Here is a 144179-nt window from a genome sequence, read left to right as displayed (position 1 = left end):
ATATGAAACTGTGGTTTAAAAGTAAACAGCAGGATTGTACACTTGGTAAAGTATATTTATTTCACATGAAATGTTTAGTGAATATTCAGCGATTTGCTATTGTCTTTGCTGTCGATCAGCAAAAGTTTATTTGGAGCCGCGCGTTGTTCCTTTGCGGTAGATAGGCTGTTGGCTTATGATAAAAGCAGTAAATGGTCTCTCTGATAATCGGAAGGTTGCTCCAACAACGAGCCATTAGACCACCGTATTGGTTGGTATGTTGTTTGTAGCCGCTAGTACTGCGTAAGGGCATATTGGTCCTTGGCGATTGTCCCATAAAATGGTGAGGGTCATGAAGTTGCATATTTGGACCTGCACCTGTCAGTTGAAGACCCCATCCGCTGGAGTCTGTAAATTGTGACATAGACAAAACGGGGCCACGTACCTGTTTTAAAAAACATAAATTAGTCTCACCAGCCGATCTTCATTAAAAATCATAATTTTATTTATTAGGGCGTGAAACTATTTGCTATCGAAGATAGTGCAACAGAGTATGTTAATAATAAAAAAATAATATTTTCCCATTCATGTAGCACTAAGAAATGTGAGGTATCTAAGCGGTGCTTATTATTAACCACGGTGTGTGGTGCTCATTTATCGACCACGGAAGGATGAAAGGCTGAGTTTGGGTTTGCCTGGATTCGAACTTGCGTTAGCAAGCTGTGCACGGATGTCAAAGCGAGCGCTGTACTCGCTGTGCCACTTGACAGGCTACAGTAAAGTGGCACAGCGAGTAGAGCGTTTGACCGCCTATAGACCGGTTAAATTATTTCTATTAATCCACTCTGTGTCGTCTGCCTTTTTCAGAGCCCTCTAAACGACAGAGGATCAATTCGGCGGTGATAGTACGCAGTAGAAAACATTATGCCACTTTCAACGAACAAGTTCAACTTCAGTGGTCTTTAATGCTACGCTATTGTAATTATATTTGGTATAAAGTAATGTAAAGGGTTACTTACAGTACAATTGCAATTTCCATTGTCTATGAGTGGTGCAGTCCGAAAATCCGACTCCGCGTGTGCCAACGATCTTTCGCATAGTGATATAATATGTAAAAGTGGTTTTGTTTCAGAAATGTCATCTTTATCTTCTCTTACGTTTTAGCAACACTCCTTCAAGAGAGGTCTTTCATCACAATCTCTGTCTGTCAAGGTCAAAACACAATACAACCTTATAGTCTGCTTCGTGAGCATCTCCGGGGCCCGAGAAAAAAATGAAGCAGCTGACCTTCACTGTGAACGAGCATAAATTCTTACTTTGCAACATTCTGTGTAAAGCCATCTGTAGAAGTTGGTTTTTGCACGCCATGTTTGTATATTGTTTGCGTGATATTAAAAAAAGTTTGTTTAAAGGACGTTATGGTTCTAAGTACAGCCGAAAGACCCCTGAAAATAGCAAGTTATGGTAAACTATGAAAAATAACTCGTGCCAACACCATGCACTGCTTAGACTAACACCCAGGACATCAAAGATGACATCGCAAATGTCATTGATGAAATCACTGATGACATCACATTTGTATGTACTTTTCATGGAATTTGTGTACTAGGGATTTTCATTATAATGTTCCGAAAAAAGTGTCAAGGATATTGCAATAAATATCATACCTTTATTAGTGCTTTGCACAATGCATTTATATCAATAAATAGCATTGTATTATGGGATTCTATGTAGTATACTGAGCTGCTAATGGAGAAAGATAGCATTGTGTGCAGAGTACAAGATAAAAGTATAATATTTGTAATGTTAATATGTAGAATAATGAAATGATAATTGTCCTGAAATGTTGGAAAATTCACAAAATGGGGGTGTTCTGAGGACGTTATTCGTATTGTGTGATTGCTTAGCTGTATGCAATGACGGAATGGTACAGAGAGTAAAGTGGACGCCGTCCGCGGACACCGCGGCTGTTCGTGGACAGGGCGTGGTAAATCCGGGTTTTTCCAGGAAATCCAACATGGAAAGAAGACTGTACGGATCAGCCAATCAGATGTCGAGGTTGTGGATTTGTGTTGAAAGAGACTGTGTGTGGTGAAGATGGCAGAAGTGGAGAAAGTCAGGGTGTTGGTGCTCGGAGATATGTTTGTGTATGGTTTACAGCAGTACGCTGAATGCAGGCATGTTGCAAAGAACTTTGATGTCAAAGGAGTGGAGGTGGTGTGGAGCACTGTGCCTGATTGCAATGTACAGGGAATTGTACAAGTTTGTGCGGATATGGCCACGATGAACAGTCCGCATGTGGTAGTTTTGCACTATGGTGCTTTCCATTTGGGCAACGTCAGTGCCCCTACTTTGTTGGCTGATTTGGAATGCTTGGTTCAAGCCGTAGTGAAGATCCTTGCAAATGCGAAAGTAATTTTTTCTGGATTACTACCTAGGGCAATATGGGACAATAGTTCAGTTTTTTGTCCTCAACAAAACATTGCTAGGTGTGTCATCAACCGAGGCATGTGTGCCTTCATGCTTAGAGCTGGTATGTTCTTCTGTAACAATGAGAATATTGATGCCAGTAATGCTGTTAATTTTAAAGAAGATGGCATTTCTTTATCTTTTATCGGAAATGCCTTTTTATTTTGGAATGTAAGGGTTGCTTTGGAGAAGGTTATGTGAAGATTTTAGGAGTAAAGTAAGAAAAAAAAAACAAGAAAAAAATATAAAATAACAGGTGTCTGTCAAGCATCTGTAAAAAAAAAAAAAAAACGGCTCTTTTCAGAGCCAACTTCAAAGGGGAAATGGGGCACACTATTTAAATTTACATTCACCACGCTCAGATTTTCGATGTGTCCGCGGACATGGCGGTAGTTCGCGGACATGAAAATCACTACGAGGGGGTTAGTATGTTCTATGTTACATGTCAGGGATATTATGGTTAAGTTGTGTTACTAAAAACCTATGAAATTCAGTGAAAAAACTTTGTTAAAGGGACGTTATGGTTCCAAGTAAAACCGAAAAACCCTTGAAATTCGCCAGTTATGGTAACATAAGCAACCATAACTCGCGCCACCGTGCACTGCTAACACTAACACCCAGGACATCGAAGATGACATCACAAATGTCATTGATGACATAACTGATGACATCACATGGCTGGCTTTCCCTTTTTATCCTTTACTGACATATCGAAGCCACATAGTTTTCTGCAGTAACAGTCAGGAAGTAAAAGTTGAAAAGGTACTATATTTGTAGACTTGGGTTCCTGTCACATCATATATGAAACATGTACGTAGCGGAAGATACAGGCTTGAAAGAGAGGAATCCTTTCTGTGCATGAAGATAATCATTATGGTATCAGCACTTTGTCATAGTTTTAGTTTTTATTACTCTACCTTCCCTCTATATGCTCATATTTGTATACATTATAGTCACTCTCCATAGAATGAATGGGAAAAAAATTTTGCTCGCATCTACAGCCCAAACCGCTGGACGGATTTCCACCAAATTTGGACCAGGATCAGCGGCTTGGTCCCGAAAGCGTGCTTTTGCAAATTTGGTGAAAATTCGTCCAGTACTTTTTTTTTAAAATGAGTAAAAAGTAGGCTAAAAAAAATTAGTGATATCTGTGTTCGGTTTGCGGATACACTTCCCTGTTCGCTCCGCGGAAAGTGTCCTGATTGGCCAATCGTCTTGCGTGATGTTCGCGGACATGCAAAGTGTTCGCTGATTGGACGGCGTGGAGCGTGAAGCGCGTCAGATTTTTCGGTAGCGCCCGCCATATTGGATTCGCGGACGTCCCGGACAGCGCAGTGAAACTTTGTTCAAAATGTGTATTTTGTAGAGTGTGTTGGTGTGTAGGAGTGTTTGGGGAGGGTGGGAGTGTGTGAGATAGGATGAAAGTTGTGTTTTTTATGTGTTAGAGTTTTTTTTGTGTTCGATTTGTTTGCGGACATCACGGGTGTTCTGAAATTTTCTAAATAAACTGACTAGGGGGTGTTCTAAGGAGTCAAAATGTGTCCGTTTTGTTCGCAAGCAAAGTGAAACTGTTCTAAGAACACTCGCGGTGTCCGGGGAGTGTTCATAGGTGGTGTACTGAGGACGCTGTCCGTATTGTTCTCTGTCAAGTTGAATGTGCTCTAAGAACACGTGCAGTGTCCTGAAATGTTTGCAAATAAACAAAATGGGGGTGTTATGAAGACGCTTCTAAGAACACTCGCGGTGTCCGGGGAGTGTTCGTAGGGGGTGTCCTGAGGAGGCTGTCCGTATTATCCTTTCGGAAAACCCTGAAAACGACCCTGTTCATCTAACAATTACATGGCCTAGCCCTCTTAATTGTATTGTATGATGTATTATGTGGTATATCTGATCACAGGTCACTGCCTACTGTAACCCAAGGCACAACCTGCTCACATTGTAACTAAGTCTTCCTTGCAAGTAACAGTGCCACAATGCCCCTGGGCTGCCTGCGCGCTATATAAATTTAATAAATAAATAAATAAATAAATAAATTGTTCTCTGTCAAGTTGAGTCTGTCCTAAGAACACTCGCGGTGTCCTGAAATGTTCGCAAATAAACAAAATGGGGGTGTTCTGATGACGCTTCTAAGAACACTTGCGGTGTCCGGGGAGTGTTCGTAGGGGGTGTCCTGAGGACGCTGTCCGTATTGTTCTTTGTCAAGTTGAATGTGTCCTGAGAACACTCGCAGTGTCCTGAAATGTTCGCGAATAAACAAGATGGTGGTGTTCTGAAGACGCTTCTAAGAACACTCCCGGTGTCTGGGGAGTGTTCGTAGGGGGTGTCCTGAGGACGCTGTCCATATTGTTCTCTGTCAAGTTGAATGTGTCCTAAGAACACTCGCGGTGTCCTGAATTGTTCGCAAATAAACAAGATGGGGGTGTTCTGAAGACGTTTTTGAGAACACTCTCGGTGTCCTGGAATGTTCGTAGGGGGTGTCCTGAAAACGGTGTCCGTATTGTTCGCTGGCAAGTTCAAAGTGTTCTAAGAACACTCACATTGTTCGCGGACATTAAAAGTTTCCCATAGATCATAGTTGAATTGTTTGACTCTATGGATGTGATATGCTGCGGTGGTTGTTGCCAGGGCATAGAGTCTTGGGTGCATGGCCATTTGGCCATTTGGCCATGCACCCAAGACTCTATGTCCTGGCAACAACCACCGCAGCATATCACATTCATATTTGTTTATAAGTTTGGGTGAAAAACAAATGTATAAGGAACAAAGGTATTAGATACTATGGATGTGATGTGCTGCTATGGTTGTCCTTATTATTGTATACTTACTGTTTGGTCTAGTAATGGGAGTCCATGTTTTTTTTCTTCATTTCTGTGATAAAAGAAAATAGCAAGTTAGTATTAGTATTTTGTAATGACTTATTACATTGTATAAGCAATATACTTTTATTTTTTTTCGACCCTCATATTTAGTAGAGTACAAATCAGAGTACTGTGCAATTTGCTCAGTTTCTGTATTTGTTGCTAAAATCATTGGTTCTGTGGGAGAAAAAAAAATCCATGTTGGATTTAAAAAAAAACCTTTTTCTGTTATGCTACAGTTTATTTGTTTGTTTGTTTTCAGTGTTCACTTGTTGTTTCTCGCTAATGCTTTATACTTTGCTTTGTTGTATTTCTTTTGGAACAGTAACAGATTCTTCATTTGTTTTGATATTATAAAATTTTGGAGCAGTTAGATACCAATTGGCGTATTCTAACTGTCTATTTTTTTAATATATAGTAGTGGTTTTCATTTACCTATTTGGATATTGTTAAATTTTGGGACAGTTAGATACCAATTGGCGTATTCTACCTGTGTATTTTTTGGCCTAATTTAGTGGTATTCATTTATCTGATTAGTTGTTGTAGAATCTTTGAGTGTTAGATAGCTTTTGGAGTATTCTAACAGTTTATATTACTTTAACACACATTTATAATTTTGGAACAGTTAGATACCAATTGGCGTATTCTAACTGTGTATTTTTTGGTCTAATTTAGTGGTATTCATTTATCTGATTAGTTGTTGTAGAATCTTTGAGCAGTTAGATAGGTTTTGGAGTATTCTAACAGTTTATATTTTTGTAACACAAATATACTGAAAGGTTTAAATACAGTTTATTTATCAAATTTTGGTTTTAAGAACATCAAATAAGCGTTTGTAAGATTTGCTGGTAATCTCTGCTTTAGAGTAATGGTACTATCATTACATTCAAACCATCCACATTTCTTTTTTATGTATGCAGTGTAGTGCCCTGAATTGGTTGTGGCTCCTGCGTGGTAGATTATACCTATTGTTGTGAAGGTTTTCTTACCAAGTGATATTTGACCATGTGTGAATCCAGTCAGCTTGCAGTTGTTTTTGGTACCATCTGCATTGTAACGTAGAAGCATTAGTATTACGTATTTACTATGTGTTTGTATTACTAACGTGGAGCGATTATCTGAATTGCAGGTAGAGCATAATCTACCATGGTTTGCATTTTGAACAAGTTGCTGAAATGGAATGGATTCACAATTTGGTATTGATATATATATGAAGCGTTCATTGGGGATTTCTTCTTGCATCACATTGTTGCAGAGAGTGCATGTATGTTTCCACATGTATGGAATCTGAAAGATTTCATTTATAGGTATGTTTTTGTTTTCCAGTACTTGTAGTAAGTGCATTAGAAATTCTTGTGGATCTTCCTGTGAGTTTATAGTGAATTTCACCATTCCAGCACAGTAGTCCAATTGTCGTCTTATTCCAAAAACACTATATGTGTTGTCAGGATTGTTTGCTGCATTTCTGTGAAGTACTAACATTTGCAAACACAATGGGTTTGTACTCTGTGAGTAAATGTTGTCAACAATTGGTGGTAATTGAAATAGAATATTCATTGCTACATTTGCATAGCAACTTACACCAACTATATTTGAGAATTTAAATGGTCCAGGTAGTTCTGTATCTAACTGCTTTTTTTGGAGTTTGTCTTCCTTCTTTAAAGAAGTACCTGGTTTACTTTCTCTAATTGATTCTTTTTTGTTTGTGGTACTTGATGGAGTATTAGTTTCTTTTACGCTCTTTGGAGTATTTCCAGTGACGTCCTGTTGCATTTCAGTTTGATTTAGTTTTCTTTTACAACGTTTTAGTTTTTGTGGAACAGAATATGTGTTTAGATGGGGAGTGTATAGTGAGCGAAGTCTATTATATTCTAAAATGCAAGGAATATCAGCATTTACTTTACTTGCATCAAAGTTGATTAGAAATAGACCGTCAAGTGTACGTAAGCGTGATAGTGCTATGTAGCTCATGCCTTCTTTAAAGACTGTGTTACCAATATCTATCATTGCTTTGTCTAGGGTAAGACCTTGTGATTTATGAATCGTGACTGCGTATGCAAGAGTTAGAGAAAATTGTTCTCTGCGTACATACATATCTTTGAAGAGAAGGAATCTAGCTGTTGAGCGTCCTATCCGTTTTACTTCTGAAAGTTTGTCAAAGAGTATATTGACAAACTGAATTTTGTTGTCACGTGGGTATGTTTGAAAGCCAACAACTGTACCCAGTGCTCCATTAACTAGTCCTTGGTCCACGTCAAGGTTACGTTTAAGCATTACTCTGCAATTTAAGGATAATTTTAACATCTTTTCTAAGCCTATTGTGTTTGAGATTGATTTTTCTAAATTATTTAGTCTTGTTGTGGCTTGGTCACACATGGGTAGTGTCATACCATGTACATCTAGTGTGTCTGTGGCGCTAATTTCCATTATTGGTTGCATTTCTTTACTTAGCATGATTTCATTGAATTTGAAACAGCTTGCAAGAGTTGGCATTAAGGCCATACAATTGACATTTTTGTGGGCTAATTGTTCCATAACATCTGTAGCACATGCATTATCGCCATAAAGTGCATTAATGTGCCGGGTTTTCAATGTTGCTTCTGCTTCTTTATAAAGTATACCAACTCTCAAACTTTTTAAAATGTTGGCATAAGTGAGATCTGCAGATTGGCGCATGTTTTCTGTTAATTCTCTGTATTGGAAATGTTGCCAAAGGTTGACATTTCCAATGCTGCCAACAGTTTTACGGCAGAGTTTGTGGCCTAATGTTTTAAAAATAGGTTCACCTTTTACTGGTGTTAATTGAAGCAGATCTCCAAAAACAATAATGTGTTTTCCTGCATAGAGCTCTTCATAGTCTGTTTTGAGTACTTCTTGTAATCTGAGGTGAATCAAAGCTAACATCAGGTTGGAGACCATGCTCACTTCATCTATTAGTAGCATTTTCATTCGTTTCAATACTCTGCGTAATTCCATTGCATCTTCTGCAGAAAGTTTGTAATAGTCTAATTTTTTCTGGTGTTCTACTGATAATAGTAGTAATCGGTGTAATGTAACACCACCTATGTTGTAGGCAGCTAAACCTGTGACAACAGCTGACAGTTTGTTGTTTGTCAATTGTTGAAGGAACTTACTAATGATTTTGATTAGGAATGTTTTGCCAGAACCAGCTTCACCACTGACGTACAGTAGTATAGGTTTATAATTATGGCAGGAACATTCTTTATTTTCATGTTTTACACCATGTGCAATTTGTTTTGTTACTTCTTGAAAAATGCTACTTTGCTCATTGTTTAGTTTTGATTGTAGTATAGTTAAGTCTTCCTTATCTTCATACTGACACATGGTGTTTTCTACTTCTATCATAGCTAATTCTGCCTCATTTGTTATTAGTGGTTCTCCCAGTGGTTCTTGGCTTCCTGTTACAGAAGGTTGACTACTGTCAGGAGTATCCTTATCTAGTTGGGCTTGGAGTTCTTCTTCGTGTTGCTGTTCATTGTGCAACATTGTTTTGTACTGTGTAAAGTTTACATCAGTTATAGTGCTTTCATTTGCTTTGAAAGCATCCTTATATGAGTCATAGTTATCTAGTAATTGTTCTTCTTTTCTCCATGGTTTGAAGAGTTGTAGCAGGGACATGTAATATACTTCTTTATGTTGAGGAGTCTTCAATGACAATTTGATATGATTAATTAAATGTGGTTTAGTGAGTTTAACTAAGCTGCCTTCACAGTTTGTCACTCTATATTTACCTTTTTTTTCATCGGGTTTCATATTATTTTTGTATGTGTAGTTTTGGGCTATTTGGTATAGACACATGTTTTCCAAAGTATTACTTCTGTTTGGGTAGTCTGTGTCCAATAAATTGTTTTTTTAAAATGTCTTGGCTGTTGGGATCATGTTTGGCTATTGTTTCTATATCTTCATATGATTTTAGAACTCTTTTTCTATATTTAGCTGGACCAAGACTTAGCCATACTATATTTTCAGATTTACCATACAATGAAGTACCAGTTAAACGATCAGCTGCTTCATAAGATCCACATTCTCTAATTTCTGAGATACTGTTTTATCTGATGACAGGTCATTCCAGAGGTCTTGGAGCTCTGTTTTTTCTGCTTTAGTTAAGTATGCTGTGACATATCGTGCAACTGCAGTAGAATTGTCTGCAATGTACTGCACATCTATGTTTGCATTCCATAAGTGGGCAATGATTGCATTATAATCATTGATATATTTTTCTTCTTCTTTTCTTTTTATGTAATATGTATTTTTAGGTGACTTTCCTTTAACAGTATGGGCCTCATTAAGACCCAGACGGTAAGTTACCGCCTGGGTCGTACCTTTACCATCATGGCGTAAACTATGTTTACGCCATGGTGGTTGGCGGACTTACCGCCCCATTCCGAGGTTGGCGGGGCGGTAAGTCCCCAATCCCCATTTACCCTTCCCCATTCCCATTTTTTCCCCATAGGGCATAATGGGAGTGGGGAAGGCGTTAATTACGCCACCGTAAATTACGGTGGCGTAATTAACATCAAGGTCCCTTAGCACCATGGATCTTAACACCTGCTAAAAGCAGGTGTTAAAAGCTCCATGGCGCTAAGGGACCTCGGAATCAGGCGGTAAGGGTCGGCGCTGTTTACGCAGCCGTAAACCCCTTACCGCCTGAGTCGTAATGAGGCCCCATGTCTAACTGAAGACATGAGGTTGTTTACTTGACCTGTATTTGTAACTGGTCTAGGGAAACCAAATCGGCATTTGGTGTAGTATTTGCCTTTGTTTTTGTATTTGCGACGACAATATTTTCCACATTTGTGTCTTTGAAATTGTAAAATTTGTGCACAAAGATCAATATTTGTGGCTTCTGATGGAATTTCACAAATGACATATTTTTCAATAAACTGTAAAACAGTGGCATCACTGTCTTGACCAAATTTCGGAGCATCTTTAATTTAATCCATAAAAGCATGTGGATATGTGGTGCTCCTCTGGCTTGGTATTCTTTTCTCCAAAAGAAGTGTTGCACTTCTCCAAGGGGAGGAACAGTTTTATTACAAATAAAATGTAGCATAGCAATGAAGCGATGGTGAAAATATCTTGAAACATTAACAGGATCCAAAGAACAAAGTTCTCCAGGTGTTAGAATATCTATGTTTGTTTTGTTTTTATTTGATATGCGTAGGAAATCATGTAAATCTTCCCACGCATATTCTGCACAACTTAATGTAACAAACCAAGTGGGTGGGCCAAGGTTTCTGATCATACAACGTACATCTCCATGACGTCGAAACCAGTACTCTTTAGTACCACGCATATTTGCTAATAGATTAGTAATATTTGATTGTAAAACCTCATCCTTTTGTTGCACTTTCTCTAATAATTGTGTAGATGTCATATTTTGAAAGTGTGATCCTGATTTTAATATGTGTGCAACTCCATAACATAAAGTTGCTAGTTCACTTTCAAAGAGTAGGTGGAATATGTATTTCACATTTTGTCTAAATCTGGGATCTTCAGAATACATCCGTAATGAGCGGTATTCTGAAGCTGATATTTGAATAGGTCTATCATCATACCTTCCTCCTTTGCCAGTAGGAAAGAGTAGAGGAAAAGCACGTGCTTCTATACTTTTTTCCCATATACTGATTGCCGATCCTTTTGTTTGACGCATTTGGTAAGTTTCCAGTACATCTTGTACGGTGTCATTACAGTGCAAAGGATGAATTGTATACTGATCTAAAGTATTTGATATTGTAGCAGGATCTAGTAGCTCAAATTGACCAGCTTCTTGTGTTTCTTGAATTATTTCAGTTGTATCTTTCAAGTTTTCTTCAATATTATTTTTTTTTGTAATATTCATTATTCTCTTTGAGATATTGGAAGGCTTGTCTAACTTTATATAAATCTACCAGCTGTTGCCATATTTTTTTGTCTTTTGTAGGTACTCCATTTACTAATATAATTAAAGATTGGTGCATTGGACGTTGCACTCCTAGAGTATGCACATTTTCTTTTAGATTTAATGGTAAATAAACCACTTTTCCACGAATGCCTTTTACCAATTCAGAGGGAGGTAATTTTGCTGTTTTTGGTTGAAGGCGTATTATTGCTTGAAATGGGTGTACTGTTTGAATTATGATGTTCTCATATAAATTAAGTTGTTGTAGAGGTTTTGGTACTGGGTATAATTCCAAATTATTTGTGATAGAACGTGAAGGAGTTTGGTTGTTGTCAAGTTTGTGGTGCAATAACTGCAAAGTATTAAGGGCTCAGTTATTTCATATTTGTTTTCTGCTAGAAGGTAGAGAGCTAATTCAAACCATTTAGAATCTTTATTGTCTTCTATTTTGTATGATAGGTCCACAGTTTTTGTGTTACTTTTATAAAAAATTCTACGGCAACATACACATACATGGTTTGGTACTTCAGCTGATGTACTTTTAAATTTTAGTATTTCTTTTTTGTATGTGTTTAGCAAAAGGTTGCCATGTGTAGAATTGTTGCTTAATTGGTTTAAAGCTATTTCATTCTGTAAATGGCTTTCACTTCCAAAATATTTTTTCTGAATATAGTGAATTTTAGGACTTTTAGCATAGTACAGTTTATAGACTAGATTTCTAATAGTTGAATGATGTGTTGATATCCTTTTGATATCATGGAAAGTGGTTTTACAAGTAGGTCCTGTAATGCAGGCCAATGAATGTCCTTGTAGTCCTGTGTACTTGCACACTGGACAGGTATCTATATTTTGCAGTAATTTAATTTTGATTTTGTCTTTGCTTTTTACTTATTTATTGAGGAATTGGTGTAAAGATTTGAAACATTGTTTGGGAATGTTACACATTGACGTGCATGGCCATTCATATTTTTGTAAGGAGTACTTCTTGTTCCATTATGGTATTATTCACTTTTTCATAACCTCGACCACTGCTATTTATGGCAATTGTATTAGTTTGCTTTTGTTTGTATGCTTCTTCATTAAAATATGGTTCTGTGCTCGTAGTGTGATTCCATTCACCTCCGCAGATACTTAAGAAGTTCTTTCTGTTGACATTTCGCTTATTGAGAAGTCTTTTTTGTAATTTAGTTATTAGTTTTGTTAGTGGTTTCATTTTGTTTAAGAGTAAAATAAATACATTTCTTTTAAGAAGAATTGCACTGTCCATCAATGCTTCTAAGATTAATTTTCTACGATAGGTTTTAAGCTTTGAACCTGATTTCTCTCCTGTTTTTATAAGATTTTGAAGGACTTTGTGACGGTATATTTTGGCTAAAATACTTTTCTTGGTATGCTTACTTTGCACTATATTAAAATTTGAAGAAGTAGTTTTATCTGTACTGATAGCTGATTTTCTGTTAATTGTTTTTTGGTTTGTTTTACATTTTGATAGAGGAAGCGAAGTTGTTGTACTTGAAACTTCTTGTGTTCCATTAAATGATTGCATTAGCTGTTTTGTTTCAACTTTTTTTACAAATTCTGCTAGAGATGGATGCTTATGTTGGACTCCTTTATTTTCATTTGCTGTAATTTTGCGTTGCTTTCTACGGAGTTGTCTTTTGGTAGGCATTCTTTAGGGTCTGTTGAAAAAAATAAAGAAGATATGGGTTGGGGTGTTCTGGAATGTATGTGTGCTGTGTGCATGAGTGTTTGAGTAAGATGATAAAGATGTATGTAATGGTGTGTGATTGTGTTTTGGGAACTTAAGCTAGTAGGGATAGGTATTCTTGAATTTATGTGTCACTAAACTGGGGTTCAGATGACAAAAAAAAAGTAAGCTAGTGGTGTGGAAAAGTACAAATAGTAAATCTAATGTATACAATTAAAACAGTTGTTTGTTCTATAATATGAAAATTGTAGTGGTTCAGTTGGCTAATTTGTGTGTCCAAAAATAGAAATTTGTGTCTGGTTGTAAATCGCTGTTTACGACATGGAAATTTTTGGACAAAATGGTACTAAATCTCTATTTTAAGAAACCAAAATAGCTGGTATTAATGTTATAGTATATTCGATTAATAATATAAATATTATGGTGATATTTTACTTACTTTTTTTTTTTAATTAACAGGTAACTTCTTAGTTTTTCTTTCTTCTTCGAATTCGGCTGCTTCTTTTCAGGAAACTGGTCTTCACTGCAACTGTAAAAGCTTCAAATTAGTAACTTTGTTTGTATATAGCACTGTTTTTAATTTAGATATTGATTTTTTTAATTGAAATCCTCAGTGCCTTCTGTAAAACCATTAAACTAATTTATTCACATAAGATACATTGCATTAATTCAGTGTATATGATATGTACTTAATGAACAAATTGTATTGAATGACTAACTGTAGCAAAAATAAAATATCTTTACTATGGGCCTCATTACGACCCTGGCGGAGTGGGTTTACGCCAGCGTTATTCGCGGCGGACCCGTCCGCCCTACTACGAGTTCCCGTAGCGCCATGGAGCGTTTTCCGCCTGGTTTTTCCGGGCGGAGAAATCCATGGCGCTACGGGACCTTGTTGTTAATTACGCCACCGTATTTTACGGTGGCGTAATTAACGCCTTCCCCACTCCCATTATACCCTATGGGGCAAAAATGGGAATGGGGAAGGGTAAAATGGGGGATGGGGATTTACCGCCCCGCCAAGGTCGGAATGGGGCGGAAAATCCGCCAACCCCCATGGCGCTATCGGCAGCTTTCCGCCGTGCTCCATGGTGCATTTTGCACCGCGATTTCCGCCAGGGTCGTAATGAGGCCCTATGTCTTGTGAAATTTATAATATATTAGTGAATACCACTATTTCTGTAAGTAAACTGTTCTAGGTAATAGCGCCTCAATGTCATGTCTAATTTAAAGTAATTAAGTCAATAAATAAATAAAAACAAAAAATATGAAATTGTATAAGTATTTTTATAAAGGGTTAAACATAGATTGTGTTTGCATGCAATTTTGTTTGAATATATGTAGTCTATATATTTCTTTTAAAAAATGTTAGTTTAACATGATTTGAGTGTGTGTGTTTAAAGAAAGTAAAAAGTATTAAGGTGTATAAGTGGTAGTTGATTTTAGGAAATTGAAAAAAGTACAGTAAATTCATTTAACAGATTTTACAAGGTAAAAGTCTGTTTGAAAATGTGTTCATCTACCATAGCTCTCAAGTGACACGGTTTTGGCGGGTGTCACACGCCTTGTAAAGGGCAGACTCACCCGCCAAGCCTCCTGGACGCCCATTCATTCCAAAGGGCGTCTCACCCGCTAAAAACAAAATCGGGTGATTTCACCCGCCTGTAAAACAAAAATGGTTGAGAGCTATGTCATGTACTATACAGAAAATATGCATACCTGAACTTTGTGTTCATGCATATGGATATGCGTGGAGTTGCAAGTAGAAATCTTGAAGACTTGTACAGTATTTCTGTTAGATGCTGCTTGCCAATGATATGACACTTGTACTCAGAGAGATTCAGAGTACATTTGCAGTGCTGATCTATGATGATGCAGTTAGATGTAGAAGTCTTGAATGTGATTGGTGCATGGTCATGTGATTTTTGAGGTACATCCAATGAGGGAATTGCAGAGAGAGTGTAGTGGAAATGGTAGAAGGGCTGTTCATGTTACGATATGTCCGCGGACATGGCGGTAGTTCCAGGACATCGGGAGTTACATCCGGGGATTTTTGGGTTCAGAAGTCATGAAAATGAGAATAAGCACTGAAAGGGATTGGTCAGGAAAGTTTGGTGGGTGTGTTGTGCCAGGAGAGATTTTTTGAGATACTCTTTTTGCTGAGAGAACAAAAGATAGCTATGGCTGTGTATTTCAGAAAACAGATTGTTTGGATTTTAGGAGATTTGTGGATACATTGGTTGAAGGTGCATGCAGAAAGCTGTGGAGTAGCTGTAGATCTTGGATTCCCACATGTGGAAGTACACTGGCATGGAGTATGTGGAATGAAGTGGTTGGACTTGCTACCTCTCTGTGCTACTTTGGAGACAGAGCAAAATCCAGACATAATTGTAATTCATTGTGGAGGGAACAGTTTAGGGCATGTGACTGGAATTTTTTTGCAATTTGCTATGAAAGAAGGACTGAGGAAGGTTATGGACATGTTTCCTAATTCGCAAGTGATATTTTCACGCATTGCGCAGAGACTAATGTGGCTTTGTTCTTCTTCATTTGGTCCACAAATGGAAAAAGCAAGGCGCAATGTTTATAAGGCTGTTTGTGGCTTTCTAAGAGATTTTGGCATGTCTTCTTTTCACAATGAAAATATTATGTTTTGTAGTACATACATTTTTCGCAGAGATGGAGTCCATCTTACTTGTGCTTACTATGCTGGCAATCAGATTTTTCTGAGAAATGTACAAAATGCATTGCAACCTTTTTTGGAATTAGAACAACGATTTTGAAGTAGATGTTAAGCATTTACAATTTTTGACTTACAAACATCACCCAAAGGCTCTTTACAGAGCCACCACTTCTTTCCAGAGAAAATTACAATGTTTGTGATGGAGTAGTAACCCAATTTTTTTAATGTTCGCGAACTGTCCGCGGACTTCTAAAAAATACAAAGAGCCCTGCTTCATTTATTTTCACTTCTATTTTTTAACTGGGAAAGGCGGCTCTGAAAAGAGCCTTATTTTTTTTTGATTTTTGTAATTTTGTATTTTTTTTGGTTTTTCAGACACGACACACTAGGAGAGGAGGGTAAAGGAGGGTAAAGGGGGGGACACCAACCACAGGGATAAGAAAGGGCGAGCTGAGAGAGGAAGATGTAGAGTGGGTTTTATTTGGGTAGTGAGCAGGTCTTCTCGTGCTCTGAGACGATAGTCTCAAAAGCACTCCGAAGTCGCTCCCCCCTGCAGAGTACTGTGTCACAGTACATACATACAACTGTGACCCTCGAAAGGTAAGGGTCATCAGCATTCTGTATGGCCTGTGAGGCAGCTTGAGAAAGACGCTGTCCCACAGAGGTGGTCCTTGTGGTGACAGGATCAGAAACAGAGGATGAAGTAGAGGAAATCCACCTGCTACGTTCTTCGCAAGGTACAACCCTGCGAATAGCCCCAGAGTGAAATGACCTCAGGTGTCGCTTCATAGTAGTGGTCCCAAAGCTGTAGTTACCGTGCTTCCCGCGACTGAGTATCATTTTGCACTCATTGCAGGTGACATGGTTCGCACGAGCCTTAGGACCATTCCCATGAATGGTAAATAACCGCCACACCCAAGACTCATGCCTAGTGCGGGTAGTAGGGATTTCCTCTACCTCATTCTTATCATCCTCTTCTTCCTCGTCCGCATCCTCACTCCTGTTCCCCTCTTCAGGCCCTTGGGGAGGTGGTGGTGGTGGAGGGGGTGGTGGTGGTGCTGAAGCAGGTGCAGCACCAAGTGGCAGTTCAGCAGCCAAGGATGCCATGTCGATGATGGTGTAGTCTGCAGGTGGCAGCAAAAATCACTGTGTTCTGAAGAATAGCCAGAAACACAATGGGAATAAGTTCTTGGGCGGGGTCTTTTATAGGGGTGCTTGTGCGCGGTCCGCGGACATGCGCACTGTGCACGGACAGATCGAACACAAAAAAAGGATCGGAAAGTTTCAAAAGGTATATAGAAACTCAAGATTGCTATGTGGGACTTGTGGCATAGTGAGATTTTATTGAAAAATATTATGGATTAACTGAAATGTACTTTTAAATTGTTCGGGGACACGAACAGTGTCCGCATTTCAGGACACACGATGAGCGTGGGCGCGGTCATATGATCTGTTTGCGAACTAGTCTGTGAAGGAAGCGCCTGTCCGCAGGACACCAAGTGCACGGAGATTGGTTAGCGCATGCGCATTGATGTCCTACGGACACTGTTCGGGTTCTGAAGTAATTAAAAGTGCGTCACATGTGAAACAAACATTTCAGGACACCGCGTGTGTTCTTAGAACAGTTTAAACTTGGTAGCGAACAGTAAGGACAGATATAGTGTTCTTCAGGACATGTGTACTTTAGTTTATGTATGAACATTTCAGGACACCAATTGTGTTCTTAGAACACTTTCAATAGAGTAGCGAACACTACGAACAGTTGTACTGTTGTTCAGGACACATCATTTTCGTTTATTTACGAACATTTCAGGACAGCAATTGTGTTCTTCGGACAGTTTTAAGTTGATAGCAAACATTACGGACAGATATAGTGTTCTTTAGAACACTTTAATTTTTGTTTCTTTACGAACATTTCAGGACACTACGAGTGTTCTTAGAACATTTTGAACTTGCATGAGAACATTACGGACAGATGTAGTGTCCTCAGGACAGTTACATTTTTGTTTCTTTACGAACATTTCCGAACAACAGCGGTGTCCGTGGACACCTAAATTGGTTTTATTACAAGGAACTGAAAGTAATTACAACACAATATAAGAAAAGTAACTTTATTTAACATATATAAACAATTTATGACTGAGAAGGTGGGGCAGAAACGGAAACAAAAACAGGAGAATTAGGGTTTTCAATATTAGTGGGATCAGGTGAAGAAGGGATGCAAATCTCATCAAAACGTTGTGGTCCATGGAGAGAGTTTGGGGATAAATGAATGGGATATGGTGAGGGGGGACAAGTACAGGTGGGACAATGGTATGTTGTTGGTGGTTTTAGGTGATCTTCCACAAAGTTCTTTAAATCCATACAATTTGCCATAAGTTGGTCCATTTTGTGGGTAATGTGTTCAAGAGTGTTATCCACCACTTCTTTTTCTTTGGAAGTTGCAATTTTTGTAGGGTCTGTAAAAAAAGAATGTATATGTTGAATGTATACAAAATAATATTTATCAATTGGTTTATACAGTAAAGTGTGTACCATTAGGTGGACTATCTTCTAACATTTCGTCTCGTGGGAAATGCTCCTCTAGCCAGTCCAGAGTACTACACATTTCTGTGAGAAAACAAAGAAGTAATATGTTTTTTTTTTTTTTCTAATATAGAAAGTTTATAAATATATGAGTAAAAAGACGTGCACTTACTATGTCTGGTGAGATATGTAATCAGTAGTGTATATGTCTGGTCTTGCTGTTGGTTGTGGAGCGTCTGTGAGGTAATTATGGTGGAAGCCACTTTATCCTCTTTTGGTATATTCCATTTTAAAACATATTGAATTTACATGAATGGTTATTGTGTTACATATATGGGTAAAATTTTTTAAGTATTACTACATATACTTTGTATGTGTGCTGCTTTGTGAATTTGTTAAATGTTCCTATGTTATGATATAACTATTACAAATACCTCCCCAGAGTTTTTAGGTGGTGGTACTGTTCTCCGAACATGTCCGCGAACATTAAATAAGTTCGCGGACATCAAGTTCATAAGAAGAGATCTAGTCAGTTCCATATGACATGTATATAAAGTCAAAGTCATTATTGTTAAGTTGTGCTACTAAAAAACTATGAAATTCAGTGAAAAAACTTTGTTAAAAGGACGTTGTGGGTTAAATTGCGCTACTAAAAACCTATGAAATTCAGTGAAAAAAACTTTGTTAAAGGGACGTTATGGTTAAGTTGCGCTACTAAAAACCTATGAAATTCAGTGAAAAAACTTTGTTAAAGGGACGTTATGGTTCCAAGTAAAACCGAAAAACCCTTGAAATTCGGCAGTTATGGTAAGCTAAGCAACCATAACTCGCGCCACCACCATGCACTGCTAAGACTAACACCCAGGACATCAAAGATGACATCACAAATGTCATTGCTGACATCACTGATGACATGTATATATATTCAGCAAAAAAACTTTGTTAAAGGGACGTTATGGTTAAGTTGCGCTACTAAAAACGTATGAAATTCAGTGAAACAACTTTGTTAAAGGGACGTTATGGTTCAAAGTAAAACCGAAAAACCCCTGAAATTCGGCAGTTATGGTAACCTAAGCAACCATAACTTGCGCCACCGTGCACTGCTAACACTAACACCCAGGACATCAAAGATGCCTGCATTGTGCGTACTGTTGTAAACCATACACAAACATATCTCCAAGCACCAACACCCTGACTTTCTCTACTTCTGCCATCTTCACCACACACCGTCTCTTTCAACACAAATCCACAACCTCGACATCTGATTGGCTGATCCGTACAGTCTTCTTCCCATGTTGGATTTCCTGGAAAAACCCGGATGTAGCACGCCCTGTCCACGAACAGCCGCGGTGTCCGGGGACGGCGTCCACTTTACTCTCTGTGCCATTCCCTCATTGCGTACAGCTAAGCAATCACACAATACGAATAACGTCCTCAGAACACCCCCATTTTGTGAATTTTCGAACATTTCAGGACAATTATCATTTCATTATTCAACATATTAACATTACAAATATTATACTTTCATCTTGTACTCTGCACACAATGCTATGTTTCTCCATTAGTAGCTCAGTATACTAGATAGAATCCCATAATACAATGCTATTTATATCAATGCATCGTTCAAAGCACGAATAACGGTATGATATTTATTGCAATATCCTTGACACTTTTTTCGCAACATTATAATAAAAATCCCTAGTACACAAATTCCATGAAAAGTACATACACATGTGATGTCATCAGTGATTTCATCAATGACATTTGCGATGTCATCTTTGATGTCCTGGGTGTTAGTCTTAGCAGTGCACGGTGGTGGCGCGAGTTATTTTTCATAGCTTAGCATAACTTGCGATTTTCAGGGGTCTTTCGGCTGTACTTAGAACCATAACGTCCCTTAAACAAACTTTTTTTTAATATCACGCAAACAATATACAAACATGGCGTGCAAAAACCAACTTCTCACAGATGGCTTTACACAGAATGTTGCAAAGTACGAATTTATGCTCGTTCACAGTGATGGTCAGCTGCTTCCATTTTTTTCTCGGGCCCCGGAGAGGCTCACGAAGCGGGCTATAAGGTTGTATTGTGTTTTGACCTTGACAGACAGAGATTGTGATGAAAGACGTCTCTTGAAGGAGTGTTGCTAAAACGTAAGAGAAAATAAGGATGACATTTCTGAAACGAAAACCCCTTTTATATATTATATCAGTATGCGAAAGATCGTTCGCACACGCGGAGTAATATTTTGGGACTGCACTACTCGTAGACAATGGAAATTGCAATTGTACTGTAAGTAACCCTTTAGATTATTTTATACCAAATATAATTACAATAGCGTAGCATTAAAGACCGCTCAAGTTGAACTTGTTCGTTGAAAGTGGCATAATGTTTTCTACCACGCACTATCACCGCCGAATTGATCCCCTGTCGTTTAGAGGGCTCTGAAAAAGGCACACGACACAGGGTGGGTTAATAGAAATAATTTAACCGGTCTATAGTCGGTCAAGCGCTCTACTCGCCGTGCCACTTCACTGTAGCCTGTCGAGTGGCACAGCGAGTACAAAGCTCGCTTTGACATCCGTGGACAACTTTTCTAACGCAAATTCGAATCCCAGCAAGGCCAAACTCAGCCTTTCATCCTTCCGTGGTCGATAAATGAGCACCACACACCGGGGTTAATAATAAGCACCGCTTAGATACCTCACGGTTCTTAGCGCTATATGAATGGGAAAATATTATTATTTTATTATTAACATACTCCATTGCTTCGATAGCAAATAGTTTCACGCCCTAATAAATAAAATGATGATTTTTAATGAAGATCGGCTGGTGAGACTAATTTATGTTTTTTAAAACAGGTATGTGGCCCCATTTTGCCTATGTCACGATTTACAGACTCCAGCGGATGGGGTCTTCAACTGCCAGGTGCAGGTCCAAATATGCAACTTCATGACCCTCACCATTTTATGGGACAATCGCCAAGGACCAATATGCCCTTACGCAGTACTAGCGGCTACAAACAACATACCAACCAATAGGGTGGTCTAATGGCTCGTTGTTGGACAACCTTCCGATTATCAGAGCGACCATTTACTGCTTTTATCATAAACCAACAGCCTATCTACCACAAAGGAACAACGCGTGGCTCAAAATAAACTTTTGCTGATCGACAGCAGAGACAATAGCAAATCGCTGAATATTCACTAAACATTTCATGTGAAATAAATGTACTTTACCAAATGTACAATCCTGCTGTTTACTTTTAAACCACAGTTTCATATTCCGAATTGTGGCGCACTGAGTTGTAAGCTGATCTAACACCCTCTGTACCGCAAAGGAACATCTCGTGCCTCAACATGAACTTTTGCGGATCGACAACAAAGACAAATGCAAATTGCTGAATATTCTCTAAACATTTGATGTCAAATAAATTTACTTTACAAAATTTACAATCTTGCTGTTTGCTTTTAAATCACTGCTTCATATTCCGAATTGTGGCGCGCTGTGTTGTGACATAATATGTGTAAAGTCACTTAGGACTGCAGAGGACTGGGCGCGTTTGATGATGCACCCTGTAACGTCACAGAGAGAGGCGGGGAATATGAATGCTTTGATAATATCAGGCTTATGGGCGGGAGATATGATTTAGTGTCGCAAAAGCAAGTCAGCCAGGTCAATAGCGCCAGTCATAGGATTATCACATAATGTCAGCGGACACCAGCCGGATTTATCGTTTCTTTAGTGGACAAAAAGTTGGTTGACGCCCATAGGAAATTGTACTATTAGCAGACAAAAGGAGTGGTCTTAAAACACTTTCACCCTGACAACGAACAATACAAACAACGTTCTCAGAACACCCCCATTTTGTGTAATTGCAACCATTTCGGGACACCGCGAGTGTTCTTAGAACACATTCAACTAGACAGATTACAATACGGACAGCGTCCTGAGGACACCCCCAGTTTGTGTATTTACGAACAATTAAGTACACCGCAAGCGTTCATAGCTCATTTTTACCTTCCTTGCGAACAAAAATGACACATACTCCGTCCTCTAAACACCCCACCATTTAGTTTATTTACAAAATGTCAGAACAGCCATGTTCTCCGCAGACAAATCGAACGCAACAAAAACGTGTAGCACATAAAAAAATCTCATACTCCCCCACCCTACCCAAACAGTCTTACACACCAACACACGGCACTAAATGCAATTTTTTATCCACGTTGCACCGCGCTGTACGAGGTTGACGGCGAATACAAGATGGCGTGCGCCACAGAAAATCTGACGCGCTCTACGCCCCTCGCCGTCCAATCAACGAACACGTCACATGTCCGCGGAAATGACGCAAGGCCATGGGCCAATCGGGGTGCTGTCCGCAGAGCGAACAGGGAAGTCTATGTGAAAAAACAAAAGTTTTGGGACCCCCCTTATGACTTTTCCCCCCCTAGTCGAATCCTCACCAAACTTTGCAAAATAATTGGGCCATATACCTTTTTTGCAAAGTTTGGTGAGGATTCATGCAGAGGGAGCGAAGTTATAAGCCACCCAAAAAATGCTCTTCCTATGGAAACACCAACTTAACCTTAACTACATGGACGCTATATATATATATGTTTACCAACACATTAGGGCTCCACGATACCATTTATCTATATTTAAGCCAAACTGTAAGTCTAATAGGTTGAAAGAACTAGTATTTACCAGGCAGACCTTATTAAAATATCTTCCTGTCTAATGGTAACAGTTTTACAATGTGTCGCCACAGCCAATACAGTGAAATGTGTATGCTCTTCACGTCTGAATTTAAACAGTAATTCCAAAACGCATCACTTTTTATCGAATCATAGCTATGGACATATCCACCTAACATGGTCATATAAGTGGCGCCAGTACTTTACATTCAGTGAAAAGATGTTTAGGAGTCTCAATCGTACCCAGTAATCTACATATTCAACATTCTCTTTTAGCCAATGGAATCTCTATATAAGCACCCTCATAAACAAAAAGTGGGAGTTGATGTGTGTGCAGCCTAAGTGTGAGGCTGCAGACCACTGGATTTGAACTCTGGCAGAGGTAGGGTTGTATTTTTAAGCAACTGTGGGTAACATTAGAGACATATCTGTGATATCTCAGTGTCGATAACCATATATAGTTATCATTGTTCAAGCTTCCTCCTAAACAGGGCTTTCCTAGTCTCATACTTTGTCCCCAGTTTAAAGTTAGGATGCCAGTCTATATTCTTATATAGCCGTTTAATCATACAGGTACATTCACCTGCACCACATTCCCATTTAATCCCACTGTCAGCCCCCACCACCACCAAGAGCTGACATTTCAGATTGGAATTAGCCTTTAAATGGAGCTCTCCTTGCCTAGCAAGCAGTGGTCCCTCAAAAATACCAGCCCCACTCAAGCCTAAGATATTCCACCAACGTATTAGTTGGTAAATTCAAAACCCGTTTCCAGAAATATCCCTCGAGTCTATCCAACCATCTCAGGTCCGTCATTAATAAAGCCTCTAGGCCATAAAGGACCTTTGGGCAAAGCTATGCCCAAAGAGGGTAAGTATCCCCTGTTGGGCAAATTTGACTATCATGTTAGTCAACCATCAAGCTTTAATTGATTTAGTTGATTTGGCCTCCATCATATGGGTGTAAGACAGACTAGGGCTCATTTTGAGGCACAAAGAGCTGGCCAATAATAAAAAAATATCTAAAATATATTTTTCTTTAAGTCCCTATGGAAAGTTTCGAGCAAATGAAGCTTAAAACTTTAAAATTGCAAGGACTAGGGGACATCCATTTTGTGAAATGGATGCCGCCTGTGCTTGCGTAATGCGGCACTAATGAAGCAAAAGCCAGCCAGCTGTAGTAAACATAAGCTACCGCTGTGTGGTTTTTGCTTCATTGGTGCCGGACTGGAGGACGGGGACCAGAGACTACAGGCAGGAAAGCTGCAGCTGCTTCTCGGTAACTGCTGTTTTAAAAAAAAAAAATAAGCACTAGCTGTGTTTTTTTTTCTAAGTTTTCCGGGCTCTAGGAGCCTGGAAAACTTAGAAATAAAACTGCAGCTTTTAAAACGTTGTATGTTGTGTTTCAAAAAAAGCTGTGGTTTTTCTTTCTAAGTTTCTCAGGCTCCTCCGAGCCCGAGAAACTTAGAAAGAAAAACTGCAACGTTTTTGAAACACAACCGCGTTGTGTTTCTGCCTGCCGTGGCCATCACTTTGGGTCTCCGGTGCTCCTCCAGGGGAGTTGTTGTATTTGTGATTGCCGTGGTTTTCTAACAACGGCAATCACAAATACAACGTTATATTTTTAATTGGTGCGCCTTGGCTTTTTGCCTTCATTTTACGTTTTCTGTGCTTCCCTGGGCTTGGGGAGCGCAGAAAATGTAAAATGAAAGTGAAGGCAGCCTCCTCAGCTCTGCTCAGGCTGCAGTAAGCAAAAAAGTTCCCAGTAGGGGGCATTTGCTGCTTGTTTAGTGCCACAAAAGCAGAGCTGAGGACGCTGCCTGCAATCACAAAATGGAGGCCCCCTAGTTCTTGTCATTTTAAAGTTTGAGCTTCATTTGCTCGAAACTTTCCATACGGACTAAAAATATATATATTTTAGATATTTGTGTTATTATTGCCCATCTTTTTGGCCAATAATAATTCTGACTGAACCATTCCTTTAACAACATAAGATAGATTTTCCAAGCTTGTAGTGAGGGTGGGCAATTCACCTTCTGAGCTGAGACCAGCATCACTTTTGTTTTAGCCAAATTGACAATCAGATCATTTTCAGCTATGTATGAAATGAGGACTTCAAAAATATCCTTTACTCCACTGTAAGTATGGTTAAAGATAACTAGGACATCTGTGTACAGTAGGCAAGGAATAGGCACTCTAAATCTAGGACAACATCCGACAACATTGTCAAAACAGAGGGGTAAATCCACCAGAAATAAATGATACAAGAGGGGGGCCTAAAGACACCTTTGTTTGACTCCCCTGTTAAGCGGGACACGGGTGGTCGTCGTGCCAAAATCATCTAACCTCACCCAGCCACCCTTGTTATTGTGAAGGCCCTTCAAAATACATAGTAAACAGCTTGGACAACCCCACCCCTCCATTTTGGCCAATAGCTTAGTACGACAGACAGTCAAAAGCTGCCCGAAATTCAATAAAGATGACATACAGTGCTCGCCCTCCCTTAGTCACTGCCCTACGAAACAGTATATCAAGTTCCCTTATATTGCGGGTAGTTCCACTACCCGGGCAAAAGCCGGTTTGTGTAAAGTAAAGCAGAAGATTTTTGTCAACCCATGCCTGCAAATACCTCAGGGCTATAGTCAAAAAGATCTTTCCTGTTATGTCCAAGAGGGTCAGCTATCTATAGTTAGACGTCAACATTCTATCACTCTTCTTGTAGGTAGGAAGAAGAATCAATTACTGGCAAGAAACTGGAATTTCCGGGGCTAGACAAACCCTATTAAAAAGGATCTTTAAGAGCCTGGCCCACCCACATGGGTCCTGTTCTAATACAATACTGGTGAGACCGTTTGGACCCGGGGCCCGAGAGCTCTTACGTTTCAAGATAATTGCTTCAGTACTCTCTATTGTCATCATCAAAGGCCATTCACCTGGGCAATATTCGACCCCAACTTCATTTATATTTCCACTCGATCTATCACTTAGGTAAAGTACCAATTCCTTCTCAGGATGGAGTTTAATCATTGCTTTGTTCTATCACCCTTGGCCCAAGCCAAAATCATCAAGATATTACTACTATTTCTACTTTGCAAGGCACAGATCATACTTTGCCAATGTCTATCTTTGGCCGAACATCGCCAGCGTTTTAGCCATTGCCTGTATTCTGTCTTAATTATGCTTGTCTGATGACACTTCTCATCAGGTGGTCCGCCAGTGCCTCAAAACCTTCTCAACTTTCCTCTCATTGCTCTTTTAGCATCATATATAGCAATGTTGAATCCATTTGTATGTTTATACACAACTACCAGGTTATCCCATCAGTCCACACCAGTTGTTATCGCTAACTGTTTTAGCCAATATTCAATTCAGTTGTCATTCAAGTAGGCTAATCGCTTAATGTCACTATCTAAGACTTGTATAAATAACAGATTGGCTTTACGGACATGCCTATCAGTCCAACAGATGTGGTTGCCCACATGGTTTGGAAGGGCCCCGCTACAACTTTGAGGGTTCAGAGGAGTCTTTCGAGAGTCTAAAGTTAGAGCCACAATGGAATGGTCACTGAAGCAGTTTGGCACAACTTTTAGTTCTATTTTCAGCAGGTATGCGTTGTTTCTGAAGAAGTAGTCAAGAGACGCTCTGCTCTTGCCCATGCCCCAGGTATATTGGCCAGGTATTGATTTTGATTTGATTTTGTCCATTTGTAAAAGCCCACTGGACGAATTAAATAGTGATTGGGTGCAGGTGTATCATTTGCAATTAGAATGTGCCTTAATCAAGTTAATTATGTGAGATAGATATAAATCAACAGAAGGTCCAGGACTCTAGCAGAAGAAGTGGGTCTTCAAAGCCCTTCGGAATGTCGTGAGAGTTGTGATCTCCTGGATTTCTCTGGGTAGTTTATTCCATACTCTGAGACCGTAGACTCCAAATCTACGGTCCCCTTTACTGGCATACCAGGTACGTGGTATCTGAAGCAGATTATAATCTGCTAAGCATAGCTGTCGGGTAGGAACATACTTTCTAATTTTGACTGATAGATATCCTGGCCCTATCTTTTTGACATACTTATAGACCAAGCAAAGAACCTTGAACTCAATTCTCTGCTTTATTGCCAACCAGTGTAAGGCTCTCCTTAAATTAGAGTTTGGGGCTGATTTTTTTACCCTGTGGACTAACCTGACTGCTGCATTTTGGGCCACTTGCAGTCTGCATAGCTGATAGGCTGGAATACCCGACAATAGTACATTTCCTTAGTCTAGTCTAGAATTGACCAGAGTACCAATGACCACCGCTCTATCATCATCCGCAATGAATGGTAAGATATGTTTCAACAGGCGTAGTGAGTAAAATGCTACCTGCACCTTCGCACTAACCTGAGATCCACTTCCCATGTCATCCTCCCAGACACAAGTTCTTAATTTTCTTAGAAAAGGTATACAAAAGGAACAAAAGGTATGTTACCCTAGTTCTGCCATTCATCAACGTTATCTCCCTGTGTCTCAGGAACGGTACCCATTGAGTGCCCTTGTCATTGCCCTTTTTTTTGCACCATTTGGCAATTTCTTTGCAACATTGCGATAAGAAGCACCCTCTTTATCATCAATACAATGGGTAATACAATCCCCACCTAGGAGGATTATCCAGTTGTCAGATGATCCATCCCATACGGTTGCACCCAGTGTAACATTTAATTCCCAAATGTGATGTTATAATGGGAGTTGCAGTCTATAGAGGACCCTCTGTGGTACATACCGGGGGACCTAGCAAGGGACTTAATATACACATCAAGGCCTGTTACACGGGGGCCACACTGATCCTAGTTCTTCGATGCAGACTGATCATAACACACTGTCAATTTATAATCCCAGAATTTGCGAAGTATCAGCACACATACATATTAGTGATACTACTGCTGGTTTATCAACACCCAATTTGTCACACCATCCCATGATAGGAGCGCAATGTGTAGCATATCTTTGCTACTGATAATGGCCAGACTTGGTATGTTCATTCAAATCTGCAAGAGAGATGATCGGTTCAAAAATGGGCTGTATTCAATTGGGTGCAACTCTTCAAGTTTAACCAAAGTCCCTATGGTTGGTCTCCCAGTAATAGTAATATGTAAGTGATTTCAATCCGGCACACACCTCACCTGACCTCAAGTCAACGCCTAACGTGTAATGCACAACTGAAATCCTTATTTATTTGTGTCTAAAAGTTTATTCTGAACCATGTACCACTCATATCATGCCCCTCTCCTGGAACCACCCCCCTCCCCACGGTCACACTGAACCAGGAATCAGGCTGGTTGCAAAGTTAAAATATTTATTTATGTATTCACAATTCAATCACACTATGTTTTAATGGGTACACAATAATCACCAATGGGGTGATGTAACACTAAATAATCTCTTTAATACTCAAGGAGTAATAGTGAGCAAAACAATTCAGGACAGCAATAATACTTTTGTGTGTGTTCAGATCAAATAGCAATGTGGTTACTAGTTCCCCCTGCAGACCCCTCAAACCCCCAACAGGCAATGTAAAGAGATAAGAGGAGAGAGAGCAGGTATTCAGGAATGGCAGAATCAAACAAAATATCAATCCCAATTCCCCCCCAGCAACACAAGAGAAAAACAGAATTGATTGGCAAGCGGTCAGAATGGTTTTAAAGTTATCTTGAGAATGGATTGGGTAAAAACACTAAATATAGTTTAAATTGCAGAAATTGTTTAATTTCTTATGGGAGCCGCTTTGGATAGTTGCACACAAACACTAGCAATGATTTGATACTAAGGAATAATGTGAAATCTTAAAATAAATATCAGAAGCAATCAAAAGCTGTTTTACACGTGACAGAATTCCCCTAAAACAAAATTTGTGGCAAACTTTTCACTACGCGATAATCGCGATAACGGGATAATTGTAGCATAAATATTGAAGAAGTTATGGACGTTTAAGTGGAGGTTGTTTTTTGAGACAGGCGCAAAAATGGGAACCAGGAATGCACTTTTAAAATGACCAAAAAGGATTTCTAACACTAGAGGATAACTATGAAGACAACGAATACCACACAGGAACACAGTCACTTGATCAGGGTGACTGCCTGCAGTAGTCCCGCCTTCTTCAGATGAAAAATATCAGCGCAAAGATAGTTTTAACAATACTAGCACAGGAGGAAGATAGGAGGGATAGGATAGAGAGTTCAGGCAATTCAAAAATGCTTGCAGGTTCTGAAGACAAGATAGGATGGATTTGAGATAGGGATTGGACTAAGCAAGGTACATATGCTAGTGACACAGTTCTATCTATAGATACTCACTAGATATGTTTTTAAACGGAACCGTCAGGATTCTGGTCCATCAAGGTTTCTGGTCAGGGAAGGGAATCTGGTTCTGGGATCGACAGCTGGGCACATCCGATTGGACTGGGTCTCTTCACAGCACGGCACAGGACTGGAACAGATCTGCAATGGCTCTGGTCACAGCACGGCACAGGACTGGATTGGATATTTTTGATTCTGATGATAATTCTTTTAGCAGGCAAGCAGTACAGCACAGCCCGGCTGTATGTTTTGATGTTCCCCTTAGGTTTCTGGGGTTGGTTCTGGTTCTGGAAATTTAAGGGATAGCTGAAAATGGTTCAGCTATGTAATGGGCCTTTCTGCTTTGCCAAGGTTCTGGAGTCTGGAGCAAGTAAGATGGATAATTCTGCAGCAGGGTGCTCTGACAGCATTCGGATAGTGGGTGAATCTGTCTGTCTTTTTTTCTGCCCTCTGCTGTCTCTATTTATGCTTATGATAAAGGGTGTGTGTGTGCTGGTTTATCCTAAGCTCACCCCTTTGACAGGGATTGGCCAGGGTCTCCTCTCTTCCTTGATAGAAGGAGAAACACAGGGTGCACCTTTATGGTGTGGGTTTATGAGGCTTAGAGTGCACCCCTAGCATCTTGAACACAAAATCTACTGTTGGTAAAATACATATTTCCACATGTGCAACTTCTATAACAATCATATATACAGATTACATATTTTATGTAGCAGATACTCCTCCAAACCCCGTCACTGTAGGATCTTGTGTCGGCTTTTCCCAGAATTTTGCCCTTTTTATCCGGAACACAATGTCCAATTTAGGAGCACATTTCTACAAATGTGTGCGTTGAATATGGGCATATGTGTATAAAGTTTCATGCTTCTATCAGAAATACATTTTGTGTAATATCACATTTTCCGCTGTTTCTCCCCAGAATATGTCACAGAGTTCTGGCACATTTTCACCCGTGCATCCAAAAATTACATTAACAATGTTACATTCCATATTTTGCACAATTTTACATAGTAAATAATCAGTCTTTTTAAAATGTGTCTTTTGTCCTTGTTAAGCAACAAATGGTTGTTTAGCTCCACCCCTTTGGTCTCTCCCTGGGACCCAGGATCGTCTCCTCCCTGTTTCTCCTGGGCAGAGGCTATTTACCACCCTTCACACTTCGCATTTCCTTTAGCTGGAGGATGTCCATTGTCTCCTTCCCCCTGCAGACCAAATTCTTCCCCTACCCTATAATCATCACGTAGGTGTGATTTCCTGCTGGAGAGGACTGGAGGGAGAGGCCTTGCCTCTGTGATGAAAGCTGTTATTCCAGTTTGAGTGGTTTTTAGGGCTTAAATTTAAATGTTCATTCTGTTGCATTTTCTTAGCTTGAAACAAACTTGTGATTTCAAACTATTAGCTAGAACACGTATTCCAGATTCTAAATTATGGGCTCAAACAATTACAACATAGGTTACCCTCAGTAACAGGCCACTTAGATTTTAAAAAATTGATTTCAGTTTACACAGGTTTTAAAGTTTATCATGCAGGCTTCTGACAGCTGTCATTCAGGCAGCCAAGGGTAATGCGCCCAGATTTTGACAGATTCCACAGGCAGGCACGTTTTGCTGTGGATGTTTCTTTGATGCTTTCAGCTTTTCAGGATATTTGTAAGTTCACAATAATTTCTTGAACTAAGTGAATTGTAGCAACCAGTAAGGGATGTTTAAGGGTGTTTTGTGCCGGCATTCTGCAGTTTCAGCAACAAAGAAAAAGGATTTAAAGCAAGACTTTGGGGTTTCCTTTAGCAGAGCACTGTTTTTCCCCTTGGACTCCATTTCCACTTGTTGTGGAGCCCTGTGACATGTTTCATGAGTGAGGCTTTGTTGTTATTTGTAGGAGACAAACTTTTCATCATGGACAGCTCGTTACAAAGCACGTTTAGTGTATCTTCTTCTTTGCAGGCGGTGATGTTTAAGGAGTCTTGGATAAAAAAAGGAGGAGCCAGGAGGAGATGCAGTGCCTCCCGGGGCATCCAGTATAGCAATATAACATTCCACTGGTTTCTCATAGTAGATTTTGTGATTCTAACCTGATCACTGTCTATCACATTATGAGGTCTATCCCCTTTGATTTCTTCTTACGAGGCTGTAGTGATCACAGAATAAGTATGCAGAATAATATCAGCCATTTTGGCCATGATTGTCTTTAATTGTAATTGATCATCATGAATATCAGAGCAAAGGAAATAGAGGCCTTCAGCTCTGGCTAAGATTGTATTAATCCAAAACTGAATATCTTTAATGCCAGCCTGAAAATCATTACTTTGAGAGAGGGTTGAATTTACTTAATCAAGGCTATCATCCTCTAGTGTCTCGGACCTGTTGGCCACAGCAGCTAAATTGAGACTACTGGACAAGTTTACAACAGTAACATTATTGTGCTGACTTGTCATTCCCCAGTGATATTATGTTTAATTGTACTGCACAAATGAAGCAGTGATCCATTACTGTCAATCGATGAGATGGGGCTTAGAGTATGCCTATCAAGATCTTCAACTACCCCGGGTGCTCAAATTCATCAGTTGGTAATATTGAACAAGACTCTACTTGAAGCAATGTGTTCATACCAGTAATGGTACTTAACATGTCAACCCTTGATTGGGCAGACAATTGGTGGGCTGACAGTAAAGATGTTCTACTTTTACTGACAACCTCAAAGTAGTCAGTTATCATGCCTTGATTAGATGCCAAAATGGGCCTCTCGGTTAATGTTGCATCGTTTTTGTCCTTCTTAGTGTTAGGTTCATCAGGTGGACTCCATGATAGACCCATGGGACTCTGGGGGTGTTTTGCCCACTTTTACCATGCCACACCGCAGCCCCGTCCTGCATTGACTTTTAGGTTTCTCGTGTCCGGAAGAGGTCAGGCCAAGCTTACACAAATAAAAGGGATACCTAATATGGGAAACACACCCAGATTGTTGACCGGGGTAGTATTTTAATGAAACTTCAAAAATGATAGCCCACCCAGCCCTAGTTAGAGAACTGGGTGGGCGGCACTGAGTAGTAGGAGCTCATATCTGAGGAACAGCTTTACTCTTGTGACATCATTTACTGTTTGTTACTCCCAGCGCCGCTCGCGCAGACAGCCGTCAGCAGTCGTAGAGACACATCTTGAGCGTGCGTGCGCTAAGTGCATGCGGCCCATGGGCTATATCCGCTTCCTAAGAAATGGGCGGGGCTCTGCACAGACAGCCAATGGAATGAATTAAGATGGTTCTCCACCGGTGCAAAGCATATGATCTGTCCTCTAATGCTGCTTGAACACCAGAGCTGGTCCGACAAAGACAAACTAAGTAAAAGCAATGATCCTTGCCGTCAGTAGAATTAGCATGGCAGACAGCAGACATCACTCGTATAGGCTCTCAATTTCATTTACTAATTTTAAATCATGGCTTGGTTGGCTTGCCGCATGTCCACACATAAGCAAATGCCACCCTTCAAGTCTTTCTTTGGACAGGAACAATGTGAAAATACCTGTCATTCGTGATCATGAGTACTCACTCCAGTTGGGGTTGGAGATGTAAAGGAACACGTTGGTGATGCTGAGCTGTTGGCTTTACTGATGTATCAATGTGTAGTATAACTGGGTCTCCTCTCAGCTGGCCTCTCCATTGAAAAGTGTTGGAAATGTAGTTATGACAATGTGCTCATGCCTCATGAAGAAAGTCACTACCAGTCTGTCCATAGAAATGGCTGTAGGATGACCAAGTAAATTGCTCCAAGGTTATTCCCATGAAGAACATTTATTTCAGTTGCCATTGTGTCTTTCCCATTGTACTTGAGGTGAGTCAAAAATGTGCCAGGTTTAATCACAGAACCCTTGGCTGCCCAGATAAAATATCCTTAATTTTGACAGTGACAATGGATGCATCATAGGGATTATATTGTACTCCAAGATGTACATTATATTGCGCAGCGGGGCTGGCAGCAGCTGTTACAGCTAATTGGTGCTTGGCATGGTGAGGATGTCGAGGAAGTGGGGCTTAAGATGGGAAAGAGGCTCCTTAATTTGTCCCTGGTCGCTCAAGGAGAGCAAAGCAGAGCTGGCAGTGGGCTGTTACCGCAGCATGGTGCGTTGCCTGGTGAGGACCAATAGGAGGTAGGGCTTAAGGCTGGAAAGAAGCTTGCAAGGCAAGTCCCAAATCCAGATAATACAAATTAATCCAATGAGCCAAAAATAAATGCACAAGATGCGAGGGAAACAAACGTTTAATACACAGAGCCCAGGATGGGGAATAATCAAAAAGACATTCAACATTGCATCATAAAATTACTGCATTTATAGTAAGAATCAGAGTTGAGCTGACAGCAAACGTTACAGGTTATTCACAAATCCCCAGCCTGTGATTGGGCAACGTCATTTACACTTTTGGTGAATCTATTCAATACTTAAACCTATTGGTTTATCCTACCCCTCGTTACTATACTAAGATTTCAGTTTATCAATGAATGGGTGATGGGATCTTCTCGCTACCCATGATGCTGAATGGATGTTAACCTTTTTACCCTGTATCATACAAACTTAAATTTTGATTGGCTATTCCATGTGGAGTATCCTTGGGGTGAGTGACTTGATGAGTTTTGATCAATCCCTATTTGAGATGTGAGCATGTGGCAACAAGAATAACTTTATTTCCTTTCCCACAGACTTCATTGGTTGCCACCAACTTACTGTTCCCATCATTATGAACTGTTGAACAGATAGTTAAGATTGCAACCCTTTATTGGAAAAAGTACTCACTTCCCTTTTATCATTTACTTTCTCATGGCTTATGCATGACTTCATCGATACTGTCTATAACCTTATGAACTTTGAAGTAAGGTGTCCAGGGATGTCTTCTCCTTGCAGTAATATGCATGTGTGTGTTGTAAATCAAACAATTATTTATGTATTTCTGAGCAGAACGGTCTATTGTTATGGTTGTTCAGACATCTCAGTGAAATGCTGTCAGTTCTTAATTGATTCTATTCTATTGGCAATGGCGTTTCATATGGTTCCTATCTTGGTGGCTGGGTCTCTCCCAGTGAGGGTTTTCCTACAGGGGGCAGTGCTGCTCCTTGATCATACTTCCGTAACACACATGATTTTCGCTTCTCATTGTTTCATTCCTACCAAATTGTGAACTTCACAGTTTTAAGTTTCCATTCCCTAAATAGGATCATTGCTTACTGAAGCACAGTTGCTGGTGCACTTTAGGCCTGCAAAAGAAGCTCTACATGGGTGGGGTTGCTTTCTTCATGGCCTTGCTTTCTTTCAAAGGGACTTTCATAGCATGTATTTTCATGCATGTGCAGGCAATTTGATGTACTCCACAACACACCCCTTAATGCATCCCTGCTCAATCAAGCAGGGTTGAGTGGTGCTTGCAGCAGTTTGTTTCTGCTGTTGTCACTGGGGGGAGCCAGTTGGAGCAACAGGCTTTTGCTGAAGAGCAGTCCCAGAGTCTTGTGTTTTTCCCCATGTGGCACACCCTTCACTAGGCTAGGTGGCTAGTTGATTGCTCCTCGACTGGTCGACTCTTCTTTACATATTCACTGTAGTCACGGTAATCATACAAACCCTGCCCTCTCCTGCATAAACTCAGAGTTGGTGCCATTACAGTGACCTCTTCCACTTAGCTAAATCAATGGTGGTTAGAGTTTTCTTGAGTTTCCCTTGAGTTCTTCGCACATACCATGCCTATTAAAGCATGTATCAACTTCCTGCAATGGAGTTTGCTTCTTCAAGTAGCATGCTGTGTTTTTCAGCTATGTTCCTGTGATCTGTGTGTTACATACTTGGTGTTCATTGTTTTTCTGGTGATTCTAGACTTAGTTAATTTCTTGTAACTGCCTGGAGACATTCACGGCTAGCTAGCTGTCTGATTTAGTCGCAACCATGCCTCACAAAGCTATGCTGCTACACAGCGCCTTTACTCTTTTAACTGCTATTTATGACCACGAAGACCCATAATGGGGCCCATATCTGTAATTTTATCTGTATATGATCTGAGAACTGTCATCCCAACCTGAGCTGCAATGTCATCCCAACCTTCAAAGGACATCCTCAAGCACAAATATAAACATTTCAGGGATCCCTTGGATTAGGATTGCGCCAACCTAAATTGATAGTTCAGAAATAGTTCAATTCAGTGTGTCAGTATACAAATACTATACTCATTCACAAATCTTTACAATCATAAAGTGTTCTGTTGTATTTTTGTACTTGAATCTTTCCAAAACATATGTGCTGATAGAGTCTACATGTGTTTCAAACTCTTGCTTTTCCTTAGGGCTCATATAAACAATGTTTACAAAATAGGTTACAGATCAGCACACGCTTGAAGACACATTTTAGTCTCCCGTCACAGTGATTGCAGGCATGCATACTATACTTTTGGGATAGTCTTAGTTACTTCAGCTCTGCCAAACAACTGCCACCTATGAATGCACAACATTACAAACTGTGCTGTTACTAAACTGTTTATTTTCTGCATAAGTAAATGTGATTGTTGGCAGCTCTTGCTGGGGGCAGTGACAGTTTGACAACACTCGCTTTCACATGTGAGCCTTTGTGAGCCCGGGGGAAAGCAGAGCTGAAAGCAGAAAAACACAAAATGGACAAGGATTTTCAGGTGAGCTAGGAATAGAGCTCCCTACTGGGAGCACCTTTAACTCATCACGGGCAAGTAAGGATGAGGCAAGGAGGAGGAGGAATAGAGGGGCTACACAGATCCCACAGAGCTCTCTGCCCATAGCCAGCATCACAGTGTAACTCCTCACACTTTTACGGCCAGTGCATAGCAGTTGGTGCACACCGCACCCTGCAGGGCACTGTGCACAGTGGGGGAATGCTTGGTCTTAGAGGTGTGTGCCTGTGTGGCTGAGAGAGAGGGTGCGAGGGTGTCCCTCCCTTCCACTGCATTGGTATTGTCTCCATATTGATGCCCTTTTTCTCCTGCTTCTGTAGTTATCCGTTGGTTACATTACACAGGCGCTATTAAGACCAAAACTAAATGAAGAACGGGTCTCCATAGCGATGCCTTATTGAGGGGGAAACATGCATTTAGTCCCACACTTGCCCACAAAACGGCCAAGGAAGCACCCAAATCCAAAAAGGGAATGTCGACATGGTGGAGGTGGCCAGCTAAGTTCCCAAATTAGGATCTCCGGTTTCTTTTTTTGCACTAGCCATGCGTCAACACAATTGGCTCACACAGGATTTCCAGTTGTTCCTTCAATGGCCAAAGCCCCAGATACCTACTTGTAAAAGCGGTGCTCCACAGCCCTCCACTCTACAGTTGAGCATGACTGGTGATACTTGTGCACAGTTAACCAGTTCCATGCAGTTCCTGGACAACAACGGTTCCCTGCTAACTTTGTGCAAATCACTAAGAGGCAACCCCCTGGGTACTAACAACATAGTATGTACGGTCATCCTACTCGCAAATGTATCTGGCAGTCCTTATATCGAGACTTTGGTTGCTGACCTGTAGGCAGCAACAGTCCTAAAACAGAACCAGGAGACAAACTCTCCACAGCACAACCTGCATCCGGCTGTGGAACCGATCTTTTGTATTTAAAGACCATGATGACCATATTGGAGGATCTGTTTATGCTCAGTTCTGTTATGGCGTCTGACCAGCGTGGCCTTGAAAATAAGTTGGCAATACTCCTCGAATGGGGTATGAGAGGGAAGGATAGAACCACCTTATCTGTGGTAAGTTGTCCACAAAGTGGGCTTACTGCTGAGGACACTAGTGTGGAATTTGACAACCCACCTGAGGAGATGCCTCGATCTGAGTCAACCCGTAACGTGAGGTGCACTTTTGGAATGTGGGTAGGGACAGGGGCACAGATGTCTGTCTTTTCTGAGGCATCTGAGGCCCCAAGGAGATCCCAGGAATCAATGAATATTGCTGCCAGGAATGAGGAGGACGCCCTTGAAGCACTGTGCGCGGAGATCTCCATGATGGAGAAATCCCCCCTCCCCCTCCTGTGGCACCGGAAAGTAATACTTCTTTGAGGATACGGACGAGGAGCCTCTCCAAAAGTATTGTGCCTCCCTCACTCACCTCCCCCACCCCCCACCAGACTTTCTGCATTGGCTCCGATTTTGAGAAAAAGCCATTGGCGAGACAGCATTGGAAGCCAGGAAAGTGATTACAGTCTAGGTAGACCGATCAAAATGCTCTGTGACCCTGAAGGGCCCATATGACGGGTGGACACTCCCAAAGTTTCCTCTTCCACAGCACCTGCCTTTGGCAGGCTCTGCACTCGGAAGAGGCTCTGTTGCGGGCAAAAATCAGATGCTCGCCCCTAAGGCCAGTCAATCTGGAATCCCCTTATCCACTACCTCTCATTTGCATTTTAGCAACTCTGACAATCCCTTGCCACAACATTTCTCCTACGTAGGTTCTGTGGGTCATGCACCAAGTAGGAGGCCATTGGAAGGAGGATCCTGGCAAGGCATGTGCTCTAGTGTCAAAAGCTTGCTGGGCAAGAGGCCCCTACAGTGTAAACTCTGGTACTCTTCTGAAAGGCCCTATAAGATCTGGCTCTTTTGTGAAGCTGGAGGAGTTGCAGCCCTCCGATTATAGTCCATTCCTGAATAGAACGACTCTCCTCCAGCTTCGGGCTACAGTACTGTAGCTTTCTGCTATTTCCTCAGCTGACATGCTGCAGTTGGAACTTTCGAGATGGAGTAGCCATTGTAACGGGGTCTTGATACGTTTTGCCACCGCCTCAGTTCTATCATTACTATGCGTGAATGTTGATGCTCTGTTTTCCTTGGGTTTAAGGCTTACTGTGTGCCGAGAACTGCCACAAAAATCTCAGCATCACAATAGTTACACAGAGAGTGCACATAGTGTGAGAAATAAAAGGTACACTGTCAGGATGTGCCCAGATAGGTCACCTACGGCAGCCTGACCTGGTGTACCCAGCTGTCTATCCGCTAGCTTTGAAGCAGTGAACTAGGACGCATTGCAGAGGAGCCCTTTGTGGAGGATTCTTATAGGGGCGGGAATTGACCCCTAAGGGTTGGAAGCTGGAATACGAGGGGGTTCAGCCACCTCACTACAGCAGGTGGGCCCTGGCAAGCCTTAGTTAAGTTTGATGTCTTTTTTATTACAAAAGACTTGGCTTGCCAGTCCCCTCAATGTTGAAGGGGTTCACCTGTACCAATCCATGGCCATTCGAGACCTTAAGGGTAGACCCTCATGGGGACTTATTATTGAAATGTGGCTAATGTACCTCGAATGTGCTAGGGACTATGTGCCAGTGGTAGAACTTTGGTCTGAAGCCTGTTGGATGTTTGTTTGTTTGTTTGTTTGTTTGTTTATTCGTATTTATATAGCGCACATCAACTCAAGCACATTGTGGCACTTGTTACAGTACAAAGCTTAGTTACATAGTCATGCGCAGTATATATACAAGGTTACAATATAGTTATATTACATTTCTGTGTATATTACAATATACATGACAGGAGTAGAGGAGACAGTCGCAGTACTAGTTAAGGAAGGTGGTCTTGAGGTTGTTGCGGAAGACAGAGATGGAAGTTTCAGCTCTAAGGGTGGCGGGGAGTGAATTCCAAAGTTTTAGTGCAATATAGGAGAAGTCTAGACCTCCAGCTGTGGATCTCTTGATGTGTGGTATGTGTAGCTGGTTGGTGTACTGAGCTCTGGTGTGGCGAGTGGGAGTGGTCCTTGATATTGCTTCAGATAGGCATGGTGGAGCAGTGTTGTTGGTGCATCTGTGTGTGATGGTGAGGATTTTCAGAGTAATTCGGTCTCTGACCTGAAGGCAGCATGCTGAACGTCTGGCATGGGATATATGGTCTCTTCTAGGGATGCTCATAGTGGCTCTGAGGGCATTGTTTTGTGTGGTTTGCAGTCTGTGAATTTTCTTGGCGGAGGTGCCAGCTAAGAGAGTGTTGCAATATTCGAGTTTAGCGCCTATAGATGCTCTAGCTATGGCCAAGCGGTTGGGGGCGGATAGGTAGGGTTTAATGGCATTGATGAGTTTGGTGCTGAACGCTGATGCAGAGGCTATGGCTCTGACGTGTTTATTCATCGATAGATTAGCGTCAATGTGAAAACCTAGAGTATTGACGGAGGATGATACAGAGATGGTTGAGTTGTCTATGTTGAAGTTGGCGTATTGGGGGCTGAGCTTCGTTATTGTGTTTTTCTGCCCAAGGATGATATTTTCAGTCTTCTTTCTTCAGTCTTTTTAACATATACATATCAACCTCCCTTAAGCATCTGGAGGAGGTCCAAGACCTACTGAAGGATGCCCTTACTATTGATATGAGGTTCCTTGGGGAGTATTTAATCCGAGTGGGAGGCGGTTTTAACGCTAGATGTGTGGATGATCTGCAATGTGCCCCTTTTAAGAATGTCCCAGAACACTGAGATGTTATAGGTGAAAAGTAACCATAACGGAGAAAAGTGGGTCTCGTTCTTGAGAAAATTATACTTGTTCATGGTGAATGGCAGAACTAAAGGGGATGTCCCCAGAAAGTACATGTGGGGGGTGGAGAATGGCAGGAAGTCCACCCTTGACTATTTCTTTGGGAATAACAACTGCCTGATGGCTACTAACAAACTTAGGGTGATGACTAATAACTCAAGTGACCACAAGCTACTGGCACTTATCTTTAATCTACAACCTGTGATATGTAATCTCCATGGGTGCTCAAGGCTATTGCCTAACCACAGAGGTAATTGTATTATTTGCTCTACTCGACATTTGCATGAAGTCAGAACATTGGTATCAGAGCTGCCCAGTAGCACCATAGTGAGCCTGTGGCACTGGATGGCAATAAAAATCAACAGTGGCTTAAGCTCCTAGCTACAGAAATGTGGTCTTGTCTCAAGGGCCCTCCAGTTACCTGTATTAATACCAAACCTAAATTTGACCCTTCTATCTGAGATGCCAAAAGAGCAATGCACAAGAAAATAAGAGTTGCTCGCTGGGAACAGTGTCCAATGTCAGAGCTGATTAATAGGGTAAAGCTCATTAAAAGTAGCTACAGGGGTTGGCCTAAGCGATGCAAGTGCTCTATCCTCCACGTGCAATGGCAAAGTATGAATACAGTTCTCCGCAGTAGTAATGCTAGGAATATATGTGCCACGCTGGCTAGTGCTAAGGGAGCCCGCAGAGTAAATATCCTGAACCCTATCCATGAAGATGCATGTATGAAGCATCTAAGCAAGAATTGTGGCTCTCTGGTAGAGGTGATTTCTCCTCAACATATGTTGGATGGGTGGCCATTGAAAATAGAGGAAATGGAGATAGAAAGCATCATTGGAAAGCTGAAAGACTCCAGAGCCCTCGGGCCGAATGGCATTGGAAATGCTGTTCTAAAACAGAACCCAAGAAGTGGGCAAAAATCCTGAATGTTAGGGTGTGTCAAGCACAGGTGATTTCCACCTCGTGGCAGTAGGCTGTCCTGGCGCTAGTTTATAAAAACGAAGACTGCACTTTGCCAGAAAATGATAGGCTCCTGTCACCACTGGACGTAACGGGGAACATTTTCTCCACACTCATTTTGAGGGTTCTATAGAATTGGGCAAAAAAGGCCGAATTGCTACACTTTACACAAGCAGGATTTCGGGCTGGGTGCAGCACTGAGCATAATTTGCGGTTTATGGACACCTTGTTTCGTAGAGCTTCTGCCCCTGGGGGTTCTATGCTATATGTCATCTACGTGGACTTCCGGGCAGCTTTTGATAGTGTTAATCAGGGAAAATTCTGGTCTAAACTAGAAAATGGGCATTGGTCCTTGGTGGCTTATCAACACCTTTGAGGGGCTCCAATCAGACACCAAAGCGCATTTGTGCTTAGACAACCTGGGGAATGTGACTAAACCGATTAGGATTCTAAGGGGGTAAAACGGTGTTGCACCCTGGGACCAATTCTGTACGAAGACCTTCCTGGTGTTTTAACTCTGGGGTTGGGTGTTCCCCACGAATTGGCAACAGATTGATACCGTGTATGCTGTATGTGGATGATTTGGTCATGTTTAATCATACATACAGGGGGGCATGCGTCATGTTTGAGACTCTAGTAAAATATGCAAACAAGAACGAGTTTCCTATTAACATGGGAGAAACTAAGGTGCTGGTGGTGGCACCAAAAAAGGTATAAGACTGAGATTTGACACAAGTCTGGGGATCTACAATATGTGGAGTCTTACCCCTACTTGGGCCTGAACATGAGTGCCATTAGATCTTATGTCCACATAAAAGAAGCCAAGGTGATAAAGGTTCACCGCTTGACACATTTGGTAGCAGAATTCTTAAAGCAAACTGATGATTCCTCCCTGGAAGGTATAATTAGCATATATACTCAGTGTTTCTGCCCCATGGTCCTATATGGCCATGAGGCTCTGACCAATGGAGACCTCCAAAGGTTGGAAACCATTGAGGGATACTTCTGGAAGAAAATATTAAAATGATGCAATCAACTTGAATAAATCAGGCTGGAGTTGGAACTTGTTTCCTTAAAGGGCCAACTGCTAATTTGAAAAGGACTGCTCAACATAAAAATCTATTCCCATCCTAAGTGCCAACTATTGGCTCTGTTGGGGCACCCTAGATGTGGCTACTTATACGGTATTACACAATATTAATATATGTGCTTTAACAGAGACATGGAGCTATGCAGCTGCTGGCCCTACGCTTGCTATTGCCATACCCCATGGGTATGATATCCTCCTTCAGGATAGAACAGATGGTATAGGCGGGGGAGTTGCACTCGATATTTGGAGAATTGCAGCATCTGTTCTCGATGGGTGCAAAATGCTACATGTTAAAATAAGAACTGATACAGAATCTACGTTTATTGTGCTTCTTATATATAGGCTTCCATCACCCATGCTAGAGTTTGACAATCAGTTATGCAACTCCTTGTTATCTTTCCTCAAAACAAAGCATTGGTCCTCGGGGACTTTAATGACTGGTTGGGCAATAAAAATGACATACAAGCCAAAACAACAGAGGACGCCCTAGATGATTTGGGGTTTACATAATTTGTTAAAATTCCTACCCATACTAAAGGGAACACACTCGACTGGGCGGCAACTTATAATTTGATCCTCACCTGTCAAGAAGTGGTTCACTGTCCTTGCTCAGATCACTTTTTCATTACTTTTACAGTGGAATGTGGAAGGGTAATTACCCATAGGAATGTATCCAAAATTACTGTGTTAGTAGAAACCTAAAAAATTTTACACCAAATGCTTTACGTTCTTGGCTTTTACCGCTATCCCAGGAAGTGAGTGGTCTGTCTTCAGAGGATGATATTATGAATAGATTCCAGAGCACCATCTGGGCTGCTACCAATGCTCTGGCACCCTAAAAACAAGGAAAGTTAGCCAAAGACAAGCCAACATCTGGTTTTCACTGGATCTACAGAGTCTTAAGAGTGCCAAGATAAAGAGACTATGTAAATGGAAATACTCTGTGAATGAGATGGATAAAGCGGGCTGTAGGTGTGCAGCAAAAAGCTTCTAGGAGGTCGTTTTACTAGCTAAAAGTCCTCCTTTGATGATATAATCAAGAAAGCAGCACAGTCTGAACCTAGAGAACTGTTCAATATCCTGAAGGAATTGGAACATCCAGGTCACAATAGGACAGAATCTATCATTAAGGATGCTGAATGGTGTATGTCCATCCAGGAAGCTATGCTTGGCAAACTAACCACGACCAAACTTAACATTGATTGTGTCAAAAAATTCAAGATTCACAGTGAAGAGATAACTGTCAGTCACTCTCATGAACTGTGGAGACAAGATGAACAATTATATTTTAAACAAGGTTCCGAGCCAGAATTGGCATTACTTATAGATAACCTAAAGCCAAGCACTTGTAAGGTGGATGTTTGCCCTGCAATGGTTATAAAAACCTGTTCTATAATAATTAGAACTCTGTGTAAGTTTGTTAATGCATCATTTAGTGAGAATTAGGTCCTGGGGGTCAATAGGAATACTTGGATCATGTCTCTGCTTAAGAATGTCTATGCCCCCTTGACCCCCTGAATTACAGGCCTATTTCCAATTCTCCTTTTTTGTTAAAAATCCTGGACATAGCATATACACAAGTCACATAAGATGCATTTTAGGAATAATAAGATTCTTAATAAATGGCAATCAGGCTTCAGGGAAAATCACGGCATGGAGACTGCCATTCTAGACCTGAAGTCCAGACATCTCTGTGGCATGGACCACGGGTAGACAACCCTTTTAATGCTGTTGGACCTCTCTGCCGCCTTAGACCTGGTAGACCATGCCCTATGGGTCTCCTGGGTGAGGGATGTGGCGGGGTGCTCAGGGGCTGCAGCCCGTTGGGTAGAGTCTTTTCTTAGTAACCAATGGTGCAGTTAGCAGTACCCTGGCAGAGGCTAAAACGGTCAAGCTCACACATGGCGTGCCCCAGGGGGCTTGTGTTCCCCTTCATTTTATAACATCTTTACTGTTCTATTTCTTGACCTCTTGGAGGAAAACCAAATTGATTTCACCAACTACGCTGATGACACAACAGAATCAATGGGCTAATCCAAGGCTGGATGAGTAATAATGGGCTGGCCCTCAATAAAGGAAAAAAACAAATTACAGTGGTGGGCACCGAGGCACAAACCTGTAAAATGGGCACTGAGTACTGCCAGTTCCAAATTGATGGGTGTTTTATAAAAACTAAGAACAAGGTGAAAACTCTGGGGGTCTATTTTGACTCTAACCTGAACGTGAAGGCATCAGTTGGTATCCTAGTGTCTGGAGACTCATACTATATTAAACTACTGATACAAGCATGACCATTCATCTCAAGACCAAACCGTGAGATTCTGGATAGGAACTTATTTGTTTCAGACTTGATTACAGTGGCAGCTTGTTGTTGGCCGGCTGCAAGTTATACAGAACAACGCAGTCAGAACTATCGCGGATCTCAAAAGAAGGGATCATGTTTCCGAGGCGAGAAGGAGCTTGCATTGTCTCTCTATAGAAGTCAGCATTGTTTTCTGTCTTCTTCTTATTACACAGAAGTGCATGATAGGGCCATAACCTTTACATCTAAGTGAAGCACTGGAGAAAAAAGCAAGTATTTGTAGCCTAAGATCTAATAACACTAACCAATTAAGGGTCCCAGCCTATAGATTGACTCAGGTTAAAAAATGGAATACCATTCTCCAAGACATAAGGGAAGAGAAATCTACTAATCTAGGTTCAGGAAAAGATCCTGAACCTTGCCGTTTAGATAAGGCAGGATTACTGCTCTGTTTTTGACTAATACATGATCCTCGTACCTGCTCCACTCCAGTTTAGACGTCTTGTATGCATGTGCTGTTTATATTTGTTTTGTCTGTTGGGTGTCCTTAAGGCTCTGGGTCAGTGGTGCGCTATACAAATATATTAAAGTAAAATAAAGTGCTGCCCAAGTGTAATAGTGTGGAATTTGACCAGATGATGAGAACATGTGTTGGTTACCCGATTTTACTCGAGGTACCAGGTTTTCCACACTCTAAGATTTATTTAAAAGTAAATTAATTATATGCACATATCTTCCCTGAATACCTATGAGTATGTTTCTAACATTACTCACCAGTTCCTCCAGCCCCAAAGATATCTGTGGCAGTGCCCCAGCCCTGTGATGCATTAATTTTTACTCAGGCCGCATACTTATTAACTACTGCTACAAGTTCTCCTTGGTGCAAGGAAAAATACACTGAGGCTCTGTCGAATATGTACAACTCTGGGAGTCCTGGAAAACCATTCAAACACCTAATCACCAAGTCCAAATTGTTTGGCTCAACGTGTATGATGAAACTGGGCCCTTTTGTTCATGAATATGATTTTATAAAACAGGGGGACTTTTGGAACTATTGTATTAAAACAGACTCTGAAAGAGTCCGAATTGCCCAATATTGTTTATATCTGCTGTTGCAAAAGCAATATTTTGCACAAGTGGGGAACAGGTTGATTAACATACATTTCTTATGCCAAATTCTGTATGCTCGCACAAATGCAATGAACTTTCAACTGGCTAGTTAATTTATACCAATATTTCTACTAATGGTTATTCAGCTAGAATCAAGTGGCTAACACTGACGAATCATGTGTTGAGATTTTACTAAGTTTTATTTAGTATGAACTGTTATTGTTTATTATTGTTTACTATTCTAACTACTCCAGTCTCGACATTTAGTAGAACCACCTGGTGCCTTCCTGTTTGCCGCTCTTTTTCCCCACATAGCAAGGCCCACCCACCTGGTCCCTTCCTGGATGCTGCTCTTTTTCTCTACTTAAGGAGCCCTCCGACCTCTTTTCCGTTGCAGATGGGGAGCAGGTGCAAGTGGATCTTCGTCATCCTGGTCTAAGCCCTGCCCACCTGGTGCCTTCCTGGTTGCTGCTCTTTTTTCCCACTTAGCAAGCCCCACCCACCTGGTACCTTCCTGGTTGCTGCTATTTTTTCCTAGTTAAGGAGCCCTCCAGCCTCTTTTTCTTTGCAAATGGGGAGCAGGTGCAAGTGGATCTTGGTCACCTGGCCTAAGCCCTGCCCACCTGCTGCCTTCCTAATTGCCGCTCTTTTTACCCACTTAGCAAGCCCCACCCACCTGGTGCCTTCCTGGTTGCCATTCTTTTTCAATAATTAAGGAGCCCTCCAGCCTCTTTTCCTTTGCCGATGGGGAGCGGGTGCAAGTGAATCTTGGTCACGTGGCCTAAACTCCACCCACCTGGTGGCTTCCTGGTTGCTACTCTTTTTCCCCACTTAGCAAGCCCCGCCCACCTGGTGCCTTCCTGGTTGCCACTCTTTTTGCAATTTAGCAAGCCCCGCCCCCATGGTGCCTTACTGGTTGCTGTTCTTTTTCCCTACTTAAGGAGCCCTCCATCCTCTTTTCCTTTGCAAATGGGGATCTTGGTCACCTGGACTAAGCCCCGCCCACTTGGTGCCTTCCTGGTTGGTGATCTTTTTCCCCACTTAGCAAGCCCTGCATACCTGGTGCCTTACTGGTTGCCACTCTTTTTCCCTACTTAAGGAGCCCTCCAGCCTCTTTTCCTTTGCAGATGGGGAGCAGGTGCAAGTGGATCTTGGTCACCTGACCTAAGCCCCACCCACCTGGTGCCTTCCTGGTTGTTGATCTTTATTCCTACTTCAGGAGCCCTCCAGCTTCTTTTCCTTTGCATATGGGAAGTAGGTGCATGTGGATCTTGGTCGCCTGGCCTAAGCTCGGCCCACCTGTTCCTTCCTGGTTGCCACTCTTTTTCCCAACTTAGCAAGTCCTGCCCATCTGGTGCCTTTCTGGTTGCTGCTATTTTCCCCTACTCAAGGAGCCCTCAAGCCTGTTTTACTATGCAGATGGGGAGCAGGTGCAAGTGGATCTTGGTCACCTGGCCTAAGCCCTGCCCACCTGATTCCTTCCTGGTAGCCACTCTTTCTCCCCACTTAGTAAACCCGACCCACCTGGTGTCTTTCTGGTTGCTGCTCTTTTTCCCTAGTTAAGGAGCTCTCTAATTTCTTTTCCTTTGCAGAGGGGGAGCAGGTGCAAGTGGATCTTGGGCACCTGGCCAAAGCTCGGCCCACTTGGTGCCTTCCTGGTTGTCACTCTTTTTCCCCACTTAGCAATCCCTGCTCAACTGGTGGCTTACTGGTTGCTACTCTTTTTCCCTACTTAAGGAGCCCTCCAGCCTATTTTCCTTTGCAGATGGAGAGCAGGTGCATGTGGATGTTGGTCACCTGGCCTAAGCCCCGCCCACCTGGTGCCTTCCTGGTTGCCACTCTTTTTCCCTACTTAAGGAGCCCCGCCCACCTGGTGCCTTACTGGTTGCTGTTTTTTTTCCTACTTAAGGAGCTCTCCAGCCTCTTTTCCTTTGCAGATCTGGACAGGTGCAAGTGGACCTTGGTCATCTGGCCTAAGCCCCGCCTACCTAGTGCCTTCCTGGTTGCTGCTCTTTTTCCCCACTTAGCAAGCCCCACCCACCTGTTGCCTTCCTGGCTACCGGTCTTTTTCCTACTTAAAGCACCCTCCAGCCTCATTTCCTTTGCAGATGTGGACCAATTGTATTCTTGCTTCTCCACTCTTTTTGATTGCTTATGCTCTGTCCTCACCTCCTCTCCCTTTCTCCCTTTTCCTATCTCCTCCCCGCACTTTCTACTATGCACTTACTCTATCAGAATTGTCCCTGGACCTAGTATGATAGCAACTCCATCTGTCTCCTTCCCCCTCACCTTACTTGTTTTTTTCCTCACCTCCCACCCCCTAGAACTATCTGAAATGTCATCAGGCCAAGTATGATAGTCGCTTGTTGTGTTCCTCCCATCCCTTCTGCACCCCTCTCCCTCACCTTTTTTTTTGTCTGGCTCTATCTGAAATGTCATCAGGCCTAGTACGGTAGTTGCCTGTCTGTTTCCATTTCCTTCCCACTCTCCCCCCCCTTCCTTATCTGTGTCTAAGCTCTTGCACTATCTGAAATGTCGTCAGGCAGAGTACGATAGTGGAGTTGCCATGTGTGAACAAGCACTACATTTACACTTGATTATTGCCAATTTCTTGTACCTGAAAAAGAAACCTTTATATGTGGCATTTATGAATCTGAGCACAGCCTTTGATAAAGTGGACTGGGTAAGGCTTTGGTCCATGCTCAGGTCACTAAATTGTCCTTGTGAATTACTAAATCTCTCGATTAGCCTCCACCTAATGACCATGGCATGTTTAAGGAGTGATGATCATGGTCATTGTACAGAATACTTTAAGGTCAACACAGGTGTTTGCCAGTACAGTTTACCTGCCCCATTGTTGTTCTCTCTTTATATAAATGGGGTACAAGAAGTTTGATTCCAGAGCTGAGTGGGCATTCCCAAAATAGGAAATCCAAAATTCCCTATATTGGCCTATGCCCCTGATACAGTATTTATCACCCATAGCCCAGGTGCATTACAGTGTCTGTTCATGGCATGTACTGCATTTATGAATGAACTGGGCATACATAAAAGTAAGGTGGTATCAATCTAAAATGTATCATTTCAATATTTAAATAGAGTGAACAAATTAATCAATAAGTTAAAATATCAAACAGCAATAATATACAAGACAGTGTACCCGATATCATCAAAAAAGGAAGCCCCATCCCTTAACTAGCCTTTTCTCCATCCCTCCTTCCTCCCACCTTGTCCCTCCTACGATTGGCTATTGGAATCCTTGGATTCCCCAGTCTAATGCACAGAGTGGCTTTAGGATCTGAAGAGGACCTGTGTAACCAGGCACTGCTCCACCCGGTCCGTCACAGATGAGTGCCTCTTCCATCTTGCTTTCTGGCCTTTCTCCTCGCTTTTTCCTTCTTTCTTTATTTTTTTGCCCCAACCTTTCCATTTTCAATCCCTCCCCTGGCTTTTCTCCCTTCCTCCTGCCTCCTCTGATTGGCTGCTGGATGCCTTGTCTACCCCAGTCTAGTGCATAGAGTCGCTTTTAGATCTTCAGAGGACCAGTGTAAATGGGCCGTGCTGCAGCCACTCCATCACAGGTGAGTGCCCCTTCCATCTTGCTTTCTGGTCTTTCTCTTCACTTTTTCACTTTTTCCTGGAATCCGTAGACACCCTCTCTGCACTGCAGGACAAATAAAAGAAATACAAATAAATAAATACAAATAAAAGGACCACAGGGAGCCTTGTCCAGGAAGCCATTTGCTAAGGGTCAGAGGCAAAGAGCAGCTCTCTCCTAAGCAGCTCCACTCCATGTTTGCCCATGCTCACCTGAGACACCTGATATATACAGCCTACAGCGATTGATAAGGTAAAAGAGGTGTGGGCGGGAGTACAGCCATTACTGTAGTCCAGTAAAACCCTCACTCTTATTATCTAATATGATATGCCTGCATGCATTCAGCCCACCTGCACTAGTTAGCCATATGTTGTATTGAGCCCAATTGTGTAAGGTAGCCTTTTTTGCATTCAACCCTATTGTTTAAGGTTGCCAATTTTGCATTTAGCCAGTGTGTAAGGGAGACATACTGTGCATTTAGCCCAACTGCATCATGTACATAGATGTATAGTGAGGGCAGGGACTGTGTTACAATAGACATATTGTGAAGATTAGCCATGCATCACATTTAGATAGATTTGTCAAGATTAACCATGTATCACACTTACATTTGTGAACATTAGCCATGCTTAACACTTGGATAGACCAGTGAAGATTAGCCACAGTTAGATCGAATTGTGAAATCAATCAAGTGTCCAACTAGATGGAATCGTGAAGATTAGCCATGTGTGACATTACATAGATATGTGAACATCAGCCATGCGTCACACTTGGATAGAGTTGTGAAGATTAGCCACATAGAAGAACTTTGAGAGTACCCAATGTACTAACCACCCCGCTCCCGCTCCTGCCCCCCTCCAACACACCTCCCAAGTACTATACATGCCCCATTGGTTTAGCAAAACTACACACAAACACACACCCAACATATGTAACACTTGCATGCAGCAAACAATCCCAGGAACGCGACCTTACCCATATCGACACAACAAGCCAATGTGCACAAACATCATTACCTTAAATACCAGCCAATCTACAAATATAACACACATACACACACCCAGCATAACAACCATTCACATACAACAAACAACACAATAATTGGGCCTCACCTTTAAGGCTACAACAAGCCAGTGCATGCAATCAACCCACTTGCAAGACAACACACACAGACATCAGTTTCTCCTGGTTCTGGACATATCCTATTAGTCTACCCTCACTAACCAACCTGTCCTCTTTCATGCAGAGCCACGTGAGCACCTGGAGACCGTCGCTGGCTGGTAGTGGTGTTTGGTATAAGTCAACATTGCAGATAAAATACAAATTCACATTAACAATCAAAAGTGACAGTAATGATTATTAAAAATAGCTAAATTAATATATCTGAACATGCAAACAAGCTTCATACAATAAACACCAAATGGTATCTTTAAAACAAAGATAGGCCTATCTAAAGGACTATACAAATATTTATGGCACCAACACTAGAAATGTAGTGCAAAAGTCAACAAAAGCATGATTTACTATCAGGTTTTTGAGGGGCTCAGCACACGAGATAGACACTATTTAGTATTTCCACCTTCAGACCACTATGGTTTACCAAATGGTTTTGTTGTTGCATGCAAATTCATGCACACCTTCATTGGGTAGTATCAAAACTGAATAAAAGGAAGAAACAAGAAAAACGTGCATACAGAAACACACATTCACAAATAATTCCACTGCCTGTTTGTATAAGTGATACAATTAATGTGTTCCCCTGATATTGCATCCCATCACCACTGGTGAATTCACACATATAGAGTACTCATCAGAAAGAGGGGATGAATAAAAACTAGGTAAGCAGCAGAAAAAAGTTAACTGTCATTGGGTACAGCAATGGTTAACTTTTGCTTCTACTCAGACCCATAGTTCCATGCAATTGACAATGGAGGTTGAACATTATTTTTTCTGAAAATAAGGCTTCATGCCTATTTTTCAATAAAGATAGAGAATATGATAAAGATAATATGGGGTTATGATTAAAATACATGTATACTCTGAATAATTCTTAAATGTCACCTGAGGAAATGACCGTTCAAAAATTGCTATTATCACACTTGGAACAAATCACTAAAACTCAATGTACGGGTTTTTATCCCAATCTCAAGCTCACTCAATGTCAGCCGATTGTATTATCTTGAGAAAGGGAATCAATGTCATTATAGCTTCTGATGCAGTTGGCAGGATTGTGGTTTTAGATGCTGAAAAATATGACACAGAAGTCCATAGATTGTTATCCATACCAGGTTGTTACATTAAATTACAGAGAAACCCTACTCATTATGTGCAAAGCAGTAATGTTATTTATGCCATATGTTACCCATGAAACAAAATGTATATAGGTAAAACTTCCAGGACCATCCATTTAACAATTAATGAACACTGTTCCAAAATATGGGCTAGAACCATGAATGCGTCATTGGTCCTATATTATCTTGAGTTTCAGCATGCAGTAGAAGATTGATCTTGGTTTTGCATTGAGAAAGTGCATGCAGTAAGTAGTGAAATGTTGGCTAATAAACTTTCTTTTAAAGAACAACTATGGATCTTTAACTTAAAAAACATTGAAAATGGCTTAAATCTATTGGAATACTGGCAATCATGTTTGTAGTCACTCTTTACTAGCACATGTTTTGTGTTCCAAGAATTTTACTTGTTCCAGAATTTGGACACACATGCATTAGAAGTCCTTCTTTAATTATTGTTTTTATGTCTCGTTTGCTGTTTCAGAATGGACATGAGGTGTGTAATCCTTTGGCAGATTACAGTGTACAACTCATTAGGTTTCCATGGAGTTTTTGAGTGAATGTTAGGATTTGTTTGTACCTTGGCGAGGCCAACATAGTTATGCATAGATAGCTGCTCACCGCAGTGTGGTCATGCATCTGACTTATATGCAGTCTGAGACACGCAAGCACTTGTCAGTATTATAGAGAGGCTAATTCTGCTAATTAAGCTGCTTTAGTGAACATTGGAATCTCAGCATTCAAATGTTTGCAGCAGCCTGTGGTGATGCAAGTACACTGTATGATGTATTCTGATGTATTCTGACCCTTCTGCCTTATCTTCGAGTGTTGTTATTAGTATAATGCTGAATTGAGCATGCAGTTTGATAAAACTCGTTTTATAATTTGCAGGTGCACATCAGGTTGGCGTGGTAAAGGCTATTTGCGCCCTTTGTGTTTGGTGCTATATATTTGTAAATGCAAAGGTATGCCACTTATATGCTCCTTGCGATACTGAGGTATTGCTAGTTGACTGGTAAGTACTGTTTATGAAAGAAATCTCTGATAGGACGATGGAGAACGGTTCTTATCATTTTATTTCCCTATTGACATGTATCTTCCTTTGTGTTCCTTACCTAGTATTTATTAATGCCTCTTTCTGATGAAGATTTCAGGGGAACTTTATATTAATTTTGTTTTCCTCTGATTTTCTTAAAAATGATAGGCCACCATTCATTTTTGCCTTACTATTATTGCAAGTAAATAAATTATCACCTATACAAATAGTCCGTGGAATTATCTGGGATTTGGTGTATGGATGTTTTTCTTTTTTCTTGCATTCATTCAGTTTTGATTCACACCGATGAAGATGTGCATACATTTGTGTGCACTGTCGAAACCGGTCGGTAAACCGTAGTGGGCTGAAATGGAAATGCTAAATAATGCCCATTTCATGTGCTGAGCCACTCCCAAATTAAATCATTCTGTTGTTGACTTTTGCACTTCATTTCTACTGCTGTGGTAATAATTGTGTGTATAGGCATTTGTTTTAAAGATACCATTGGGTGTTTATTGTTTGAAGGTGTTTTGCATGTCCAGCTATATTTTGTTATTTCATATAATCATTCCTGTCACTTTTGATTTTCACTGTAAATATGTATCATATTGCAATGGGGTTTGTTTCCTTGTTTCTGTTATTGGGTTCACTGTCTTGTTGTATATCAATGCATATGGATATTTTAACATATTGATAGTTGTGTTCACTCGATTTAAATAATTATTAAAATATGCATTTTAAATTGATACCACTCACCAGAATTCTCTATTGGTATAATATTATATTTTTCCCTAGGTCTGGGTTTGGAGGGGTACCTGCTTTTCAGTTGTTCCCAATAATCTTCAGTTATTTTTGCCAGTCTGGTAGCAAATGAACTACGTTTCCAAACATATATAGAATTAACTCTCAATCCCACAAGTATATACTTAAGTATTTACTTTTCAACAAAATTAACTGAGGAACGCAATATCCACAAAAAAGTAATACGATTCAACCAAGCATTAGGTGGGGTAGACAGATTCAGGAGGATGTTTCAGACCCAACCTCTGAATATTGTTTTGTAAGTTTATAATAGTAAAGCATTTTCAGTCACTAAATATGGCACCTCATTACAGGGTTTTTAAAATATGTTAGATCTACAAATAGTAGAAAACAATGTCATCAAAAAGGTGCTTGTATTGCAATGGTCGGTTTCTAATCATGGTGCCCACTTAGAAATGGGTTTTGTTTAACTAATGATCTGATCCTCCAGCTGATTTACCATGGGCTCTGTTCCTCCACAAGATCAAATTGTTGGTGGTGATCGCTATTGTGTTGGTGTACCGCTTTTTGAGCAGGCATAGTAAGTACATCTAATGCATCATGCTTGGGTAAGAACTGATCACATTCTGATGAGCTAATCCCATAGCAGTGGAGGATGTCATGGAGAGTCACATGCTCCAACACCACCCTACACTCTAGTTGACTAACTGGATATTAGGCAAGAGGTTAGGAAAATGGCAAGTGGAGTAACTGCCACTAGACTGAGAGCAAAAGAGATGGTCTGCAAGTACTTTGGCAATGGCTCAACAATTGTGCAATTGGGTAATACAGAGTTTCTGAAGCTGCTTTCACATTCCATTCTATGGAAAAAATGACACTCATACTCCAGGTACAACACGCTCTACAGAATTGAAAACAGAGCGAAATAAAATGAGAAAGAAATAAAGGAGTTAATCAAAGTAAAATGGGGTAATGCAAAATAATATACCAAACATTAGATCATGCTAACACCTGACTTCACATTTGTGACTTGTGATACTGTCCTACAATCCACTGAAAGCAGAAATCAGATAAATTATATAACACATTTTCTTTCATATTTTTATTTCCCATCATATAATGCAAAATGCTGCCAGCTAGGTATGGTGTGCTTGTATCATTCAATCTTCTGTCACAAATGAAAAAAGGCACAATGGGCTTTGGCATGGTTGCGATTTATGGAAAATTCATCACGTTATTACTGAATTCAATTCAATGTTAACTTGCAAGGATAAAGCAGAAACAAACAATCTAATCTTTTAAAGAGTATGTGAGGTGTTATTGCACACATGATAGTCCAGTAATGCTGCATGAACATAATACATTGTTAGTTCTGTGAATTTCACATCTTGGTATTTAGCTGTTTGCAAATTTGGAAAGGCACATCGAAGTAGTTAATGCATACAATATGAACATCCATACAACAATGTACTGAAGTTGGAACTATCTGGAATATATAGTACCTGATGCAAACACTTGGAGGTCTTTATTGGAAATATGAGGTTCACTGTGATGCTGAAGCTGCTTATTTGGGAAACTTGGTTTGCATTCTTAGCAATTTGTTGAGCACCTTCTCGGGTTACCAACGATGAACATACTGGGCTGGTTTGGCTGACAATCAAGTTGCTCACTTAGAATGTGGGCTGTATCCATAGTGCTTTTGTTTTTTTTAAAATATAAATCAAATAATAAAGGAAGATGTTGCTTTTCCAATATTTTTCTTTTCTGCTAACTCTGGGTGGCACTGGTCATTGTGTATACATGTAGTGTTTTAATGCAAACATAATGAAGAGTTGAACAGGTCTAACATGGCCCAGGAACTTTAGAAAAAAAAAGAAAGCACAGGGGGGGAAATTAATGTTTTTTGTATGCCTGTCTAATGTTTATTCCAATAAGGACCACTCAGCCGAGTCTCTCTAATTCAAATAATCTCGCCCTGCAGGTCCGCAAAGAAAGTGGAGTCAGTATACCCATTTCCATCTTGAAGGTACCTTCAACCTATATAACACATCTGAAGCATGCATAAGAATTAAGAAAAGGACATTTTGGCCCATAATAATGGAGGTCTTATGCCACCTGCTTTGAGAAGGTATCTGAAATTAGGGCATTAAAATATTCACATGAAATATTGTGGTACAAAATGTTAACATTTAGAATAAAGGGTGAATAGGAGATACAACATTGTCAGCACCTACTCTGCATTACCCTCAATTGATAAAAGATAATCAGAATGAGGAGAGAATATAATAGATGTGTTTCACTATTGTAAAAAGGCATATTTCCAATTGTGTACGCACACGGAATGTGCAACTTCCAGGTCCCAGACCATTGCTATGCATGCCACATTCCAACAAACAGCAGGGCAGTAGCAATCTCAGGGACAAGGTATCCCACAGCCCCTGTCCTATCAATGACTAATTGCTACTCAACGGCTGTGGCTGGAACCCATGAATTTCAAACACTAATCCCTGGGGAGCTGGCTGTCCAGAGGTTCTCACAAATGCACATCTCATCTTCATCCACAGCCTGCCATGAGAAAGAACGTACAAACTATTTTTAAAAAAAAACACTGTCATTTCAAGCACCTTTGAAATGGGTGAATCAGCACATGAATGTGATTATGCCACCAGAGAATTGAACAGTGTCAGTAGGCTTGCAAGAGAACCATGGAAAGTAAGAACACGCCTGGAACATAATGTTGACAACTATGCAATAGGTATCCCCCAGGAAAACAGATTGGATGAAATCTACAACTGCAAGCTAAATAAGGGGGAGTCACTGGGAATCTATTTGGACCATTTAAAGATAGAATGTACTTACTTGTCCCTGGAATACTGATTCCCTTGGGAAAGTCTGCCACTGGGATAGTTCCACTCCTAGCATAGTTCTGCCCCTGGGATAGGTCTTGTGCCTGGCATACGTTTTTCCCCAGGGAAAGGTCAGCACCAAGGATAGGGCTGCACCTAGGGTAAGTCTGCCCGTGGTATAGGTTTGCTCCTAGAATAGTTTCACCCCTCAGATAAATGACCTCTCGATTAGTCTGGCCCCTGGGATATTCTGGCCCCTGGGATAGTTTGACCCCTGGGACCCGTGGGATAGTCTGGCCCCTGGGATAGTCTGGCCCCTGGGCTATTTTGTGCCTGGGCTATTCCACCCTTAAATTTAATTCTAAAACCTACACGCCTACTCTATGGAATAGCACGAACAAACACAGCTCAAGCTAACGTTTCCACCTGAAACGCCACAAACAATGAACATTGACCAAGCAAAAGTAGCCCAACCCATAAAATCTGTGGCTGGGGATCAAGCAGGAAAAAGAGAAAAAACCTTTGTGACAAACAGACAACCCACTAGGGTAGAGAAAAGAACAACCAACCTAATTGGAAAAACAGATCTGGAATCAAACTAGCCTCAAACCAACAAGCCCATATCGCAAAAATGCATCGTACCTGGAAAAACAGACGGACAAGAAGTAGCCAAAATAGAACAAACCAAATGGGAGAAGGCCTACCATCTAAAACACCATATCTGAGGCCAACCAACACCAATGAACAGCATGCCAAACTACCCACTGGAAAAGGGCCCCCTTGCTGGAACAAAAACAAAATCACTCTACTTATCACTCTACTTATCATGCTACTTATCAACTCAGTACCCAATCGCACAGAAAGATAGGTCAACACCTAGGGTAAGGCTACACCTGGTATAAGTGTTCTCCAAGAATAATTTGATCCCTCAGATAAATTGACCTCTCGATTAGTTTAATCCCTGGGAGAGTCTGGCCCCTGTGATAGTTTGACCCCTGCGATAGTTTGCACCTGTGCTATGCCACCCTTTAATATCATCCTAAAAACTACACCCCCCACTCTATGCCCACCTGTTTTAACAAAAACAAAATCACTCTACTTATCACTTTACTTATTATGCTACTTATCAATCGCACAACCAACCACCCACAAACCACCCAAAACACATAAGGAGAAATACAGGAAACACAACGGACAGGTGTGAAATCGACAGAAGCACAAACAAATGAAATTAACTCAACACACCATCAAATTGGTGAGACATAAAGAATCATCAACACGAGCAGGCAGATGATCCCAAAGATAACATCAACCCAAAACGTAACCTTCTAGATCTACTCAATAAAGAAACGGAAGCAACAAAACCAAATGCAGAATCTAAAGGAAAAAATATTTAATGCCAACTCAAATTACAAAGCCACCTTCAAAGGACAAACAAAACCATAAAAACAAGAAAATACACTGCAACCTAGCCAACGCTAGGTCAATGTCAAAGAACACAACAGAGATATAAAAACTCCTAAGTGATGGAGGAACATACATCCTATTCCTCACTGAAACCTGGCTAACTCCAAACTTGCAGTCATACACAAATCCCTATCCCAAAACTTCAAATTAAAACAAGCCAAAAGAGATGGAAAGAGGAGAAAGTCTCACCATTGCGTACATAGGTCACATCACCACCAGTAATCATCTGAAACTGTGAATTACTCCTTCTGCACTTAGCCGTAGAACAACAAGCCAACCTATAATTCCTACTCATCTCATCGACAGACCACTTGTGGATGCCACCACTGATATTGCCATAACGTATGACCACCTGATCATACTAGAAGATTTCGACATCTGGTTTGAAGAAGAACTGACATAAAACACTCATAAATCAACTAGCAATGGTGCATCACAGCTACATCCATGATGCAGATCATCTGGGGTGACCACGTTATAATACCCTTTGTTATCTACCCGCAAACACAAATACTAAATAACTGCTCAAAAATTACTCTGATTCAGAATAGAAACTGGAAATCAATAAACATTGCAGAACTAAGCACCAGAATGGAATCCACTAAACCATGAATCACTATCTCAGACTCATCCAGCATTCAGCATTCAACTCCTGTTCTGCTGAAAGGAAACATAACTGTTCTCTTCCGTCACCATTGTTTGCTTTTTTAAAGTTTTAATTTCATCCTTATTTCTTTCAATAACAGAATGTGTCATCTTCTTTTAAAACTAACCTTCACAGGAACTGACAATGCACCCATCTGAGGACTATACTGTAAATGTACATGGTTATAATCAACAACACATTCGACATCAGCAACAACTTTAAACTCCTCAAACACTAATCAATATAATTGTTTCCTGTTCACTGTTTATTTTCACTGGTAATCCTGAATTTAGATGCTCAGAATCCTTAGCTTGTTGCATGGCATGTTCCACACTTTCCATTGCAATTTCAGTCTCATTGCATACAAGTGGTTTTCCAAGAGCATAATGAGTGTTATCAACAGACTCTTGACTCCCTTCACGAATTTTGTGTTCAATTTCAGCGGCCACCTTTTCCTCCTGGTGAATTTCCTCCTCTGGCATACTTAAGTAACTTTCAAATTTGGGATACAATATATGCCCCTTTTTGTTCTCAAATGCTGCTTGATAAGACTCACAAGTGTCAAGCAAATATTCCTCACTATGCCATGGAAAAAACAACTGCGGATAAAAAACGAAAATACTTATTTTGTATCCACAGTTTCACAAGACAGATTCATATAGTTGAAGATGATTTTTCCTGTCTCGCAAGACACCACATTTTTTTTTGTGCCAAATCTTCAATTTCAAACAGTGGTTTTAGCATGCATTGCCTAGAAATGGCAGGTCCAAGGCATAACCATAAATGATTGGCACTTTGTCCTTAAAGAGGAGTTATGGTAATTATTTCAGAAGCTTCATACGCAGCAAACGCACGGTGAGAGAGGATTTTCAACCCAAAACTGACACTTCTGACTCAAGCTCTTATCAGCTGTCATAGCGGCCCACACCTGATTTGCTTTGGTCATTTCAGATTTGACCACATAAGATGTAACATATTGTGAAACAGCAGTACTGTTATCTCCTACGTACTGAACAACAATGTTTGCACTCCAAAGCAGAGCGATGACAGGATTGATGAACTTGGACTGTTTATCACGTTTGAGGCTGTACATGTTTTTGGCTGACTTCTCAGTCACATGGTGTCAAACAGAAGACATGACATTGTTCACTTCACCAGCATAGTAAACGGGTCTAGGGAATCCAAATCGACCCCTTATTTAATAATTCCCTCTGCACTTGTATCTTCTTTGGCAATATTCACTGTATTTGTGCATTTGAAAATGTAAGACCTTCAGATGCATCTCTGCCTTTTCAGCCTCTCTTGGAAGTTCACATATCACACATTTCTAAATGAACTCCAAAACAGTGCTGTCTGGATCTTCACCAAACTTTGGGGCATCCCACAACCTTAAACACCTTTGAATGTGAGGTGCTCCATGAGCCTGATATGCCTTCCTCCCAAAAAAACTGTTCAACATGCCCTAGGGGAGCATTCTCTTTGCTACATATAAAATGCACACAGCTAGATAACAATGGTAGAAAAAGTGAGACACATGAACAGCATTCATTGCAAAGAGTTCAACTGGTGGCATCTGCTCTACCCATTTTTCTGAGGGGTTGCAGTCACAAAATAGTGTCCACCATATCATCCAATCCATATTCTGCACAGCTCAGAGTTACAAACCAGGTATGTGGGCCTACGTTTTGCAGCATACACTCGACCTCTGAATGATGCCTGTACCAGTACACTTCAGATTAACACATGTTAGGAAGAATGTTGGTTATGTAAATGTCTAATATATCATCCCCCCTCTTACACCTTCTGCACCATTTCACTTGAAGTGTCAGTTTTCAGTGTGTGTGCCACTGAAGAGCAAAGAGTGGAGAACTCAGTCTCCTACAGCAAGTGGAATATGTACTCGGTTTGTCATGAACCGTGAGTCCTAAGATTGAATGAAAGATAATCATCCAATTCACCATCTTTTCCAGGAGGAAAAGGCATTGGAAATTATCAATCCTCGGAACATGTTCTTTCAAATCTAATGGTAAATACACTATATTACCTTTCACTCACAAGTGCTTTTGAAGGAACATTTGAAGACTCTGTCTACACTGGCTATAATCTGAAATGGATGAACTGTATGTATTGCAATCACCTTAAACACATTCAAGTTCTTGAAAGCCCAGTGAATAACACACACCTCCATATTGTTCAAAATACTCCTTGAGTCTCTGTAAATGTTTTGATACTACTGAAGTAATGCTTACATAAGATTTGAGGATTAGTAAGCAAATCAACTATATGCAAACAAATACAAGAATAGCCCCCTCCATACATCATCTTTTTCAGGACGACATACTCTCACTATCCAATGTTTGTACTTGTGACATGTAGAGTAGGTGTGGACAAGACACACACCCGTTGTTTGTCTTTTGACTGGAAACTGATTAAAACAACTTCCTTATTTTTCAAAAATTGCTTCCATGGAATATATGATATTCATTTCACTTCCAAGAGCAGCGTCCTGAAATAATTCACCTGATCCCGAGTATTTCTCAGGTAAGATTCTACTACTTGTTTCAATTTCTCCACAGTAACACAAATCAATAGCTTGTTCAAAAGTACAATTGAAAGAGCTGGTGCCTTACAAAAGTATAACTCTGTAAGAAAGAGACACATTTTTGTATGATGTGTTGCTAGCATGCTTATATGGTGAAACATACTGAATATTTATCTTCAGATAAACATGCTAAAGAGTGGCCCTGTAAACCAATACATTCTCGTAATTCACAATGATGCACACATTGAAGCATTTTGATCAGTTTTTTTCTCTCAATCTTACTCATGTGGAAACCAGTAGTAAATTACCTTAACATTGTACAAGATTGCTGTTGAATATTGCACTTCGAAGTACACGTCCATTGTAGGACAGGCTTCAAACTGGAAGGATTTGAAGTACCTGCATTATCTTCATGTCTTACCTCCTGGTGGTTCACACTTTCTAATTAAATAACAATGCCATTATTTACCTCATAACGTTGACCAAGCTCAGACATTGTCAAAATTACCATCCAATTTTGATGGTAACTTTCTTCATTACATACTGCTCAGTGTGAGAAGTGTGCAAATAATCTCTGTGCACTTCACACAACTTACTAGAAGTCACCCTTCTCTTAGAATAACAATGCTGTAAATGCTCATCTTCAACTTTTTTCATGTGATTGCAAATCAAAATAAAGCACTTTATTTTCAGGACAATAGATTGCTCTATTAGAGATGCAAGTTCCCGATTTTGCTTAAATTGTGCGAGGAAGGAATGTTTCTTTTGTATTGTTTTGAAAAGGTTTGAGAAAATTGTAAAAGGTCTTGCAGTGCACATTTGTAAACTGCTGTACATTTCAACCATTATATTTTCTTGAATTCTGTTTTAATGTGTCAAGCTGTTTACCTTTTTTTTTGCCCTCCTCTCCCTCTTTGGTGATTTCTGCCACTAAGAAGGTGTACATGATATGCCCCCCATACATTTGGGATGGGGGGAGAGGCCCACTAGAAATCTTGCCACAGGCACCTCCCAAGCAGGGGCAGTACATGTTCCCCACCCTGGGGGCAGATGGGCACACTAATGTGCCCATATGCCCCTAGGAAAGGGGCAAAACTAAAGAAATATAAAAAAGTAATAACTTCTTTAGGGTGGGGGAGCCACTAAACCACCATGGATATTTTTATTGGAAAGGAGAGTGGCCCTCTCCCCCCCCACCCCAAACGGATGGGGACATCTCATGTAGCACTCCCTGGGGGTAGACTGCTATTGCAATCTGCCCCTAGGAAGGAGTACATGAGATGCCCCCCATCCATTTGGGGTGGGGGGAGAGGGCCACCAGAAAACATTGGAATGGCCCCCCAATGCATGGAGCAGTACATCTTGCCCACCCTGGGAGCAGATGGGCACACTAATGTGCCAATCTGCCCCTAGGGAAGAGGCAAAACAAAATTAAAAAAAAACAAAAAATAAGATTTGTTTTCGGTAGGGGTAAGGGGGGCACTAAACCACCATGGATGTTTTTAATGGAAAGGGAGGGTGCCCCTCTCCCCCCACCCCAAAAGGATCAGGGGCATCTCATGTAGCCCACCCCCCCTCGGGGAAGATTGCTAGTCCAATCTGCTCCTAGGAAGGAGTACATGAGATGCCCCCCATCTATTTAGAATGGGGGGGAGGGCCACCAGAAAACCTTGGCTTGGCCCCGCAAAGCATGGAGTAGTATGTTTTCCCCACCATGGGGGCAGATGGGCACACTAATGTACCCATCTGCCCCAATGGAAGGGGCAAAAAAGAAAAGACATTATAAAAATATACATGAGTTAGTTGGGAGTTTTAGGGGGGGCACTAAACCACTACAGATGTCTGTAATGGAAAGGGGGGTGGCCCTCTCCCCCCACCCAAAATGAAGGGGGGGGCTCTCATGTAGCTCTCCCTGGGGGCAGATTGCTAGTGCAATCTGGCAATCTGCCCCTAGGAAGGGGCACATGTGTTTTTACTGGGGGGTGAGGGTCAGTAGACACCCAGGGATGGCTTGAGAGGGGGGCCATGATCAGAGAGTAGTAGTTATGATTTGATGTTGATGGGCTGGCCATAGGTAACAAATGTTTTTTGTTTCCTTTACAACTTTTTCTACGTGAGCAGCTGCAACATTACATGAGGTCTGTTTTTTTTATTATTCTACGGTTAGGGCCCATTGTCCGTGCGGTGGGTGGGATTGGGACTGGATTGTTGGTGGTGGGGGTGGGAGTGGGCCATCTGGGGAGGTATTTTGGTGGGCTGGAAAACAATTGCAGGGTCAGGCCACAAATTGTCCCCCATGCCAGTGTAACATTGGTGTTTCCCTGGGAGCGGCTGTCCCCCATATGGGTTGACCGTCTGCAAGCCTAGGCTGCACCTCTGGCTGTGCTGCGTTACAGATGTCACCTACGGGGAGGAATAGGGATCCCTCCGGGGCTCCTTGTGAATGTTGCTGCACTTGGGGATGGTCAACCCACATGGGAGACGGGTGCCCAAGTACAGGGACATGACCCCCTTCTACCATTGAGCTCTGACTATGTTGCGTTACAGCTTCTCAATCTGGTAAAGGACAGAGACCCTGCTGAGGCTACCTGGAACAGCATCTGGGCTTGCACATGGTCGAAACATATGGGAGACAGCCGCCCAAGGCCAGGGAAATTACCCCCAGCTTACAGGAGCTCTGGCTGGCCTGCGTTACAGCTTCTCCTTCTGGGAAAGGTCGGGGACCCTGCAAGGGCTCCTTGGAACCACTGCTGGGCTTGGAGATGGTCAAACCACATAGGAGACAGCCACCCAATACCAGGGACCTCACCCCTGCCCATCCTGAAGTGCTGGCTTGGCTGCGTTATAGGATTTCCCTCTGGGGAGGGAAGGGGACCCTGCCTGGGGCTCCCTGGCGCTGCCTCTGTGCTTGGGGACGATACACCCACATGAGAAATGGTTGCCCATGGCCGGGGACATGACCTCCAACCATCCTGGAGTTCTATCTGGCCTCTGTTACAGCTTTTCTCCACCAGGGAGTCCCGGCAGTGTGCCAATACCTCCCCAAAGGGAAATGTAATGCAGCCCAGCCAGAACTCCAGGACGGTTGGAGGTGATGTGCCCGGCCTTGGACATCCGTTTACCATGTGGGTGTACCATCCCCAAGCACAGCAGCAGCTTCACATAGCCCTGGCAGGGTCCCCTTCCCTCCCCCAAGGGAAATTCTGCAACAAAGCCCAGCCAGCCCTCCAGGATGGTCAGAGGTTATGTCCCGGGCCTTGGGCGGCTGTCTCCCATGTGGTTTGACCCTCCCCAAGCACAGCAGCGGTTCCAGGGAGCCTCAGCAGGGTCCCTGACCTTTCCCAGAGGGAAAAGTTGTAACGCAGGCCAGCCAGATCTCCAGGATAGTTGTGGGTAATGTTCCTGGCCTTGGTGGGCTGTCTCCCCTATGGGGCGATCACCCTCATGTGCAGTGGCTGTCACAGGGAGCTCCAACTGGGTCCTCATCCGTTCCCACAGGGAAATTCTGTAATGCAGCCGAGCCAGAGCTCCAGGATTTGTCATGGGTGATGTCCCTGCTGTCAGGGCAGTGAGCCAATCCCTCCCCAAAGGGAAAAGCTCTAACACAGTTTTCTTACCCGATCTCTCTTCTGCCTTTGACACGGTCAACCATGCCATCCTGCTCAACCGTCTCCATGATAACCTGGGGATCACTGGTCAGGCCCTGGTGTGGCTGACTTCTTTCCTCTCTGATCAACCCTCCCAGGTTCAACTTGGGTCCTTCCTCTCCTATATCTCTATCTCTACCTGTTGTGTTCCCCAGGTGTCTAACCTCTCTCCCTGGCTGTTCAACCAATACTTGGCACTCCTTGCCCACCGCATTGCAGCACTCTGCCCAGACTTCCAGTGCTATGTGGATGACACTCAGCTCATTTTCAGGCTGCCCTCAGCCACCTCTTCTCCCTCTCTCATCTCTGACTCTCTGTCCGCCATCCAGGAGTGGGGAGTGGTGTGCCGCCAATGATCTCTGTCTTAATGCCAGTAAGACCGAGATTCTCCTCATCAGCACACCGACTCATTCCTTTCCTGTCACTCTATGGCCGGTCTCTCTGGGCCCTATTCCTGCTCCCACCTGCGAGGTTAAAAACCTTGGGGTCATCTTCGACTCCACACTCTCCTTCTCTCGCCACATCTCTGACATCTCTAAGCAGTCTGACTACCAGCTGTACCTTCTCAGAGGTATTCTTCCTTTCCTCTCCTTCCCCCAGAAGCTAACTGTCTCCAGAGCTCTGGTTCTCTCTAGGCTTGACTATTGCAACAGCCTCTTTCTAAATCTGCCTGCTTCTACTCTCCATCCTCTGCACCTCATCCAGAACAGGACTGCGAGACTTGTCCTTGGCCTCAATTGTATCTCTCCAGGCATGAAATCTCTGTACTGGCTCCCTTTGGCTGCAAGTATTACGTTCAAAACCCTCTGCATTGTCCAAAAGGCCTTCTGGGGCCTGGGGCCTCTATACCTTCAACTCTCTCTTCCTAAATATCTTCCTTCTCAAGCTCTTCGCTCATTCGCCTCCAACTCCCTCAGGGTCAGTCGCTTCTCCAAGCAACAAGTTCATGGTAGATCTCTTTCTTCGGCTGGGGCCTCCCTCTAAAACAGCCTGCCTGCCTCCCTGAAACTTGAGAAGAATCATCTACGGTTTTGGAAGTACCTCGAAACCTTTCTCTTTGCTTCTGCTTTTTCTCCTCCTCTCCCCTGCTGACTTCCTTGCTGATACTGGAACGGCACTGGTTACCTGGCCACCCTCTGATCTTGGGTCCAGGTCCCCCCCACCAGTCGCACACCTGTACTGCCTTCCTGGCAACCCTCGCATTTGGGGACTGTTTTCTGTACCCCTACAGTCCCACTACCAGCTCTTGACACCTGATGTCTGCACTTACCCTTGCACTTGCCACCTGCTGGCCGTACTTTACCTATTGTTATTTATTTTATTATCCCATGTACCGCACTGTTCCCCTCCACCCCCCCGCACTTTCCTCCTCCCCCTTCCCATGCACTTACGCAATCTGAGTGACACCTGGCCTAGTATGATTGTTGTCTGTCTTCCCTCTGTTCCCCCTTCCTTGTCTCGTCACTCCTTGAAACACTTGTGTATAGGCGTGTTATAAAAGCCATATCATATCCCCAAGCACAGCGGCAGCTCCAGGGAGGCTCGACAGGGTCCCCTTCCCTCCCCCAAGGGAAATTTTGTAACGCAGCCCAGCCAGCGCTCCAGGATGTTCGTGGGTCCCTGGCCTTCGGCAGCTGTCTCCCATGTAGTTTGACCATCCCCAAGCCCAGCAGCGGTTCCTGGGAGCCCCAGCAGGGTCCCCGACCTTTCCCAGAAGGAGAAGCTGCAACGCAGGCCAGCTAGAGCTCCAGGATAGTCTTGGGTAATGTTCCTGGCGTTGGGCGGCTGTCTCCTTTGTGGGTTGACCATCCGCAAGTGCAGTGCCAGTCCCAGGGAGCCCCAGAAGGGACTCCTACCTTTCCCGGAGGGAGAAGCTGCAACTCAGGCCAGCCAGAGCTCCAGGATAGTCGGGGGTAATGTCCCTGGCCTTAGTGGGCTGTCTCCCATATGGGAAGACCATCCCCAAGTGCAGCAGCTATTCCAGGTTGGCTCGGCAGGGTTGCCATCCCTTCCCCGAGGGAAATTCTGTAACACAGCCGAGCCAGAGCTCTAGGATTTGTCATGGGGGATGTCCCTGGGCTTGGGTGCCTGTCTCCCATGTAGGTCGACCGTCCTCAAGTCCAGTGGCAGTTCCGGCAGGGTCCCCATTCTTCCCTGGAGGGAAAGGCTGTAACCAGCCCAGCCAGAGCTCCAGGCTGGACTTGGGGATGGTCGAACCTCATGGGAGAAGGGTGCCCAAGTCCATGGACATCACCCCTGACCATCTTGGAGGTCTGGCTGGGATGCGTTACAGAATTTACCTCCAGGAAGGGAGGGGGACCCTGCCGGGGCTCCTTGGGACTGCTGCTGCATTTGGGGAGAGACAGCCAACCAAGGTCAGCAACATTACCACCGGCTTTCCTGGAGCTCTGGCTGGCCTGTGTTACAGCTTCTCCCTCCACTGGCTGGCCTGCATTACAGCTTCTCCCTCCGGGAAAGGACGGGGAATTTCCTGTGCCTCCCTGGAACCAACGCTGGGCTTGGGGACATTGAACCCACATGGGAGTCAGACGCCCAAGGCCAGGGATATGACCCCTACCACCTTGGATCTCTGGCTGGCTTGCGTTACAGCTTCTCCCTCCGGGAAAGGTCAGGGACCCTGCCGGGGCTCCCTGGACCCGCTGCTGGGCTTGGGAACGGTCAACCCACATGGGAGACACCGCCCAAGGTCAGGGACATCACCCCCGACTATCCCAGAGCTCTGGCTGGCCTGCGTTACAGCTTCTCCCTCTGAGAATGGTCGGGATCCCTGCCAGGCCTCCCCACACCCGCTGTTGGGCTTGGGAATGTTGAAACCACATGGGTGACAACTGCCCAAAGGCAAGGGCATTACCCCTGACTTTCCTGGAGCTCTGAGTGGGCTGTGTTACAGCTTGTCCCTCCGGGAAAGTTCGGGGACCCTACCGGGGCTCCCTGAAACTGCTGTTGGGCTTGGGATTGTCTGCCCACCCAGAGCTCCAGGCTGGTCTTGGGGATGGTCAATCCACATGGGTGACATCACCCTGACCATCCTTGTGCTCTGGCTGAGTTGTGTTACACCTTTTCCCTCTAGGAAAGGATGGGGTGCCTGCCGAGGCTCCCTGAAACCGCTGATGGACTTGTAGACGGTCAACCCATATGAGCAACAACCACCCAAGGCCAGGGACATCACCTCCGACCATCCTGGAGCTCTTGCTAGGCAGCATTCCAGAATATCCCTCGTTGAATGGACGGGGACACACCCAGGGATTCTTAGGACTGCCGTTGCACTTGTGGATAGTCGACAATTTTTCTTTTCTGCCCAGGTAGGTGCACCCACACATGTGAGGTACTGTTTTCATCAGGGCACCTGTGGGAATGTGGGAAGGTAGGACAAGTGTTGTTGGCGGCGTGTCTCAGTAGTTTCCAGGTGGGAAATGTCTGAAAGTTGTGTCTTTTTTCCTAAATTTGGGACTTTCCTGGGGCTTGTGGGTAATACATTCTGGGGCGATTTGCACAAGTCAGACCTCTGTGGATTACTACGGTGTCTTCTTTTCTGAAATGTATGGGGTTCCCTGTTTTCCTTGGTGGCTGCAACACCCGAGGCCCAAATCTGTAGGTTGGCTCCCCAAACCCTTTGATGGATAGCAGTGGTTTATCCTTTTCCCTTTGCACCCAGGTAGGTGCACCCACACATGTGAGGTACCATTTTCATCAAGACAACAGTGGGAATACAGGAAGGCAGGACATGTGTAGTTGGCCGCGTGTTTCGGTGGGTTGGCGGAGGGAAATATCTGAAAATTGTGTTTTTTTCGCAATATTTTGGACTTTGCCAGGGATTGTGGTAATACATTCTGGGGCAATTTGCAGTAGTCATACCTCTGTGGATTCCCACGGGTGTTTGCTTTTTCGAAATGCATGGGGTTCCCTGTTTTCCTTGGTGGCTTCAACAGACTAGGAACAAATCTGTATGTTGTCCACAAGAGCAACATTCTGCAACATCTGCTTTGGCGAAAGACTTGGGTTTTCCAGTGGTTTAGCCTTTTCCCTTTGCACCCAAGTAGATGCACCCACACATGTGAGGTCCCGTTTTCATCGGGACAACAGTGGGAACACGGAAAGGTAGGAAATGTGTTGTTGGCTGTGTGTTTCGGTGGGTAAGCAGAGGGAAATGTCTGAAAATTGAGTTTTTTTGGCCAAAATTCAGACTTTGCCAGGGATTGTAGGCAATACATTCTGGGCTGATTCGCACAAGTCAGACCTCTGTGGATTCCCACAGGTGTCTTCTTTTCAGAAATGCATGGGGTTCCTTGTTTTTCTTGCTGGATTCAACACCCTTATATACAAATCTGCAGGTTGTCCACAAGAGCAAATTCCCACAAAATCTGCTCTGCCAAAACACTTGCAGTTACCAGTGGTTTAGCCTTTTCCCTTTGCACCCAGGTAGGAGCACCCATACATGTGAGGTATCATTTTTGTCAGGACATCTCTGGAAATGTGGGAAGGTAGAACATTTGGTGTGTTTGTGTGATTTTCATAACGTTTTAAGCATTTGCTGCTTCCCTTTGTCAAACAACCATTTAATTTCCCAAGTGTGACCTTCATTTAGTTGCTGCTTTAGGCACTATACACTTTTGTAACCTGCACAAGTCACCTACCTTTTTCAAAAGGCCTGCCTGTGCTCTTTCAAAAAATGTATGCGTGCCCTTCCTCATCACATTCCTTTTCTTTACTTACACATGCTAAGTACGTCTGTTTAGGCCGTAAGAATAGAACACCTGTGTACCATGGGTCAGTTTTTGGCTTATGGTATTGCTTGTTTTGGGAAACATTATGGAAAATGTGTGATTTCCTAACTGGAAGAGTCGGGGGAATGTAGCGGGGCATTGCTTTTCTCAAAATTCACAGAATCCGTGGCCGTACCGGGCCAACCATGTCCACCACATACCTTTTTTTCTGTCATTTCCCGTTTTCTTTTCCCAAACTATGTAATCTTTCCCTACATAGTTGTTGCCTGACCTGTGAAAATCACCCCTTCCTAAACTTGGAATTGTGTCTACTTTTCAGAAATGTATGCCTTTCTGTCTTCAAATTTAGCTTTCCTACCCTCCTCTTCCATTCCATCCACGCATGTCCTATTGGAAAAAAAGGGCAACGTCGCCTACATCTCACAAAACGGCTGGTGACCATATCAAAATATGTTTTTTTGGTTTCCACTTAACCTATTCTTGAAAGCCTGGTAAATGGTGAATTCAGCACAGCAAACCATTTGTTCCCAGCTCTTACAAGGAAAAAAACACAGGCTTCTTTGTACATCATTTTATTGGCATTTTTTCTGAAAAAAAAACAAAATGTTCTTCCTTTTTGGTTGTTTGCTCTCACCCCCCTACAGCAAACTAGGATTTCTTGGTGGCGACCACCTTCATGTGAGAAAAAAGGGCCAAATTTGGCCGAGATATATCATGTAACAAAAAAGTTACAAGGGATTGAATGGCAACATACCGAAATCAGCAAAAAAAGATTTTGCATTGGGGAGGGTGGGAACCCATGGCAGTTAAGGGGTTAAAGTATCTTGATGAACATACGTGCGGCTTAACTGAGTATCCTTAATACCTTATATGTAAAAACTAGCAATGAGGATGGGAGACAAACGCATGTGTGCAAAGCACAATGGATTAGCATTCCATTCATGACATCACACTATGCAACCAGTCATAACACATCTCCCTCCATTCCACAACATCAAGACACTCTAGTACACTAGGCAAGCATGGCACACACACCAAATTCACAGGCACACCTGACACATGCACATCCGTTCAACCAAGCGAGGAAAACAGTTGTCCAACCAGGCGTGGCTAACCTCCAGGCAGCAGCACCACACCAATATGGGCAACCGACCAACACCACCAAAACACCACAAAACACCTTCCACCCACCATTGCCACCAGCGGGTCTCCAGCCTTCCATGCTGGAAAGCAACCTGCCCTGTATTGGGTCAAGCAAGCTACACTCAGAACCATCATACACAACCAACACACTTTCCGTCCACTGCTGCCACTAGCTGACCTCAGTGCTGCCACCCGCGAGCGCAAACTGCCCCTGGGGCAAAGAGACACTGTACACCTCCTGGCTTTCTGTATGCAGTCTTTATTTTGTACAAGTAAGAAGACTTTGAAGAGCGACCCCCAGCTCATACCCACACCAACAGACACTGCATGGAACCTGGAACACGTCTGAGCTGTGAGCAGGCTGGTTTCAGGTTCCATGTATGACAGATGCAAACAAAGGCACTTTAATGTAAGCTGAGCACTGATAAGTAACAGCAACCCCATAGTAACATCAGCATTGGTAAAGGGGTAATATGCACATCGCTGGGGACAAGGAACAGGATGCACATAACTAACACCTCCCTTCCTTCTACTGTTCTAACCCACACAACATAAACATAAGAACTTTTAATATAGGTTGAACACTCCTAAACAGATGGAGCACACCTTAATGTAAATTTATCTGAAAATATATATAGGATGTTCCTGAAGAAGTAGGGCTAAATTGGGATCTCCTGAAGGTCTGGAGTGGTAAAGCGTACCTGACAGCCTCCTTCCTTGTGCTATCCAGCTGACACCTTCCTCTTGCGTATGATAGCCACCCTCTCCTTGTTCCAGATCCCCCACCTCTGACCAAGATGGACAAACCAGATCTTTGACAACCTCCTTGGGCTCTGAGAATACTGAGGTTTCCCTTTTTCACCTTCAACTGTATCTTCACTTTAATTACATCTCCTGGCACTACCGTAAAAGTTCTGCAGGAATTCTTCTCATCAAATCTCCTTTTAGACTTGTAATCACTAACAAACAGTTTCTCTCTCGCACGTTACACATGCACCCTCTCACACCTTGACCTCCCCATCCAACTAGGACACAAATGAGTGTTGGGTTTCCTTCTGTGCAACAACTCAAACAGTGCAACTCCTGTGACTACATGGGGGGCGCAACTTGTACTAAAAGGTCCTCTCCATGACCACTCCCATCCAGTCCCCTCCAGTGGCCACTACAATTCTAATGACCTCCATTAAGGTGTGGTTGAATCTCTCCACGCAACCATTCCCCTGGGGATGATAGAGATAAGTCATAACATGTTCAATGCCATATCTTTCCAAAAATGACCTGAATTCCTTTGAAACCAACTGAGTCCGATTGTCGGATGAACATCAGCGGAGAAAACCCTCCCTCCAAAACAATGGCTCCAAAAATTCTATCAAACTGCTACTGGATACTTCCTTCAACACACAGACTTCTGGCCACTTTGATACGAGATCCATTACCATCATCAGGTAGGTATCTTTGAATCCTCTAATATTAAAGGGTCCCAACAAATCCAGGGCAATTTTGACCCATGAGACCCTGGGGCTATCCCATACCTGCATTGGTGGCTTGTGCACCCTGAGATTTGTATCACCCTCCACACAATCAAGACATTCCCAACCATTTCTCCACATCTTTGTCAACTCCATGTCACCAGAATCCAGATCTTTTCAAACATTTGGTCCTTGCAAGACCTACGTGACCACAATGTCCTAGTTCCATCACTGTGTTCCTCATCTTTGCAGGAACCACCATTGTGTGCCTCCCTGCATATAGAATTCCTCCTCATACAGAGTTCATGTCTCACCTTCCTGTAATCTCTAACTGATTCCTCCCCAGTATTACTGGAATTACTGCTTACCAAGTCCAGTACTAACTGATAAACGTTATCCTTAGTACAGGCTGTGATGCTGGAAATGCATCAGGGGGACAGGGCCTCTGAATCCCTGTCCTTTACTGCCTTTTATCGTGTGTTCTGTCATGTTTTCTGCCCATGAGTCCATTTGGGACTCCTGGCAATGCAGCTCTCTCTTTTGGTTTGGTGAACAGACCCATGGGATACCCTTATGGCACCCATGGGTAGGGGTACAACCCTGTGCCCCTAGTGTATGTTTTTGGGCACCTGTGGGTGGCCCACAGAGCAGGGTATGGGCTGGTGGCAGCTCCATGCTGAAATTGACAGGTGCTCTGGGTGTCCTCCATTTTGGGATACCCAGGCCCTGCCATTGGAATCAGTTGATTCCTGATGGAAAACAAGATGGCCCCTGTGGCCTCTTGCTTTCTATTGCCTCTTACCTTGTTTTCCCAAAGTCCTGGGAAGCCCTGACTCTGTCCCTTCCCCCTGACTGGCTGTTGGGTGGAAGTTCCATATATGGTGTTGTTGTGAAGGCCCAGCTAGACTGACTGGAGCCTTCCCATTCCCTGTATGTTGTGGGTACCTCCTGTGGGTGGGACCTGGGTGAATGGAGTGTGTGACCAATATGCACTCCTTGTTGTGGTTGTCTGGTTTCTGGCATGTGAGACAAAGACTGAGACAGCCCTGCCCGAAACTGGCCTGAATGCAGTGTGTAGTGTTGAATGGCTGGGTACTTGTCCCAATCCACATTCCTTGTTGTGAGTGTCTGAAAGGGAGGAGTGTGGCCTGAATGCACTGCGTGCCTGATTGGCTGACTGACTGCATGAATGCCCTTCTGTGTGATTGGCTGCTGTGTGTGTGCCAGCAGTGTGGATGAGAGACAGAATAGTATATCTGGGGACCTCTCACCACTGGAAATTGTTCAGAAGCGTTCAGAAGCTGAGTCTCCACTCAAGAGTAACTGGAACTGCTGATCCTCGACGTCCAGCTGGAAGAAGAAGACTTGCTGCTGCATTTGCTTCGACAGATCTGAAGGTTGCCGAATTCTTCGAGGACTGATCCGAGAGAGGACCTGGTAAGGCGCCCTCTTCCCGTGCTCCGAGGGATCATCGAGCACCGCTACATCTTCACCGAAGCGCCCTGGAAGTCAGACCCTCGAAAGGCTGCCGACCCGAGACGGGACCGCCGAGGAGATCGAAGTGAAGCACCCGGATATCGACGCCGTCGAAGTCCATTGCCGTCGACCAGGGTTCGCAGGTTTGTGTAACCACTGGAGGCCCGTCGAAGTTGTGTTGCCCAGCCGTGGGAACCACTCGACGCCGTGCCGCCGACGACCGGAGCCGTCCGCTCCCTTGCCTAAGAACATTAAATCGAAGGACTCCCTCGACCGCATCGTCGACCGCTTATCCTGCCGGAGAGAGTCGAGGTCGACCAACGCGCCGAGGAGAAACCTGCCGGTGGGTTTCCCGCCACCCAACGACCTCAAAGACTCGGACGACCCGACGCCCTTGCTGGGCTCCCGTCTCTACAATCTTTGCGGTCCAGAACTATTGTCATCGAGGTGCCCCGCACACCTCCGCCTTGCAGGACGCCGACGCCTCGACGCCGACGAGCACCGCTCGGACGAAGCTGCCGCCTCTTCGACATCGTTCTACCTCGTTTGTCGACGGACGTTCGACGCCCCGTGCCTCCCGCTTGAAAGGGAAGGCATTCAAAAAGGGCCGTCGATTCCCCGTCGCCGAACCCCGAGGTCTTCGACGTTTCTCGACGCCTCTCGACGATCTGTGACTCCCGCTTGAAAGGGGGTCGCTCAAGAAGGATCTGTCGACGCCTATTCGAAGAACTCGACTCCACCAGGTACATTGGGGGGGTAAAAACATTGTAGGAGAGAATAAGACTATTGAACAATATCTGGACTGGGCTTGTGTTATATCTCTTTATTTTACAGGTTGCCCAGGTGGGGGGATCTCCACACAGAACTGTGTCTAGTGGTAGGGGCCAGTATTTTGCCTATTGTTCAACCACCTTATTTCCTCTCTTCTCTCTATTGCTGGTTTCACCTATTGATCTGTGTGACATTTTGATGGATGCCCTTTAATGAGGTCTAGTATTAGTGGTACCACTTTAGAATTGTAGATATTTACCATTATTGATTTTCCTGAGCACAAGGTGCGTTATTGTGATAAGTGTACATAACCTTTGAATATTAAGTATATAAAGACTGTGTTTTCAGTAATACAGTGTGTGGACATTCCTTTGTGGGGGCTTGGGGATACACTGTACTTAAGAACCAGCCTGCATCACCTCCTGAGAAGCTAGGCCTTGATTGCTCGTCCATTGCTACCGTAATCGAGAATCTTGGCTGGGGTCTTCTGTGCCTCTCCTCTACCATATAGAGAGCGGAAGTACAGACCCCCCCACCGGTCTTGACACAGGCTGTGTTCCAATCCACTCTCTTGATGCACTCCTGTACTCGAAAAAAATATCAGCAACTCCCCCTCATCTTCAACACACTCCTCTCCCACACAGTCAATAACTGCAGACCTAGACAGGGTGTCTGCCACAACATTATTCTTCCCTTGGATTTGTTCCAGTTGAAACTATAACCTTTGCAAGCTATCCTCCTGGATACCCCTTCCAAACGATTGCTTTGAAAAATACTGATAAAAGGCTTATGATATTTCCCTATTGTAAACTCACGGCCACAAAAGTACATTCTAAACTTGATGACAGCCCACATGCATGCTAAGGCCTCCTTCTCTACCACAGAGTATCTCCCCTGTGCCTCTTGCAGGGTTCTGGAGGCAAACGCAATGGTAAAAATCTCCTCACCACACTCCTACATCAACACGGCACCCAAACCATAGTTAATGGCACTGTCATAGATTATGGTCCTTCGACCTTCCACAAAACTGGACAGAACGGGAGCACCTAAAATGTCCCATTTGATAGCACCAAATTCTTTGGAACACACCTCATCCCATTGAAATGGCACTCCCTTCTTTGTAAGCTTACTCATATTCTTCGTTTTATGGGACACCTGTTCAATGAATTTACTTCCACAGTGTGAGTTGTATGCTGTAAAGTATGGATCCCTGTTGTATCGTGGGAGATAGGTCACATTGGAGATCAGATCATGATTGCACGCTCATCCACAGATCTCCGGCATGTACCCATAGCTCCATGACAACCTCTGAACGGTTCACTCAGAGGACCTTCTTCTTCCCAGCCCTAACCTCGGCACTCCAGAACTCTCTCGCCGTTGCCCGCTACTGAACGCCTCGGTTGTGAAGTGGAGCTGGTTTATTGCAGCAGTCCTTTCCCCCTACTCAATAATTTGATCCCGATGCCTTCCGGACCACAACGCATGACGCTGTCACATTCCCATAAATGTAGCAGGTCCTTTACTCGGAGGAGGATGCTTCCTTCTCCAACAGCTTCCGAACTTCCATGTCTGAGAGCTGACTAGAAGTTACGTTTTCGCCGGGAAGAAAATTAGTAGAGCCGTGCTCCCTTCCTTCTCCAACTCCCGCATACAGCTGTGTGACGTCATTAGTCACAAATGCTCCACGGAGCAGTGAAGAGATCCTGTTAACCATCGGACACAAAGCAGACTCAGCAACACTGTGCTACTCGTAGCACCACGTTTCAACTTTCCAATGCATGCAGTTGTCCTTAACGTAAAGCATTGCCACCTTGCCATTAACCCACAATAAAATCCTGCAGTGGGCACATTCTCCTTTCGTTTATGGGTGCTTTTACAGGGTTACGGCAACGCTCCCCTTTACCCAAAAGTCTCAGCCTCTAATTACACTCTAGGCCAGCTCCCATCTTCAGGTAGTGTAGCAAAGCTTCTCCTATAAGTCATAGAGAACTAGCTCATCTTTCAACTGCTGGCCCAGCAATCCACTCCAGGCTCCCAGGGATCCGCTCTACCTCCTGCAGATCCCTCCTAAAGAGAACCCTTTTCGTCTGCCTTCCCCTACGCCCTGGGTGATGGGACTTACTGGTTTTGGGGGGCAGTGTTGTCCTTCTTGTAGCATGTCCTTGTCCTTCCTGCACCCCCAGCAGCAGATTCCTTTAGCTTCCAATCCAGCTTCACAGCGTAGATTCACATTTAAAAGACTGACTCGTCGCCAATGAAATGAAGCAGATTCCATGCTCATTAGGCTTGCTTCATGTAGGTTTATTACCAGTTCCTTAATTACTGTTCCAGATAGGACACAGAAGAATAGATATAAGACAACACCGGCTCCCATTACCCAGGCAGGCCCGATATAACTGCCACCACTGAGAACTCTCACTCAGAACATTCCACCATTCACCCAACACTCCACATGACATCACCAGCTACATCACATTACAGACAAGCACTACACAACACAGGTCCTCTGAGTGAACCGTTCGGAGGTTGTCATGGAGCTATGGGTACATGCCAGAGATCTGTGAGTGAGCGCCCGATCATGATGTGAGCGCCTCAGAACAAATGGCGTCATCGGAGACAGGGGCGTGTGCACTGTAGCTAGCATCAGGTTGTTGAAGCACTAAAATAGCAATAAGGGTGTAAAGGTGAAACTATTATTTGTTTAGCGAAGCAATGGGTCTTATTAATATTCTACAGGGAGTGGAATTTGTGAAGTTTGAGGGGTATCACTACACCTCTTTAGGTACCAGGAGGCACTGGGTTGTGGGCTGAAAAGATTTTCAGCGAAAAGCTCAGAGTTATTGAGGTATATGCGTCTTTATCCATAACTTGGTAACATGGTTTGGTTTGGGTTGAGGGATTGTGCTAATGCGCAGCTCAATGTGTATGGTGTGCTTTTGGTATGAGGTGTAGGTATGGTATGAAGTGTCGTACATGCCGTGAGGTCCAGGAGTTAGAGTGTGCATTGTGTGTTTTTAATAGTATGGAAGTGTGATGGTCTTGGCTTGCGGTGTATAGTGTAACCCTTTTTGAGGATTTTCAGATTTGGAGTGCCTGGCACCATGGCACTTGGACTTTCGTTCACAGAAGATGTTTCTGTTATGTGTGCACTGATGGTTAAGTGTGCATGTTTGAGAAAGTGCTAACCTATTGAGGATTTGCAGATATTTAGGTTGCTGGAGAGCAACATGGACTTCTAGGTTTTGCAGAAGAGCCTTGGACGGGCTATGGACTTTTAGTGGTTATGCATTTAGTAGATTTCAATGCATATGTTTTTGCTCTGACTTTGATGTTGACTTTATGTCATGTCAGCGTGATGTGTGGTGAGGGTCAGATAATTTGGGTGAGGGGTAGCGTGTGCAGTGTTCACGGTATGTCTGTGAGTGTCACCATGGTTATGGGGGGTAGCACCTCTGGAGTTGGTGTGAAAATTATTTTCCGAGGTGTGTTGCGATGGGTAATATGTGGTGTGTCTCACCTCGACACTGCAGTCTGTGGAGTCCTGGGCTGGTTATGTTTACAGAGTTTGCATGGTGTTTGGTGAAACTTTAATAGCAATGAGGTGTTTTAGAGTGAGGTAGCGCCTCTATTCTATTGGCATGGGGAGGTTGAGTTGTCTTGAGGTTGTAGGAAGTATTTGGGGAGGTAGCGCCTCTGTGTGGTATATTGTGTTTTACTCATCACTAGGGACAGGATGTTTTCAGGAGATAATATTAGGGTGTATGGCTGGGGGCGCCTGGTATAGACCCATGTGGAAGGTGTGGGATGGAGTTCTGAAATGACGAGATGTGGTTTTCATGTTGTTTGTATTGTTGAATCTGAACCTTGTTTTTAGCGTTTTGCTGCTGGGTCTGACGTAGTGATTTGTATGAGGTTGTCATTGGGGCTGATGGTGTGTGCGTGGTTAACCAGATTTCGTTGATGGAATTGAGAATGACTGGCCAGCATTCCTGATTTGTTAGGTGGATCTTTGCATTCTGGTCTGGCAGTATGTGCTCTTCTTGCCAAGTCTCTTTCCGGTTTTGTGTGAGTGTGTGTTCTTGTGACATTTTCATTGTGTGTTTGCTTGCCATTGTGAAGACGTATTTGGCTACGAGGTCTTCGAGGATGGGTAGAGCTCCAGGGTGGCAGTCTGGAGGCCCGCTGGAGTTTCAAGGTGGCAGCCTGGGCACCCGCAGGCAACGTGGGCCAGTGGAAGATGGTTTTGTAGTCTTTAGGTGGTGGCAGGTTGTAGTTTAGAGTGCCTTGGATCTGGGCAGGTTAGGTTCTGGGGTGAGAGTCCAGTGTTTTTTTGTGGCAGGAACAGACAGAGGGAGTATTGTTGATTTTGTGAGGGATTTACAGAAGAGTGTAGGTCAGTGTCTTGTTGACATGATGGTAGGGAGCTTGGTGTGGAAGTGGTGGTCTGCTTGTGTTGTGTCACATGTAAGTGTGTTTTGGTAAAGGAGGGAGGTGTGTTGTGTAGTGCCCGTCTGAGATGTGCTTTGTGTATGTGTGGTTTGGTAAAGGAGCGAGGTGTGTTGTGTAGTGCTTGTCTGTGATGTAGCTGGTGATGTCATGTGGAATGTTCTGAGTGAGGGTTCTCAGTGGTAGCAGTTAGATCTGGCCTGCCTGGGATATGGGAGCCAGTGTTGTCTTCTATCTATTATCTTGCATCCTATCTGTAACAGTAACTAAGGAACTGGTAATAAACCTACATGAAGCAAGCCTGTTGGGCCTGAAACCTGCTTCATTTCATCCACCAACCCAAGAAATGAGGCCACATAATTCTTATGGGTTGTTCAACCCTTCTGATGGCCTCAACAGTGTCATGTTTCAGTCTCACACCCTCTGCTGAGATTTCATGCCCCAAAAATGTCACCTTCCATGCCCTGAACATGCACCTCTCATTGGCAATTGGCAGCCCAGCCTCATTAAGAATCGTTAAGACTCTCCTCAAACGTCTGTCATGCTCCTCTACATTCACACCACAAACCAAAACGTCATCCTGATAAAACAAAACACCTCTCTCGCTACCCAATAAGCAATGCATATCCTTCTGGAATACACTGGCCGCTGACACCAACCCAAAACGTATCCTTCTACATCTGAACAAGCCAATGGAAGTTATGAAGGCAGTCAAATCCATTGAGTCTTTATGAAGTTCAATTTGGTGGTAGGCCACTCTAAGGTCCAATATAGAAAATATATGGCCACCATCAATTCTTGTCAGGAAATCATCAATTCTTGGTAATGGACATTTTTCAGCCACCACTTCGCCGTTCAACTTTCTCAGGTCTATGCATAGCCTCACAGTTCCATTAGATTTCCTCACCACCAAGATGGGACAGTTCCATCCTGAGGTTTTACTTTTCTTAAAGATGCCTTCTCTCTCCATTCTGGTGGTCTCCACCTTAACCTCTTTGCGCAATGCCAACGGTACCATTATCAACTTGGGAACAGTGGGTACAGCTCCTTCTTTAAGTCTTATGCTATGCACAAAACCCTTGAGATGTCCCAGTCTTTTCTCAAATACATCAGAACATGCATCTAGTCTCATAGCAAGCTCTCCTTGACAGCAACTCTTCTTGCCACATATACCATCTCTTTGGACTTCCCCCCTTTGAATTCAAATTCCCTGCTGAACTGACCCACAATGGATATGTCACCATAAGCATTGGCTTTTATCTCAGGTTCCTGCAAAGGGTACCAATTACATGTGTTCCTCCAAGCTTGAACACTTAAACGTGTGTAGTCTGCCCCGCTGTCTATTAACATGGAGATGGACACACCATTTATGGCCACCATGGCATAGGGTTTGCTTCTTCTCACCCTTTCTGATACTGCTTGTATCAAACTGATCACCTCCTTGCCTATGTTTTCATACTCATCCTCTTCATCATCGTCGGTCACTTCCCTGCCTTGACCAAAAATCCTGAAATTCTTGCAGCAGTGAAACACATGACCTTTGCGTTTGCATTCTCGACAGAAAACACAGGCATCAGCACCACACCAACATTGCAACAAAGCACACTAGTTACTTGAAAGCATACAATAATAATGTTAACATGAACAAACTAATAACTATTTGGGCTAGATTCCTAAATGGCGGTGATACCAACCTGATATTTTATATGGTTTTATTTTATTGGGAATTGGTGGACATTTTTTAAATGTTAGATTGATACAGGTTTATATTCATGAAATGTACTATTCTAGAGATTTTACTCACGTTTTAAGTTTTTTACATCTGAAAGCATATTCCCTTGTGTGAGCTAATGTAACTTTTTCCTTTAAGTAGCAAACTGACTATGACATGTATTGTAACTCTTGTATTATTATGTGTATATGATTTGTATTGTTGTACTGTATGTTTGTATATACAAAGCCATGTGGCTGTTGGTATATTAAATACATAAATACATAAACAAACCAAACCTGCTGGTGGCAGTGGTGGGTGCAAGGTGTTTGTGTGATGTTTTTCGGTGGTTGAGGTTTGTTGCAATGTTGGTGCGGTGCTGTTACCTGTGTGTTAGTTAAGCCTGGTAGGACAACCAATCTCCTGCGGGCTGAGCAGATGTTCATGGGTCAGGTGTGTATGGTTGTGTGCCATGCTGTCTGGTAGAGTGTGTCTTTTGTGGTGGAATGGAAGGAGGTATGTTATGATTGGCTTTCCTTGCTCGGTCGCTGTTCCCTAAATGCATGGTGTGTGAATGCATGGCGTGAGTTCATGAATGGAATGCTGTGAGAGTAACTGGAATGTTTGAGGTTGAATGTGATTCCACCCAAGAAAGTTGGAAGATGTAGCTTGGGTGGTGGGAGCCTCTGTACTTCATATCTCCTGATGTGCCTGATGTCACCTGTTCCTGAAATGTACTAAACCTGTAACTTGATTAAAGGAAATTACATTCATACCGGCACTCTTCCCGAGTAACCTATGTTTAGATCATGACAGTTACCTTCAGTGAAATCTTTGAAATGTTAACTGCATATGAAAAGAGAAGCTGAACATCCACATCCAGCAGTTGAAGATCTAAATTTCATGCAAACAAATCATTAGACAAAATGTTAAATACCCATCAGACATAACACATTAACATACAAGTGTACCATTATATGTATTTACTTCAAACACTCATCAGAAATCAAACACCATACCCCTACACTCTTCCTAAATATCTATCACAGTTCTTCCTTACATCTCAACATCAATATGCAAACAACATTCTCACACATTGTTAGTAGTTTCCCTACCACATCTAAATGACATACACATTTTACAATATGTACTGTTTTTATTAACCACACATTACAAATCGAAAACAGTGCAAATGCCCTCCTTGTATGGAGTAGTTTGGTGAAATGCTACAAATTACCGACACAGTAATGAGATGAAGAAGAGCAGGATAGAGATGAATGCAACAATTCTCAAGAACTGTTCATGTATATATATCTGGTATTGCACTCCTTTTCACAAAATCCATAATATACCTGAAGAAAAATCGGCACTATTTTAATTATCATCTCAATACAACATTTAAATTCAAGATTCCACAATTATTATTTAATAAAAAAGTAAACAAAACATGTATTGAAATAAATGATTGTCTAATTTAATGCAAGAAAAACATATTATACACATCAGACAATATTGAACATTTTGATTTGTCACTCATCTTGAATCTAGATCTGCCGCCCATACTCTTTGAATTGAGAAACCATGATATTTTTCCCCGCCCACAGTACACCTTTCCCAAAATCAACACCACTCATAAATCCATGCTATACCACTAACACTTTCCCTTTAACCAAAAATAAAAATAATTGCATCCTAATGACGTTTAGCTTTGTCACCACGAATACAAGGTACAAGAACCGCATGGAGGAACATGCTGAATCCAGAAAAGCCTGCAGATCACATTAAACACATCTCAAATTAAAACAAAACACAATATAAATATAGCCCAGCTTTCATCAATATGTACTGCTTTTAACCACTTCTCTCTCTTATCTGTGCCTCCCTCTTGTTCATCTCTGCTTTGTCTTATTTCTCGATCTCAATAGACAAACCAGGTAAGAACTAAAAAATATATAATACTCATGCATGTTCCTAAACTACATCCCAAAGATAATATTCTATGACATTTATTTACTCATTCTGTTTGAAGAACATATCTTGAAAATTAATCACGCCATCTTAATTGTGGTTGCAGTCATTTTAAAAATATTTCAAAATCACACAAACATAGTAGAACCTGAGACTTATTTATATATTGTGCATTTGTAAGGCACTTATACATTAAGAAATTGTGTTTCAAAGCACCCACAGGGCAGACGAGGAGGGAACATGAGAACAAAAGGCAAATAGAATAAAACTGATGACCAAGAAAGAGGTGGTCCTACTAGGGCTTTTGAGCATTCAGAGCATGCAAGTGAAGAGAGAGAGAGAAAGGACAAGGGAAGGGGTAAGTGCTAGGAGTTCCACAGAGGGAACTGACACAGAGTCAGTTGCGAGCAACAGTTTAATGCCTGTCAGAGATCATCGGTTAAGAGTGATAAACTGCCAATACAATAAGTACAGGCCTGTGAGACAACAAGGCCAGTGGGTGCCCAAAGGCAATTTCTGGGAGAGGGCGGAAGGCTGAAGGTGATTGGGTGAAAGGCCAAGACCCAGAAAGACACATAAGGGCCCAAGCCACCAATCTCAGTGACAGTGGGGTTTAGCACGGCAGGGAGAGGGGTAAGGAGGTGAAGCAGAAAGTCTTGAGTAGCTTCCAGAATTTGAGGAGATCCAGCTCAAGATGGAGAGGAAAGAGGATCCTGTTCCAGAGGAGGGTGCCAGCCAAGGAAAGAGATCAGCCACCCGCTCGCTGCTTAGAGAAGCACTTGACACACAGGGAGTTGGAGCTGAAGGAGCATAAAGATCCAGAGGGAGAGTATTTGGTGAGAACAAGTTGTAGATAGCATGGTCCCTTTCCCCAGACAGCCTAATGGATGATGCATAGGATTTTGAATTTGATCCTTGAAGAAACCGGGAGTCAGTGTAGGGATTGTATGGCTGCAGAGACATGGTCCCTGGGCTTGAGGCCAAGGATAAGGCTTGCAGCCCTATTCTGGAAAAGCTGGAGGGAGCGGAGAGGAAGAGTGTAGATTAAGTAAGAGGTTGTTGAAGTAGTCCAGAATAGAGAGGACCAGAGCTCTAGCGACATTGAGCTTTCCAATTTCACTGCAGACAAGTCTAAAAGTCACCCATGAAACACAAGGACACCAGTTTAAAATCTGAATAACAAACAAAGAAAGAGGAACATATTCCGACTCCAAAAAATGGTTTAACCCATGACCTCGCCATCCAATATATACCTTAAAACCCAACCTCATAAAATGTCTGTCAAAATAACAAGTGTTCACCATTCAAACCACACAATCAACATCCACTACTTTTTCCATATAAACAAACAAATATCTCAATATATCATCATTTGTTGTAACTTTCCTAGACACAAAAAGAGCAAGCATGGAGCAATGAAAAAAACTGTTTACAAAATAGGTGATTCAAGGGGGTCATTGGCATGTGATATACTGGTTGCAGATTCAAATTTGCCAGCATCTTGGACTACTGCTTTTCCAAATAATTTGGAAAAGAATTAGAGGGGTGAGATGGGAACACACATTGCATGCTTTATTCAAAGTTAGATTGAACCGTCATCCACAAAACCTTCTAATTCACACTTGAGATATGATCTTGGATATTGCAGAGGTGTTTCTCTTTCTCTAATTATGAATCATGATTTCCAAATATGAATGGATATGTTTTCAAACACATTATTTGATTTTTCATACACCACAAAAAGAAAAAAATGGAAAAGGACACAGACACTAGTTTCTGCATTCTTAGCCGACCACATATGACAAACATCTCCAATAATAACAACTACTCCAACAATGAATTATGGTGACAAGATGGGATTCACCTAACAAACTTTGGAAATCATGTGTTCCTAGACTGCATTCAAAAATTCCTACTTCAGTTCTAAATGAATTCATCTTACAAATTATAACCCCAAAAGTAATTATAAGGACTAACTTATGACTATATACTTGTTTTTAAATAATACTCAATTGAGATCTACAACAAAAGTGTTGGAATAAGGAAGAGAGACATGCTGATATAAGATCTAGATCAGAACTAGATCTAGATGTAGATTCATGAAAAGTATCCATAAAAATGAGTAATTACTGTACTAATTCAACATTATATATAATAAGCACAATATTCATAACATGAGGAATCCTTGCTTTCCCTATTTTATTTCCACGTTAACCACTCATCACAAACCTAAATCCTAAGCCCATGGAGCCCTCTTATTCCTCACAGTACATTCATAGATCTCAAATTCAATATAATAATAAAAACATAAAGTATTTTCTCAACACATGTGAATATCATACACATTTTAAAATATTGTTTTTTTTTCTCCATTAGACACTCATCTCGAATCGAGAATCAAATGGTCTTCCTCGAATCGAGAATGATACACACGCTACCTTTCCCAAAGCTAACATTACTCATCTATTTCTTTCATAGCACTGCATACTCATTTAATTCAAATAAATTGTATTAACCCCGTGAAAGCAACATCCAAAATATCTGCACATACACGAACATTGAGAACTGTGTATAATAACATTCTGAATTGAGAACCAGAACCAATTACCACAACCCAGCATGATATGCCCATTACATTTTCTCTTTGGCACAATGTACAATACAATGCTGTTTTGCCTCCCAAAAAGTCACAGATATATTGCACATTTTTCTCCTCAGTACACTAAATGAAAAATAACCTTGGACACTGGGAGACAATTATTCACACAGAAACACACTCAATTAGATTATTAAATGCCTCGTTTCTGGCCTATTTATTCACCAAAAGCATACATAAATGCATAAAAACAACAACAATTAGAAGTAATAAAAGTTTTGAAAAAGTACATCACAGTTGACACAGTGTTAATGAATGGCTTCATCTCACCAGAAATACGGCACCAGAAAGCTCCCCCACAGGCAGACAGAGAGATCTTGATATCAAAGGTCCTGGCACGATGCATCCATCTACCAGTGAAGCTGTCTCTGTGTGAATGTGCCATCAGGTGCCCCCCTTTTTTAAGCCATTGCAAATGCATGATGGCATTTTCCAAAACATACTGGCTTTTTCCAAGTCTCTGCCGACTCAAAAGTTCCCATGGGCCCCCAGGCGGAGTGACCCATAGCAACCCACAATGGCAAAGTGTATCCCTTTCTCATGAAAGCAGCAAAACTAACTACATTCCACAACAACATTATCAATTACCAGACTGCACCTGGCTCATTCAGAGCCACCTATGAGTGTAGCTTCTCTCTAGCTTGTCCTTGAAGCATTGCAAAATAACCTAAGCATTGAACAGCACTGAAAACATGTCTACCAATGGAATAAAACTAAAAGAGTTTGCATCAAGTGCAGCTTCCATTAAGGCTTCACGCAAATGTCCATTATAGCACAGGGTGTACTGCACACAAGCACTATATTTTAGTAAGAAGCGCACATAGGCACTATGTTTAGTCAAAATCATTACAATCCACCTTGGACAATTTCCTTCCATCCCAGTGGCACTAAAGTTGGTGTCCGAAAATGACAAGACATCATAACTGAGGCCCTTGGGCATGTGGCACATTATAAAATTTTAAATAAATAAATAATCAAACTAAGTTAGAAATACATTGAATACAACACCAACAGAACATTATACTCATAACAATCACACAAGTACAAGCAAAGGCGTAACACAGAGTTACTCCAACATCAGGAATCAAAGAAAATAACCTGTCCCACCAATTTCCTTTGTGATAAAATAGCGTGTGCTTTGTCAAGTCCCTCACATTTTGAATGTGGTTTTGCGAAGACTGGGAATGGTCACTTAAATTAAAACAACAAATTCCTTCAAATGCATTGCAACCAAAAGTATGTTTATATATTAAATAAACAATAGAAGCTCTATTCTGCAAGACTGCTTTTCACATAGCTGGGCTATCTAGAAGCAATTTTTGAAAGGCTAGAGAGGTATAATTTAACCCTTTCACTACTAAGCATGCTAACTTAATCAAAGCCCTCATCATGTAATCCCCAAACTCCCACCAATGAATATGCAAGAACTAAGACTTTGGTTTCTGGTAACAGGTGTACATTTGAATCACAGTCTGTGGGTAGCCTTATAGATTCAAAAACTGATCTTGGGATTCTATGTATTGCTGGCTGCAAAGGAAACATCATTAAACCCAGTCGTGTTCAATCACATGGTCTTCCAGAAATGTTAGCTGGAATATATCTGTAAGCAGTATTAGCACACGTAAAAAGCATCCTTCCGGAAGTTTCACATGATTTAAATGACAAGCAGCTACAACTGTATGTTTACATAACATGGTATTGTTAACGTTGGTGCATGTGGTTGAAGTACGTGAACACAGTTTGGTTGTCCTGTTTGGCAATGTTCAATTGCTGACATTTGCTAACCTCTTTAGGTTTACAGGTCATAATTTAACAGATATCCCCTGGGGTGATATTGTGAGTCACTATCTGTGTTAGGTTTCTCCATTTTTGGTTTGTTTCTTTGCAGAATCTGCAGTATTCATAAACAGAGAATGATTGCTGCACTTCAAAATCCCCCACCAAGTAATCATTGTGCATAATTACAAAGATCTCTCTCAAAATTGAAGCATGTGTTTGCACCTCTGCTAAATAGCAAGTCTCCTGCATGGTGCATGTCAGTCAAACAGAAATGTGAGATGTTTAAAACACTTTGTGCGACATATGCCCACATGTACTCAGTTTGGGACTTCATTGGTGAATACTTTTGCTGTGCTGCCTCTTGTCTAGCTGGCATCAGGGATTCTTGAGCTCTTTTCTCCAGTATTCTCAATGCTTTACACATCTGGTTCTTCATGTCTGTTGGGACTGGTGCATCAGTGTCAGTATCAGGCGATCTCCAAACATAATTTTTCAACGTCATCCGACTCACATTCGTTGGCTGCACAAATACATCTTGTGTTTGTTGCAGTGTGTCATTTGACCCTTCCAAATGGAGTCCATTTAGTATACAAATTACACCAGCCAGGCACAGATTCTACGAAGAAACCCAGAAAAGACATACCAGTGTTGATAATCACTCTCTTAAATAGCATTTGTCCGCTGACACATAGTTCCATTTATTTTGTCCAGGCTCCATCACCAAAACTACTTGGTCTCTGCTGAGTGCTATTACATCTGTGGGAATGGGTGGGCCACTTGGCTTCTCCACCCATACCTTTGCACCTGGTACCATGGGGCTGATGAGCCAAAACCACTGTCCCCACGAGTAGTTAACACTGAAGGGGGCTCCCCCTTTCTGATCACGGAAAATTTTACAGGCATGACAATCAGCTGGGCTATCCTGTCTCCTACCTGTCTCCTACATGGATAGGTAGCATTTGGTCTCCAACGTTCATTAACATGACTTTAATTTCACCATGATAATCATCATCTATCACTCCTCCCAGTACTTGGATTCCCTTCAATGCTAATCTAGATCTAGGGGCAATCAATTTCATGTGTTCTGGCGGAATCTGTACTCCAATCCCAGTTTCAATTACTATTATCCCTTGGGTTCTAATCTGGTCTCTAGGTGAGCATGCACATCTACACCTGGAGATTCGGGGGTTTGCGTGCTATGGAACTATAGCACCTGGCGTTATCTCCCAGTATAATAGAGTCTCTACAGCTGAATGAGGTTGAATCTGTAATGCAGGTGTAACCTTTCACATTACAGATGTTTCATTTTCAGTCAATGGTCTGTTGATGAAATTGTATTCAGCATCAAACACACAAGCACGCCAACCAGTCAGGCTGCCATTGCCTGATTTGCACAACTGTTTTTTTTTTAGCAAAGTATTCATTCTTTCAATCAAACCCGATGCTTCAGGGTGATATGGTATGTGATAGAGCCACTGGATGCTCTTTTCCTGACAATATTTCTGGAACGACTGGCCTTTACAGTGTGAGCCATTGTCACTCAGATCAAATAATTTAATTTTGTTCAGTTGTGTGGCTCTCTTACATGGTAATATCAAATATCCAGAATATGTGTCTACAATTATGCATGCATACTGCAATCCTTTACTAATTGTGATAGGACCGATATAATCAATCTGCCAGATTTGCCCCGGCAATTTGCCTCTTCGTAAAGTAACCTGGACAATGTGCTCGCGCTCTGAAACACTTATGTACGAGCGCGATACAAATAAAATATATCATATCATGTGAGGGATGGGTCTATGCTGCTGATGTTGACACACAGGACACTGCTAAATAATTGTTTTCACTACTTCTAAAGGGATACTAATCTCTTGAGATTGTGCTCACCTGCAAGAAGCTTTCTCTCCCATGTGTCCACATTTCTGGTAAGCCCACTTGGACAAACCCTGAAAATCACCCTCCTGACCCTCTGCCTCCACACAGGAAATCTTGGTGTGTTCATCTGCAACAGAATTGAACCAACATTCTTAGGAGTCAGTAATAATAATGATAATAATAATAATAATTTAGCATTTATATAGCGCTACGAACCCTCATGCATCTGAGTGCTGCTTATTATTACCCATGGTGTGTAGTGCTCAGTGCAGTGCACATCCACATGATACACTGTTACTATTTCACTTTGTGATATCATTTCCCAGATATCTTCCCACAGTTCTTTTCCCCACCACTCTTTAAAACGAATTCTCCATCCATTCTTCTGCCATGTCACCAGCGATGTAGCTATCCCATTAGCCACTGACCATGAATCTGTGTACAAATGACATTGACCAGGTATTTCTTTTTTCAAAGCTTGATACACTTCAGAAAGCTCTGTAAACTAGCTGCTCATTCCTTTACCTGACATTAGGATCTTTATTGTCTTGGGATTATAGGACACTGCTTTCCAATAATGCTCAGTTCCTACATAGCGTTCTGAGTTATTGCTGTACCAGGCATGTTCTGTCTGTTCCACTGTCAAACCCCCATAAGGTACTCCCCAATTCACTGGAGATTAACGCAGTTATGTCACTTCCTGCGGTATATAGTCTACAGATGGCACACTAGCCACTTGCTCATGTCATTTGGCAACTCGATCCTTTCTTGATTTTGCTTTTTCTTGGAATTACCATTTCCATTTGATTATACTGGCTTCTTGAGCATGTCCTATCCTGTGAGTTTTGGGAGAGCTCAAAACCTACTGCATAATCACGATTTCAGGCCTGATCAATACATCATGACCCACTGTCGTTGTTTCAGTTTCAGCAAGAGCCCAATAGCATGCAAGCAATTGCTTCTCAAAAAAGTGCATCTATCACCAGCCTCAGTTAATTAGTGACTCCAAAATCCTAAAGGAACCTGCTTTTTGCCATATGCTCCACTTAGTATAATTCTCTTGTACTGACACCTTCAACTCCAATTCTCCTGATTTCAAAGGCCAAAATCAAGCACACACTGCACAGTGTCATTTGCCAAGTCAAATGCTCTTTGCTGCTCCTCACTCCACTCAAATTCATACTTCCTTTGTGTCAATTTGTAAGGTGGTGCCAATATGTGCCCTAAATGCGGTATATGCTGTCACTAAAACCCAAACTGTCCTATGCACTGCTGAGCTTGTTTCTTGTTCACTGGTGTGGTAAACTCAAGTATCTTTTGTCAGGATTTCGGCACCATCTCACAATGCCCATTATGCCACTGAATTTCCAGGAAAACCACTGTCTCAGGTGGCCCTTGAATTTTGTTAGGGTTCATCTCCCCCTTTCTATTTTCAACCCATCAATGATTGCTTCCAACTGATTATGCACACTTCACTCATCCTTGCCCTGGATCAGAATATCAGAAATGTAATGTAAAATCTGTATCTCAGCTTTGCATGGGATTTTGTCCGAATGTTCTGTGACAAATGGTTGGGCTGTGCAAGTACCCCATAGACAACCTTGTTAAGGTGTATTGGCACCCATTCCATGAAAATGAAAATGGCTCCTTACACTCCTCAGCAATTGGCACAGAGAAAAATGCATTGGCTAAATGTACCAGTGCATACCAGGTTCCCTCAAACTTGTGTACATCCTCAATTAAAGTGATATCATCTGGGACTCCAAAGACCAAAGGAGGAGTGTGTTTGTTCCATTCCCTATAATTCACTGTCATCCTCGAGCTTCCATCCCCTTTTTTCAATGCCAGATTGGATTATTCCAAGTATAACTAAAAGAACATAACACTCCTGCTTCTACATATCTCTTAAAAGGGGTCTGAAATGTCTTTATGTCAACTGGGAATGTGGTATTGCTTCATAGATACACGCTTTGTGGCCAAAGGCACATGCGTCAGAGGGATTTTCAATTTGTCTACAATAACTAGTGTATAAGTCAATGCTTTTACTCCATATTGATATGTTTTACATCCTACTCCCAAAGTCAACCCCTCCAATATGTCGAAACCAATTATATACTCAGGTATTGGGATAATCAACACTTAATATTTCTGCTTTGACAAATTTCCTATCTACATTTCCACTCCTGTTTGCACTGCGTGTGTTTCCTTTCCACCCAGCCCAGTAATGGTAAAGTGTCAACCTCTGAATCTTGATGGATTTCCATGAATCAATGAGGCCTCCGACCCAGTGTCTTTCAAAGCTCGGACCTCTTGTGTGTTTCCAGGTTTCAAAAATATCTTAACATTAATATGCTCGTATAAAAGATACCAGACTGTATAAAAGATACCATACTATAAATACTTTTTATTAAAAATAAGCACTTATAAAATGGCACTTATATGGCCTATTTATTCAACAAAAGCATACATATATGCATAAAAACAACAAAAATAAGAAGTATTTAAAATATGGTATCTTTTATACGGTCTGGTATCTTTTATACGAGCAGACGCTGCCGGGGTTTGGCCATAAACCTAGTCAAATTTGGAATTAGTGTATCCGGACTCAGTCTCTAACATTGCACTCACCAATTTTCTCACATCAGCATATGTTGGCAGGAACTGGGATGGGATCGCTATAGACCCTTCTCTCAGATCCTTCTCAGAATGCGCTGAAGGTGAATTGTCCCTTTTTTGCTTGGTTACCACCAGTCTCTTAACTTGTTTATAGTGCTCTCTCCCAGCAAGCCCTCTCTTTTTGTATAACTCCTTCATTTCCTTCAGACCTGACAATTGACGGATAGCATCCATTAATTTATCAGTTGGCTTCCCAGTCATGCCCACTAACAAAGTCATAATGACACTCTTATATCCGGGTGGGGTACCACTCACATATGTACCAGTTCATCTACATGAACTGCTTCCTCCATAGCATGTTCTCTGATTTTTTTTAACTGCTTCCTTCAATGTTTACCACTTCGTTTTCTCAGTGAGACAATCAGTGGTGATAGAATATTTGCGGTTACACCCTTGGGCCGCTAGGTGCAGCCGAGATAACTGCAAAGCTTGTCCATTCACATCGGGAGGAAGCCCAGCCTGCAATGCTTCTTGTATATTAGTGTAACTAGACAGGGGCAGGAAGCATGTGCCATCTGTGGAATTTACTAGGAAAACCCCCAGCACCTCCATCATACATTTGCACCATCCAGATGAGTAAAGGCTCCTCTGACTTCTTCCTCAGATGAGTAATAATCCCACCAACCTCCTGTTGTGTGCAATCTTCCAGTGTGGTAAATTCTACAACACCCCCTCCCGTATTATGTGGATGTGTGCCAGCCCTACACATCATACTGACTTAGCAGCTGCAGCTGCAGCCTTCTCATCCTGTTTTAATTCAAATTCTGTTCTCACTTCTGGGCTACCCTCTGAGTCCATAGATCACCATCCCATGTATCAGGATCCCTATCTGTACTTGCAGTGGCAATCACAGTGGCAACTATACTTTTTTTGACACTGCCAAAGCGCTTCTTATATTTATATCGAGCTACTCTGACAGCAGCCCTTTCAGCAACTTCTTTGTCATGCCAGTAATTGTTGCATCAGTGAAATGTGCTTCTAAACAGTTAAATCCCTTTCCAAGCGCAATACATCTGTCTCCATTTCCACATTTATCTGATGCATTTTTCTGTAAGCATACAACAGAATCCCCCCTCACCTCCCCAAAACAGCGATTTCCGTTCCCTTCTGGACTGAAGCCTGATGCAAACACAACACTACTTCTGTGGGTCCTGCCATGAGCAAACCTTCCTCCCATGCCTCGGACAGCCCAGTGCTGCATGCCCATTCTTTCGCTAATTCATCATATGGGCCCTTCACCGAGCCAGGAATCATAACAACACTAAGGCAATCTACGTCTGTGGAAGACACGTTATCTATCTTCTTAAACAGGGTTTTCATGTGTACGATAATCTACAATGGTGTATGCAAAATCACTTATTCACCATAGCCTAAACACAGTCACACAATGCACACACAAAGCACTAATTAACACAGCCTAACTCCCACTACGAAAAAAAAAAACATACTTTCACCTTAGTAATTGCCTCCCAGCGTTTAAGCACAGATCCTTTGATGGCTGGAATTAATCAACAGAAGACATCCTGCTTACAGTGCCAACATGTTTGGCTTTTTCTCCCCAGTACACTAACAAAAAAACAAACTTTGACAATGGGAGACAATTATTCACACAGCCACACACTCAGATTATAAAATGGCACTTATATGGCCTATTTATTCAACAAAAGCATACATAAATGCATAAAAACAACAAAAATAAGAAGTATTTAAAGTAGTTTAGAAAAAATACATCACCATTGATACAGCGTTAAAGAATGCCTTCATCTTGCCAGAAGGACTGCACTGGAAAGCTTCCCCACAGGCAGGTAGAGAGATTTTGATGTCAACTGACCTGGCATTGTGAGTCCATCTACTAGCAAAGCTTTCTCTGTCTGACGGGGCGCCCCCATTTTTAAGCCATTGCAAATCCATGATGGCATTTTCGAAAACGTTCTGGCTTTTTCCAAGTTGAGCAGCCCAGAGCCACCCATAAAAGCCAAGCTTTTCCCTTTCTCATGAAAGCAGCAAAAATAACTGCATTCCACAACAACGTTATCAATTACCAGACAGCACCTGGCTCAGTCTTCTCTCCAGCATGTCCTTGAAGCATTGCAAAATAACCTAAGCACTGAACAGCACTGAAAAGATGTTTACCAATTAACTAAAATGAAAATAGTTTGCATCAAGTGCAGCGTCCAATGAGGCCTGAAAGGAATTTCCATTATAGCTCTGGGTGTACTGCACACAAGTGCTATATTTTAGTAAAAAGCGCACATAAGCGCTATGTTTTAGTCAAAATCACTAGAAAAGCAAGACAACTGTGCACTATGTTGCTTAACTTTTCGATTTGAAATGGAAATGTAGCCCACATTAAAAGGTGGGATTCCTTTCAAAGATCTAGATTCATCCAAATATTAATTTTAGAAAAAGAAACATACCCAAATGTAAGATTAATTCAACATTATTCACATATAATACAAACACCAGTGTAAGAACATTACTCATAACATCCAAACATCCCTGCTTTCTATTTCTTATCCTCACTTTATTCACTCTTTAAGTGTGTATATCTCACACCCATGCAGCCCTCTTACTCATAACAGTACTTTCTTAGGTCTCAAATTCAATATGAAGAGAAAAATACTTCTGAATAACATACATAGTTTAAAGTGTTGGCTTCTTTTCATTAGTCACTCAAACCAAGAATCGAGAATTCAAGCGGTCCCTCCTTGAATCTAGAAGTCATGAAAAATAGTGGTGAGTTATCTCTATACAACAATACCATTCCCAAAACTAACATTACTCATCTATTTCTTTCATGGCCCGAACATGCTCCTTTCAATCAAATAAGTCTTATGACCTCCCTGAAAATAACATCTAAAATCAGTGCATATATATGCGCTTTGAGTACTGCACAGAAGAATCAAGAACCAGATCTAATAACCACAAATCTGATCTGTTTGTAAAGTTTTCCGTGTTTGCATTCTCTCACTCAAAACGAATCCAGAATTTGTAATGTTGTGAATTATTGTTACAGTACCAAGATGAAGATTGATACAGGAAATTCCTGATTCAAATTGTTCATCCCAGACATCTTGATCGAGAACAAACTATACACCCAATGAAATAAGAGCTGGTTCTTAACCTTGCAATAGGTTAATTTTGTGTGAACTAGTGTCACACCCCTGGAGTATCGCACAACTCCTTCCTAGCCACGGGAGTCAAATGAAGTAGGCCCCTCCCACCTTGGTTGTGACTGGGTCCTGATCTTAATAAATACAGGGACCACAAGGGAGCCGAAGGGCGGAACAGTGTTAGGGTGGGGTTGTGGATAGGTAGGGGGTGTTAGGGTCACCGGATAAAGGGGTTAGGAAACTTGCATGTGGATGGGATGGGGGAATTAGGAAAAGCACATACTTAAACATGTATCTTGACAAAACATATCCTGCACAACCTGCATATGAATTCCTCTTAATATGAATTCAATATGTCTCCTGAGTCCTAAATACCCCTGCTAAGCCGCAAACATAAGCACATGGAAAACGTTATGGATGGCCATGAATAACGTGTACAGCAACATTGAACAAACCTGTAACATTAGCTGGAAACACAGCGTCATGCATGAGCTCAAAGAGCAAGCAATATCCAATCTCACCCTCCTACTGGTTCATCCAGCAAAGGGTACAAATAGGCTGCCTTAACTGATTAGATCACAAACATATAGCTGCAAGCAGCAACGGACAATGCAATAAGCCCACCTTTCTGTGCCTTATTTCAAGTAATGCATGTTCATGGAAGTGCAATGACAGGTCGCCACCTGCCCACACAGTCACAAGTACCCATAAACGTTTGTATGCCCGACTCCTCTGAGAAGCCTTAATCGTCCTCTGCACTCTCAATGTGACATAGTCAATTTCCAACTAAAGATATGAAACAGTGCCTCTGTTTTGCAGAATCAATAATAAATGCAGAAACTTCAGAGAAACATGCTCCCACATACCTTATGCCTGGGGGGGCTTGCCCAGCACCTCCCCATGCTATGTGATTTTAGCATTGGCGGTTCTCCGCAGCATATTCCTCCACTTCAGAGGCTGAGACAAAATGTAATAACTTGCGTGTTGGGGCCAGACCTTAATGAAGGCGTGCAGGTAACTTCCCCATGAGAGGGACGCAGATAAGAATCACCGCCGGGCCCATAGTTCTGCGTTCTCAAACAGCAACATCAGTGCAAGCCTCCTCTGACCCGTGCCTGCATACAAAATCACCAACAAGCAGCACAGTCTGGGGAGAGGCTTAAGTGCCTTCCTAATTACCTGCACATGAGTCAACTGACAAAGTGTTCATGGGAAATGTAGTTTCTAACTAATTCCCAGCTAGCAGCTCCTCTTTAGCTGCTGTTTTGCTTGTACTGGACCCTTTTTCCTTACAACTAGCAATATAAGGTCTACACAAAATGTATATAATTGGATTTTTATAAACCAAAAATGTTTATAAAATCCTATTTTACTTAAATTCTCAATTCAAAATTTCAATAGAGAACACGCTATAATATGAGATTCCATTGACAGATCTACATTCATAAAAAATATTGATGTTAGAAAAAACATACACCAATAATTTATGGAAATTAATAATCCCATGAAATATAACCTACAATGAAATTGCCATTTAATATATACATTCGTCCATAATGCACACATAAAAAAGGACTAACTTCTTTTCAAATCGAGAATCACACATATAGTGATCTGTACACGGATTGACACATGCACGCTACGGAAATTCATAGCTCATTGGTTCACACACATACACATCTTGAATCACATTTACATAGGACAGAAAACCTTAACATTTGCTCATTGCTTTAGGGACAAACTGAGGTTGTCAAAGTGAAAACTCTGACTACCCAATTTGTTAAATTAGCACTCTTCCAACTAAAAACATTTCCCCTTTGTGATTACGTTCTGCTGTAATTTGATATGTTTGTTTGTTTTGTTTTTGATTTTTTATTCCTTTTTAAAGGACAATTTGATCCTTAATGTTTCTTTTTCATTTTATTTTTGTTATAGGTCCTGAACATCCAGAGGGACACTGCAGTGATGAAGACATGCAGACATCTATGAAGAACAGTAGGAAGAGGATGGCAAGTGGGTAGAGCAGCCAGCTCCCCATGAAGTACCACCAGGAGAGCTTCCCTATGCTGGAAGTACTTAAAAGCACTTAAGGACACTCCTCTGTTAAGGACACTGCACATTATGAGCAGAACTTTCAATTCCAACCTATTGAGAAAGAAGATATAGAAGCTTTAATACTTAAACTAAAACCTACTAAGGACTTGGCTTTTCCTATACCAGCATGCACTGCCATTCGCCTAGCAACCAACCCTACCCCTTTTTAACAATCTTTGTAAATAAATCCCTATCAGAGGGCTATGTTCCTTGCTCACTTAAGCGAGCGGTGGTAAAACCACTATTGAAAAAGCCCAAATTGGACCCCCATGATACTAAAAAATTACCGCCCTGTGGCCAATTTATGTTGGCCTACTAAGGTCCTTGAAAAAATTGTTTGTAATCAATTTCAGCAGTTCGTCGACAATAAAGACATCCTGGACAAACATCAATCAGGATTTTGCCCTAATCATGGGACAGAGACTGCCTTATTGGCAGTCCGGGATGACTTATTAGAAGCTGCGGACAGAGGAAGCAACACAATATTGTTGATGCTCGATTTGTCGGCAGCATTCGACACAATCAACCACAAAATTATACTCCAACGGATTGGAAGTATAGGCAGAGCAGCTAAAGTTGTGGTTGATTGGTTCGATTCCTTCCTACAAGATAGAACTCAGCAGGTGCCCCTGGGAGCATTCCACTCAGAGTTAATACAACTGAGATGTGGAGTCCCCCAAGGCTCAGCGCTGTCACATCTGATTTTCAACCTATACATTTGACCATTGTTTGACATCCTGAGGAAACACAGTCTGCGTTTCCACTCTTATGCTGACGATACGCAGTTCTATGTGGAGACAGATAATCTGCCAGAGACATTTGAAAGGATAAACCGGTGTATGCAGGATGTCAAAAAATGGATGGCTTGCAACCAGTTACAGCTTAATGCAGCCACAACTGAGGTAATCCTGTTCAGATCAGAAAAGAAAAATAGTGAGGAAAGAACCCACATAACTCCACAGATCCTGGGTGAAAACATCCCATTTTCGAGGAAGGTAAAAAATCTTGCTTGTATCTGGCAAGAAAACCTGGCTAGTGAAGCACAAGTTGGGGCAAAAATAAAAGCGGTATATTATGCCCTGCGCCTGCTCAGGAATGTACTTCCTTTCTTAACACTCCAAGATCAGCCAGTGGTGGTGGGAGCCTTGGTAAATGCTCATCTTGACTATTGCAACAGTCTCATGACAGGGATCCCTAAGAAACAAATGTCAAGACTACAAAAGGCCCAGAATGCGGCAGTGAGGTTAACCGCCCACCTGGGCAAAAGAGACCACGTTTCCACATCTCGGAAAACATTCCACTGGCTGATGGTAGAGGACCGTATTAAATTCAAGGTGGCATGTCTGGTTTATAAATGTTACCACAAACTCACAATCAGTTACCTGAATATGAGAATTCATCAGTATCACTCCACCAGAGACCTCCGTTCAGGAGACAAACTCCTGTTATGTGTCCCTCGGACAAAATTCACTTCTAAAGGAGACAGGAGATTCTCAGTGTTCGGCCCTAAGCTATGGAATCAACTGCCGGTTGGCATTCGTTCATGCACCACACTGACAAAGATTAGAAAAGAATTAAAAACATTCCTATTTAAATGAACCCAAGTAATTATGGTGACCCTAAGCCTCCACAGCTAAATTTATAACATATAGTGTACATCTGCGCCCCAAATGCAATTGCTGCTTGGTGCACGTTAGAAATTAATCAAAATCAAAATCAAATCAAAATCATTATGCAGAGAGGTGCACAGAAGAAGATTGTTGCAGCACAGAGCTTGTGCTAAAAAGCTTTTGTGAACTACCTGATGCGCCACCACTGGTGTTGAGTGAGCCAATGATTCAGGTACAGGTTCAGGCAGCACGCTATCCAGCTTTGTTGCAGTGCTGTCAATCTCACTTCTGAACCTGCAACATCAGAGTCCACACAGGAAGCAGCACCACACCACCAACTGCATTTTCCTCTGAACCATCATCCTCTGCTGCTGATGCTGGGAGTTCCCCATCTGCCACCACTGCGATGATAACTGCACACCAACACAGAACTCCAGAAGGTGGTGTTTTTCAAATGCATGATGTGCAATATGCATATAGGACTGAATGAAGCTAGTTTTTAAGCAATAGAGAATGCATGGGCAGAGTATGACAGAATTGCCAATAGTTCTTTTTTTTTTTTTTAGAGTTTATTTACTCAATTTTTCAGGACTGTTTTTTTCTTGTTTGTTCATTAAAAAATTAAAAATGTCAAAAATGAAATAAAACTTGTCCAAAACACTGTCCACCCAACATTTTTTTTAAATATTTAAACTGGCGAAAGAGTCAGTTTAAGATTAAGCAAAAATAGCATGTCCCCGCATTGGACAGAGGCAATATAAACCAAGGTGGCGGGTTGACCCTGCCAGTAACAGCATGTCACCCAGGTTTAGGGGCGGATTGAAGCAAAGGTACCTTAATGTGGGTGTCAGTGCTATTATCAGCAAATTCAGCCCACCACCATGCTGTATATCACCATTATCAAACATGAAGTTTCTTACGTGGTGTTAACTCTGGAGCTGGCTACATTCTTGTGCGGCCTTCTGCTCCAGAAAGAATGACACAGAGCCAGTATTTGCTTCTTAGACTTCGCCGCTCATGAATACTGCTTGTGGCATGACATCCCCTTTTATTGAAGGAACATGATGACGTCCTGCGCCATCAGTTCATAGGAATACACAAATAACACTTCTCCTTTTTCATAACCAAAAAGCAAACATAGCAGATGAGCATCATGTAAGTGAGCACCACAACAGGTGGATTTAACAAACAAAATCAACCTCCATGTCATTCCAGTCCAGCGAGAACTACTTAAAAGTGCTGCAGGTAAGTGGGCTGCCTCCGGTGCTCCCACACAGGATGCCACCTTTCTTCTTCCTCTGCAGGACTTGCATTGTCCATTTTAGTACCTCCTCCTTGATCAGTTGGACCATTTTCATCATTGCTGGCCAGGGGACCACCCTGACCCCACTCCTCATAGCCTATTCTAGGCCATCTGGATACCGTCTATGACCTTCCGTCCAAGTCTTCATGCTCGTGGGTGATCTTGTCAACTTCCTGAAGAAACTGGAGTTCCCCTTGACCGAAGCCTGGCCATCAGAGATGGTAATCATAGACCCTTTTAGATCTATGACATTAAATGAGCGTGGTTCATGGGGAAGGGACAGTTTGTAGTCATTGATCACCCCGGGTCTGTGAGGTGCATGGTCCGATATCAGCCCTCTTGGGTACCAATGGAACAACAATTCTGCAGGTGTCACCCGATGGAGGAGTGGGGGGTGGTATGGTACTCAAACAGGAACTGGTACAAAGCTCTATTTTCAAATTTGCCTCGCCCATGCACAATCCTAAACACTTTGTTGACCGTGCACATCATCCTCTCCACCTCCCTGTTAGCCCTCAGCCAGACTGGCATCACCTTCCAGTGTTTCACCCCGTGGTCTGGCACTCCACACTTTGAAATGGTCAGTCGTTGTCAGTACATATCACAGTGGGAAGCCAATGTTTAGCAATGGATCTTCAGATCCACCCAAAACGTTTAAAAAATATTTAAACCGGCGAGAGAGTCAGTTTTAGATTAAGCAAAAATAGCATGTCCTTGCATTGGACTGAGGCAATATAAACCAAGGTGGTGGGTTGAAATGGTCAGTACAGATCACAGTGGGAAACCCATGGTTTGCAAAGATCTTCTCCAACATCAAGACCATATCTTCCAAGGCCAAGGATTCTACAAACTCAACTTTGGGATAGAGCAACCACTGGTCCACCAGTACCAAAATGTGTGCATTAGAGCAGGTGGATCCAAAGACCATATGCTCCACCTGCCATGGTACACAACTCCTGTCAATGCTCTCAATCCATGACTCCTAGTGGAGAGGCAGTGCTGCTTGGCACCACACACAATTTTGAACAAATTCCTCCACTTTCACCTCGAGTCCCGGAAACCAGACCTTAATAAGAAGACACCTTGGTTTTGGCCACCTCTTGAGGACCTTTGTGGGTTAGCTCCAGCACTGAGGCACTTGATTCTCTGGGATGACCATATTTGACCCTCATAAGACCAGACCATCCTCCACAAAGTTTAGCTCATCACGTATGCACTAGCACTTGACGGGCATCACATGTGCATCGGTTTAGCTTCTCAACCACCCTCTTCCACTCACCACTGCTTTCAGATGTTTGTAGTATGCATGTAGTATGATATCAACATGGAGATGCGTGCTGCTGCTGTTGTGCGGCTGTGTAAGAACTGTTCTGCCTCACCCTCCTCCTGGCTGTGCACTGCCCCGATGGTGTAGTGTGTTGAGACAGATAGTCAGCTGCATTATCTCTCCCTGGATGAAACACCAACTCAATATCATACTCTTGGAGAGCTAGCATCCACCTTTTGATGTGGGTGGGTTGTTTGTATGAGGATACAACCATTATTGGATCAGGGCTTTGTTGTCTGTGACGACCATCACAGCTTTGCTGAACACTGACAGATGGAAATGTTTGTAACCCCATACTAGGGCCAGGGCCTCACTCTCTATCTGTGAGTACCTTTGCTCTGTCATGGATAGGGATCTGCTCGTGATGGCCACTGGGTAATTCTCACCCCATTGTCCGCCTGTTTGAACGCTCCCAGGCCAAACACGCTGGCATCCATTACGATTTCAGCCCTCTTTCCTGGGTCAAAGAAAGCCATCATATCCTCCTTTGGTAAGGGCACTTTTGATGTCTTAAAATGTGCTTTGTTCAGGGGTAGTCCACCTCCATGCACAGTCCTTCTTGGTCAGGTTCCAGAGGGGCTCGGACAAGAGGGCCAGGTTATTGATGAAGCTGTCACAGTAAGTAACCATCCCATGGAAGCTCTGTACCTCAAACATGTTGTTGGGAGCACCTGCCCCCTGAATGTCCTCCACTTTTGTGGCATCAGGAGAGATGCCCCCTTCCAACGCACTCTATCTTCTTCTGCAGTAAGGCGCACTTGTCCTTGTGTAACGTCAGGCACAGCCACTGAATCTGTGTGAAGACATCCCCCAGTATGCCCAGGTGCTCCTGTCGTGCTCCTGTCAAGACTTAGCAAACAGGAGGATATTGTCGCTGATTGTTATGGTGCTCCTGATTCCTGCTAATGCCCCTTTGATGATGTTCTGGAAAACCTCAGCATCTGACGATAACCCAAAGCTCAGGCGCTCGTACCTGTACAAACCCTTATGTGTGGTGAAGGTCATAATGTAGCGGCATACAGGATCCAATATCAGCTGGACGTATCCGGATCTTAGATCAAGTTTCGAGAAATACTTGGTGTCCTGCAAATCCGCCAGGATATCAATTGTCAGCATTATGTGCCTCTCCCATCTGATGGCACAATTAGGGAGGTGTATGTCCATGCAAATGCAGATTGACTCTGGCTGCTTGGGCTTCCTGGCAATGACTATGGAGACACCCAGGGAGTCGGCCCTTAAACCTCCTCTAAATGTCCATCTTGATCAGGTTGTCCAATTCCCGCACAACCTTCTCCCTTAAGTGAATGGGAACACGCCTGTGCTTTAGCACAGCTGGCTGAACCGTGGAGATTAATAGAATCACCAATTAATTTCCCTATTCCTGCAAATACACCCGAGAAGTGGGCAAGCAGGGAATGAATGTCCTCCAGGTAAATGCCAAAGGCAAAGTTGATGATGTTGTGCACCTCTGCAGTGGCACACCCTAACAGCATCACATCACTCACTTTTATGACAAATAATTTTGCTTTTATTTTTATATTATCATGATTGACAAGGGCCACAGAAATGCCCTTGAGTGGTAGTGGATGTTTCCCGCCAAAGGTGGAAATGCAGAAACTGGTGTCTTTCAGTTTACGGTAATGGTCTTCTGCCATAATGCTCACCAATGCTCCAGTGTCAATCAGCATGAGGATTGATGATTCACAGATCCGGAACATGCACTTTGGCTGATGCCTACTGGACACCTGCAAGTCTTTCATGCTGGAGATGAAGAATATTTATTCCTCTACTTCCAGTTGTTCGTTCTGAAGGGATGTTTGTTTGACCTGTGCACCCTTGCGTGCTGGCCAACAAAATGCCTGTCTTGGAGAGGCCTGCCCCCTCGAGTGTGCGGAAGGGGCTGGTGTATTGCAAATGCATGCAAAGTGATTTGAGGTCCTGGACCTGCTACATACATGGCCTTTCGCTGGGCAGTCTTTGGAGAGGGGAAGGTCATAGCCACACTGGGGGCATGGTGTAGCATTCTCCCCTGAACATCTTTCTTATTTCAGAACAGTTTTCTATCCACCCTGTTACTCCCATTAGCACAGGCATCACCCAGCTTGACTGACTTTAATAACGCTACATACATCTTGATACCTCTGACTTCCGCCATCTTGTGTGAGGGTGCTAGTACCAGGTTACGGGCCTGGGTGATTCCAGCTTGTGCAGAAATGTCTCCTCCTTTACCGATAATGAGCTGTTGCTGCAGTTTCTGCTCCTCATCGGGACAGGCGCATGTATGTGCAATGCATTGCAACCCGCCATGGAAGGCATCGAGGGATTCCCCTTCTATTTGTGTGACCGTTCTCATGAGAAACCTCGCACAGCCCTGGTTCATAATTGGAATAGAGAACTCTTGTAGTGCTTTTTTTGCAGCAGCAAACATGCCATCAACGGATCACAGGGTTTCGGAAATGTGCACAGTGTGGCACGCTGAATATACCATAATCAACTTTTTCGTGATGTCAGTGGCCTCACCTGCGACAGCTAGAAACATCTCGAGCTGCATCATCCATGCAGACCCTCTTGGACCAAGGGATGATGATGCACCTGTAACGTCAAATTCTTGTAGTGGAGCAAGGGAGTCTTGTTGGCGTGGCAATCTGCTACCAGCGTGGTCACCTGCGGCATCATCAGGTATGTTGCGTGACCAAAACAGCTTCTATTCTGACGAAAGATTTAAGGTCATGTGTCCATGGAGCTACTCAGAGCTATTCCAGTGGGCCACAGACTCCCATCAATAGCCAGGGGACCCAAATTGGGGCACACAAGCACTCCTGGTAGGAGCTGCAACCCTTTTCTCAGCCACTCCCAGCAGGGGCACACCAGCACTCCAGTTAGGGGCTGCAACCCACCACCATCCTGAACAACGTGAGTAAAGTCACAGAGCACATGCCTTGGACTGACACTGAGTTGTCCCACGTGCCTTATTGAATTGTCCCATGTATTTTTACTGAGAAACCTTTGATTTGTTTTTATATTCTAGCCCTTCTGTGTGCTTAATCACCATGAAGAGGGTTCATGACCCATTTCTCTCACCACTAGCGACCAGGTCGAGAGTTCAGAGAGTGCTGGCACAGTAATTAACATCGACAGCACCTGCCAGCGAGCAGCACATCCTTCTGCACCCCTTCTCATCTTGTTGCACACCGTGAATACAACGGTACCAGTTGCAAACTGGGGCCGTGGAGGGCTGCACAGTGGGAACTGTGGATCACTGGTTGGTATCAGCCGCTGGATAATCATCCAGGGTGGCGATTCCCCCTCATCGCCAATGTTACTCTGGAGTAGGCTACGTCCTGGTGCGGCTTTCTGCTCCAGAAAGAATGACACAGAGGCAATAGTTGCTTCTTGGGCTCAGCCGCTCACAAATACCTCTTGTGGCTCAGAGTCCCCTTTTATTGAAGGAATATGATGATGTCCTCTGCCATCAGTTCCTTAAAGGAACACATGGGTGCTAGCGGTGTTTAAATTGAAATAAAAGCAAAACGTACATGGAGCTTGTGGGGCAACACTGCACAGTCCTCCTGAAGTCTGTTTTCTATGTTGAGGGCAATGAAGTCATCAACTGCAAAACAGAGGTCAGAAGGACTGTGCAGCACTGCACCTCAAGATAAAGATAAGCTTTCTTTTTTCATTCCAAACACCCTTAGCATACACATAGAAACAACACAAGTACTAAGATATGATGGGTGAGTGGGAGGAGGACCAGACCAAGGAAGGGGGCACAGGCCAACAGCACTCGGCCTGCTCATAATGTGAGTTATATCAGAAAATACAGCCCGTATTCCAAGCTTCCTGATTACGCAGCACCCTCTTCCAAGGTACTAATGGATGGTAACAGCCCACTATCCAAGTTAATAGGCCCAATAAAAGGAAAGGCCTTACACAATGGTCCGCAGGTTTTTACCACCCAATACAACCCAGATACTCAAGACTAATAACTGGTGTGGTGTAGCCAAAAAATTGGTGCACTGTTCTCCACAAATCTATGGTTTGAAACTTGCAGCAGCGACAGCAAAGGGAGTTACCCCTAACACTCCCAAAGTATACAGTATTGACAAGGGCTGGATGCTGTCAAGCGGCGCTATGACCCTAGATTGCTGCAAATAATGGGTTTCTTTCTCAATACTAAAATGTCCAGAACAAATTCCAGATTCTTGCTTCAGTGTCCTTTAATTTCAAGGATCTAAAACAGCCGACACATGTTTCAACCTATACGGTCGTTCTCAAGGCAACTTCTTCAGAATATGTCTCAATTATCTTTTTGCGATATGTGTTTCAATTCCTGATTCTTAATAGTCCTCACTAATTACTTCTTCTCAGATGTCTTATCGCTGATTGCTCCAATAATTTTCCAAATGCGTATGCTAGGTCCAAATGCCGGGAAATCTAGCTCCTAATTGATTCTTCTTAGGTATGGTGATAAATAGTTTGTAACAGGTCCTCTCTAACATTTGCTGGGTCCCAATACCCCAATGGCATTCTGTGTTCCGGTTGGATCCCGTGTAGCCTCTGGTTATATTTGTAATCTACTACAAAAAAATCCTGGTTATCCATAAATGCTGGCAAATAACCAAGGTTATTTTTGTGTGGCGCACTTTATGCAAACATATTTCAGCTCTGAACTTGTTTCACAGCCCCCCCTCTCTCCAATTTCTCATGGTGTTCTCTTTCCCCCACTCCACCTATAGCAAAATGCCATTTCATCCTTTTTCCTCCCCCAAATGCCATTATTTCCACTTTTTGTGTTCGATTGATCCTGGTTATGCATGTTATACACCTAGCTATCTCTCGCATTAAAAAAAAATAAAATGGTAGCTTCTCATTTCTAAAAGGCCTCTGCTGCAAAACACCATGGGAAAAATGTAGCTATAATTATAATTTTGGGAGAAGGGGGCATCGCCTTCTCCGCCAAATATTTTAGCAACTACTGGATGGAATAGCCCCCGACCACTCGCAGAAGTCAAATCAATACTTTGTGCACAAGTTGTTTCATACCTGTTCCAAGTCCATTCAGTGGTTTTTGCTGTGCGGTGTGGAGAAATGTTGACTTTTTCTCCATGGAAAAATGAATAGTCGTAGGGCACAAAACAGGTGTTTATTGCTGCCTTAATACTTTTTCGAGGTATTGACAATCTTTTTGTTTACTAAATATCAGCCAAATAGGTCATTCAAGTCAAAAGTTATTAGCAATACAATGTTCAGATTTCCTATGGAACTTCATACTGAACTTAAATATAGTGCTGCAACGCCACACTATAATGTGTGTTTTCTGCAATCACCTTCACACTGTCACCTCTTGCTTCTGGCATTTCTGTTATGTGGCTTGGCATGCTCAGCTTATCTTCTTTGTTTACCTCGAGTTAACTTTAAAAACTGTCCGTTGAAGAAGCCTCCACACTTAAGCTACAGGCTCAAGCAGATCTCAGGTTCATCAAGCAGCAATGCGCCGACTAATTCTAGTTCCTAAAATCACTGTACTAGAGACTGTCCTTAGCGGGAAATAGTTTTGCATCACATCACTTATTTTCATTCCGATCAACATTTGTTTCATGCTCTACCATCAATCACGCACGCACACCTACTTCCACAAACATACACCCTCCTCACTAACCAACTTGCACCTTTCAATATGTTCATTGTTGAGCCTACTCCTGCCTCCCTTATATTCTGACCCTTTTTCCATTTCCTCCACAGATTACAGTCTAGCCCACCCTGCACAGAGTATAAATACACAACTATCTGGTCAATCATTAGCCAGTTAAGACCACGACTACATTGTTGATTGGTGCAGTATACAAGCTGTCTTCAGGGCTAAGGTTTACTCTGAACCAGAAGCAGGAATCCGGAGTCCATTTGTTGCCATTAAGGATGATCTATTTTTTTAATAGTGTAATACACGTCACCAAACAATGATTTTTGGCCCTTAGATAAAGTCAAATCATCTGATGATTTGGTAGAAATTAAATCCATTAAGTAGCTGGTAAGCCTGCACCCTTGTTTTCAGGTCAAGCAAGATGGTGATGAATCACCTGGTTTATGGGGTTGAAATTGTTCCAGAAATTTCTCTCCATTCATGGCTGTAAGTAAGATTCTCTGGAGCCTAGATGAGGAATTTCAGGATGCACCTCCCCAACCTAACCTCGGCGGTCAATACAACTACATTCAAAGAGTGTCATGTTTTATTGTGTCAAATTATTCAAATGCTAATGTCATATTAGTGAGCGTCAATTCAATCATTGCATTGTCTTTTACAAAGACGCAATGTGAATAATCGGACTGCAAAATCATTGCACATGCTTCGTTTTAATGTTTGATATTGTATTGCTTCCTGCTGAGATTTCCATACCACTGTTATTTTTTCTCTATTTTAGATTTCGACAGGCAAAACAGAACTGATCTAATATTGCTTTTTGTGCCCACCACCCCTTTCTATGCCAGAAAATCAGCCCACTGGCTCCCAAAAAAGAAAGGATCATATTCAAAGCGCTGACACTGACCCATAAGTGCATCCACCTCTCCGCACCTGACTACCTCTCGCAAGGAATCCACCCTTCTACCTCCACAAGGCCAACTAGAACACCTTACACCAACATGCTTAGCATGCCCTTGGTAAAAAGAGCTAGAGCAGCTGGCACTTGCTTCCCCTACCTTGCATCCTCACACTGAAATGCCCTAACTCCTGCTCTTTGAGGCGAGGTATGTCTCATGGCATTCCGCAAAGCCATGAAAACAGCACTTTTCACTTGATGTACGCCACACTCACCACTTGTGACTGCTGAATGCATCTCCTGGTAAACTACAACATGTATTTATAACCTGTAGCCTAATGTATTCATGTACAACATGTAAATGCATGACCCACCTGTACCTTCCCTGTAACTAAGCTCCCCGCAAGTAACCGTGCCTCGATGCCCAAGGGCTGTTTGTGCGCTATTCAAATGTAATAAATACACAATTAAATACATAAATAAATAACTAAATAAATAAATAAATACATAAATAAATACATACATACATACATACATACATACATACATACATACATACATATGTTGAATGCGTTAATTGCCATTGTATATTTATATTCTTGATTGGTTTCCTGTTTAATTTGCTTACCTTTATATTGCATTTTTGATTGTCTAGGGACAAGTCCATTTTATTTTATATCGCTGAACAAATAAGTAGAAATTGATGAGCAATGATTGTTGATAGAAACATTTTAGAATTTGGTCCTATGCGTTTAGTAATTGTATGGTGCATTGTTTCCCCTTGTCCGTTCAAATACACACCTGCACACTATTTCAGTGTAAATCTTAAATACAGTGGCATTACGTGGAACTAATTATTAAACAGCTGCAAGAGCAGAACCTCTTTCTGAAGATCACAGAAAACAATTAGTATGCTTTCATAGTTTGTTGTTATCATACATTGCACATATTTCAAGTGTGGCCCAATCTCCCTCTTTTCTCTGCAGCGTTTGATCTGTCAAAACAATCTTTCTGAAAGTCCTTCTGAAAATTGTAGCTCAGACATAATTGCATTTCGTTTTCAGAATGTTTCATGTAAATTGAACTTGTTCTGTAGCAGTTCTGCCTACATCCCACATCCTAACCCCACAGAACGTCATTATGCATGTGTGGGTTGTACTTTGATTTTCTTAAAATATCTGCATTTTATTGATGTTGATTTACATGCTTATACGGTTGCTTATTTCTTGTTTAAATGTATAGTCTTGCTCGAACATATAATTTGTAAAATCAAGTTGCTGAAGCGTCCGCTTTGGAATGTGTTTAGTACCCAAGCCCTAATGGAAAATGCCATGACATTTTGTCAGAGTGAACACGAATGTGAATGGAATCGAGCCAGCTATAAGAATTCCATTATGAAATTAAAACATCATTCAATTTGAAATTGGCATTTCCAGCCAGAATCCGTTTTGTAAAATTTCACACACATAGACATACAATTTGTATAGAAATTACCTGGCTATAACTGACGGGAGATGTTATTTTAAAGGTGCATTACATTTTTAAAATTGATGTGTGTGCCTTAAACCATGCAAAAGTCAAAGAAATTGGAAACCAGAAGGAAAGAAAAAATGTAACTTACATTGCTTATAATGATTAAGTAAGATATTTTTGAAGTAGCTGAGCCTTAGATGGGCAAAGTATGGCATGACATTGTTAAGCAGTCCCACACTATTGGGTTCCTACCTCTAACGTTCCTGTTTACTGTTTTCTGTTTTTTGAAGCTGTGACCACCTATAGACCCTCTTTGAGCCACTTTGGGCAGACTTTAGCGCTGGTGCTATTGAAGTCTGTGGTGTGGCCTTCCTGGAGGGACGCAAAGTAGCGCTGAGAATGATAGTGTGTTATTGGCTGGTATTTGACACTTCAGCACTTGCTTTTGTGAGTAGTCTTGCTGGGGTCCTCCCTCCGTGGGGATTTTATTTCAGTCAAGGCATTCCGGTACCTCTGCAGATTTCCCACGGCTCTTATATTGCTTCAGGTATGGGAAGGGCGGTGGGGATTAGCAATTGAAGCTCCAGGGTCACCTTTAGAAGTTTCAGGAGAGTTGTGGCACTTAAATGGCTCTTGGTGTGTTTGGTGCGTGGGCAGAAGCAGAGAGCTGTCCGATGCAGCATGAGCTGTGGCTGCTTTTCAGGGAATGAAAGTCTAAGACCTGCCCCAGGGTCCATATATTTACTGTGCCCTTAAATGGTAGGCGCTAAGGTCAGTCAGCTGCAGAATATGGTGTGGCTGTTTTTTTTAGCGAAGTTCCATGGTGCTTCAAAGTTGCCTTCAGGATATTATCCATAGCACACTGTAGCGGAAAGGTGGGCATTAAGGCCCGTCTTCTGCAAAGGCGAAGAATGCTTGGTCACCATCTCCTTGCTGTGTGATCCTGGAATCAATTACACTACTGCTGGGTTGTATACATCATTGCGACCCTGAGATCTGGTAAGTTCATTTGCGGATTTGGAATTGTAACTGCTCTTCCTTTGAACTTTTGTGTTAATGAAAGAAAGCAGGCAACCCATCACCACTGGGACATCCTACAAAGAAGCAATAATTAATATCTCTAATAAATGAAGCAAACATGCTGAAATCCCAAAAATTGACTCATTATTATTAGATCTGAATCCATCAGTTCATCTGCAAGTTTTAGCAATCACAGTATTGGAACAAAGGGATAAAAGGAAAAAACAAAACTCTCAGAATATTTTCCATCTAATTATAAGGGTTCTAAACTTGCAGATTTAATGTCCTTAGAACAAGATTCATTAGCTGAGTATAAAATTAATTGAAGGCATGACCCAAAGGGAGGAGAGAATGCTTTACTACCAATAGAAGGGATCTTAGTATGCTTGCAGCATTTTAAAGAGAGTCATTGCAAAAGGCTGACTGTGGAAGGCCACCTCCTTTAAGGCAACTCTTTTCTTTTGCCCCCCCTGTTTTCTCTCATATTTCTGCCCCTGCCTTACCCTGTTGTATCTCTCCATGGCACTGTCCTACCTTCCTCCCATCCTCCCACTTCCTGTTACCTGATCCGGGCTCACCATCTCCTGTGCAATGCCAACTTCTGCCTGGGGGAAGTACATCGAATGGAGGAGCATCTGCATTTTTAGAGAACTATTCAGTGTGTTGTGCTCCCCCCAAGTAGTCAAGGCACCTCAAACGAGTAAAAGTAAACAACCCTAGACATCAACAACTGAAAAACCTATTGTTGTCCTCACCTACCTCCATCCCTTTGGAAATGGCTGACTCTCCTTTTATGGATTATGTTTTACTTACTATTTCAAATTGGTCTGATCCACTGAGGAAATCCAGCATGCTTGAGGGAAGTATTATTGTAGGAGATAGTGTTGTAGGATCTAACAATATGGTGAAAATGGTGGGACATATAACAGAATCCCCATCTTGTTCACTATGTCTTTTTAGCCTATATGTCATCATGATGTGACCTTAACAGGGATACCAATCCCACTATTAGTAGTTACCCTTTTGATAACTTTAAACATATTGAATTAAAGCCATTAATATCCTTATAGTCAAGCTTATTTTTGATTTTCATTGAAGTAAAAATTACAAATATCTTTAAAAAAAACAGTCCTATTTAAGGACTCTAAACACACACTGGACAAGATCTAGTCAAAGTACACCAGATTTCTTGATAAGTTCTAAAACTGGCATTATAAATCATGTAACAATAAACTCCAGGAATATGTATACAGACTTAGTAAAGTAGTGAATTAATCTGTAAAGATTTGCAGCACAAGAACATCCAGAGCCAATATTGCCAATTTTAATTTCAAACCCAAAGGAGCTTCTAGCCACAGTCTGGTGAACATTGTTTACCTACAGTTAATTTAAGAGTTGCAGATTATTGGTCTGAAAGTAGGATATTGAGCAGTGCAGAGAGAGAGTACACATTTAACAAACACACCAACAAAGTATAGGTGTGTGGAGTTTGAAAATTGAAGCACCAGCAATATGAGATCTCAGAAGTATTATTGAATATAAGTGTACACTTGATTAGACATGTTACAGGGTGTTTCACAGTTATGAGAAGTGATATTCAAATTGTGGAAGACTACAGGTAAGGAGCAGTAACTACATAAAATCAACATTCATTGAATCACTTGCAGCATCGGGTCTATTAGTGATTGGACACTGATCCATTATATTCACAGATTCATCAGTTCGGCTGCAAGCCATTCCACATTCAAACACATAAATTCGATTTCAGGAGAGGTCCAACACGGATAGATCACGTGGTGAAGAATGGTTTTGTAACAAAGTTATATCAATCACAAATGGTAATCAACTGGGTAAACTTGATAGTATCAGAATAAGGTAAACAATTACGATTTTTGCAATTTCCTGTGTACATGTACATTACATGATTATGCTATATTGACATTATAATGGACCACCAACTTTGTAGACAGTAGAACCTTGATGCGCGAGCCAGCCAATTCAGTGGTTAGGCACACAGGCTTAAACTGGCGATCTTAGCCCATGTTCCAAGTCACCTGATGGCCGGATCCCCTTACTGCCATCTTCCCCCCAAAACCTGTCCCCCTTTTATTTTAATAATTTCCCCCAACTCCGTATATAGCCCTGCCTTCCCTTTCCATGGAAGTCATCTTTGAATAGTATGTTTCTACTGCGAATGGGACGCTGAGAGGCATCGCCTTCACGAAATGAAAATTCTTATAAATAGCCCCACCCCAGCCCTTGGAACAGGTGCTAATGGCATTAAGCAACTATTCTAAGGGCTTGAACAGGTGGTAACATCCCGGTGCCCTTGTTATAGGTCCTCGCTTCACTAGTAACAGCCCTTGAAATGGGTGATTAATACCATAGTATGTCATTCTATATTTACTGATTCAAGCAGGCCTGGAGTAGGATTAATTAGCTCCACATTTGAACACATTGCACCAGGAACAGTTGTTTTAAATAATCAATGAACTTATCAAACACCCCCTAAATTATGAGATATCTAATGATAGGGCTGTAGCCACTTGGACAATTCTATATTTGAAAATAACATGAATTGCACCTACACTAGGTTACCCCGAGTGGATTGATTTTATATCCGAATTTGACATATTAGCATCTTAGGTGACCTAGGCACTCCACCATTGTTGTGCCTTCTGATTCCTCTCTTAGAGGACAAGGTAAAGGGGTTTACGTATTTTAGTATCCATTTGATTAGGTGCCGAGTTGTCTTACTCTGTGCTTACTTCAGATTGTTTACAGGTGATAGAATCTAAAACCCAGAAGAGCGAGTGAAAATCCATTTTATTTTCATAATAACGCAATTTAATATTACCACCGATGTCTATCTTAGATGATATTCTTGGAACAATCAAACATTTCTATGTGCCACATTTTAATGCCAATACATGTACCATTTTAATGGATATTGTAAGGCTCAAATTGGTACATCTTATAATCAAACGACTTAAAATTCTAATGAGTGAGACGTTAAAGGATTTAATCCTATGCATACCCAGACTAAATGCGTTAATCAGCAAGCTTTTCAACTAATTGGTATTTGGTATTGCCACCAAATGTGCATTATTAACGGTAGTTTGGACAATGACCAACTTTGTGTACAACTTTAGTTCCAGGAGACTACGTGGTCACTAGAGTTGTGGATTGGTGGAGACTAACCAATTTTAGAGTTATAATTAGACCTGAGAGTGACCAATATCCTCTTTCTCTTGTTTGTGTTATACACTCTCTGAATGGTTTAACTCTGCAACACACATTGAACTAGTTGACAATACCATTACAATAAGTGTCAAGTGAAATAGCGGGCAGCTAATGCTATTGTTCTACCAAATTCTAGTTTCAATAGAGGAAACAACCACATTTTGGGATGTTTGGCCACAGAAATTGAATCACTTAATGTAAAAAGGACCTTTGATTCACGTAATACTATAATTATTGATAATGACAAATGTCCAGTGTAATGTTAATCAAAAGAGGCCAAATGGATGTTTTGAAAAGTGTTGTTGTAATTGACCATTTTGAAATCTTCAAATGTTACTAGATGGCAAGTAACTAATGCTTTTAGGTGTTAGAAAGTTACTATAAAAGTGCAAAAGAAATCATGCCAGACTAAGCCATGGGATCATTTGATGCAGACTTGTTGTATGCATAACATAACATTTGCGCCTTTTCGAAGAATGCATCAAAGGGTTTTAATCCAGCAGGTGTGATTCAGTCAAGACTCTTGTTTCAGCAAAACAATTTCTCAACTATTATAATAATTTCTAAGCTGTTTTCAATTCTTTCACAACTATATTTACTATTGGGACTCGTTCTCATTCTTTAATTCTTTTAGTGTGATTCAGTCAAGACTCTTGTTTCAGCAAAACAATTTCTCAACTATTATAATAATTTCTAAGCTGTTTTCAATTCTTTCACAACTATATTTACTATTGGGACTCGTTCTCATTCTTTAATTGATTACATTACTCCCTCAGTAATTAAAGACTGCATAACTCATTGAATAAAGCCCCTGGTGCTGACAGTGTTCCTGGAGATGTGAATAAACACTACCATGTAACTGGGCAATAAAGTCGTTGTGACATATTCCATTCTAAATTAACAAGAAGAGTATTACTTTCAACTTTGAGGACATCTGCCATATCCCCCATTTTTATGAAGCTTCACCTGAAATGCGAGTGCTGTTGGTTTAGGACATTTGCATTAGAAAATCTACAATGTTGGATTGAGGATTCTGGAATTCATGTTGACACCCAATTAGATGCAGTTCTGCAGTTGAAACAAAATGAAAAATCTTTCTTTGATTATTGATACATATTTTGATTATTGATACATATTTTGAGGTGAAGGCAATATGTATTTGGCATTTATGGACGTGTCCACTGCATTTGATACAGTGGATAGGTCCAAGTTAAGGGACATTCTAAAGTCACTCTCTTAAAAATGATGGAGAATAATCATGTAACTAAATACAAACACACAGCAAAATTGGCCAGATGCATTTCCAATTCCTTCAGGTGTTTGACAGGTATGTGTCCTTGCTTACTATTGTTTAACATCTCTCATTATGACCTACCAGACTCTTTGGTACTCTTCGTATCTAGCTTGTATTCCTACAAAAACATTGCATATAGACCATTTTAGAAATGTTGCGTTAACATATTTCCAATATGTTTTAAGAAATGGAACAAAGACACGTGCTAAAGCTGTACTCTTCGTATCACTGTTCGCTGTTTTTTTTGTTTTTTTTTTTAAGAAAGCGGCTTTTGCTGATTTCATCCTTGACCATTAATTATCCAGTCTACATATGACATACTAATCTGTGTGGATGCTGTTGATACATGCAGGGAAAGCGTTTTTTTTTTCAACCTACCCTTTCCTTGTCATGGCTGCCGCTGGAATCCGGTGATTCTGCCATAATCCATTTCAGGATGAACACAGATCTATGTTGTGACGTAACGTGGATTGGACAAGTAAATACCCTTGACCTGTAAACCATTTTTTTTTGTGTAATACCCTGTACACTGGAATACAATTAAATTAGAAACATCCGAGGAACATCGCAATCTAAAAATGCGATTCTTACATTTGTGTATCTATAAATACATTTCAAAAAACAATTTTTCAAGTGCAGCCTAAACGAGGTTTGATGCTTTATGAAAACACATATTTGCCATATGCATTGGAACAAAGACACCCTCCAATGCTGACCTCTCAAGACATTCGTTGACAAATGGGATGCGTGCCCATGCGTTCACCAAAAACGACCACCTTGTGCCTGCATATAGCACATATGTGCATGTGGAAAGTTTTTAATACACAAGCAGGGAGCTCGTATTTTCTTGTAGGCTTTGGAGCAAGGAGTCTGGTGTGTCTGCTATATATTATCTCACGATAAACACAAAAAGCAATAATTTTGCATTTATATAGCTCTGCAAACCCTCGGGTATCTGACCGCTGCTTACTGTAACATAGTATATGCAAAGAAATAATACCAGATATTTTCCATATTAAACCCAAAAAACATTTGTCTTTTGAATATTCCCGTTCTTAATGCTCTGTATATCAGAAAACAAATGGGTCAAGAAATCTGGCAAAACTCCTCATCTCAAACCCTTTCACCTCTTCGTGGCATTTGTAATCACTTTTTTTCATTCTATACATTCTAGGCCTTTTGTATACATTCATTATTTACAAATCAATATTCTGGTAAGCACCATCAAATAATTGACAGTCATAATGTCTTTAGTATTTGCTACTATACACCAATCAATTTCAATGCAATTTTGTATTCTTCCTGGTTAACAATTTATAACCTTTTTATGTATGTTTTTTAACATGGTTCAATTAAACTTTGTCTTATATGTATAAATTCAAGTGTGATTTTCTATAGCTAGTTTAATCAATTACTAGTCTTTGATTAGGTCCCCCCGCCATCACGCCTAAGGGAGGGGTAGCGTAGTGTCTATTTCTTGCTGTCCTTGATAACCACTTTTGCCTTCCAGAACCAGGCCCCCCTTCAACAAAAAAGAAGGTTACCGCCATATTGTTCTTTCTCCCTTGACTAGCGGCAAGCCGAAAGGAATTCAGCTTTGGACATGGAAACAATAATTGCAAATGATCTGTCTTGGTGCATGACACTTCAGGCATCCTACCAACTCCATTGTCCCCGTTTTCTCCAATTTTTCTGGTATCCATTACAAAAATGAGAAATGTTAAGACATTTTCCTTTTAAAGTCTGTCAACACATAGTTGCCAGAGTTTGCGCTCTTTAGCAACAGTGAACATGTGTCCTTGGATTGACCAAGGCGTCTTGCCTTCTATTTTTCTTGTCCAAGGTAGGAGATATTTATTACAAACTCTGGTTCCTTTGTTCCCAACAGTCCTTCTTTAAATAAATGACTATTGCCCAGCAGAAGTTGGTGGGTCGGCGTAACGGCTTCCAAGTACCATAAACAAACCTGGTGCTGTTATGACGAATCAATGATGAGGCCATGAAGGATAAACTAGCAAAATGCGAACTATTTGCCTACTTCATTTCGTAGGGTAGAATTGGGCAGGCTGTACTCCACAAGAGATATATCATCCAGTGTGGACGGCTCCAACCAACGATAGTGCAGTAACTACCAAAGTTAAAGGAATTTCAAAATAGATTTCTATACAAATATGTACTTTACTAAAACAGATACAAAGAGCCTGATTGAGAAAAAAAAACATGTAACATGGGAAAGACCCAATGAAAACATTTTTGTAAATCCAGCCAAAAGAATTAAAAACAATAACTGTAAACAAAGACAGAGATGATGCAGACTGCATTGAATCATGGCTTTCACCCTCTAGGCGGGGGCAGACATGGCCCGTAATGCCCCACAGCCATCAACTCAGGCTCTGGGACGTTACCGGCCATGATGGCACACCAGCTGTGGGGATGAAAGCCATTCGCACCCTGAGATTTAACCGGGCAGAATTTCTTTCCCTTTCTTATTTTCATTGTGAGATGATCTCACTGCAGAGTGTGAAAGCCCATCTCCCGAGGAAAAGGAAAAGAAAAAACAAGTAAACAAATAGGCACCACCATTAACATGGAAAAGGTACTCTGTCCCTTTTCGGATGACGGAGGCCATAACAAAATGGAAAATAATGGCCACAGCCATTTCGAAAGGGATGTAGTCCCTTTTCTATTTTATGCTTCAGTTGCGGGTGGTGATTACAGAATCTCACCCGAGAACGACAGATTAGGATTGGATAATCTGTCTTTCCCTGTGTGAATAGACTATGGGGGTCATTACGACCCAGGCGCTAATTGCGCCAACTTTACCACCATGGTGTAAACTATGTTTACACCATGGTGGATTGCGGATTTACAGCCCCATTCCAAGGTGAGTGGGGCGGTAAATCCCCATTTCCCATTTTCCCTTCCCCATTCCCATTTTTGCCCCATAGGACATAATGGGAGTGGGGAAGGCGCTAATTACGCCACCGTAAATTACGGTGGCGTAATTAGCATCATGGCAGGTTAGCGCCATGGATTTTTACGGCTGCTAAAACCAGCCGTTAAAATCGGAATCAGGCGTTAAGGGTTAACGACGGCGTTAACCCTTAACGCCTGAGTTGTAATGAGGCCCTATATGTTCTGAGTATTAAGTGATAGGAGGAAAAATACAAACAGCATTGTATAAAACAATACAAGTCAACAGTCCTTCTTTTGAATGCATTTCTAAGGCTAAGTCTAATAATAAAGCTTTTCTTCAGGTAAATTCCATGTAGGTTTATTTTATTCAAGATTATTGCTCATTAGATCCAGTCCATTTCCTACAGATGAACCCTTGATGCAGCCACTGGCCACCCCTGCCCAGACCAACTGATAACTCGCTTCAAACCTCAACATTCAACCTGCATGTCATCACACTCCCTAGCATTCCTCAATCTTCACGCTCAGAGACTCCACACAGAACAATGATTTCAAGCTGACTCACATGCAAGTTACAACATATCTCCTTTTCTTCACACTGAAACAAAACCAAAATGGTCTCCACTCTTACACCTTCCAGGACTACCTAATTCTCTTTAACTGAGATGCCTAAATGTAAGGCTCCTACTACCCGCTTCTCCATACAGGTTGAGTTCCCAGAATAACTTGTAATCTGCTCACTTCTATCAGCGGGAGGACTTTCTAGAGCCTACAAGCCAACAATACTTCCTAATAGCAGGTTGCATGCCCACAGAGCCCACTAAGCAACTTCTACTAACTGGATAATTACCCGGAGCCTGCACAACCTCAATAGTTTCAACCCGCAGGTTGACTATAACTTCAATAGTTTTCACTCTCAGGTTGAATAACCAGAGCCTATGGCAAACAGCTTCTATAGTAGGCATGCCTGTACAGACCACAACCTTCCTCATTCATAGGATGACTTCCCAGGACACACAAAACCAAATCAATAACTTCTGATAGAAAATTGTATCCCAGTAGAGTCAACAAAATTTCTCTACACAAGCTCTCAAAACACAAACACAATAACATCTGATATTTTTTTTAAATGTTTTCTTTTATTACGAGATTTAATCGTTCAAGTTTTTAGATCGTAGTTGTAGTTTCAGTGAGTCAACCTGGCCGAAGTTGTTTCAGTTGTGTTGCCAAACGTTGGAAAAATCTGTTCCAGTGTTTTTGCTGCTGCTATAGCCCAAGACGTTTTCTCCCCTCCGATCAGGCGGGACCACCATAGTTCTTAGACCTATGTGTACAAGCTCGCCACGTGATGCGCCTAGTATGGAGTTCTGGCACTACATGTACCAGGACATGTCAATAGTAAATGTCGGATTGTTTCAGTTTCAAAGGGAGGCTCGCAGAATATGTAGTTATTCGTTTCCAACTGTCCACTAATTTTCCGTTCGATGGTAGGAGATTTAAACGAGCGCTTAGGAGAATATTTCTCATGCTCCTGCTGGGGTGTTTTTTTAAGAAGGGCTGGGTTTCGTTCAGCTTTCTAGCTGCCACCGGGAAGTGCGATGTAAGTTTATATGCCAGTCCTTTTTCCAAAGTCGAGATCCAGTCTGCTTCAGCCAGTCTTTTTTTTTGCTTTTGTTGGTTTTGAATCAGTTCCAGGTGTGAGCTACCAATCATGTTCAGTGTATCCTCACAGTCTTTATTCCATTTGTTCAGCATTTTGCAGGCACCTTTTGCCATTTCTGTTTTGAGCATAGAGAATATTAGGGGACTTGTTGGATCTATGATTTTTCTGTATAACAGTATTCTGATATGGTCCACAATGGCTTCTAAAGAGGTTAAATTCAGTTTGTACCTAATCAGAACAATCGGTGACGATTTTGGTAGGCTTAATAATGTTTTCCAAAAAATGCTTTCCAGGGCACTCCAGATAGTCTTTGGGAGGTATGGCATTGCTTCTGCGCCATATGTAATAGCTGGTGTTACTTTGTTTCTGTAAAAGTTAATTGCTGGTTAGAAAGAATAACGGCCACATTTTCTGTCCACCTCTGTGGCTTGAGATGTTAACTGTCTCATTTTCTTGTGTAGGAAGTTTTGCATTGCCCTTTCTGTTTTGGTGTTGTCCAACATGACCAATAGGTATTTGAACTCAGAGAATTTTTCCACGCTGCTCCCTTCCAAATGCCATACCGTCTGATATTGGGTTGCATATCAGCATAGCCCACGTTGTGTTTATTTATTTAATTGTTTTTTTTTTATAACATGCTGTTAAGATGGATTTCTGAACTCTGACCTGGAGGGGCAGAGCTTCAGAAGGCCAACCTAGTTTCTTGGAACAGGGTAACCTCTGGACAAGCCAGACCAATCAGGGTAGCTATGGCAGGCGGTCAAGACTCAAGAGGGGTGATGGTGACTGAAAGACCCCAATGAGCACACAAAGCAAGGACACTTACAAATTACTCCAGACAGGTGTTATATTAAAAATATAGACACATTTATTACAAGGCCTTTGAAATATAGACCATAGCAAAGAATCACAATAATACTGAATAAACCAACACATCACAATCAACACGATATATATACAAGAACAGAGGTGTCTAACGGATTAGGAAGCACGAAATATGTAGACCACCTAGATGGGGAGGAAAACAGGCAGTGCAAGTAATCTTTAGACCCAGTTCCACATCAAAAATACACCTAAGTAAGAGGCAGTCCAAGCCCTACAAAGAGGGGAGCTTTATGCTCAATAGTGCATGCACGCGCTTGTGCCACTGGACAAAATAGGGTCTCCTCAAGGGTCACTAGCAGCTCAGGAAGGTGGATAAGGTCGATGAAGAACAAGTCCCCACTATTCAAGCAGGACCTCCACTTGCGGGCAGAGGCAGGTTGAGAGTGCGGGATAGAGTCGCTATTTCACAATAGCAGTGGAAAGGAAAAGGGGCCCTCGGGGGCCACTTCATGTGAAAAGAAATGGGCTCCTGCCTGCGCTAGGGGCCACCGGTTCAGGTATGGACTACTCACCGGTCCCCGACGCAGGCAGACCCAGACTTTGCCAGTTCAGTCCACTTTGCTGGCAGGTTCGAATGCGACAATCAGGATGTCTCGACACCGTGTAGTTTCCGCGGTAGATGGCTTCAGGGTCAAAGGGGTCACAAGTGCAGCAAACTTGCACAGGTTGTTGCCACAGCAGGGTAACATGGTAACCGCATTTACTCCGGTCCGGGCGCACTCGTCTCAATTCAGACCTGGGAATGCCAAGTGTACGAAATTCAGTGTGAGGGTGCCGTGGACACAGAGCAAGCAGGATACCAGGTTTCGAGGGCTTCCTCGAAACCGCAGTGATGACAGAGTAAACATACTGTGTAAGCTGGTCAGCCCACAGGTTGACCAAGGGACACTTCCGAAGAGGCTTACTCGCAGGGTTTGATGAAGGTGCCGAGAATAGTTGGTCCCACTATTTCAATGGGTTGAAGCTCCTTCGCAGACCTTCTAGGAGGATCAGATGCAGAGGGGTCTCACAGGACGACAGCGGGCTCAGGGTGCCAAACCATCCAAAAGGGCACCAGCGGTTCCTCGACTCAGCTTCTTGTTGCAGGATACTTGGCTCCTTATCCTTTGTTCGTGTGAACTCAGGAGATCGACATGGTAGTTGTGTTTTCGGCCTCCTCTTATCCAAAGTTCCATTCGCGCCAAAACAGAGAACACCCAATGGGAGATCTGCTCACAAACACTCCATACGTCGACCAATCATGGACCGCAGTGATCCCAGGCATTCAGGACACTCCAGACTCTCTGGCACCCAGGATGTGTATTGGGAACAGACATCCCAGCCCACATCCTGGAGGCACATACACAAGGCATGCAGAAGCTTGAGAAAGCTTTGGGTTTCGCGGGAAAGTGCATGACCAAATAAGGACTGATCTGGGTCGGCTCGACCTGGGGAGGGTGATGGGGCAAGATGGCCAAAGGACAGGACAAATAACTTTGTGGCATGGCCATATTGGAGCCAGGCCACCAATTTGTGCCAAACACGGTAAGCATGGATAACATGGCAAGAAAGGGTTCAAAAGATGAGATAAACGATAGCTGCCACCAGTCCTGTTCAGGACACATCTGCACAGTTCATAAGAAAAGTCCAGCGAGAGTTTGTAGAGCCTTTGGAATGACTAGAGACCCAAGGGTGCGGTAAAGTAAGTTACATTGCACTCTTGTTACATGTTGCACAAAAGCTGCAACATGAGGAAAGGACTAAGTGAAAAGAAGTCTCCCAGTACTGACTGTCTTAAGGGCATGTCAGTTTCCCTATAAGAAGTGAGTGAAAGCTCAGAGGAGTGCGGCTGAGGGCTGAGCTTCTCTAGCAAAGGTTAGATCAGGGTGCAGAACAGCAGCAGAAAGTTTGTGGCTTGACACATGGAGGGAAAATTACATTCGAATATGAAATCTTTCCCAACACTCACCCCTCCCAGACTAAGGACAGGGGGCACTAATCCACCCCTGGATGAGTTTCTTGTTCGGGTAGGTTAAACATTATGGACAACCCATCAGCATTGCTATGTTGGACACCTGGTCTATGCTCAATAGTGAAGTCAAAGCCTTGCAGACTTATGGACCACCTAAGAACTTTGGATTCTCTCCCTTCATGTTCATTATCCACTTTAAGGGCTTATGGTCAGTTTGCACAGTGAAGTGGGTCCCATAGAGGTAGGGCCTCAGCTTCCGTAGAGCCCACACAACAGAGAAACATTATTTCTCTACTGTGGACCATCTGAGCTCTCTGTCCTTAAGCTGGCGACTAATGAAGGCAATAGGGTGTTCCTTACCCTTCTCATCTACTTGTGATAGTACAGCTCCTATCCCAGTGTCAGAGGCATCTGTCTGCACAATAAAATGTATTTGGTAAACAGGGCCCCGGGCACAGGGGCCTGGCACAAGGAGTATTTTAAGCCATTGAAGGCCTTCTCACACTCTTCAGTTCAAGTTACCTTCTTGGGTTTCTTTGGAGTAGTGAGAGCAGTCAGAGGGGCAGCTATGGTGCCATAGTCTGCCATGACATTTCTGTAATACCCAGTGAGTCCTAAGAAGGCTTTCACTTTGGTCTGTGTAGTGGGGGTAGGCCAGTCCTGTACTACTTGAACTTTACTGGGTAGAGGCTGTATCCTCCCTCCACCTAATTCATGCCCAAGGTAAACCACTGAGCCTTGTCCAATCTGGCATTTACTGGCCTTTATGGTCAAGTGGGCCTTCTGAAGAGCCTGTAACACAATCCCTAGGTGTTTCACATGGTCTTCCCAGGTGGCACTGAAAACTGCTATATCATCCAGATATGCAAGACAGAATTCGTCCAACCCATTCAACACATGATTCACAAGCCTCTGGAATGTGGCAGGTGCATTCTTCAACTCAAAATGCATTACCCTGAACTGGTAAAGGCCCTCTGGAGTTGAGAAAGCTGTCTTCTCCTTGGCATGTTCTGCAAGGGCTATTTGCCAATAGCCTGCATTTGAGGTCAAACGTGCTGAGGTACTTGGAGTCGCCCAAGGTATCCACCAGCTCATCTGTTCTAGGCAGGGGGCGTGCATCTGTCTTGGTGACAGCATTCAGAGCCCTGTAATCCACACAGAACCTCAAGTCAGAAGTATGTGCTTTTGGAACCAAAACCACAGGGCTGGACCAAGGATTACTAGAGGGTTCAATTACCCCAAGATCCAACATTTTGTTGACCTCTGTTTTAATGTAAGACCGCAATTTGTCCGACATTCTGTATCCCCTACTTCTGGTAGGTAAACTGTCTACTGTGTCTATGGTATGTTTGCACCAAGGTGTCAAACCAGGGGACTGTGAAAACGGGGGGGGTAAATTGCCTGCTGATCAGAAGTCAGGTGAGGGGCCACTCGGACACCCTCAATGGAGTTATCTGAAGGGCTGCTTTGGAATAGGTCAGGAAGAGGTTCAAACTCCTCTTCCTCAACATCTGAAACCAATAGCAGTGCTGCGATTTGAGCTCTTGGGATGAAAGCCTTCAGCCTATTTACATGGAACACTTTTAGAGCCTGTCCCGGCCTTCCAGGGTCCACTAAATAGCTGACCTCACCTAGTGACTCCTCGACTGTGTAAGGGCCTGACTATTTATCCTGTAAAGCCCTAGGCCTTATGGGATTCATGATCAGGACTTTCTGAGCAGGTGTAAAGTTAATGAGGGAAGCTTTCTGGTCATACCAATGTTTCACCAGAACTCGTCCTGCCTTTAACTTGTCACTAGCCAGACCCATCAGGAGGACCATCCTTTTTCTGAGCCCTAACACATAGGGCCTCATCACGAGTTGGGCGCTATTAGCACCGAATCACGGGTTTGGCGGAAGGGTTATTGCCCATTCCCCATTGGGCCCATTCAGGAACTCCTCATTCCCCATTGGGCCCAATGGGGAAAATGTGTGCTATTACCGCCGGCAGATTTCCTGCCGGTGGTAATCGTGCCGAAAATTGGCAATTTTGCCACAGATTTCCCCTCAGCGCAGAGCTGGGGGGAAATCCGCCAAAGCCATGATCTGGCGGACCCTTTAATGCAGCGGTAATAGCGCTACCGCCGCATTTAAGGGTTACCACCAGACTCGTGATGAGGCTCATAGTCTACTACATTGGTAGTAATGGGGGGAGTGGGAATCTCTCATCCCTCCTTGACTATGGCTAAGGGAACCCGCACAGGTTGACCAAACAGAAGTTCAAAGGGGCTGAAGCCAACACCCTCTTGTGGTACCTCTCTGTAGGGAAACAGTAAGCATGGTAAAAGAAGATCCCATTTTCTTCTTTGAGGTTCTTCCAGAGCCCCAATCATACTTTTCAAGGTCCTGTTAAACCTTTCTGCCAGACCATTGGTCTGGAGGCGGTATGCGGAAGAAAACTTATAGGTGACCCCACATTCCTTCCACATAGCCTGCATATACTTTGACATAAAGTTGCTGCCTCTGTCAGACACAACTTATTTAGGGAAGCCAACCATCGTAAAGATGCCAAGTAACGCTTTTGCAAATGACTTGGCAGTCACAGTTTTCAATGGAATGGCCTCAGGATACCTGGTGGCATGGTCTACCAGCACCAGGATAAACCTATTGCCTGAGGATGTCTGGGGGTCAAGGCGACCAACAATGTCAATCCCTACCCTCTCAAATGGTACCCCCACAACTGGGAGTGGTACCAAAGGAGCTTGGATTGTTGAACCACTCTTACCAGATAACTGGCAGGAGGCACAACTCCTGCAGTGACTTTTTACTTGCACCATCATCTTGGGCCAGTAGAAGTGCATGGATAACCTTTGCTTGGTCCTCTTAATACCGAGGTGACCAGCAAGGGGCACTTCATGTGCCAGCTGCAGGAGCAAGGGTCGTACAGCAAGGTGAACCATCAACCTCGTATGGGTTCCTTCTGTAGACTCTGTAGGCTCACTATACAGGAGCCCACCTTACCAATAAATCCGATCCTTCCCAGGAGGTTCAACCTCAAGCTGCGAGCAGGCCTGTCTCCTTAGTCCTTCCCAGAGATGGGCACTCACTTTGGCCTTTACTGAATTTGTCCCTGTCAGGACCACCTTCTACTAACAAATTGTTTAGTTCAGGATGGTCATTGGGGTCAAATACTTCAGGCATCACCACCTCCTCGTCAGGTCTGGGTGATTGACCAACTACCTCCACCTCAGTGGTAGGTGAGTTAGGGGGAATATTTTCTTTCCCTCTTTTTACTTTTTTGACTCCTTTAGCCTTGGGTTTCTCCTTTGGCTGGGGCAGGGCATTGGTCTTTGCCAGTGCTGTCCTCGTTTGAGACCTTGTGCAGAGTCTGTTAGCAGTGTCTTCCACAAGCTCTAAAGCTCAGAGATCATTGCCCAACAAGACCTTTTCCTGGGAATCCTCTGAATGCTCACTGGAATCCTGACTGCTGTACCATTGATAGTAAGATTTACAGGTATTACTGGGAACATGAAAGGTGGGCCATCAGCCAACCTAGTGGGCATCAGAGTAGCTCTGGCAACTTCCTCTGGGTCTACCAATGTAGAATCCACAACAGTTCGACTGCACCCACTATCCCTAAGAGCTAGATTATCTACTCCATTGATCAGCACACTGTGTTTAAAGTAGTGCTTGGTGTTATCTGGAATCCTAGCATAAGCCTCTGAGACTTTAGGCTTCCAGGAACGCAAGGAAACTAAAACTATCTCAGCTTCTATCCCACTGGGGAAGGAGTCTGAGGAGAAGGATGCTCCGGTAATCTCTTCTTCCTCGTAGGAGGAGAAGGCCAGATTAGCAGAGTGGACCCCCAAGGTTTTGGCCTTACATCTGGGATCCCCCTTCATGTGGTCAGTTGCTCCACAAGCAAAACAAGATCCATTGGGCCTGTTCACATAGGGAGGCTTACTATAACCAAAGTTCTGTTTTGGAGGCTGATCTCCACTACCCTGTGAGTTCTCTTGTGTCTTACCCTTATTTTTCTTTTTGTGGCCCTTTTGGGAAGAAGATTTATCAGTTTCCCCACCCTAATTATCTTTGGACTTTTTCCCTTCCTCCAGTTTATCAGGATGAGTCTTATCCTTATGGGACACTCGATTTGACACCCACAAATCTGCTGCAATGGTTAGCTTCTTAGGATCTATCTCCTTTAAATCGGCCAAATGCTGCTTAAGTTCAGGGGAAAAAGATGCAAAAATATGTTCCAGCATGACAAGACTTATCATACCTTCAAAGGTAGAAACCTTATAACCTTCAACCCAGCCAGTCAAGTTTTTAAGGATTCAGTCACGTAATATTACCCAAGTACCACCTTTTTTTTCTTATACTCTCTGAATCTTTTTAAGTATTGGGCAGGGGTCTTTCCAAACTTTAAGATGAGAGTTTGCTTCAACATTGCAAAATCTGCTCTCTCAGCTTTCGACATTTGCATAATGGCACTGCAGCCAGAATGAGGCAGTCTGCTAAGTAACCAGGCAATTTTATCAGCATTGTCAACTTGTTGAACTTCACTTGCATACTTAAATGTATTTAGCCAGTCCATAATGGCATTCTTCTCCTCATACACACTGAGCAGATCTTTTGGAAACCTGGGATGAGAAGAGGCCCTCATACCCATGTCCAGGACCCTTGGACCCATTGGCAACTTGAAGCTTGGCCAGCTCCAACTGGTGATCCCTGTCTTTTTGTTTTTCTGCCTGCTCTATCTTTAGTTTGGCCATGTTGAACTCAAGCTCCTTCTGTCTAAACAGCAGTTCTTGCTTCTTGAATTCAGGTATGGCCTCCCCATCAGCACTGGCAGAGGAAACATTCGACATTACATCCTCCATGTCCTCATAGTCGCTGTGGATCAGTTCAGCGGTAGAACCATCAGTTCTACCAGTGAGAGCAGCACCACCTCCTTCTGCACTGTCCTCGGAAGCTATAGCTCTAAGCTGAGCTTTTTGCCAGTCCATGATTCTCTGGAACATTTCTACTTTTGTTTCTTGAGAGGAAACACCTCTCTCAGCACACATCTTTCTTAATGTGTCGGATTTCAAAGCATTTAAAGTTAACAAGGTACTTGTTTCGATACTGTTAGATAGGACTATGGCCTTTTTAAAAGTTATACCACGACAATTCACTATGTGTCCTGGTAGGAATAACTCAAAATGCCTTCACTTGTGTGCAACACTGGATTCCTTCAGTCCTATCCTACCGCTGTACACCAATTTGTTAAGATGGATTTCTGAACTCTGACCTGGAGGGGCAGAGGTTCAGAAGTCCAACCTAGTTTCTTGGAACAGGGTAACCTCTGGACAAGCCAGACCAATCAGGGTAGCTATAGCAGGCGGTCAAGACTAAGGGCCTCATTACACGGAAGGCGGTGAGCCATGCCGCTATTAGCGCCATGGCTCATGCCGGTAAAATACCGGCACCGCTTTGGCGGAAAGGGGATTTACCGCCCCATTCCAAGGTTGGTGGGGCGGTAAATCCCCCTTCCGCCATTGCCCTTCCCCATTCCCATTTCTGCCCCATAGGGCTCTATGGGAATGGGGAAGGCACTAATTACGGCACCGCAATTTTGCGGTGCCGTAATTAGCTCCGAGGTCCCTTAGCGGGTTGGTTTTTAACGCCTGCAAAAAGCAGGCGTTAAAGCACCTACCCGCTAAGGGACCTCGTAGTAAGGCGGTAATGGTTAACGGTCACCGTTACCATTGACGGTGGCCGTTAACCATTACCGCCTTCCGTGTAATGAGGCCCTAAGTCTCAAGAGGGGTAAGGGTGACTGAAAGACCTCAATGAGCACACAAAGTAAGGACACTTACAAATTACTCCAGACAGGTGTTAAATTAAAAATATAGACACATTTATTACAAGGCCTTTGTAATATAGACCATAGCAAAAAATCACAATAATACTGAAGTAAACCAACACATCACAATCAACACGATATATATACAAGACCAGAGGGGTCTAACGGATTAAGTAGCACAAAATATGTAGACCACCTAGATGGGGAGGAAAACAGGCAGTACAAGTAATCTTTAGACCCAGTTCCACATCACGAATACACCTAACTAAGAGGCAGTCCAAGCCCTACGAAGAGAGGAGCCTTATGCTGAATAGTACATGCACGCGCTTGTGCCACTGACAAAATAGGGTCTCTTCAAGGGTCACTAGCAGCTCAGGAAGGTGGATAAGGTCGATGAAGAACAAGTCCCCACTATTCAAGCAGGACCTCCACTTGCGGACAGAGGCAGGTTGAGAGTGCGGGATAAGTCGCTATTTCACAATAGCTTTGGAAAGGAAGAGGGGCTCTTGGGGGCCACTTTGTGCAAAAAGAAATTAGCTCCTGCACTAGGGGCCACCAGTTGGGGTATGGACTACTCACCGATCCCCGACGCAGGCACCCAGACTTTTCCAGTTCAGTCCACTTCGCTGGCAGGTTCGAATGCAACAATCAGGACGTCTCGACACTGTGTAGTTTCCATGGTAGCAGGCTTCAGGGTCAAGGGGGTCACAAGTGCAGCGAACTTGCACAGGTTGTTGCCACAGCATGGCAACATGGTAACTGCATTTACTCCGGTCCGGGCGCACTCGTCTCACTTCAGACCTGGGAATGCCAAGTGTACGAAATTCGGTGTGAGGGTGCCGGGACACAGAGCAAGCAGGATACCAGGTTTCGAGGGGTTCCTCGAAACCGCGGCGGTGACAGAGCAAACGTCCTGTGTAAGCTGGTCAGCCCACTGATTGGCCCAGGGACACTTCCAAAGAGGGTTACTTGCAGGGTTTGATGAAGGTGCCGAGAATAATTGGTCCCACTATTCCAATGTGTCGAAGCGCCTTCGCAGACCTTCTAGGACAATCAGATGCCGAGGGGTCTCGCAGGACGACAAAGGGCTCTGGGTGCCAAACCTTCCAGCAGGTCACCAGCGGTTCCTCAACTCGGCTTCTTGTTGCAGGATACTTGGCTCCTTATCTTTTGTTCGTGTGAACTCAGGAGATCGACATGGTAGTGTTTTTTTCGGCCTCCTCTTATCCAAAGTTCCCTTCGCGCCAAAACGGAACGGACCCAATGGGATATCTGCTCACAAACACTCACTCCATACGTGAACCAATCACGGACCACAGTGGTCACATGCATTCAGGACACTCCAGACTCTCTGGAACCCAGGATGTGTATTGGGAACAGACATGCCAGCCCACATCCTGGAGGCACATACGCAAGGCATGCAGAAGCCTGCAAAAGCTTTGGGTTTTGCGGGAAAATGCATGACCAAATAAGGACTGACCCGGGTCAGCTCGATCTGGGGAAGGTGAGGGGCAAGATGGCCAAAGGACAGGACAAAGAACCTCGTGGCATGGCCATATTGGAGCCAGGCCACCTATTCGTGCCAAACGTGGTAAGCATGGATAACATGGCAAGAAAGGGTTCAAAACATAAGATAAACGATAGCTCACACCAGTCCTGTCCATGACACATCTGCACAGTTCATAAGAAAAGTCCAGCGAGAGTTTCTAGAGCCTTTGGAATGACTAGACCCCCAAAGGTGCGGTAAAGTAAGTTACATTGCACTCTTGTTACATGTTGCACAAAAGCTGCAACATGAGGAAAGGACTAAGGGAAACAAAGTCTCCCAGTACTGACTGTCTTAAGGGCATGTCAATTTCCCCATAAGACGTGAGCAAAAGCCCAGAGGAGTGCAGCTGAGGGCTGCGCTTCTCTGGCAAAGGTTAGATCAGGGTGTAGAACAGAAGCAAAAAGTTTGTGGCTTGACACATGGAGGGAAAATTACATTTGAATATGAAATATTTCCTAACACATGCCTACTACCGTACCTCTGATCCAGGATTCAAACCTTTGTTGCTCTGCGTGGTCTTGCTTCCAAGACAAGCGTGTTGCCACTGTGCTATTCTCCATTCACGAGGATTGCCCCTGTGCTATTTATCCTTCACATGTTGCCTACCAAGAGCCTGCAAAACAGAAAAACTATTTCAGATGATGGGTTGCATCACAACTGAGCACACAACATTTTACATTTACAGGTTGACTAAGCAGAGCCCGTAAAACAACAACAACTTCTGATAGCGGGTTGCATCCCAGCAGAGCCCACAACATTTCTCATATACTGGTTGACTTCATAGAGCCAACAAAACAACAGTACCTTCTGATGGCAGCTTGCATAATGCAGAGCCTGCGCACCATCTCCATTCATCTCCACGCACTATACCTGGCATTCGCACTACATCACATATGACCTATTTTGTAACCCACAACCCCACATTTTTTTCATATTTCTACAAGCAGATTGCACTACCCAGAGCCTGCATGACAACCACAACTTCTGATAGCCTGTTGAGTCATCCATACATATGTTATACCTATTGTTAGTGCAACATCACACATAACGTAGTTAAGTATACCGTGACATAGTCACACACTACAATTCCGCACCCATATGGCTCTCAGGCATGCAGCATCCAACCCGCCAGCTCCCTCCGGTTTCCTCTACCACACCCCGCCCTACTGCCTGGTTCTCCCTTAAGACGATGTGCTTACATCTCCACACTCTACAGTCCCACACCCCACAATCCCCAGATGGTCCACCGCCCCACCACCTCAACTCAACACTACAACCTCATCTATCCCCAACTTGTTGACACTTCCAACATTATTGACCTTGCCTTATGGAACGCAAGATCTCTATGCAACAAGACCACTGATGTTTTGGACCTATTCCTATGTCTAAACCTTCACTTCCTCTGCATTACTGAAACATGGATGCCCCCCGCAATACTACAGTTCCTGCTTCTCTCACGTCCTCCTCCTCTTCATTAGCCCATGTTCCCCGCACCTCTGGTCGTGGTCGCGGCATTGGTCTACTATATCACACAAAGTACCTATCAGCTCCCAGTCCAGTACATCCAGTAAATATAAATAAATACATCTTATGGACTATCCCTCCTTTGAATACAAAATCTCCACCATACCTCAAGCCATATCCTTTCTTATTATCGACCATCCACCTGGCCCACTTGGATCCTTCTATGATGACATTGACCACCTACTTGGTCACATCTCACCTAGTCCCACACCACTGGTCATGCTTGTTTACTTTAACCTCCATCTCTCCACCACTCAACCTACCTCCCCCTTCTTCTCAGTACTTGACTCCTACCTGCGTACCTTTCTCCCTACTCCACCCACTCACACTTCCGGCTCCACTCTAGACCTAATCTTTATTTCTTCTTTCACAGATTCCTTTGTCTCTGACCTCCCTAGCTATGCGTCTGATCTTTCTTTACTCACTGTCTCTCTTCCCCCTCTCCCTCTCCCTCCTCCCTCCACCTCCTTCTCCCAACGTGATCTGTTTAACTTTAATTCTTCCCTTTTCTACGACACACGTACCAACCCCCCCCTCTCACCCATTTTCCCTCTCTCTCTGCGAATGAGGCCTCATCCACTCTTTCCTCTTCCCTCACCACCAGTCTTGACCAACTCTACCCTCTAACCTCATTCCAACCTTCCTGCAAACCTGCCCAACCCTGGCTCTCTCCACACCTCTCCTCTATGCGCTGCCTCTTCCGCCACCTTGAAAGACGCTGGCACAAACACCGCTCTTCAGCTAACCAGGCTACTTACTTCTCCTACCACTCTCTCTACGACAACTGCATCAAATCTGCCAAACAAACTGACTTGTCAGACCTTCTCCATACTCACTATTCTCACCCCTGCCGGATATTCCAAACCCTGACTCGCCTTCTCTCTCCCCCCACTCCTGATCTGTCTATCACCTACCCTCTCACAACTACTGATCTCGCTACCTTTTATCCTTGAAAGTACAATCCCCCTCATTTACTCTCCCTCCCCATCTCACACAACCCCCTCTATCACCATTACTAACTTCACTCGTGTCTCTGACTTGGAAGTCTCCTGTCTCCTGTGCAAAACACACCAAACTGCTGCTCCTGGTGACCCCCTTCCCACCTTGCTAATTCCCAAAGTCTACCCACTCCTGGTACCTTACCTTGCCTCCTTTTTCAACATATGTCTTGCTACTTCTAACTTTCCCTCTGCCTTCAAGCATGCAATCATCATTCCCATTCTGAAAAAAGCCCTCCACTAACCCTCTCCTGGTGTCAAACCTTCTCCCTATCTCCCTATTACCCACCCTATCCAAGCTCCTTGAACGACTTGTTTACTCACAACTTTCTGCTTACATCTCTAACCTCTCTCTCCTTCCTCCTACTCAATCAGGGTTTTGCCCCTGCACTCTACTGAAACTGCTCTCACCTCCGTCCTTAACTCCCTCCTCACAGCATGCTACTCCACACACTATTCTGTCCTTATTCTCCTTGACCTATCAGCCACCTTTGACACAGTAGATCACTATTTACTTCTTAACTCTCTCTCTCCTCCTTTGGCCACAGTGGCTCCATCCTTGACTGGTTCACTTCCTATCTATCCAACCGCACCTTTGCTGTGTCATGGGGTGGCTGCACCTCCCCCTCGTTCTCTTTTGACTATGGCATCCCCCAAGGCCCTTTTCTCTTTTCTCTGTACACCTTCCTTCTCGCTCCTATCATCTCTGCTTTTGGTGTATCTCACCACTTCTATGCTGATGACATTCAGCTTTTTCTCTCTTTCTCATCTTTCACCCCCAGCATGCATCATAAACTCTCATCATGTCTCACTCCCATCAAATCGTGAATGTCCTCTCACTTTCTCACCCTGAAAACCGAGAAATCTGAAGTTCTATTCTTTCCTGCTAATACCCTCCCTCCTCCCTCTCCTCCTACTTCCATTCTCTTTCCTCCTTCCCATCTCCCTATCTCCCCCTCTGCCCATAATCTCGGTCTCCACCTTGACTGTAACTTCTCCTTCAATCACCACATCTCTCTTATCTCCTGGCCCTGACGCTTCCACCTATATAACATACTCAAAATGTGTCCCTTCCTAACTTTTCACACCACTAAACTTCTAATATATTCTTTAATCTTCTTTCAATGTTTCTATTGCTCTGTTGTCTTCTTTGGTCTCCCTTCCTCACATCTAGCCCCTCTCAAATCTGTCTACCATTCCTCCATCCGTTCTCTCTGTCTTCACCCCCCCTCCCCCCCGGGACTCTATCTCTTCATCCCTTACCTCACTGGGTTGGCTCTCCTTCAACTCTCAACTAAAGTACATCTTCCTCTGTCTTGTCTCCAAATAGCTCTACGGACTTGCTCCCCCCTACCTTTCTTCCCTCTCTCCTTCCATTCTCCCTTGCGTCCTCTCCGCTCTGCTGATCACTTCCTATTTACTGTCCAACCCGATCCTTGTGCTCAATCCCGTTTCCGTTCCTTCCAACTTCTTGCCCCACTCCACTGGAACCTTCCCCCTCTACACTCCATCACCTCTTACTCTTCCTTCTCTACTTCCTTAAAATCCTACCTACTCCAGTCACCTGCCTGACAATCAATGGCTGATTTTGATCACTGTTCAGCTATGCACAATTCTATATCACTGTATGTTTCACAGTAAATTGTTTTGTATATTGTTCTCTGCTTCATGGTTCATGTAATAATTAATTTTGCTTTGTAATGTACAACCTGTTTTTCTATGTAAAGCGCTTTGGCTAAATGTGCTGTATAAAATTCAATAAATACAAATACAAAAATAAATTGCTACAAGCAGGTAGAACCTTGTAAACCAGCAATCTTCCTAAACATTGAAACCACAACATGGATTGGATCCACCACAAGACAAAACCTTTTGGCATATACTTCTGACATTACAATGATAAAACTTCCTTTCTCCCATCAAGCGCTCCGGCACTATAAGACAGCGGTTCCTGACATATGCTTCTGACATTACAATAACATAACTCCCTTTGTCCCATCACCCTCATTGTTCTTGCTCCAGTATTCCACTTCGCCTTCAGTTAAACCCAGCCTCAAACTAGCCAACAACTGAAGTAAGTAAATATGTTGTGAATTCCACCAAGTTAATCTTGCATGTCGGGCACTAATTCTTCACTCGGCACTGCCCTGATTCATAGTCCTTCCTTGGTCTTCCACCAGTGTCCTCATCATTGTCACAACTCTCAGTGAAATATGTTTGTATGCATTGACCCTGTTCATAACCTCCGTCTCATCTATTTTTAAAGTTCTCCTCCACTTGCACTTCCTCTTCATTACTGCTCCTGTGACACTACACACATTCTCCTCTGCCTTTCCTTCCTTTTTGCATTCGCTCTTCCCTTTTCCTCCTGACCTTGTTGTACTGGACTCACCAGAAGAAATAGACACGCTGTTCTCCTTATCGTCACTTTTGTCACCCTTATTTGACATGGACAGTGCTAAAATCCAATTTTCTTAATTTATAGCTTCAGAAGAAAACACCTTCCTGCGTCTTCTATGGTTTCCTGCTTCTTATATGGTGTGAAACGCACCTGTGCTCTGGCGCCATAATCCTATCTCTAACGAGCACCTCCTTGGAGAAATTCACCTTCCTTCTCCCTCTCACGCCAAGGGCTGTTCTACGCTCCACTGACGTCTGCGTTCTGCTTAATGGAACGGCCTCACACAGAGCTTTCCCCTCTGCAGCTCCCCTTGTGGCTCTGGTGAACACCATACCCATTCCCCAGGCACAAACTGTTACCGTTACATCCGTGCCTCCTCCAAATCCACTCCAAGCGGTCCTGGCATCCACCAGATCCACTCCAGGACATCCTCTGCACCCACTACATCAGAGTCTTCCCCCTGCATACACCCCAAGTGACCACACCGGCAATGTAGTTTAGCTGTCTAACCCGGAACGCTGGTGTCAATGCTTCACTGCCGGTGTCACACTGCAGCCCCATTTATTTTTTAAATGTCTTCATTGTGCAAGGGATGAGTTTGCATCAGTACAAGCAGAAGTAAAATAATTACTGATATAACATGATTCATCCCAGGCTATTTTGTATACACAAACAAAACCATAGTAATTAACACAAACTTTCCATACATAAGCCAGGCATGGTCACAGGGTAGGGGTTGGGAAATGGGGTGTAGAAAGGCGCAATGTTCTGGGCGTTACAGAGTGATCAGTCACTGGGTCCCGCCTCACAGAGTGGGCAGGGTCAGGGAAGGTGGGGGCCACTATTGCTCAGAATCAAACCCATGTAACTTGTAGGTGGCTAGGGTGTTCATGGCGGTTTATCATCTGACGAATGGAACATACTGAAGACAAATGATTTCCAGGCTACAAAGGCTTCAGCGGGATCACCCTCAAGAGATGGTAATGACGCAGCCAGGGATGTCATTTCACCCAAATGCCTGGGTTAGCGGAAGTGACATCACACAACCTTTGACCTCTGATGACATCACAGAAGGTGATGTCATTTGTCCCCCATCCCCACCCCACCCCACCCCACCTCGAAGTGACATCACGGGAAGTGATGGAACACAACCTTTCACCCCTTGACAAAACAGGAAGTGACATCATATATTGTTCCTAAGTACACTATGAAAAATATGGTTGTGATATCACTATAATGTTATATACATTTCATACAAGAATGGATCACCATATGTTTCATTAATATCCGTGTGTATAGGCCCATATTACCAAATGACTGTGAATGCAAGCAGACGTCCAATGCCACATGATAATGATATATTATTATATAGCACTTACGTTTAAGCACTTTATATAGAACATATATACATGCAATATCACCCAACCTGTGTTGGTACTCATTTATCGACCTCAGAAGGGTGAAAGGCTGAGTTGAGGTGTTTAAGAACAAGCTAAATCAGTGATTCACCCCCTGAAGTGTGGCTGGAAACAAACCTTTATGAGTGTAGCAATTATTGGATAGAATTCCAGAAAAACAAATTGTTTGTTATTCCTATTCTTCTTATTTAGGGCCACTGCCCAAAGTGTTACACTTGTGAAACCACAATTTTTTTTAAAGGGGCCTGAACAAGAAAGTCAGCCACTCCAAAGATAAAGAGCCACATGACACTGGCCACAGCCCAGGAGCCTAGATTTAAATTAAAATATATATATATATATATATTTTCTTTTTTTCTAGGGGTAGCAAGGGAGATCGCTGGGATTTCCCAGACATGGCAATTCTTCTTTTTGCAAGTATGCATGCTAAATCCATAAATCTAATGATATGTTTATGTGTGCCCTGTTTGGAATATGCACCCAACAGGCACTCCATTGGGGTCCAGTTGTATCTCGAGACTCCAGCCTCTCTGCAAGCCAGTTCAATTTGGGACCAGAAAACTTGCACCTTCATGCATTTCCGGAACATGTGTATAAGGTCCACGTTATCCTGGCGCACCAGGGGCAGACAGACCGAGTAATTTTGTGGAATTTTGTGACTCTGTTAGGGGTCATATCAGTGCGGTGAAGGACATTAATCCCGCGCAGCCTGAACCTAACATTCCTAGATACTCTCTTGGGGAAACCTAGCACGCGCTCCCAGTCCGCATCAGTGAGGCAACACCCACATCAATTTCCCACCTAAGTCTCAGACCAGGGATTTGATACTGGAGCCACTCAGTAAGCAACCGTATAAACCCGTTATAGGCCTCCAGCAGTCCTCCATTAAGTAGACCAGGGCCTGGAACGTTGATTCTGGTGGTTCGTCAGGCCACCCATTCCATCTATGTTTTGCCACTCTCCTCACCTTCATGCATCTAAGGAACTGTCCCTTGGGCAAGCATAACTATCGAGTCAGGTCCCCCAGGTCCCTAAACCTACCATTATTACAGGTCCACCTTGGTGTATATGTCAGATACTTCCCAGCATCTACAGGCACCCAGGTCTTATCTGTTCGCACACAAGTCAGCCACTATTGATAAATAAGGGAAGAAGGGGCGGCTCGTCCTAAGCACCTTCAGAGCCCTGGACCAAACTTGCCTACCTAGCCCCACATGTGAAGGCAATGAGTTCATACAGAATTCTGGAGCCACCATATTTCTTTAAGCTTTGCTGGTGCCACTAAGTGTCGGAGCAGTGTTGATTCCGATGTAGGGTCCTCAGATAGCTATTTCACAACAAAGCTTAATTCAGCAGCTAGGTAGTACAATTCTAGCCACCGTCTCTGTAGGGCAGGCACAGTTTAGCAATGGACAGTCTGGGGCAGGCAGAGCCCCCAGGAAATCTCTGATCAGAGAGTCCAGGAGGCGGAAAAAGACTACCTTTATATAGTGATGAACATTAGTGAAATTGTAAAGAAACCTAGGACGGAGAACCATTTTAACTATAGACTTTCTGGCCATGAGCAACAGTGGCAGCCAAGAGATATGGATCTCTTGAGGCCACCCACCACTTAGAGTGTGTTATGTTTATGTGTGTCTTCTGGTGAATGTGTGATCTGTATTCCCAGGTACTTAAAACAATACGTCTCCCAGAGGAGGCCAAGGTCAGGTACAGCGGCCAGGCTTTCTCCGCAAAGACAGCCCAAAGGGAAAAGACAGGATAAGTCTGAAAATGTATCCAGCACATCTAGGAACATGGGGAGTTTGGGGTGTGTCTCACATAGGTAGAGCAGACATCATCTGCATATAGTGATATCAATTGTTTGAACCCATCCACCATGATGCCCACGTCCAGGTATTCCTGGCACAAAAATACTGCTAGGATTCCATAGCTAGTATGTATAGCATGGGCAAAAGTGGGCAACCCCGACGGGTTCGCCGGCATATATTCCAGACCCCATCAATTTGGCGACCAGACTTCACTTGTGCTGTTGGTGTACAACTCTGTCCATCTAATGAAGCTCTCTCCCAGCCCAAAACCCCTCAGTGAGGCAAGCAACCATTCCCAATATATAATAAAATATATATAAGCCTTAATGGCATCTCGGGACGCCACTACATAGTGTTCCTCACACAAGTTTGTTTGGTCAAAAATATGCTGAAGTCTTCAGAGATTTAAGGCAGTGCTCCTACCTGGGACAAAACCACTTTGGTCCGCATGTATCGGGGAGGAAATAAACTTACGTAGGCACACCGCCAGAGCAGTTGTGAGTATCATTTATTTATTTTTTATAACTCTTTTTATTGATTTTATTTATAAGCACATGACCGCATAAAACAAGCAATAAGGTCAAATATTATACAATCAGCAGTTTTAACCATGAATTGAGTCCCGACAGCACAGGGGTTTCTCAGGTTGATCAGTGGGTCAGCCTCTCGGGTGCGGGCACCTGGCCCATTGAGGCAGATTGTGGGGGTGCTGGGCCGCCTCCCTCAGGGTGAAGGGGGGGCATCCAGAACCCACCCATTTCCCCCATACTTTCTGAAATTTTGTAGGGCATCTTCTGGCCATATGGATTAGTCTCTCTAGGGATGTGCATCTGTCCACCTCGTTGACCATCGGTCTATACTTAGATTTTAAGCCGATCCTCAAGTTGCAGCTGTTTGTGGTTTCCCCATGCCAAATGTCACCACCAGGAATGCCTTTTCATATTTAGTGAGATTCACCTCCCTGCAGACTCACAGTAGTATCAGTTTTGGGTCCCTTGGAACCGAGGACCTCAATATCTCAGAGATTCTGCTAATGCATTCCGCCCAAAAGCCTTGCAGTACAATACAGTCCCAGACCATGTGGAAGAAGTCGCCTGCAGCCCTTCTACATTGGAGACAATCCCCATTGTCCACTCCCACTGCGCGATCACTGACCTGGATTAGTATGATTGGTGTAATATTTTGAGCTGGATCAGTCGATACTTGGCATCGATAACTATCTCTCAAGGAAACATGAATGCTTCTACCCATTCTTCTGTTTCCAGTGGGCTCAGTTCCCTCTCCCATTTCTATCCTAGCCTGACCAAGTCTCGGGCTTCAAAGGAGTTAAGGACCTGATAGAGTGTGGAGGCGACCCTGGTCAGGATACGGTCCGGGAGAACCTTAGTCTCCGGGGGCGGGGGGAGCAGCTAGGAACATTATCCAGAGTAGGGAATTGGGTGTTTGTAGCGTGTGTGAGTTCTATGTGCCTGTAGTAGTCTATAGGTTGTAACCTAAATTTCCCCTTCAGAGTCTCAAAGTCTAGGAGGCACCCATCCTGTACTATGCGTGCAAGAGTACATATGCTTTATCTCTCTCAGTTCGTGAAATGCCCCATTTTCTGAATTTCAGGAAGGTGTTTATTATGCCAAAGAGGTTGGGCCAGTGTCGGTTGTGAGTATCTTGATGTCGTAGTTCAACATCGCAAGAGGGCAGTAAAAATGGCACCTGTCCATTGGTTTCCCAGGTTTGGGAATGTGTATCACCAATGTTTCCCTCGTGCTAGCCGACAATATACCCTTCTCGAATCCCTCTTTGAAGACCTTTAGGAGTATTGGGGCCAGGGTAGGGCTGTATGTCTTTTAGAACTCTGGAGAGAGTCCATCACTACCCAGCATCTTACAGGTACCGAGGGATGTGATTGCTTCACCTATTTCTTCCACAGTGATAGGCTTGTCGAGGAAGGCATGCTGGTCAGCAGCGAGTCTCGTGAGCCGAATCAGTGAAACAGCTTCTCGTATATCTTCTTGGGGAACTAAGTTATCATGGCTGTACAGTTTGCATATAATAAGTAGTGAAGATATCATTCATTGCCTGTTGGGAACTCCTTGGGGCCCCACACCCGTCTAGGAGGAGCGTGGTTACGGGTGTAGGTTTTTCGCGTTTACAGAGCCCGGCCAATACTCTCCCAGGTTTATCTCCCTCTACATGGGCCTGTGCCGTCTTCGTGACATAGTTAAATTCAGGCAGTCTACCCCACGCCTCCTGTCACTGAGAGCAGATTTCAGCCAATTTCTCTTCAGTCGATTGACACTTCGGGTGTTGGGTTTCCAGAGATTTAATCTCCTCCTCAATGGCCCCTAGCTCATCCCTTAGTTTCCGGTGAATGCCACTGAGACTCGCTATGGCCTCCCCCTGGTTACTACTTTCATTGTTTCCCAGATGGTGCCCCAGTTGTCTACACTGCCCACATTATGGTCAAAAAAGTTAGTAAGGGATGTTAATAGCCCTCTCCTCAAAAACTCATTGGTCAACACAACAGTAGGCATGTGCCATGTCGGGATAGGGGATCTAGAGCTAATAGAGTTCCAATCTACCATGAGGGGAGAGTGATCTGACATTGTACGACCCATGTACTTCAAGCCACAGAATTCACTTAAGTGCCCAACCCAACAAAGAGATAGTCAATTCTAATTTATAGTTTGTGGGGAGAAGAGTAACATGAGTACCCTCCCGTATTTTGGTGCAGTTTCCTCCAAATGTCTGTTAGGTCTAGATCTGTTAAAGCATCATTTAGGGCCGTGGTCCCGGGTGGGGATCTGTCAAGGGTTGTGTATCTCACGCAGTTGAAGTCACCTCCCCATAAAATGAAGCCCTCCCTCCTAGGTGCAACAAGGGTACAAAGCATACATACATGGGACAGGATTGCATGGTTTGGAAAGTATGAATTAACAATTCAGATTTCTCTATGGTTGATAATGCCCCATACAATTAAAAACTGCCCATCCTCATCCTTCTCCAACTCAAGCAAATGGAAGGGCTGCCATCCACTAATCCAGCTCAGCAATCCTGTAGCAAATTTAGAGTACATAGCACCATAGCCAGTTCCGCCTCATCAGTGCAGGAGCACCTCTTGTTCCTCAGCCAATAGGTGGGTCTCCTGAAGTAAAGCTATAGAGATGTTCTTGCACTGCAAGTAAGATTTCACCTGATTTCTACAAAGATAATAATAATAATAATAATTTAGCATTTATATAGCGCTACGAACCGTCAGGCATCTGAGCGCTGCTTATTATTACCCACGGTGTGTGGTGCTCATTTATCAACCTCAGATGGATGAAAGGCTGAGTTTGGCACTGCCGGGATTCAAACCTGCGTCAGCAAGCTCTGGACTTATGTCAAAGGGAGCACTCTACTCGCTGTGCTATCTGACCGGCGATATGAGCTCAGTTCACATACATTCCGGGTCAATATTCTAACATTGGCCATGGTATTGTCATTTGCTGGAGAGGCCAAGGGGGCCTCCTTGCTTGCACAGGAGAAATTCCCTGCTCAATCCCATCCCTCACAAGCCAAAAATGTCTGAGCTTGCTTTATAAAGTGAAAAGTATTATCTCAGACCTCATGAAACCTCCACCCTGGTACACGCCAATTATGTCAGACCTCCAACCCTGTATGCCCTACTGTATGAGTAAACAAAAATGTAACATTAACAGCACAATGTATAAACATTGTCCAACAATGCCACGTTGTTCAGCCATTCCGGTACCAGCGGGGCCTGGAGCGGCCGTTTTGTACCAGCTAATCGGACCAACCACAGGCCGGTACCCAGTGTCAACCTGTTGGCGGGTAAATAAGACTAACAGTGGGTGACTGGATTTTAATCCCACCGTATAAGGAGAGTATTTGTCGCAGTGTCCAATCTGAGTTTCAATAGCGCTAATCAAGGGAAACCAGCAAAGTAGGCCAGGAGTTACAAACTTGCTTTTCTGACTGATAAGGAGCAATGCATGCACTCAGTGCAGACTCAACCTTCTGCGCAAAGGTATCTCACATCCACAGGGGGACACGACCGATCCAAGGTGCAGAAGAATGTAATGATGCCCTGTAGGCCAGTCTTATTATCAGGTGTCTGAACTGCCCTTATCAGCCAAATTGTTATGTTCCATCCACATGTTAGCAGCTGCAGGACCATCCAGGAAGTATGATTTGAAATTGTAAAGGATCTTCAGCCTTGCAAACTATATGAGCATATTTTTTAGCCCTAGCTGCCTCAGCCTCGGTTAGATAGGCCCAAATGTGTTTCTGGCCCTCTGAACTGCAGGAGTGTAGTTGGGGTAAATAACGATTTTGGAGTTGCTGTCATGGACGTCATTTCACCAAAAGGCCAGGGGTGCAGAAGTGACATCACAGAACCCTTAACCTAGGTGACATCACAGGAAGTGATGTCATTTGATACCACCCCAAAGTCACATCATGGGAAGCGATGGAACACAACCTTTCATCCCTTGACATAACAGGAAGTGGCATCACATGGTATTGTTTCTAAGTACACTACTAAAAATATAGTTATGATATCAATGTGAAGTGATATACATTTCATACAAGAATGGATCACCACATGTATCGTTAATATCAGCACGTATAGGCCCATGTTGGTACTCATTTATCAACCTCAGCAGGATGAAAGGCCGAGTTGACCTTGCTGGGAGCCGAAGCTGCAACCTGCAGAGCACATGCACTTTGCAGCAGTGAGCCTCAACCCACTGAGCTATCTTACTGGCTATAGCTATCTGAAAATAAGCCACTCAAGAAACACAGAGCCACATGCTGCTGGCCACAGCCCAGGAGCCAAAAGAAAAAAGAAAAAAAAAAGATTTCTTTACTTTAAACTTTTTTTTTAAGGGTATCAATGGAGATCAAAGGGGTAGCAAGGCAGACCTCAGGGGTCACAGGTGCAACCCCTGGCGACCATTAATGATGTCCCTGGTTGCCTTGTAGTATCTCTCCCCCTTCCCTGGAGTGATGTAAAATTAACTCTCTGTCTTGGAAGTTGAGGAACCTAGAAATCACTGGTTTAGTGTGGGATCCAGGAGGGGGGGCTCTTTTGGAGGGATCGGTGGGCTTGTTTGACTGCAAAACCCTGCGCCAATTTACCTGGGCCAATCCCTTGCAGTAGTAGGTTTTAAATGTAGGAGGTCGGGTCTGGGCCTTCAGTTCTCTCTGGTACCCCGAGCACACGTATGTTGTTCCTACAAGATCTTCCCTCAGCATCCTCAGCACGCATCTCCAGCGTAGTGATATGTCTTTCCAGCTCCTTGACTCTCACCTCCAGGTCACTAGTAGTGACCACTGTGTCATTCAGCAGGGACCCAGCAATTGTGACCCTTTCAGTCAACTGCCTTAAATACTGACGGAGTAGCTGTACATCAACTTTTACTTAATCTATCCTGTTCTCCAGGGAGGTACGCAAGGTGGCAATTGCTGGTGGAATCTGGTTCTCCTGTGGGTCCTTGGTGGGAGCCTGTGGCGTTGTCTGCTCTGTGCCCATGTCCTGAGGTGCCCCTGTGTGTTTGTTTCCGTCCCTGAATGAGTCCACAGTTACAGCTTTCTGCTTGTGTTTTGGAGGTTGCATTGCAAGTGATTAGTCACAAGGCTGTGTGGGGAATGTGCTTGCACACTATGGTACCAAATAGTCCACATTGGGGCAGTAAGGTGGCACAAAGTACCTTGACTGATGCGCCCCCCATTTCATCAGCTGCAAGAGGCAATGGAGAAGTAACTGAGTAATTGTGGTGGAATAGGGGAATGGAGGGCACAGCAGAGGTGTGATATACAAGTGTTACTGGGAGATCCCCCACAATGGGGAAAGACTGAATAATTTACCAGGTCTCCGCCACCCCAAAAGACGTTGCCAGCTCGGGTTGGGAAGCAGCAATTATTGTCATGAGCAGCTTGTTCAGGAGTCCCTCCCTCTAGATTGCCGGGTGTGGCGTTCAAGAATTCAATACCGAAGCCGGGGCCCCTTGCAAGCAGATGGTGTAGGGAGACAGGGCCGGGCCACCGGTGCAGGTAAGGCAACACAGCAGGTATATCTATGGCGTTGTTGGCTTGCAATGCACCACGCCAGCGTCTTGGTAGCTCCCATTCAGGGCCCAAGTAGGAAGGCACAGTTCAGGTGCCTCAGCACACCAACCCTGGAACACAAAGCAGTGCTCTGGTGTGTGGTGCAACAGCTCTCGTCGAATGTGGGCAATGTCATTCCACGTCCCAGCCTCAGCTCTGCTCCACCAAGAACAGAATGTGCTCTCCAGCCCGCACACCCCACAGCGCTCACATACCAGCAACAGGTTACGCTGGGTCACAGTGGATGGCCCCCCACAGGTTCAGGCTGGATATGTGAACATTGGGTCACAAGGGAGATGCTGGTTGTGCATGGGCAGCAGTGTTCATCCCCACTGGCTAATTTCCTCGTTCAGCATTGAGGATTAGTGGCAGCCACCATCTTGCGATGTAGGGGTCCCCGCTTCCAGTGCGTGTTTCTCCTTCGTGCCAGTACCAATTTGAGTCGGAAGGCGGATGGCCAGATAGGTGTCGGCTTCCCCTACACTGGGATATTTATTTATGCAAATTTAAGCAGCACTGTGAACCGCTGTCAGGATCATGGCAGGAGCTCCAAGCAGACACGCCCTCACTGCATGAGCTCAGGCCCCGCACTCTGCAGCCCCATCTTGAAAAGATTGGCAGCAGCCCCCTTCCTGCTCTGTGGTTAAAAACCCTTCAACACAGCTGCCACCATGACTCTTCGACTTCAATGCCTCTCTAAGGTGCACCCCTGGGCAAAAGCAGACATCCTCCTGGGTAGCAGTAGCTGTATTTGGCTGTTCGCCCCACTCAACACATCAACTTCCTCATCTTCCATGATTCTTTCAGCTTACCACCAATGTAATAATAAAACTGATCTCCAGGTAAGCCTTCAAGTAGGTTTATTTTATTCAAGATGAATGCTCATTAGATCCAGTACATTTCATACAGATGTACACTTCATACAACCACTGGCCACCCCTGTCCAGACCAACTGATAATGCTCTTCAAACCTCACCATTCCACCTGCTTAACATCACACTCCCTAACATTCCTCAATCCCCATGCTCAGAGATTCCACTTAGGACAATGATGTCAAGCTGACTCACATGTAGGTTACACGATTGGGCAAGGACATTCTCTAGAACCTAACACTTAACAGTGCGTCACTACCTTGAAAAGCATTATACATCCAATTACACTCTTTATTCGATGCTATTCGAGAGAGCGATGCAGGCTCAGCATAACTTTGGATTGCAGACACTGGAAGCTTCAGCAGTTTTTTGGCAGTTCGACTTGAAGGCGTCTCAAATCAGAATAATACTGTGCTTAGCACAGAAATGTCAACTTCATTCCATGGCGATACTTTGAGTAGTTTGATCGACTACAAGGTTCCATGTTGGATTCCTCTTAATGTTCCCAGGATGATTCAACAGAATGAGGGGATTGTCCCCATTATACAGTCAATTCTTGGAGTGTTTGCAGGACTTCTATC

The sequence above is a fragment of the Ambystoma mexicanum genome, chromosome 6q, assembly GCF_040938575.1.
Source record: "Ambystoma mexicanum isolate Mex_15411 chromosome 6q, UKY_AmexF1_1, whole genome shotgun sequence".
NCBI classification, from domain to species: Eukaryota; Metazoa; Chordata; class Amphibia; order Caudata; family Ambystomatidae; genus Ambystoma; species Ambystoma mexicanum.
This window is presented reverse-complemented; position numbering follows the sequence as displayed.